The 116,588-nt window shown below is 50.6% G+C and overlaps 4 protein-coding genes and 1 long non-coding RNA gene across 13 annotated transcripts; 3 read left to right on the forward strand and 2 right to left on the reverse strand.

Annotated features, from left to right (window-relative positions):
* Positions 1-1,221: 1,221 nt before the first annotated feature.
* ITGA2B (integrin subunit alpha 2b) lies at positions 1,222-10,462 on the reverse strand. The gene is given in 33 exon segments (XM_056362730.1): positions 1,222-1,455; positions 1,675-1,797; positions 1,874-1,981; positions 2,209-2,322; positions 2,409-2,519; positions 2,603-2,755; positions 2,836-2,938; positions 3,012-3,092; positions 3,214-3,293; positions 3,397-3,489; positions 3,911-3,952; positions 3,954-4,016; positions 4,018-4,060; positions 4,143-4,213; positions 4,828-4,941; positions 5,492-5,643; positions 5,726-5,781; positions 5,902-6,006; positions 6,099-6,144; positions 6,225-6,407; positions 6,523-6,731; positions 6,866-6,918; positions 7,287-7,346; positions 7,465-7,508; positions 7,921-7,968; positions 8,070-8,198; positions 8,350-8,395; positions 8,564-8,613; positions 8,686-8,851; positions 9,384-9,481; positions 9,562-9,692; positions 9,777-10,053; positions 10,438-10,462. Coding segments are annotated over 33 exon segments (3,273 nt in total). The 3' UTR covers positions 1,222-1,359.
* Positions 10,463-11,831: 1,369 nt separating this feature from the next.
* On the reverse strand, positions 11,832-71,347 carry GPATCH8 (G-patch domain containing 8). Of its 9 annotated transcripts, none has more exons than XM_056362555.1 (12): positions 70,962-71,024; positions 53,211-53,285; positions 47,292-47,309; positions 45,153-45,225; positions 34,544-34,588; positions 32,346-32,413; positions 31,768-31,854; positions 27,780-27,923; positions 25,479-25,515; positions 20,025-20,074; positions 18,447-18,577; positions 11,832-18,044 (listed from the first exon to the last, which is right to left on the reverse strand). In XM_056362555.1, the coding sequence occupies exons 6-12, from the start codon at positions 32,370-32,372 to the stop codon at positions 14,195-14,197; spliced, it is 4,326 nt and encodes a 1,441-aa protein (XP_056218530.1). In that variant the 5' UTR covers positions 32,373-32,413; positions 34,544-34,588; positions 45,153-45,225; positions 47,292-47,309; positions 53,211-53,285; positions 70,962-71,024; the 3' UTR covers positions 11,832-14,194. The 9 variants fall into 9 exon arrangements, with proteins under 9 accessions (XP_056218530.1, XP_056218531.1, XP_056218529.1 ...); XM_056362556.1 differs by having other exon boundaries at positions 34,544-37,168; XM_056362554.1 differs by lacking the exon at positions 34,544-34,588 and having other exon boundaries at positions 70,962-71,023.
* Positions 71,348-71,440: 93 nt separating this feature from the next.
* On the forward strand, positions 71,441-72,732 carry LOC130160266 (uncharacterized). The gene is made up of 2 exons (XR_008825970.1): positions 71,441-71,552; positions 72,152-72,732. It is a non-coding gene; the product is annotated as an uncharacterized LOC130160266 (long non-coding RNA).
* A 7,482-nt stretch (positions 72,733-80,214) lies between these two features.
* FZD2 (frizzled class receptor 2) lies at positions 80,215-83,353 on the forward strand. Its single transcript, XM_056362582.1, has one exon. It carries the CDS (start codon positions 80,782-80,784, stop codon positions 82,576-82,578), a length of 1,797 nt encoding a protein of 598 aa, XP_056218557.1. The 5' UTR covers positions 80,215-80,781; the 3' UTR covers positions 82,579-83,353.
* Positions 83,354-91,310: 7,957 nt separating this feature from the next.
* PSMD11 (proteasome 26S subunit, non-ATPase 11) lies at positions 91,311-111,126 on the forward strand. Its single transcript, XM_056362605.1, has 14 exons — positions 91,311-91,456; positions 93,526-93,627; positions 98,752-98,876; positions 101,758-101,829; positions 102,184-102,241; positions 104,119-104,313; positions 104,830-104,974; positions 105,227-105,287; positions 106,935-106,997; positions 107,611-107,736; positions 108,295-108,330; positions 109,472-109,523; positions 110,561-110,703; positions 110,836-111,126. Exons 1-13 carry the CDS (start codon positions 91,366-91,368, stop codon positions 110,701-110,703), a joined length of 1,269 nt encoding a protein of 422 aa, XP_056218580.1. The 5' UTR covers positions 91,311-91,365; the 3' UTR covers positions 110,836-111,126.
* The last annotated feature ends 5,462 nt before the right edge of the window (positions 111,127-116,588 follow it).

The raw sequence follows: 116,588 nt of genomic DNA on the forward strand, positions 1-116,588 counted from the left end.
CCACCCCACAGGGACAGGGACAGGGACGGGTGACGGCAGCGGGGAGCTGAGCCAGGGCTGGGACCCCCGAGCCCCTGCCCCTGCCTCACCCCCGGTACACCTCGCCCCGGCACAGGGGCGCTGCCAGGAGGGGGGGGGGGCTCGGGGGGCGTCGCGGGAACCCCAAAGCGCCGCGCCGCACCCCAAGGCCCACCCTGCCCGCTGGGAGCAGGTGCCTGCAATGGGGTGACCCCTGCACCATGCCCAGGGTGCCCCCCCACCCATTATTCTGCACCCCAGGGTGCTGCTCAGGACCCCAGCGCATACTCCCACCCTCCCGTACTCCCTGGCCTGGGACCCCCACCCATCATGCTGCACCCCCTGGCACTGCCCGGCTCCCCCACCCACCCACCCACCCACCATCGCCACCTCATGGCCTGGGACCCCCACCCACCCTCCTGCCCCACCATGCTCTGCCCAGGACCCCCACCCACCATCACGCACCCCACGGCTGGGGACTCCCACCCTCCCACCCACCCCCCAAGCTTTGCCCAGGACCCCCACCCGCTGGCCCGGGCCCCTCCGCACCTCCTGCACCCCCAGGCGCACCCCAGGGCCCCCGCCCAGCACCCTGACGCCCACCGGTGGCCCGGACCGCCGGGGGGGGGGGGGGGGATGGATGGACAGCCAGCCGGGCGGGGGGGCAGCCAGCCGGGCGGGGGGGCGGCCCCGGGGGGCGCGGAGGGCCCGGCAGGCGGGGGTGGGGGGGCCGGCGGGGCCGGCGGGGGTCGGGGCGGGGCGGGGCGGGGGCGGGCGCCTCCCCCCGCACACAAAGGCCGCTCTCACCGTGCGCTCCCGGCTCCGCCGCGCCCCGCGCCCGCCGCCCGCCCGCGGCCACCAGCAGCAGCAGCACCGGCAGCGGCGGCAGGAGGCGGCGGGGCCGCATGGTCGCTCCGCGCCGTTACCCCGCCATGCCCGGCCCGCCCGGCCCGGCCCGCTCCTCCCGCCGCCGCCGCGGGGACCGGGCTCCACCTGCCGGAGCCGCCGGGCACGGCCGCCCGCCCCGCCCCGGCCCGGCCCCGCCCCCGACCACCGGCCCCGCCCCGGCCACACCCCGCCCCCGGTCCCGGTCCCGCCCCAGCCCCGCCCCCCCGGCCCGCAGCAGCACCCCCACACCGACCCCCCCGCCCGGCCCCCCCGGCCCTGGGGGCGGCCCCTGTCGCCCCCCGGCAGACAGCAGGGTGCCAGGCAGAGATTTATTGGGGGGTGGGGGCGGCTGTGGGTGCTGGGCCCCTGGGCGCCCCGGGGTGCTGGGACACGGCGGCGGGATGGGGGGCATGCCGGGGGGCGGGGGGCGCAGGCGGACCCCAGGGCACCCCACTAGCCCTGGGCATCCTCCGGCTCCTGCCCCTGGCCGGGCGCCAGCTCCTGCGTGTCCTCCTCGGCGGGTGGCCGCGTCCTCTTGAAGAAACCCATCTGGGAGGGGGACAGGTGACAACCCGGCCGCGGGGGACCCCACGGCGTCAGTCCCAGGGGACCCACAGCATCCCCCCGCCCCCCCCCCCCGCCCCGTGCTGCCTCCTACCCTGTGCCCGCAGCCCCTACCCCCAGGGCTGGGTCCCTCCACTGTCACTGGGGCCCCCGCCACCCTGGCGAGGTGTCACCGCTGTCCCATGTCCCCACCCACCCACTCACCTTCCACATGAGGAGGATGAGGAGGGTGAGGAGCAGGAGCCCAGCCAGGACCCCCAGCACCACCCACCACACCGGCACGGCCCCCTCGCCCCCGGGGCTGGCACGCACCACCTTGGTGACAGCCTGTGGATGGACGGGTGGGTGACACCGCTGCCACCACGGCCTGTCCCTGTGTCCCCTGTGGCCACCACGGCCCTACCGTGGTCTCCCCAGTGGGCAGGACGCGGGGCTGGACGCGGTAGGGCATGGCCGAGGTGTTGAACCAAGCCTGTGACTGGATGCGGAACTGCTTCAGGAGGTGCTCCCGCTGGGGACAGACACGGGGACACATGGGGACAGACATGGGGACACATGGGGACACACGGAGACACAGCACCAGGGATGCCGGCAGCCAACAGGGCACTCGTGACCCTGCACATTGTGTCCCCAAGGCTGCTCTCTGCAGGTCCCCGGGGACCACCGTGCAGGAGGGGACATGGCGAGGCCACCCTAGGGACATAGTGCCACCCCCTGTCCCCAAGCGGGGGACAGTACCTGCTGCAGGGTGTCCATCCAGAGCAGGGCATGGACGCTCACCAGCGCCCGCTGGTCCTTGGCCAGGCTGGGCACCCAGCAGGTGATGTCCACGCACGTGGCGTTGCTACAGTCCTGCGGGACATGGCGGGTGTCACCTGGACCCCCATGCTGCCACCCCGGGGGGCACCTCCCCCACGGTCCCCAAAGCCCCCACTCACCACAGGGACGAGGTCCTCCAGCCCAGCAACCAGCGGCTCCTCCAGCTCCCTGCGCTCCCGCCGGTGGGTGCCGTTTCGGGGTGCTGCGCCCGTGGGCCGGGGGATCTCCAGCTGGAAGGGGACACGGGACACACGCCACCATGTCACCCACCCAGCACGCAGCGGGGGGGGTGCCGGTCCCCAGCAGCACCTACCTGCTCAGCGTTGAGGCCCGGCGGGCTGGTGCAGTTCATGCCCCCCTCGGTGCCCAGCTCCAGCAGGTAGAGCAGGATGCGGCCATCCAGCTGGCTGGGGATGGCCAGGTGCAGGGTGACCCCGCTGACGGTGCTGGGACCCTTGTTGTGGAGCTGAGGGAGGATGGGGAGGTGACACCAGGGAAGGGACAGAGGGGCCGGTCCCCCAGGCACCCATGGGTGCATCACCCTACCTGGTAGACGTGCTCCACCTTGATGCCGTGGTCCTCGAGCCGCCGGCTGCCCTCCACCCTGTGCCAGCTGGTGGGCAGCACCGTGGTGGCAGGCAGGGAGTTGCTGGCAAGAGAGGGGGGTCAGTGCCCCCCCCGTGTGTCCCCCAGCCCCCCGTGTGTCCCCCCCAGGCCCTCACCCCCGTAGCGCCATCTCTGCCTGCACCTCCACGGGCACCGTCACCGTCACCGACGAGTTGGTGGAGCTGGGGCTGTTCTTGCTGCGGGGACACGGCAGGGTGAGGGGTGGCCACCGAGTCTGGGGACACGCTGAGGCCACCAAGTGCCGGGTGCCTGGGTCCCCACGGTGGGCAGGGGACAGGGGGGTTGGCGCGGTGTCACCTCCGCAGCTGGAGCTGGAAGGTGATGGTGTCACCCATGTCCTCCAGCCCCGCCACGCTCAGCTCCATGTCCACGGTGATCTAGAGGGCAGCAGGGGGGGTGGGGGGGGTGTCCCAGTGGGTGGGTGACACCCCCCCCATGCCACCACCGGGTGATCGGCCTGGCGGGGGGACGTCCCCTTACCCGGGCACCCGCTTTCATAGGGTTCCCCAGCTCGCACAGCACCACGTGGCTCCCGTTCTCCTTCCGGGGGTTGCAGCTCAGCTTCTCCTGCCCCTGCGGTGTGGGGACACGGGGAGGTGACACCTCACGGACCCCCCTGGGCACCAACCACCCTGGGGACATGCATAGTCCAAGGGCAGGGTGTGAGCCCCCCACCCAGGCACCCATCACCACCAGGCACCCCCATGGAGGGTGTAAGCCCCCCACCCAGGCACCCATCACCACCAGGCACCCCCATGGAGGGTGACGGCCACCAAGGGCAGGGTATGAACCCCCCCACCCAAGCACCCCCTGGCACCCGCCACCACTAAGCACCCACAGGGAAGGTGACAGCCACCAAGGGCAGGGTGTCAGCCCCCCACCCAGGCACCCATCACCACCAAGCATCCATAGGGAGAGTGATGGCCACCAAGGGCAGCATGTGAGTCCCCCCCACTCGGGCACCACCTGTCACCCATCACCAGTGGGCACCCACCGGGATGCTGCTGCGGGCCGCCTGGTAGTGGGTGCCGGGGGGGCAGCTGCACCCGCAGCTCGGTCTCGAAGGCGCCTTCGCCCAGATTGCTGGCGTTGGCACGCAGGGGACAGCACAGCCTCCGCCCCGATGAGCAGGCGCCTGCTGGGCCTGCGGGGGGGACAGGTGGGGACAGGGCTCAGCACCCCGGGGTGGCACGGGGGCACCCACCCTTGCCCAGCCGGGAGCTCACGTGTCGGCGGCCAGGCGGAGGTCCGGGACGCAGAGGTTGTCCTCGCCGCAGTCCTCCAGTATGATGTGGGTCTGGGAGGGAGCCGGGGGACACGAGGACAGTGGGGGGGTGCAGGATGGGGACGGTGGGGAGTACTGGGGGACATCCCCGGGAAGGGCTGGGGATGGCGGAGGGTACAGAGGGGACATCCTGGGGAGGTGATTGAGGACAGTGGGGGGCACAGAAGGGACATCCCAAGCAAGGGCAGGGACAGTGCAGGGGACATCCCAGGGAGGGAGGGGGACAGCACAGAGGACTGGGTGCCAGGGAGTGGCTGGGGACAGTGTGGGGGTTGGGGTCGCATCCCACGGGAGACTGGGGGCAGTGTAGGGGGACTGGTGGTACTACCCGAGGGGGGAGCAGAGACAGTGGGGGGACGCAGGGGGGACATCCCGCAGAAGCACTGGGGACAGCGGGGAGGAAGGGGCTGCGCCCCAGGGAGGGGTTGGGGACAACGGGGACAGGCTGGGGACCACGGGGCTGGAGCACCATGGTGGAAGTGGGTGCCCCGGGCTGGGGGTACCCCCACTTGCCCTGGCCCAACCGTGGGGACAAGCCCACCCCGTGGCACCGCGGCGATGTCCCCCAGGTTGGGGGACACCGAGGTGCCACTGCCCCCATCCCAGTTCAGCCGTGTCCCCCCTACCTGTGCCTGCACCAGCGTGTCCCCATAGAGCACCAGCCCCGGCCCCTCCGCGGGCAGCGCCAGGCTCAGGCTCAGCACCACCGGGCTCAGCTTGTCCTTGAAGTCGGCCTCATCCTGGGGACACCCATGGGCAGAGCCCCCCAGCAGGCACCCCGCACCCACCCACCCCTGGGCCCCCACCCACCTGGGCTGGGGACAGCGGTGTCCCCAACCCTGTCCCCATCCCGGCTGCAGGTGCCACTGTCCCCATCCCATCTGGGGACACCGCTGTCCCCAAACCTGTCCCCATCCCAGCTGGAGGTGCCACTGTCCCCGTCCCATCTGGGGACTCCACTGTTCCCATCCCTGTCCCCATCCCGGCTGGAGGTGCCACTTGTCCCCATCCCAGGTGGAGTCACTGCTGTTCTCATCCCTGTCCCCATCCCGGCTGCAGGTGCCACTGTCCCCATCCCATCTGGGGACACCGCTGTCCCCAACCCTGTCCCCATCCCAGCTGGAGGTGCCACTGTCCCCGTCCCATCTGGGGACTCCACTGTTCCCATCCCTGTCCCCATCCCGGCTGGAGGTGCCACTTGTCCCCACGCCTGTCCCCCACCCTCCTTGGGCTCCAGTTGCCGCTGTCCCCCCCCCCGTCCCCCCCCGTGCCAGCCCACTGTCCCCATACCCGCAGGCAGGCGGTGAGGTTGTGGCACAAGGGGGGTGTCCCCGGGGTCAGCACCAGCACCTTGTGCCAGGAGGACTGGTGGCCCTGCAGCAGCAGGACCCTCCGGGACAGCTTGGGCTTCAGTCGGTCCAGCTGCAGCTCAGCATCGAGGTCTGGCAGGGCAGAGGGGGACATGGCACTGGTGCCACCCCAGCAGTGCCCCTTGTCCCCTCCCCAGGTGACACCGGCACTCACGGATGCTCTTGGGAATGTGCTGGCCCGTCACGCTGACACACAGCACCACAGGGAAGCTGCGAGGGGGACAGCACCCAGGGGTGCTCAGGGACCTGCCACCATCCCTGGGGCAATGTCCCCAAACCGGTGGTGTCCCTCAGCGGTCCACATGACACTGTCCCCATGACATGGCTCACCAGCTGACATTGGCACTAGAGCCGGGCAGGGCATGATCCAGGACCTTGGGGTTCAGCCCATCAGGGACACTCAGCTGGGTATGGGCCACCACCACGGGCTGTCCCCTGGGACATGGGGACAGAGCTGAGGTGCCAGGAGACCCCAGGCAGGGACCCCCGGGCCATGCGCCACCAGAGCTGGGGGGATGGGCACTCACCTGTACACGGCCACCTTGGCCGCCCCGTAGGCACCCACCAGCAGATCTGCAGGGACAAGCAGGGGGTCAGTGACGGGGTAGGTGGCACCAGGATGGCGTGGCAGTGACCACGTGGCACGGCCGTACCGGGGTAGCCGTTGCCATCCAGGTCCGTGGCACCGCGCAGGGCGAAGCCGAAGGCGGCTGGGCCGGGGAAGGGGCTGTCGAGGCGCTGGGTGGGCACCGGCATCAAGCCCTCGCTCTGCCCACGGAAGATGAAGACCTGCCCGCTGCCGCTGTCACCCCCCAGCGGGGCACCCACGGCCACATCTGGGGACAGCGGGGATGTGAGCACCCACCAGGACACCCTGCCTCAGTTTCCCCAGTGGTTCAGCGCTGGCAGAGCCCCCCCCTGCCCACCACCCCTGTGCCAGCCCGGTGTTACCGCCGTAGCCGTCCAGGTCCAGGTCCCCGAGGCTGGCAATGGCGGCGGCGAAGCGGCCGTAGGGGTGGGTGCCCGTCAGGGTCTGGGGGGGCTGCGCGAAGGGCTGCCGCCTCCCCCCCAGGTAGAGGTAGAGACGCCCCACCTCGCTGCGCTGGCCATCGGGGCGCCGGGCCATGTACAGGGGGGCACCCACCAGCACGTCGTCCCTCCTGCGCCCAGCACGGGGGTCAGGGTCCCCAGGTTTGGGGACTGGTGGCACCCAGGGATGTGCCAGGCGGGGGGCAGCACCCTAGGGTGTCCTCATGGGGGATGGAGTGGGGGGGGGCACAGTCTTGGCTCTTACCCATCCCCATCAACGTCAGCCACGGCCACCGTGTGCCCGAAGTATGATGCCACCTGGAAAGGGCCCGTGTGGAGCAGGGGGGCACGGGGGGGGGGGGCAGGGAGGGTTGTGCAGGGGCGCCGTGGGGGGTGCTGGGTGATGAGGGGGGTGGTTAGGTGCTGGGATGCTATGGGGTGGGGGTGCAGGGGTGCTGTGTCAGCACGGGGAGGGGGTCAGAGGGGTGTTGGGGGGTGCCAGGGGGCAGTGGGCAGGGGGGCAGCAGGGAGCCGTGGGGCACTAAGGGGGGCACTGGGGGTGACAGGGCAGGGTGCTGGGGGTGCTGGCACACGGCACCTGGGGGCAGTGGGGGCAGGGGGGGTGGCGGGGCAGGGGGGGTAGGGGGTTGGGGGCATGGGGACGTGCTGGCGCAGCGGGGGGGTACCTGCTCGCTGGCGATGCCCCACCGCCGGCGCAGGGTCGCCCCCGCACTGAAGATCTCCACCTGCCCAGAGCAACGTCAGGCCCCAGCCCGGGGGGCCACACCGGGGGGCCTGGCCATGGCGCTGTGTCCCCCCAGGCGCCCCCCCAGAGCAGGGCACCAGGCTCCCGGCACCACTCACCTCGCCCCTCGTGTTGCTCTTGTTGGGGACCCCCACCACGAACTCTGCGGGGGACAAGAGCCCTGAGTGCCCCCACCATGGCACTGGGGTGGGCACGGGGACATCCCCAGCACTTCGGTGGGCTCAGAGACCCCCGGCACTGGGGTGAGCATGGGGGCATTCCCAGCAGCGGGGTGGGCACAGGGGCGTCTCCAGCACCGGGGTGGGCTCAGAGACCCTCGGCACCGGGGTGGGCACGGGGGCATCCCTGGCACCGGGGTGGGCACAGGGGCATCCTCGGCACTGGGGTGGGCTCAGAGGTCCCCGGCGCTGGGGTGGGCATGGGGACACAGAGATGGACACAACCTGTGTCCCTTGGGAGGGGAGGGCACTGCAGAGACCAGGGGTGCCCAGGGCCCATCCCCCACCCCACCCCCCACCCCGAGCAGCCCTGGCCCCCCACCCAACCAGCCTTACCTTTGGTTTTGGGGTTGTCATCGAACTCACCCACGGCCAGAGAGTACCCTGAAGGGAGATGGGCACCGATGACCCCCGCTGCCGATGACCCCCGCTGTGCCCCGGCACGAGCCAGCGATGGGACAGGGCCCCCCACGCCCGCTGCTCACCCCGGTACCCATCCTCGTACTCCCTGTCCACCGGCTCCTCCGTGGGACGCCCCGGGCGCTCCGGCCACAGCAGGGACTTGCCATGGAAGCGGGTGAGGATGGCATCCACCTCCACCGAGTACAGGAGCCCTGGGGACACCGGGACGGGCACCAGCATTGGCACGGCACCCGTTGGCACCCACCTGGGGCTGCTAGTGCTGCTGCGGGTGGCACCCATGGGGGTACCCCGTCCTGGGTGCCCACAGCCCACCGTGCCCACCCAAAGGCAGGCAGGACTCACCCGTGAAGTAGTACCCGCCAGGGGCACCCAGCACCAGCGTGCCATCCTGTGGGAGAGCTGGCATCAGCACCCACCCTGGCAACCCCCCTTTGCATCCCCCACCCTGACACCCACACCTGGGTACCATCCTGGCCACCCCAGGCACCCTCAACAGCATCCCCACGGGCATCCCCAGGGCACCCCGGTCCCACCGCTCCCCCAAACCCCCTCTCACCGCTGTGACGGCTGCGCTGAAGCCGATCTCGCAGTAGCGCCTGTCGTAGGCTGCGGGCACAGGGCAGGGTCAGAGGGGCCAGGGGTGGGGGGCACCCGCCGCCCCCACCCACCTGCCCTCACCGTAGTAGCTCTCGCGGTAGGTGCTGGCCATGAGCTGGTCGCGGCACGGCGAGTACCAGGCGACGCGCTGCAGCCCAGGGGCACCCACAAAGCAGGTGCCCGTCGGGGTGCAGAAAGCCTCGTGCTGCCCGTCCATGGCGTTCCAGTGCTGCAGTGGGGCACAGGCCTGGGGACAGGGTGGGTGCCCACCATCCACCATCACCCACCACCACCCACCATCACCACCCACCCCCCACCATCACCCCCCACCCACCACCACCCCCCCAAGGGTGCCCACACATCTGGGTGCCCACGACCCCCCACCACCCCCCCACTGCCCCCACCACCACCACCACTCATCACCACCCACCACCACCCCCCAAGGGTGCCCACGCACCTGGGTGCCCACCACCCACCACCACCATCCCCCAAGGGTGCCCACACACCTGGGTGCCCACGATCCCCCACCGCCCCCACCACCACTCCCCACCACCACCAACACTCACCACCACCCACCGCCACCCCCCAAGGGTGCCCACGCACCTGGGTGCCCACCACAACCCACCACCACAACCCACCACCACAACCCACCACCACCCACCATCACCCACCACCCACCATCATCCCACCACCCACCACCACTCACCACCCACCATCACTCACCACCACCCACCACCACCACCGCCCAAGGGTGCCCACCCACCCACTGGGTCACCCACCACCACTTTGCCATCCCAGCTGGTGACGGACGCCCCCAGCCACTGGTGTGACTTGTAGGTGTGGAGCTTCAAGGTGCTTTGGGTCTCGGTCTCGTTCCCTGGGGGAGCGGGAGAGGGGGAGCGTGCCGCGCTGGTGGCCCCCCCCACGCCCACCCATCACCCCATGGCGCCCACACACCTGTAGTGTCGATGGGGAGGGGGTGGCAGGGGGTCTTGCCGGGGGGCCAGGAGCAGAGGAAGACGGCACCGGGCTGAGCCACGCCGGGCTGGGAGGTGTTGGCGCGGGGTGCCCCCACCAGCACGCTGGGGCTGGGGTGGGCACAGTGGGTGTCGGGGGGGGGGGGGGCGGGAATGGGTGTCGTGCCCAACCCCAGCCCCCCGCTGTCCCCTTACCTGCCCTCGGTCATGTGGAAATCCAGGGCGAAGCCGAAATAGCTGTCGGGGGGTCCCTGGTAGGTGGTGGGGGGGGTCCCGGAGGAGCCCCAGGGCAGGGGCTGAGTGTGGCCCCCCCCAGGAGCAGCAGGGCCCGGAGCAGGGCAGCAGCCCCCATCGCCTCCCCGAAATGCGGCCGGCAGCCCTGGCACAGCCTGTCCTGGTCCCTGCTTATCTCTGGGGTCACAGCTGGGGACAGGGACAGGGGCACAGGAAGGGCCCCCCCGCCCGCCCCCCGCTGCCACCGGGGAGCCAAAGCAGTTTGGGGGGAGCAGGGGGGACGTGCTGCCTCTGCCCGGGGGGACGGCGGTGCCAGCCCTGGCAGAGCAGGGCAGGAGGTGGCAGTGCCACCGGGGGGCACATGGGGGGGTGGGCCAGGGCCAGGGCAGGAAGCCTGTGCCCACCGCCCCCCTTCCGCCAGAGCCTGGGCCAGGTCCAGCCCCCCCCCCCCCGTGGGGTGCCTATCGGGGCGCAGGCAGCTGCGGGCTGGCCAGCGGAAACCCAGCGGGGGGGGGGGCACGGCCACGGGTGCAGGGGCCACGTCCCTCATCCCCTGGGGTCCCCTCCGCAGCCAGATGGAGCAGACATGGAGGGGGGGGGGCACCTGGCTCCCCGCTCTCACCCGCCCCCCCCCAGCCGTGGGCCATCGCCACCAAACTGCAGCCCCTTCCCCAGGGAGGGGCACCCCGAAGCCCTGCTGGGGAGATGGGGGGGCCGGGGAGCGCTTTGCAGGGGTGCAGCCACCGCATGGGGGGGGGGAGCAATGGGGGGGGGGGTGAACACGGCCACAGCCAAGCGAACAAGGGGGCTCCTTGTCCTTGGCGCAGGAAAGGGCCGAGTCGGCTCTCCAGCAGCTGCTTAATTAATTCGGCTTAATTCTTCAGCTTAATTAGTTCAAACCCGCTCCATGAGGGTGTCCCAGGCTGCCGGGGGGTCCCCTTGCCGACCCCCCTTGCCCACCGGGAGCCAGGGGTGGGGAGAGGCACGGGAGCACCTCGATGCAAGCCAGCCCCCCCCCCCCCCCCCCCGCCCCCGTACAACGGGGCAGCCACCGGTGGGAAGCAAGGCAGAGACCGGGGGGGGGGGGGCTGGGCACCCCAGGGTGGTCCCCGCTGCGCCCAAGCAGCAGTGCAGCCCCCGAGGGGGGACGCAGCCCCCTGCCCAGGTCTGTGCCGGCCCGTTGGAGCAGCTGGAGCCTCTTGGCCCGGAGCTGGGGCTGAGCGCGGCTCAGCACCGCGGCACTGGGAAAGGGGCACGCCGGGGCCTGGGGTCTGCACCCAGGGGCAAGGGTCTTCCCAGGCTGGCAGCAGCGAGCACCCAAACCCGGCTGACCCCCCCGCCAGACTGCTTTACGGCAACTCTATTTCTTTCTCCCATCAAATTCCTTCTTTTTCCGTTCCTTGCGATACCTCCGCGCTCTCGCCCACCCACCCGAGCAGCCGCAGGGCCCCCCCAGAGCACAGCCCAGGCAGAGGCAGGTCCCATCCTGCACCCCCAACCCTGGCAACATTCAGGGCTTCCGAATTTTTGCCTTTAACCAAATCAGGACCTTCAGTTAGGGAGGCCGGCGCGCCTCACCCCAAGCCCTCGCCCCCCCAACACTCCTCCAGGCTGGCAAAGGTGGAGAGGGGCCTGGAGGGGGGCTAGCGGGCCACCAGGCCACCTCCATGGCAAGCCAGAAGCTGCTTGGCCAAATGGCTTCAGAAATGAGCGTGGTGCTGGTGCTACCTCCCAGCAGGACCAACGCTGCAGGGACACCCAAGGGCTGTCCTTTAAATGTCCTTTAAAAAAAACAAAACAAAACAAAACCAACCAAAAAAACCCAACCAAACACACAACAAAAAATGGGGAGTACATTCTCTCTGTATCTAGCTCAGCATCTTTCAAGCAAAGTATTCAAATTAAAAGTAGTTTTACTCAATGAACCAAGCATCTAATACTGTTATTTTAAGAAAAAGCCCAGGGCGACATCATGATCAGATGCAGCAGCTCCAAGTCATCTCACGCAACCATACATTTTTTTTCCACAAATCATTGGTTTATTAGAAAGGTTTTTCTCCCCTCATTTTACAGCATATATATATATTTATATATATATATATCTCTTATGTGACAAAGTTAAATACAGTCTGTTTATGCCTGTTAAGTAATGATAGGTTAATTATTTTTAGCACTATTCTGGAAGTCAAAAAAAAAAAAAACCAAAACCCCTGACTGCAGTGTGAAGGGTGCCAGAACACGCGTATTGAATCTAGAAGCTAATGAAGCTCAGCATTGAGACATTAATACTGTATTCTGTTAATTATTTACAGAGAAATTGAGTCCCCTTTTTTTTTTTTTTTTACCATTGTGTTTCAGTCCGACCTTAAAGAGTGACGAAGCTCAAGAATTTTCGATCCTTCGAACCTCTGCCCGGGTCTCGGTGCTGCGCTTCAGGGGAGGATGGGGAGGGGGATGCCACGCAGCCGGCACGTGCTCCGCATCCCCCCTTGCTGCCTGCTCTGAAATCAGGCCCTACAAAGCCCCCCAGGGTGCCCCTGAACGGCTCTAACACGAGAAGGACCTTGAACCCCGGAATACCCGGGTCAGCAGGGACAGCGGCAACTCATCCTGGTGCGACGGGAAGAGCCTGCGGATGGAGAAGCCTCCCACGCTTAGTGTTAGCTGCAGTGTCAGAACCAACGGAGAAATCCCTTACGGACCATCACGGGCAGGCACAGCCTCAACAGATCAGTCCTAAACCACCTCTGCCTGCATGTAAAGTGACAAATCGTTACGGGAAAAAGGCTCTTCCTTCACCAGAAGGCTGTACTCAACCGCACAGCCAAGCTGGCACCTCCAAATCACCCTGGGGTGGGGGGAGGAAAAAACAAGGCTGGGAGGGGGTATTTTATATTCTGGGAGACAACCCAAACTCCTGACGCTCCTGAGACTGCCTCCAGTAGCTGCTTCCCTCCGCCAAGCCGGCAGCCACCGCCTCCCAATGCCATTCATTAGCTGTTAGAGTCACCAGTGTCGTCCACGCACCTCACCTAGTCCAAGTCTCGCTTTTTTTTTCTTCTGCAAAATGCTAAATGAAGATTATTTTTTTTTTACATTTTATAGTACATAAAAACTTCAAAAATACATGAGCTTGATAAAATATACATGCTTAGTCATTTTGCATCTAGCTGAAACTATAAAGTTGAACCTTTACAAGTGTCTTATTTCACCTACAGCAAACATATTTACACAAAAGCCACCAGAACAAGTACCACTAAAAGAACTGGCTGTAAAAAATATTATTGCGGTATACTACAAATGTAACCTTTTTATATGAGCTACAAAAAGCAGCATCTTTGTTTACAGAGTTCAGTGCAATTCTTTACATAAAAAAAAAATCCTATAAATTAATAAAGAAACCATCAGTATTACAGAGGAAAGAACACGCTTTACATACCCCCGGCCACTCTCCCCAGTCCTCTGTATTGCTTCAATTCCTAAAGGGATTTTTCTTCTCTCTCTCATCCAAGTGTCTCTTTCCCAACACCACAAAAGATGGAAGTCAGAATGACATTTATTGTTTTCCCCCCCGCTCCTCTCCGGAGAAGAGTGGTCAAAGCCCAGATTGAAATCACCAACCCCCAAAGCGAGAACCTCTCTCCAAGTCCAGGATATCCAGAAGGCGTCAAGGTGCAGCCCTCGCGCAGGAGAATGCTAATGCAGGATGGAGAAGGGTCAGAGCTCCAGGCGCACGTGCAGCTCCTCTCTTCGGCTTTAAAATAAGATCTTACTTCCACCTTTGCTGCTCATGCCGAGGGAAACCCCCCCCCAAGGATGCAGCCAAGAAACCTCCTGTAATGCCTGACAACTGGTACCTGCCCAGCCAAAGCAAGAGCGGCGCTGCCCTCCACCGGTCTCCTCGCCAGGACCCACAGCTGTCAGTTACTGAATGTTTTATCGCTGATTACAAGCTGGATTCAATCATGCTATTTTGATTAGATGACCTGATTAAAAAAAAAAAAGATTTTGAGAGCCCTATGAGTCTGTATGAAATCTCATTTATCATCTACAAGGCGGCAGAAGGAAGATGACCAAGGGTAAGAATCCAGGGAAAAAAGCCTCGCCGAGTATCTTGCTGGTCTACACGTGAAATGGTTCTTCTAGGCTAGAGCGCGGCGGCGTGCACGGAGGTGTCGGGGACACGAGAGTCCCTGGTAGCAGATATACAACGCGTACAAACCGACCTGTCGCCTGCTGCTACCCAGCCCTCGAGCCTTTGGCTTCTTTGGCTGCTAAAGAAGTGAAAGGAAATTCTCACCTGCCAACCGGATCAACTTCAAGCCCCTTCCCAAAACGCAAAAAATCCTCCTTCCTCCAAGGTTACTTCATTTTGTCCTTCATGTGCCGTGACTGGGTGGATGCTGCAAGTCCTGTCCTGAGAAAATGGGGTGCAGCAAAGGGTGAAGATGTAACGCCGTAGCGGCCGCAGCAGCAGCAGGTCTCGGGGCGAGAAGGGTTGGGTAAAGAGCATGAGGAACTGGATGAAAAGTAAAGGGGCCCGGATGGATAGCTGATGCTGGAATGATGTGGATGGGGTGGCTGGCTAGAAACGTAGCAGGGTGCCCTGGAATAATCGAGTGGGTCAAATGGGATAAAGAAATGGGTGTCAGGTGGGGCTGGGGGATATGATGAACCTGAGCGAGAGGCTGGGGATGGGGGTGAGGGTGAATCCCGATGGCGGCGGCGGCAGCGGCTGCGTGGTGCTGCAGGATGGCGTGCTGCACGGTGGTGATGGAGGTTGCGGATGCCGCTGCTGGCTGCTGAATGTGGATGGGCTGCAGGGCAGGCGCTGCCGGCGCCAGGGCTGCCGAGGCAGGAAAGGCCTTGACCTGCTTTGCCAGAAGCTGCTGCTGAATGTGCTGCTGCGCAGCTTGCTGCAGCTTACTGTACTTCTCCATTTCTTCGGGTGTAAAAGTGATGGGCTGGCTCTCGAGCGGTGCTAGAGAGGAATCTTCTCCTCCTTCCCGATCCCCTTCGATGCTGGGCTCCCCGCTCTGAGGCACATAGCCAGAAAAGTGATCGACATCTGGAACTAAGGGCATCATACTGGTTTCCACTGGGACCGGCTGGTTGCCCCCTTCCATACGTTCTAGCCCATCGCCATCACTTGGATCCGAGAGGAAGTTGTGTGACATGACCAGATCTCCAGAGCCAAAGCACTCGGGGAGTGTCGGTGCTTCAAGAGGCATGGACGGCATTTCCACGGCAGGTTCCTCGCGTTTCTGCTCATCCAAAGGTTTATCCTGAATCACCATCACCACTTCTTCCAGGAGAGACTGGTTGCCCAACTGAGCCTCCTCCATGCCTTGGGAAGCATCCTCAGAATCCGACAGCTCTTGCTCCTCGCCCCTCTCCAAGCCAGACTCTTCATATCTTTTGGTGTTTGGTTTTCGAATCGTTGGCAGTTTCCCAATTAAGGGGAGAACCGGTTTGTTGCCCAAGGAAGGAGGAAGTTTCGGGCCAAAGTAGCCCTGGGGAGGATCTTTGAGCTTTATGCCCACCTTGTTTGCCCCCGACAGCATCTCATCAGCAACGCAGGGCTTCTTCTCAACCTTCCTGGATTGAATCTTTTCCAGGAGTAGTTTTGCAGTGACGGAGTTTCTCTCTTCCGGACTACAGTCACCTTCCGAGGCCCTCCCCGTGCCAGAGCCGCTGCTGTTTTGGGAGAGCGAGCCAGATCCTTTCAGGTCCTCTCCTTTGCCATCTTCTTTCTTCAGCAACGATCCTTCGCTTCGGCCTGTCCGGAAATAGTGAGGAGATTGTGAGCGATAGATTTTGGACCTGATGAAGTCTCTTCTCCCAGACCTCCTCTCTTCGGGGCTCTCGTGGCCTCGTGAGCCCTTTCTTGAGAGAGACCTCTGCGAGTGGCTCCTCGTGCTGCGGCTGCGATCCCTGCTATAGCTGCGGCTCCGTTTCCAGCTGCGACCTGTCACGCTTCGGCTTCTCCTCTTGCTTCGACTGCGGCTGCAGCTGCTGCTGCGTGTTCTGCCCCGGCTCCTTGTTCTTGACCTGCCTCGAGGGTGGGTTCGGCTCCTGCTTCGACTCCTTGACCTGCTCCTACTCGAGCTGTAGTCATCTTCAGAAGAAGAATACTTGCGCCGCTTCGATCTGTGATTTGAGCTGTTGTAGTCAGAGTCATCCTCAGAGTCCTGGGACCGCTTGGAATGGCACCTCGACTGGTCACTGTAATCGCTGTAGCTATCATCCGAGTAACTTCTCCGACGGCTGTACCGGCTGTGGTCCGTGGAAGCGTCAGAGCTGCTCGAATACGACCTGTGAGAGGAGTGCCTCCGCCCCGACCTGGAGCGGCTCCTGGAGTGCTCGCTGCCGGAGTCATAGTCATCGCTGTACTGCGACGGGGATTTCTGCTGGCAGTGCTTCCCGTGGGAGCCCTCGTCGCTGTCGTAGTCCCCGCTGCTCTGCCGGCTCCTGCGGCCGGCCCTGCCCAGGGAAGGAGCCAAACACCGTCTCCTCGAAGCAGGTAACTGCTGCAGGTCAGTCTTGTGTTTTTTGCTGCCATGCTCTTGGCAGGAGTTACCACCATCCTCTTTCTTACCACTGCTTCCCTCTTCAGCAGACAGAGACTTCCTCTGGGACTCCTGAGAGCACCGCTTTTTCTTCTGGAAATGGCTACAGTCTTCAGACAGTTCAGTTTTTAGCACCCGTTCCGACTCAGCAGAAAGAGATGATTTGCCTTTTCTGTGCCTGCGTCTTTTCCGTTTCTTGGGTTTCTCCTCCCCCAGGTCAGTTTTCCGGCCCTTCTCATCGGCTTCCTCCTTGTGTTTGCGTTTGTGTTTGCTGGACTTTTTGTGCTTCTTTTTCTTTTTGTGTTTGTGGGATCTTCCAGACTTATTCTTACCAATTATGCTTTTACTACTCTCCTCTCCCTCCCCCTTACTAGCGCTTGCCAAACTGCACTCTTGCTTGTTCTGGGAGCCACAGGTGGACAGAGATTTGTTTTCCATTTTTAGAGCAGAACTGTTACCTATACTTTCTGCCTCCTTGGGTTTGCTTATCTCACCGGATTCTGTGCTCTGACTGTTTTCTTTACAAAGACTCCCTGTGTCCTTCGATTTCTCTGCCCCTTTACCTTTACCATCTTTGTTGCGAGAGAGCTTGAAATCAAAATACAGGGGGTTACAACTGTATGAAACAGACGGTTCTGCTTTGGTAAATATGAGAAGCTCTGAAGGCCACTGGAGAGTTGTGCTCTCATCTTTACTCAGAACAGGGAAAAAAGGTCCTGTCGGATGCTTTGGTCCTTCAGAGGCATCTTTACAGCCTGAGACAGGCTGAGCAACTTCTTTAGTAGTGTCTGGCTCGGGGACGTTGCTCTCTGTAAGATGCGTGCTCTCCTGCACACTTGCATTTTCTAGGACTTCTTTTAGCTCTGTTTTGCCCTGCTGAGCTGCAGTTTCAGTAGTACTCTGCTCCTTCTGCTGCCCCGTGCTCTCAGCAGCCTTCTCTGTGTGCTTGCTGGGTTTGGGTTTTGGAGAACTACCCTTTTTAACTTCATGCGTGTTTTTTTTGTTCATGTTTTCAGCTTCCATTTGTTCCGTAGACTTCATGAAAAGCAGGAATTGAAAATTAGGCTTTACTTTACAGTGGGCTGGGGGAATATAGTGGTAGTATTCTGGTTCAGCTGCCATTGGTCCATCTTCTCGCCTCATCTTTTTTAGTTTAGATAATGTAGTGGCTAGAGACCCGCTGTCTTTGTCATGTTGGTCATCTTCCTCTGTCTTGCCATCCGAATTATTTGTGCTTTCGCCCTCGCCAGACTTCTGCAGGCTCCCCGCATCCGAGGACCCTCTCTCATCAGCTTTTGCTCCATCTGCAGAGCTTGATTCTTCCACGTGGTCCTTGAAAACAGAAGCTATGGTCTCCAGCTTTACCGGAGTCTTCTTAGCAAATGAAAACGACACGCCTATCTTCTGCAGCGGAGTTCCCAAAGTGTTCTTAATGCCGAAGCCGATCGCTTGCGCTGTCTGGACGGGCATTTGGCTTGGCATAACAGTGCCACCGACTTGTCCAGTGTTTAGGAAACCTCTGTCCATTGTCATCTCTGTAGCTTGGCCAGAAGTCGTCTGGATGAAAGAGCTGCTGTTGGCTGCAGAATCGTCATCGTCTCCGCCTTCCTCATCCACAGCCACAGTGGTGGTTCTGAACATGGGTCCACTTCCAGGAGCACTGTATGGACAAGTTAAAATAGAGGAAACAGCTGACTGCCATCTGTATACCTCTGCAGCTTCACGCCTCATCTAAACCAGTCTTTCACACATTTCAAGTGCTCTTGCATCCAGAAAGAAGCATTAAAACAGCATTATACAGCGGCTTGGGATTTTTAATATTAGATAACCGATCAAAATGCATTGCTGGATATAGCAATTTGGGGATGCTCTGGACCACTGGTTTAGTGAATTCACTCCTACCAAAACGACAGCACGAGGCCGAACTTAAGCACGGCACTTAACCCTTGAAACTTAACACAAGATTACAGGAGCAAGAAAGCCAGTGCAGCAAAGGGCTGCAGCCCCACGCAGGGCTCCATCACACACGCTCCAACGGTGCTCGGGGATCCCCTGTACTCACCATTCAGGCTGCCTCCTCTGTTCTGCCAGTTCATGCAGACGTCGGAGGGCTTTCTCCTGCTTCCTTTCATCTTTACGTGATCTTGAAGAGACATTGCGAGCAAATTCCCTTTGCTTGAGATCTTTCAACCTCTGAGGCAAAAGAAAGCAGGAAAATGGATTAGATAAAAGTGGTTTGCGGTTAAGTGTCTGAAAAAGTCTCTCTGCTGTAGCACTGGAAAGTACGCTGTAAAGCCCCTCCCCAGTAACGTTTCTTGAGCTAGGATAGAGCAACAGCATCTTAGCTCAACAAACCAAATGGAGCACATTGCCATCCTCCCAGTAGCTAAACGAAAAGACAACTGTTGATCACTTTTGGCTATGACTTCAAGTCTGTGTATATGCATTTCCAATCAACATTGCTGGTTTTCTTTAGCATGTACAATAAAGCTGATTTCAAAGCAACAAGCAAATTCTGGAAGGAAAGGGGGGGGGGGGGGGAAGACTGTTTATTTTGCTGCTCTTGCAGGGTGCAAATGTACTTGACAAACAGTGCATGACAGAAGTCTTAATAGCATGGGCCAAAGAACAGAAAGGGATTAGCTGGTGCAAGAGAGTTACCCAGGTATTATCTTACAAAAGCAATGTACAAATTACATTGGAGAAGGTGCCAAAAATCCCACACAAATGATTCCGGTAAGCAAATAAATAATACAACATACACCACAAACAGTTACTTGCTTTTCCTGACAGTAGTTCTGAGACGGTCTCTCAAGAAACAAAATGCTCTAAAATGCAGTGGGGTCTTTTGGGGCTGAATACTTCAAAGGGCAGAAACACTAAGTTCCCCAGAATTCTTATCATATGAGGAAGTAAACCCAAACCCAAGGAATTTCAAACATGGTAACATCGCTGAGGAAATCTAGATATCCAAATTCTAATAATAGAAATCAAACATCCAAAACAGAGAATTTTTGAAAGTCCTTGTCCCAAAGCGCTAGGAAAAGAGGCTGCCGTTTTTCCTTTGAATACATGTGAAAATTCACAAGGCATGTTTTTTAGTGTGCTGTCAAGTTTAAGTAACAGAAAGCAGCAAAGAAAGACCACTACCATCCCAAGGGATTAATTTTTCTTTTTTTGGTGCATAATTTGAAACCCTTTCAAAAGGCCCACTTCCAGAAAGCATTGTGGACCCAGCTTTTGAAAGTTTAATGTTTTTCAGGCATTTGATGAAGGGCCTGAAAGACTAAAGTGCTCAAAGCAGCAATCAGTTCAGAAAAATTCTCATAGAAGACATACAAATTATCGGTGAATTCTAAATATACCTTCTAGCTGGCTGACTCTGCCTCTTTAATGGAGCAGAGTCAGACTGGTACACACAGCAAAGCAGTGGATCTGAAAACTAACCCAAAGCTCAAATTAGAGGAAATAAGTTGGCCCAATGTAAAGAGAACATTGCTTTGTGAAAAGGGAAGATTTGACAAGACAGAGGATTCTCTTACCTAATCGTATTTACTAAATGTGGTTGAGCGTTACCAAATCGGAAGGGAGGACACACAAAAGAAAATACAGCTATAGACACTAGTAGAAAGAAACTCACTCTTGTGATCTGGGCTCCAAAATTAGAAGGGTTTGCTTTCAATACATCAGCTGAAAACGTCACATCACAAAGAAAAAAAGAAAGTAAAAATATAACAAGAGTGGAAGGGGGAGGGGGGAAGAAAGAAAAAGCAAACATTACTACACAGGCTCTTGGTGTGTCTGTGAGCTACTCTACGGGGAAGGACCTGAGCCAGCAAGGCTACGGGACCGAGCTTAGGAATTCTGGAGCAGAAGGGAGGGATGCACATACACATACACGCACAGACACAGCAATGATCCCACCTGGAAGAACAGAGCTACTTTCACCAGGACAAGTAAAGGGCTCAAGGGTTTTGTGGTGTATGTTAAACGTTGAATACTGAATTTTTTTCCAAGAGGGAGAGGGGGGGGGGGAAAAATGGACTAAGCAATGCTATCAGCTTTTTCATGCTGATTTAAAAAGCGTATCTAAAATGCTCCAGGAAGTCACCAACAGCTGACAAAACTATTTAACTGGGGTTTGATGCCAACTCTCTAGATCACTCAACCATTTGGAAAAAAATACGACCCAGCTATTTACACCAGAAGTGAACTGTGACCTTTTACTTTAAAGAGGAAGGTGCAATGGTGCACTCAGAACGCCACCTCCACCCCCCTGGCATGGCTTTAAACATCTCCCCGTGAAATACAACGGGCTCAAAGTCAGTTGATAGAGATGCAGCTGCCCACAATGCAATCCTGTCTTCATTACAACAGACAGCTTGAATGAAAACAGAATTTAAATGCCCATTTCCTTAAATGCTGACCTTTGCGTGCCTCTGCTCCTACTCAATGCTTACAAATCAGAAGTGACGAAGCAAATGAACTATCCGATGCACTGCCAACTCCAGAATACGCAACACAACCCCACCTAGCTACACTGATACCTGCACCCTGTAAAATGATAAACCACTAACCGGGGTTTTGAGACTGCTGAGAATTTCATACTCCCCACATCAGGGAGAAGTCGGTCTGATTTTACAAAGCTGACTTTACAAAGGACTAAGAGATCTCAAGGTTGAGTTTCTTTTTGATGCACAGGGGCCAGAAGGAAGAAGTAGAGGATAGAAAAGCTCCACAACCGCACCATGCCAACTCCTTGGGAATGTAAAATATAGAACATAACGTCGCTGAGCATCTGACTGATCTAAAATGACGCACCTATCATCAGAAATGATTTCTTGCGTTTGCAAAGAGCCAAGTTCCAAGAAACCTGGCTGGACTGCGTTATCTTGCGTAAATGCAATTTGGGGTAGGGGAAGGAGGGACAACAGAAGACCAGACAGCTCATCTGTAAAAACAAATCACTACAGGAATAGATACGGAAGGCTATGCTTGCAGGCAGCTGATCAGCACTGAACTTTTAAAACAGCCAGAACTTTTCAAAATATCCTGTCAGAGTTAACTGCTACCTCACTGTTTCGAGTACGTAATTTAATCCACTCATTTATCCACGCAAATAACAGTAGACAAGCAGTTAACTACAGCTATGCCTACCCCCCTCCCCCAAAACCTAACTGGGGTGAAGCAATTAAAAGCCTGAAGTACAATTTCACAGTAGTAAAAGGAGTGTATTGAAGCAATGAAATGCTTTCCAGCATACTCCAGGTCTCAGCCTTCCCAGAAAGCTATCTGAACTAAATCGATATTTAAACTAGGCTTACACTAAAGAAATTTCCACCTAATCCTGAGGCAAGCATTCATTATTCTAATCCTCCAAAATCTCTAAATTACTTTTAGGATCACACCATATGTGCGGGTGTTCGCAGAGGACGGACAGCTGCAGGAGGCACGCAGCGCTGCTGCATTCAGGGGGAAAAAGGGGCAGCTAAGAAATTTGAACGGGAATTTAATGGAGCCACTCCATCATCCTCCGGGAGCTCCTCCCCAACAACTACGGAAAAGGAGCCCTGGGAACCTATCTTCTTGATGTGAAACCAGCCTTTTTTTAGTCTTTCCACAGTGCACAGCAAGATTAGAACATCTCCAATAGGATCAGAACCCCCAACCTGTATTAAAGCAAACATGCAACTTCATGCTACTATAGGATTTAAAAATTAGGAGGCGGTTTTTCTTCTTCATAGGCAGTGTGTTTTCTGAGGAGCGGGTTTATCTAAGCAGCAACGCATTTACAAACTGGAGGATGATAGTGACCTCAATGCCAAGAAATATGATTCAGCTGGTTTAAGGCTTCAGCTATAAGAAGAGCTGCAGCAGTAAGCCCGGTGACCAGCAAATAAGAACACAAATCACCAGCACTTAAATAAAGCTGTCCATATTTCTGCAGACTAGAAGCAGTACTTCGCTACCTCAAGCCTTCCCGCAGCTTGGTATTGTGTTTTATTAATAGCTGCCGCCCACCTCAGCTTTGTGACAAAGAATAGTATTTTAAGTTTTTAGTGTTGTTTCTAAGAAAACCACTAAGAAGTCTCTAATAAATTTCAATGGGAGTGCAAATCGAGCTCTTAAAAGAAAAGGTTTTCTATAAAATCTGCAGCTATCTCAGCACTCCAGCACAAAGAGGTTACCGTAATGGATTATCTCCCGATCACTGCACATATCAGGAGGAGCCAAATTGGCATACAATGCCATTACCTTACAATTCTCTTCAAATCAGCTTAAATAAGCTGCACTCTGGCATCATTTAAAAGCTCCAGAGATAGCCCGTCACCGACATGTCAAAGTAAATAGAAGGGGGACGATCAGGATGCAGAAATTGTCATAGCAGGGGAAAACTCAGTGCACGCTGGGGCAATTGTGCCTGAGATTTTGCTGGTGAGGCTGTATCCCAGTAAGACCTCCCTCCTACCGAACTGGAGTGCATTGCTTTTCAGGTTCAGGACCAGTGGCAAATGGATTTTCTCAGTTTAAATAGACAAAGCCATGCAATTTCACTGAATTGAGGCTTGCTCGAGAGGCATTCCTTGCCTCAAATCGCAGAGCGGGAAGAGATCACGTTATTCTCAGAGTAAACCCCAGCGCTCTGCTACACCCCCTTGCTAGACCTGAGGATCTGAGACTTTCACGACAAACCTTAAATTCAGGAGAGAGGGATAGACTGGATCCGCATAGAGGGAGATTTCTGCATCGGCTTGAGACAGGAGGCAGCTCATGTGAGAGCACAATGGCATCAGAGCCTACTCCTCCCCTGCTATTGTTCTCAAGTCTCTCTGCCAACCCCGATGAAATAAAATAATAATGTACTTTTCATTACATGCCAGCAGATTTCTGGCTTCCTGAACTTTTGACGTCTGCTCGATTCTTTGCCACAAAAGCTTCTGGGAGTGAACTACACCATTGGCTAAACATGAGCTCAAAGGACGGCAACCTTTATAATTTTATATAAATGAGAATACAAGCCCTGCTTATTTTTGGTAATCCACATTCTTTGCACACTCGTAAATGAAGTGGAAAGAGCAGAGGGTAAAGTGGCACACAACTGCAGTTTTATTTCATCTTAATTTTTCCCCTGGCACCTCTTTTTCAATTTAGGCAAATAGACCACGTGTTAATGCAACACAGATATCCCAGTGACACAAGCCTGCCTGCCCCTCGGGAGGCTAGCGTGGCTTGTAATCATGATGCCCAGGCCTTGCACACTGAGGACTTATTTTATTGAACACTCTCCATGTATAAGGGCTCTTCTGTAAATGTGTTTGCCACCAGCAAACAAGCAGCTGAACTGCTAAAAATGGGTTAAGAAAAATACCGTGGTTTGGTTTTTTTTGGTTTTGTTTTTTTTTTGAGGGTAAAGCACTTCTGGAGGAGAAAAGCCTCCCAGGTAACACCAGCTGTCTCGGAGAGTCTCCCTTCAGCCTTCAACATTCAAGCTGTGCTTGAAGATACAAGTTTTTGGAAAGCACAAGTCCAGTTCTCCCCAAACCAGAAAGTTCAGGGTTTGGATTCAGAGTGCTCATCAACCACAGCAGTGACTGTGTTGGTAGTTTTATTGTGTTTTAACAGATCCCTCCCCCTTGGCATCAGAAGCAAAGATCCAGATAATTAGGGCATGAAGAGAACCATAGACCTATAGTTTCAGCTCTTAGTTCCACCCTCTTTCCCAAAGAACTTCTTTATGGAAATACAATCCCTTTGTCCTTTTATAAAGAGAATCTATGCAGAATTAATCATCTACACCTCCAAAATGCCACCCGTTTAGAAAAAATATCAAGTGAAAGCTACATAAAAGACTGCATTTCAAACCCGTTAGCATTCTCATAGTTAACCTGGCAAAAGTTCACACAGGAACATGTTTGTTTTTCACATTAAATTCAGAATGGTTTTATTCTGTTGGGTCAGTGACTCAGTAAACAGCTCAACCCTTCATCAGGCATGCTAGCAGGAAAGAGGTGACCGTATGTGAGATTCTTTAAGTTACTGGATGAAGTAAAGAAACCAAACAGGAAGAGCTGACTGTAAATGCTACACTACTTACACATAATTCCAACCATAACTATTTTTGCAAGCTGCTGTAAGTGATGAGCAATACAGATTAGGTTTATTTCATATACCCGGATAAGGTGACCTACACTCATCTTCATGCAAATCTAACATGAAGTGTTCTCTCAATGTCAAAACTCAAAACTGAATTAAGGGCTCACTCGGATGTAACGCCCCAAGGATACGTTCCCACTAAGTCCAGAGTATTCCAGGACTATGGGAGCTCTCAAGCATCTGGACATCATGTATCTGCCAGAAAACAGCACAAAAATACACGGGCACAACTTCATCACCCAGTTCCCCACTAGCTGCAGTAGTTTTATTTTACATTTTCCACCTTTTTGATTTATCTGTTCATTATTATTACTCTGTTGACAGTCAGGACCCTGCAACATCAGAGGCGAGGGTCCTTCTAGTCGCTGGGCTCAGGATCTCACCACTAAAAAACCCTGTCAAAGGTATCAGTAGCTTTCCAGGGTACAAAAGTTATGACATCTATGGTTACAGCCTTTTCCAGTTGCTTACTGAAGTATCTTTAAGGGAACAGAGTTTATTTTTCCTCTTCCTGTGCCATCTGTATGAACTCAAGTTCTTTTAGTCCTCTGGCTTCCCCCCAAGAGGGTTGAGCATTTGGTGAATAGATAGAGTTACTCTTCCTTAAAACATCTGTACTTCCCATTTCCAGTATCAACTTAATTAAAAATAAAAATCTAGAGAACAACATTGCACACCTCCAACAAGATGTTTAAAATACAACTTAAACAGGCCAATGGTTTGCGACAATAAATTAAAAGATTATCTTCCCAGTTAAGGAAAACTAGAAATAACTGCCTTTTGGATAGAAACTTGGTGTTGAATTTGATTCAAACATATCCAAATGCTATATGAAACGAGTATAGTCAGGAAATAATATTAATAAAGCCTCCCCTTTAATTGTTTGGTGTTGACAAGTTGGTGGGTCCAAAATTTATCCGGTAGGGATCAATACACTTACCTATCATCCCTGTTTCGCAATAATCCTGAGTTCCTTCCTGGAATACAAGACAGTGTCTTTATAACTCGGGAGTGGAAGGAGATCTGAGGATGGAACATCTATTTATGGGGACAGCCTAATGCTCACTGAGCCACAGAAGGAATAAGCAAGCACTTCAACGTTGTGTGTATGTGTAACTAAAAACACTCAGAAGCAAAAATGATCCTGTGGAAATCTGTTAAACAAGCTACGTAAAAGGCAAAAAAGCACTGTTGCCTCAAGAATTACCGCTGAGAAGCCAAAACATTGCAGAGAATATATACCAAGCCAGTTTCCTGTAATTACCTAGGATACTGTCATGTCTCATCTTTCCATGAAAGCCTACTTTTAAGAAAACTTCGTTTTTCCTCTAAAAATGTATGGTAGTCTTTATGTAACCTTGCCTTCCTGTCCAAAAAGGCAAAACATAATATCAAACGTAACCGTGCAACGTATTGTGAAAAGCACAGCATCTGGGGGTTTTTAAGCTACCTTAAAATTTAGAATAGTTCGTTAGAAATGTGCCTATCTTGAGCAGTAACGAACAACCGATAATGTTACCTAAGCAAATTTAACTTCTTTATTTCTAGGTAGTTTCAAGTTCACTTACTGAACACTGACCCAACAGGGTGACACACATTTCAGCACGACATAAAGCTGGGTAAGCAGTTTTTTTCCCCTAAGCAAAGCATGATTCTTCTTTGTTTACATCCCTGTCTAACTAGAAATTAATGCTGTGTGACGTAACGAGAGTGTGAAGGCTCATTTTCTCTAAAGCCTGCCTGAAGTTACTGCAATGGATGCATATTATCCGAGAACATCAACTCCTTTCAAAAATATTCAGAAGTACCAGGCAACCCCCAAATTTTTTCTAGCAGTAAGAAGGTTACACCACCCTCTGTGCTCCCAAGACATTTTTCTTTCAGGTCACTCTTGCACTCTTGCCGATGCCATCTTTTATACCAAAGGAGGGGTGGTTGCTTTCCACAGGTTTGTTTCTTCCTCCACAGGCTCTCTAGATCCTAGAAAAACTCTCACCCTTGCCAACCTCATGTCAGTCCCTCTACTAATCACCCAAGGGTATTAAAGAGAAGTTGACATCACCATGCTGCATCACCACACTGTAAGAATGTGACACAAACAGGTCCTTCCACCTCCTGAATAGATGCATGTAATTGCACTCAAGTTTCAACCAGGTCGATGGAAAACTTGGAGATGAAGTACACTGCTATCAGGTATCACGACTGTGCTACCAGCTCGGTCAAAGCAGCCTGTTTTCTCAATACAAAGTAAATGAATGAATTTCTGCTCTTCATTCTATTAAACCACAATTCATCACAGCACTCAAACAGAAATTGCCCTGCCATGAAAATTCCTGTTAAGACTCCCTTAGTGAATTTACTTTGAACTATATCCTATACTTAATACACAGGAAGAAAAAAAAAATAATCCTCTAACTCTGTAATGCCATCTTCTTGTTTTTAAGCTGCTGCTTCACTACTATTTTACGAGATCTAGTACTCTACAGCACATCCTCCAGAAGTTACCAGCATTTTAATGATTGTATTGCTAGAATTTATGACTAGGAATATCAAAAAACCTCCTTCGAGCGATTTCATCTCTAGAGGAGCACAACACTGCTATCTGCTGTACATTTACATCTCATTTAGCAGCTTCAAATGGCCAAATAGATCAAGCTAACACATGAAACTTTTTATTCTTTACCGTGCAGTATAAAGTATCATGTAGATACTATGGTACATGCCTACCTTGGGACCAAAGCCAGATCCACACAAGATTCCGAATCCATCATCTCCTGAGTGTTACAGAATTTGGGAAGTGCTCCTTTTTTACGATTCCTTTGACACAGCCCATTATTTCCTAGTCTGTTTTGAGTAACTTGACAGAACACAACCTGAAGTATTAAATGTGCACACGTGGCATATCAGTCTCCAAAGTTGTGCTATTTTAGAAGCTGCCAACTGGGAGCCATCCATACCCATGTGTACTGTTCCCAGTTTAACAGCAGTTAATTCCTGCTCATGGGTCATTCAAAACTGGGCTCCTTGACACCAACCATAGGATGGGCTTTCTTCTTTGTTGTTTTGGGGGGTTTTTTTTAAACTGTATGGTGGAGATGAGAATCTTTACCAGTGACACAAACACCTATTCCCGGGTCTATAAGGCAAAGAGATAATCTGGGGAAATTCAGAGTATTAACCACAAACAAGACCGCTGTGATGAATACAAAATTGATGAACTCTGCTATCAACATTGGTTTACCTGCTTGTGAGCATGATCATAAGAGTTTATGTGGTTGTCAAACTCTTGATGCTTTTGATACTGCTTGTCACAGAGTTCACAGTAGAAGTTTGCTCTGAGGTCTTCCAAAGCCTTGGCAATTGCCTTTTCTTTATCAACATAATCCTGCAAAATAACAAAATGTTTCTGTTAAACTTCCTGTAAAACGAACTGAAAGACAATGAACTAGTCCTTTAAGGAAAAATAGTCCTTCAGAAAACCTTAGCATACACTGATGATAATATTTATTAAGCTGACCAGTCTTTGCAAATTAAAAGGTATGAAGGATAACTTCCCCATGCTGCCAACCTAACCTTGACTCAGTTTATTAACATGGAACATAATCTTGTCATTAGCACAAGTATCAGTAAAAAGAGACTGTTTAGAAAAAGAAATCTACCACTGATGGCAGGAAGGCAGTTTTGCAGCTGCAAGAGAAGAAACTGTTGGATTGTCTGAGAGAGAGGTTCAAAGCCTCGAGCTAACACATAAACAAACTGGCAGCTGCCTGCTCACATAAGATACACAATACACGCATCAAACCAAGGAAGATCACTGCTTTCGGAACAGTCTTAGAACTTTAAATGCTGATACTTCCTCCATTTTGAGTGCTAACAGATGTCTGCTTGATCTCAGTCTGTCCGCAATTCAATAAGGAGGAACACTGATCTGCGGCTGGGAAAGCACAGTTCAGAAACCCTGAGCCTAATTCACTGCAGCATAATTTTTCAGTCAGTGAAATCTTCCCAGGAGCAATGCTGTCCATTAAGCTGAGCTCAAATACAGTGACTGCATGGGGAGTGGGTACAGGTAGTTGCCATTTAATACAAAAAAAAAAGAAGAAAAAAAAAAGGGGGGGCGCATCTTAGAGGCTGCAGACAGTATTTTTCTTCCTTTATATAATTCAACATTTGCACAGGTGCAAAGCCAAACCTCCAAGCAAAGGTGAGGTGACTAGATTTACAACAGTCAAATCTTCCCCTCATTTGCTATAAACAAAGTAGCAGCTTTTGGATTTGGCAGTGGCAAAAAGCTCTGGGACTTTGGAAATCCCAGTCCCTCAAGTAGCTGTAATGGCTTGAAGTCTGAGTGCCTGGAAGTGAGTGGGCCTGTGCTGTGCTGCTCCGCCAGCCCCATCCCCAGGGCACAGCCAATGCAGACCTGGGGGGGCTCTGAGACACACTGATCTCAAGGCTAAAGCAGTTTCTTCCTCTAGCCAGGTCGTTTCAACTACAATCCCACCAGCAAAATTAATAAAACATCACCGTTCTTTGCAAGAAAGCTGGGGAAGGTTTACCTTAACAAGATGGAAGCACACACTTGCACTGATGCATGCTAAAAGAAAAAAATACAAGCTACAAATGCTGTATTACAAAGTACACTGTACTAACATCAGTATATCTCATACAGCTATTTACTGTATGCATTTCAACTGGAATAAAATTACATAAGAAAAAATAGCCTAACATTTGAGAAAAAGCACTTAAGAGTTTAAGAGTTTCCATCTTCAATACAAACTTATGGGAAATCTCCTTGCGTTAGCAAGAGGAGCTAGCAAACACTTAAGGATATACTATGAAAGCTTTATTCTTTTTATTTAATATCTTGTTTAAGGCAATATGGTTTGTCTCCCAGTTACCACATCAAAATTACATTAAAATAATACTGCTGAGCATGTTTTCCATAATGCAAAAGTAGTGTAAAAAATTCTAGTACCTGAGGGAAGGAAAAATATCTGAAAAATTCTAGTGCTGAAAGATTTTGTTCAGTTTAAAGCACCGTTCACCTTCTAAATAATAATAATAATAAAAAAATCTATTTCAAAGTTCCTGATTCCATCTATTACCAGAGGCCCTTGTTAAAAAGAAGGAAAAAAAAAAAAAAAAATCAACAAGATTATCTGAAGCAGGTCCCCAGGAAGAGAAGAAAACAGAGCAGCACGAGATCCACAGAACAATGACATTTAAAGTTCCTCTGAAACCCTGAACAAGCTTCCTGCGCCATGTGCAGGGTTTTTTTCAGAAAGCATCCTGTGGCTAAACAATGAAAACACAGCCATTTGAGTGATCAGAATCTATACAAAAGAAGGGAATTAAAGAACATTTCTCGCTTGCTTTTTGGTTGCAGAGTTATCTGAAATTCCTTTGAGACTCACTGAATGGCTAATCAGGATGCGGCCACAGTTGGCAATTACATAATGGACTCCCGCAGAGCAATGAAAAAAAATTACCCTTGCAGAGATTTTGCAGAGATTAATACAGAAATGCAAGAGCCTAATGATAAAACATGGTCATAAAAACACACTTGAGTCGGGAGAGACAGCTACCGCTTCACAGAGTTCCTGCTGAATAACGGCAGGAAAACAAAACAGTCTCCGAGAGCAACACTCATTCAATTGCGTTTGGAAAGACAACTGCAAAAACCAAGACCTTTACCATAAATCACACTGCAGACCTGAGATAAAACATCATTACATGCAGCTCCAACGAGAGCTCCTACCAACCACCCTGAAAGGCAGAAATCCTTTGTACTTGACAGCTGCTGGCTGAAGATGCCAGCGTGGCAGCTGGGGGGATGCTGCAGGAAGGGATCCAGGCTTTTGGGCTCACGCTGCCCGAGAACCGCCAAGGCCAAACCTCCCCTGTGCAGCCTGTCAGCAGCATGCCACCCAGCAGGACATGGAAAACAACCAGGAGAAACATCTTCAAGGAGAACGTGCACCTGGATGTGGAGGGAACTGTTCAGCACCGGCTGCATAAACCCATTTAAGAGCACACTTGTACTGTGAAGTGTGCCAGAAGAGATCATTAACTTCCTTCAGATCCAAACTAATAATTAGCTTTAGAAGTAATTACAATGGCTTTTATTTTTAAATGAACAAATATACCAGCAATTCACTTACCACACAAGTCAAGGTCTCAACTTAATAATAAAAAAAAAAAAGGAAAGGAGGCTAAAACTTTTTGTAGCTGAATAAACTGCCTGCAGTATTAACTGTTGAACTGGTGGAATGGAATTTTAGATTTGCCATGGTTAGGTTTAATTCTAATAGAATTGAAACTACTTTTCTATTATTCCTCAAAGAATTAAAATGTATGCAAAACTGGCACTTTATTCTAAGGTCTAGGGCTTTTCGTCAACCCTGGTACTTCTCAAACCTCAGGACAATTAAACAAGCAGGCTTTCCCAAGACTTGACGTATTTTACAGGCTGATAAACAGAAGAGTGGATTAAAGGACTCGCAAAGACCATGCCTCCACAGAGAACCCAGCTAATCCAGGTATGCTCCAATAAGTCATGCTCAATGCCAACAGGATGGCCCATTTTTATCATTATTTAAAAAAGATAAGTCTTTGACTTTAAAAAAACCACACAGATTTCATAAACCCTATGGATATACAGAATATACATTTTTTATTATTATTATTATTTTTTAATGCTGTCTGAGAAATTCATCCAAAGAATCGATTTCTCAGAACTGGAGCAGTGTCCTACCTCTTTAAAGAAAGCAGGATTTATGCAACAGGATCACGTCACTGAGCGAGCAGTAAGCAGTACAACAGAAGATCTACTCCACTTCTAGCTGATAACTGCCCATCGAACATTTGCAATTGCAGATTTTACACGGACAATGTGGCAGGTTCCCTAAAAAAATGTGGCAGCCCTGGGTCTAGGGAAGGAAATGTTCTGCTTACCCTACGACTGTTCTTCCCAGAACAGGAGCAAAGCACAAAGAGAAAGCCCTGCTGCTATCCTGTAGCTGTTAAGCAGCTAAACAAACATCAAGGTTAATTCCAGGAAGTGAATAACCAGTTTGTTAAAATATAAATAATCTCAACAATGACAAAACCACCAAGAATACCTAATTCCTACTGCCATTACCGCAGCCTAATGAGCTCTGTCCTATCAGCACAAACCCTCTTCTGCTCAGCCCACGGGAACTTTGATGTTAATGCCCCTGTTTCAGTACCTTGTATTTCTGCCTCAGCTCCTCGGTGTCTTCTTTCTCCACCTCCAGTACACGCCTCCGCTCAGTGGCATCTTCGGCGTAGTCAAGCTTTTTTAAAAAGAAAAAAAAAAAAAAAGAAAAAGAAGAGATGCAATTTGTCCCATAAATACTTTGCACTACTGAGACTGACAGAATGTGTAATTTCAAAAATATGAGGTCTGAAACAGAATCTTTGCATCTTGTACTTCACTTTCCCTGTTTTGTAGTCCCACAGTCCAACCCACATGCAAAACGGCTCGTTAATCCTTCTGAGGTGGAGGCTCCTGGCAGGTCCATCCACTGCAGACAGCAGCCTCAGCTTTGGGGAACAGAAACCACAAAGCCCAGGAATTTCAGATAGCATCCAGACCTCAGAACTCAGGTACCCGTGGGTAAACAGAGTATGGATTTTGAGAAGTGTTTTTCTTACTGCACTGATTTAACAGCGAGGTTTTTACCTTTTGATACACAAATTCTCAGTTTTAAATTTCTTCCCTATCAGCTTCCCAAGAGCCATGCAAGGAGTGACGGGGTGCAGGACGGGAGCCAGATGAGCTTACCTCCATTTCCATCCTCCCCATGCCCATGACATCGTACTTGACGACGATAGGGATGGGATCTGTCCTCCCTGTAAGAGGAACACACAGAGAGGCGGTCAGCGCTTGGTCTGCCACCCCAGCTCGCTTTACACATTGGGTTTGGGTGGTTAGAGATCTTGCCTTGGAGTGCAGAGACCAGAAAGCTACAGTGAACCAAACACAAGCCATTCTCACAGCTTACAGCCAAACCCGCTTCTCAGCTCCAAACCGGTTCCAGGTAAATGCACCTTGAATACTGATAAATGGTATTTTCCGAATATTAACTGGTCACGTAAAATATTCTCGTGGTTAATGTTCAACCGTGACAAGTCCTAGGGCAAGGCTGTTGCCAGGACTTGAGAAATTAACCTTTCCCTCAATGCTTCCACACCAGGTAATGCCTACTCCTCATCTTCCGATACAAGTGAAAAAGCTGTTAGATACATTTTACTGCCCTACCACATTAATAATTGATCAGGACTTTCCTGTAAAAGCCGTGGAAGCCTCCCTCCCGCCAACTTTTGTCCCTTCCCAAGAGTAAGGAAAGCTGACTGAGAAGCGTGGCACAGAAGCCAAACTTCTTTCATCCAAAACGACCGCCTGGTCCAGGCCAGGTGGTCAAGCACCTGCTTCCCCAGCTCCTGCAGAGATGTTCTAGCACTCGCTGTGTCATCTGTAAGCTGTGAAAAGGACTAGTTGCGAAGAAAATTGACTTTGAAACTAATCAAACTATGCTGGAGATTTTTATTTATTTTTTTAAAAAAAACATATCTTTAATCCACTCATAACCAGCCAAACAAAGCAAAATGGGGCAGACAAGCACTTTACTACCACAGCTTTTTTTTTATTATTATTATTATTTTTATTTTTACATCACAACTCGCGCTGTTCGTTGTGATGTAAGCCCACTGAAAAAGTACTTACCTTATCCGGTGCATACCTTGAGTAAAAAAACAGAATGTTTACTTCCCTTATTATTGCTCTTGTTTTGGTGTAAACAACTGTTTTGTTATACACACATACACATATATTATACCTTTGGGCTAAAAGATCTACAGGTTTTAATCATGCCAAAAATGTTCCATTGCCATCCACATGCGTAAAACGTTAAAAGTCTTTAAAACTGCCTCAGAAAAACCTGTATAGGCATCAGCTTCTCTCTTCTCCAATATCAGCTTTCTCTGACCCTCAAAAGCAACAGCCCACAGATCTCAGACTGCACCCAGTCCTCAAAAGGAACCTATCTGGTCAGACTGGTGTCTTTTTAACTCAAAGTACAGAGGCATGTGTTTTTTTCAGAAACAAGTCCATTTAATGAATCGCTTCATGGTTTTGTTTATATGCCCATAAATTTGACAGGCATATATCCACCAAGTCCAAAAAGAGTTATCACACTGATCCAAAATGATATTTTGAATTGAGGGTTTTTTTGGGTATTTTAAGTGTTCTCCATTTGAAAATGTTTCTCTTACGCCCAATGGTATAATAAAGTAAGCAGTGACTGCAATTTTTAGCAAAAGGACCAAATTAAAGACAGGTTATAAAAATGACTTCCTAAGTGCAATATCACTTTCATAACGTCTCAGCCAGGGATTTACTGGTAAGTGGTGAACCCAAATGGAATGGCTGGCAGCGAGTGCCAACAATTTGGTTTGGTTTTTGGGTGGTTTTTTCCCAAGCTTTTTTCTTTTTGTTTTGGTTTAGGTTTTGGCTTTGGGTTTTTTGGGGGTTTTTTTTTTTGTTTGTTTCTCCAGCAATGGAGAACTTTGGATGCAGCCTCATTGCCCTGGTAAACCCCTGTGTACAAACAATGCATCAGTACTTTTGCCTTCTAAGGCAGTCAAAGTTTGTTTGTTTTTTTGTTTTATTTTTTTTTCAAAATCTATTTGGAAATTGCAGTAGCAAGTGCTAGTGCCCATCGTGTTGGGGAAAAATCAAGTTTGGACAGTATTAGAAATTTATGTTTAAACTGATTTTGGCAGTTCTAACACAAACAGAAACATCCCTTCTTAGCAATAACCTTTAATGAACAAGGATCAGACAAGTGTGCATAAAGAAAGGAAAGGAAAGGAAAATGAAAGACCAAGCAGAAGGATGATGGCTACAACAGAGAAAGTAAGCCTAACATATTGGTGCACTGATGACAAAAGGAGTAATTCAGTCTGAAAATAAAAAATTACCACTGCTAAGTTTACCATCACCACAACAAGTCCAGGATCATAACGCTGTAAAAAAGAAACACCATTTGTTAGGCAGAAACCATTAGGGGCAGAAAATAGGCCGTTTGTAGTAGGCAGGTAGGATGGGTTTTAAAAAAACTAAAACTAAAACTAATAATAATACGAGGCTTCTTCCTCACCCCTCCACCCCACGACCATGCTTCGCCCTGTGGAATCAGGGAGCGGGTAGGTTTTGAGCAGTTATTTGTTTTCAGAGCTGCAGGTTGAGCTCCTGGTGGACAGCCCAATTTAAAAGAGGCACCGAGGCACATTTCAGCAGGCAGTTTAAAAAGGAAGCAGATCAGGATATTAAGGCAGTTACGAATATTTTGGGTCAAGAGGAGCTCTGCTTTCAGGTAAGAGGAGAATACCGAACGTGAAAAGCAACGCCTTTGTTTTAATCCATCATTTCATTACGAATTAAATACCACGGCAGCCAGCCAGCATGACATCCAGCCCACAAGTGCTAAGCCTGAGCACCCTGAGCACGTAACGCAGCTACGGGCAGCGGTGCTCAGCCCCAGCACCGAAACCGCGGCTCCATCCCAGTCAGCAGGACATGCTGCCGGGCGGTGGGTCACCAGGGCCGGGGGACCCTCGCTCGGTGTCCTCCCAAAGCCACTAGGGCTCGGGGAAAGGAACGGGCTGCTGCCAAAGGGCCACCCCTCACCCTGCTGACTGCCAAGCGGGCTGGGTAGAAGATGGAGAACAGCCAAAGGGGAAAAAGGGACTTTGAAAGTTAAGCTCTTTAAGTTCTCCTTTTAAAGAATTTCCTCAAGAAAATTGATTCTAGAGCTGCTGTGCGTGACAACAGGATCTTTACCAGCATGTAAACGCGGTTCTGTGTAGGGCTCCCAGGTTTAGGGTTCCTGCTGACCCTTTTCGGGTACACCACCGTACTTTGAAGGGCAAAACTGAGCTTTAAAGAAAGGGCGAGAATTCCCACGCTTCATGCCACTACGCAGGGTTGCAAGCGGTGCCACATCAACAACTAACCCCCTAGACGGTAAATCATGCAGAACATACAAAGCTGCGTCCATGCCCTGTCCCCCTACACCCCAGAAAATTAATTTTTTTCCTGAATCAGATGACAAACTCTTTCCTTTACAGAGTGGTCACATTACACAGGCTACAAACCCCACACCAGAGAGGGTTGTTGTACAGAACATTTCCACAGAAGGGGAAAGCCTCTGCAGAAAGGACAAAACATAAATGTCCAGCAGGATGGGAAAACCAACCAGCTTACGCAAGAGTTGCGCCTTAGAAAATCCTATGTCTTAAAGTAAATTAAGTTTGCAATTATTTCCTTAATTCAGAAACGAAATGAGATTTCAACAAAACTGACCAGATATACTGGGTTCGCCTTCCTCTTCCCAAAGAAATGGGGAAAGCTTTCTCCCAGCTTGTGAAAACCTGCTCACCCCCAAATACGCCCCTACAGCCGCCCCTTTTCCTAGGGGTGTGCAGCTGCAGGCAGCACCTTGCCAGGCACGCCTCTCTAAATTCCCTCCTTTTTAATTGCACAAAGTTATGGGAAATGAGCAAATATTTTGCCAGCAGTGCTGTAAATTAACAAATCTTGAGAAAAGAGTTAATCCTAATGCTTCAGGGCTTTAATATCAGACACCAAGTCATGCTGGACACGGAGGATTATCATTTCACAGTTGGCAGCTGCAGGGTGCGTGCTCCATCTCTGGACACTGGGTAGATGCTCCTCTGCTCTTCGAAACAGGACGCTGCACCAGATGGACCTGCCATCTGAGCCCGTCTAGAAATGCTGGCGTTGTCAACACTACCGCACATTTTATCCTTTTTTTTTTTTTTTTTCAACAGTCAAAACAGAAAACAGTTTTCATCAACGATTTGCAGATTCAGAAGAACTCCTCCCTCCAGCAATATCATGCACTGCAACAAAGAGAAGACATTTCTGGAGGTCTGTTTAATGACAGAGAAAGAACAGGATGCTCCCATTGGGGGGGAAAAAAAAAAAAAAAAAAAAGATGTAGCCTCAAAATTATGTGTTAACTTAATTCAATCAAATTATTTCAGTGTATCGTTTATGCATAGCATATAAGCACCAGAGGGGTATCAGAACAGCCTTATCCTACTCACTATGCTGACAGCTTCACAAGCTTTGTGGGATATAATCCTAGAGGACTGACTGATATCACACTCTTCATTGGAGGAGAATTTCATGAACTAAGCGTCTCGGGAGGATACAAACAACCGAATGTGATCTTGTTGAGCGCGGAGGATTTTTATTTACTCACTATTTTTATACTACAACAGAAAACAAAACCACGGTAAGAGACAACCTTCTAGGAGGTTTTAATGGCTCTTGGAAATGGACTACCACAGAGATTAGAAACACAGCTGCGTGAAGGCAGCACTGGGGAGATTCACAATCACATCGCTGGATTTGCTCTGGTGGGTAAGTGTCAGTTTGTTCAGTCACCTGCGGCACAAACCCCACTGTAAAGGGCCGTAAAAGGTCAATAGGTGCCTGGAGTCGGCGAGCGACGCTCACAGCGATGCATCCCCAGGGACAGGGCACGATCACCATCCAACTGCGCTGCCTCCGTGAAGCTGCGAGACAGGGAGGTGCCGCTGTGGTCACGGATGAGTTTTATTTTCAAAGTTTAGGATTTTGCAAGCTCTCAAAATTTTCATAGGTCTATTGTGCATTTTGATAGCGCAACAGCTGTCCTGCTGAAAATTCAGACTCCTCATTCAGTACATCAAAAGGGGAGAGATGAGGAAATCCACTGATTTTTACTGGTGAACAGTCCCTGGCGGTGCTCCTTGCTGGCTAATAATGACATGACGTTATCAAGCTCATTCTGACTGCTGCAAGAAGCAAACAAAGGCATCCTTTTATCCTGGTTTCTTTTGGGAATTAGATTCCTGAGCTCATCCTCTTTATGTCCGATTTCTGGAAGGGGTCACAAACAATCAGATTCAAAGAAAGTCCAACACATCTATCATCCTCAGCAACAAGCACCAAGTCCCAGTGAGGAGAAACTGTTTTCCAAGTACACAAAAACTGCACCGTGAACTTAATCCTTACTAAGCAGGAGAGAAACGACAAGCAGAAGACAAGTTGCAAACACCCCAATCACAAGGAAAACTTCAAACAGAAGCTCAAAACTTCTTAGACACACAAGCCAAAGGCAACACTTGCAGAAAACCAAGCACAGCTCCCTCAGCTTCTGCAAGGGAAGGCACATAGAGTCTGGGTCAAAAACCATCCCTAACTCAAATGATTATCATTGTCATTAAAGAACAATATGGGATGTTAGAGCAAGAACATAAATCTTGGCTGATCTAGAAAAGAAATCAGAGATAAGAGTCCCTGCCTTCATCTCGGTAAGTGGAGAGGGCTGAAGAGTCCCACCTGATTGAAGGCTACGCTGCAAGAGTGGGGGCAGGTCATGCCTGGCCATGACTGCTCACCTCCCATGCACTCATCTTTCACAGTTTTATTAAACTGCTTTAACATTATACACACACAAAGGGCAATAAAGCCTGATACTAAGCCAAGATAAGGCCACCTCTGTCACTATAAGCATACGTCACCAAAAGAATAAAGATTTCACCGACTACGCACACTCAAGTAATCCATAAACTTATCACCCACAATCAATGGAAGGATCTTGCACATTCAAAAGCAACCAAGGGGGGAATCACTTCCCCCAGCACAGACCAAGGCATTAAGTAAACCTTCCTTTAGGTCTGCAGTTCTGTGGATTTTGACATGGTAATGAAGATTGGTGTGATGATAACAGGCTTTCAAAGCCACATTACCCAGGTTTTCCAAAGCTAACTTCACATGAAAATGTTAGTCTTAAAGCTACTGCAATGATTTATGCTGCAGGCACCAGCATGGAAACGTTAGTCTATGCCAGAATTCAGGTTCCCGTGAGGACATGTTAAGATACAAGAAGATAAGATTGTATTCACATCTCTTTCTTGGTAAGACTCCCAAATCATTCCATAAGTAACGAATAAAGACGCTGTTCAACATTTTTAACTTTCCCTTCCAAATTTTCTTGTATTTATTACAAATCTTCAAAACCCAGAAAGAAATATAACATTCCTCGTGGTGTTTTTCTCAGATGCTTATTGTTCCATGTTCTCAAGGCCTGACAAACATCTACTCTGTCTGACTTCATGAGATCAGAGGATTCAACAAATGGAAAAATATATTAATGTCAGCTGTAAGCCATTTGGCAAACTAGTGAGAGCACCAGAATTCAAGACCTCTGGAATTCAAACCCTGAGCCTATTTCTCCAAGCCGCAGCTGCCAAGCGATTCGTAAGCCACCACAGTTGCTCAAGCGGTCGCTCCCCACACATCTGATGAAACCAGCATCTAGAAAACATAGTGTGCATCACCCCCAGCCACCTGACGCTGTCTTGGAATAGTGACTCTTGCTGAGCTTGATCTCACAGATGAGAATTATCACAGAGGAAATATCCGTTCTCTGGCAGCCTGCCTTAGCTACAGGATCACCTCACCTGCAGGCTCCCCTACTCTCTGCACATCTTCTACAGCATTGCTTTCAGACGGTTTTGTTCTCTCACTCTACTCATCCTTTGCATAAGAGGGAAAACAAGAGCTTGTCTGAACAGATTTAGTGAAGAGCATGCCAAATAACTGCATTGTAGTATAACTGAAGGGAGGAGAGTGATGACTATATTTATCATCACAGAATTTGCAAGTCAGAACAGAAATCCACTTGTGCTTTTTTTTTTTTTACCTTTAAAACCATGCAACAAAAATACAGTTAGATGGGAACAGAATTCTAGCATTTCCTACCAAATTTGATATACCTGACTTTGCTACCTTGTTAGATAATTTATATGCTCATGAAAGGAGAAAGTAAACCCAAAGTTGTGTTACGCATATTTGTAACTGCCACTCTCTGTGTCATCAGGACACGCCGTGAGTTTGCAGCATACCTTGATCAACAGGAACAGCACCATCTTGACAATTTCTGAAAGGTTTATTGTTTTTAGCTTAAGTGGAAGAGAACAAGCATGCAGGAAAAGGTTCACAGCTTTATGTGGCACTGCCAGGAGCTCCTGTTACACTGAACGTGGCTCTGACTGCAGGCAGCCTGCCTCCTCCACAGCAGCATCACATTAGTATTGCTGCTCTCCAGGAAGATTCAACCAGCCCTTCAGAACAGTTATGCTGAAATTATGCCAAAACTTTGCTAAAAACGTAAGCAAACACAAAGGAAATTATTACTAAATAGGAAGAAGAATCAGGGGACAGAAGGCATTTCTCTTGGACCAAAGGCCACAGGTAAAGCTACTGCTACTTCAACTAACTGCCCCAGAAGGGACCTCCCTTTTTTAAACATAGCCACATGCAGCTTCTGTTCTCTGAAAAACAAGATAAACCAAGTACCATTACAAAACAGCATCACACAAAGCATTGCCATCCACTTTGGAACCTCACTTAGTTTCACACTGAGCTACATTTTCATCACAACAACCATCAAGCGATAAAAGAGCTGCCTTAGTCCCCTGCAAACAACCAAGAAGCAAACCTTACACGTGAAGTTTCAAGGCTCAATTCTAGCTCTACACTAAAGCCCCGTATTATCTAAACGATTTGATTCAACAACATAAAACATTTAAGAGTAGCTATGCCATGACAAAAACGTATGTTATCTGTTGTCATAGCAAAACACTACATTCTGATTCACCTTTCAGAGATACCACACAAAAAAAAGAATAATCCCAGTCTTGGGAATACTGTGGGACTGTCAATTAAATCAATGTTTTCACATGTATCAAATTAATCATACACTACACACAGTCTGTGGTACAGGGAAACCTAACACAACTGCTTTTTTTACAGGTGTTGGAGCAGTTTTTACAGCATCAAGGTTGCAGTCAAGCAAGCACGTTTCCTTAAGAGAGCACTTTAAAGAAGCAAATCTAGAACAGTGTGTTGAGTAAGTACAGTTATTACCCAGTGCTGACCCACAGGGCAACTAGCTAAGCGTGAACTAGACCTGTCCACCAAAGCTGGTCAATCCTTGCTCAGAGTCCCTTCTATATGGCCAGTAAACACCAGGCAAACCTTCCCTCCTGACTGGTCTACACTCTGCAAACTGCCTCTATCTGCAGCAAACCACCCCGCAGAGCTGCCCACCCCGCTCCCCTCCACAGCGCCTGCTATGACAGAGGGACCAGCAGTATAACCGTGAGAACATAGGGGGATGGCTATGAATTAACTCAGCAATACCAGAGGTGGGGGCATTCACCAGCCTTTAAAATCTGCCTGCTTGCTCCTAGCTATCAGGTCTACCCTGTCCACATACACGCTACAGGCCTGCCCTCATCCCAGCCAGCCACCTAATCCTTTGGGCACGACTCCCCAAATGAGCTATGTGACCGATTCAAGAGAGCCAAATTAAAACATTAGCCCATCTGAAATGCTAGATCATTTCACTATGCCCTACACAATATCCTCTCTCCAAGTGCATCAAGTGAAGTCACATATTACTGCATTTTCTGACAAAGCAAGTAAATAGCCTTTGTCTTTCCTAAGGATAGCGTTCACCACCTAAGGATAGTGCTCAGTTTTCCCTAGTCTAATGAAATGAGACTGTTTTAGTCTTGCACCTACACCTCTAGAGTACTACAACCTCATATTAAATACAGAAGTCCAAAAAAAACAACCAGAAGTTTTCAGCACTTTACTTTTTTAAACAAGACTTGTCAAAAATTTGAACACACAGGGAAAATGTGAAGAGCTTATAAAAATATTTTCAAAGGTATGATTAAAATCATACCACTTCTGCGTGTCAATCTCTCAATGCTTTTCATAATAATACTTTAACTTAATATGAAATACTTATTCCAAGAGAAATCATTAGAGTATTTGACTGCAAGATTTCACTCAGCCCTCTCATTCCCCTTCTGACTTACATAACTCCTATTTATTCACAATCCTCGCTCTCATTTAGCACAGGACTTCACATGAAGGTCAGCCAGGGTTTTTAACCACATCTTTTGCTAGTTTTATTTTTTCAGTAGAACACAGAATTCTACGTTATCAATTACAAGTGTTCCCCCTCAAAGAGAAAACAGTCCACAGTCACAATTTTGTTATTTGTTAGAGCACAACCACCACACAATCTCTATAGAAAAGTGGTTCCCCAAGCAATACTTCCCAAATTAAAAAAGATCCCTGTCAGCTGGCAACCCCCTCTTCTGCTTTTTCATATTCATTGGCTGTTAGCAAGTCAAAGCATCGTCTCCCAATATAACACAAGTTGTTTGTGGAAAAAAAAAATGTGAAAAAACATCAGGAGAAGAGATGAGCAGAGGAATGACTCTGCTGAATTCATTACGAGCTTCTCCGAACCTGTATTCTAGCACCTGCACGGCCAGAGACAACAGCACTATCCCCCTGTCTGATACCCTACTCAATCTGCATCTAAAAGGAAAAAGAAAAAAAAAAAAAAAATGCAGACGTGTTAGCAGTTAGGACACAGCTTCTCTTACGACAGTTACATCACCAAGGACATGGATCACTTGCTCCCTTATCCAGCGCGATTCTTCCACCAGCTACAACAGTTAACAAGACTTATACCACCATAAGGAGCTGCCCCAGTAGGCACAAAACTACTCTGCTTCTGAGATTCTGCAGAATGAACCAATCTGGCGGGTACCTTTGTACTACAACGGCAGATTTTTACCACCAGCAATTGGCAAATGTGAATTTTAGGCTACTCCAGCTACCATTCAGAGAATCACTTCAGCATTCTCACCGCGGGATTATATCCGCAGTGGGTAGTTAACGTGAAGGAAGCCATCACAACAGTACAGTCTTCCAGTGTGAGGTTCTTCTTGAACAACAACATAACGACCTTACTAGAAAAAATAAGCATTTATGACTGGCAAGTACAATGTAGCAAAACTTTTAGATTCACCAAAACTGAAGAGGGAGCCCCAGTGCAGATGAACATCTACAATTAAAAACTACATAATAAAAATAAGCACACATCAACTTCCCTTTAAACTCACCTGCATGGGAAAAAAGGTAAATATAGTAAGTCCATATACGTAAGTCAAAATGTAGGGGTTTGAGGGTTTGCTGTAAAGGTCTTCTGCAGTAGGTCAGATACCATATCCACAGCTAAAGGCTACTTGAAGCGGTTCTGCTTTTGCCATACCTCTTAATCATAAGCTGTTTAAGATTTTAGGCTCAAGCACAGCACAAAGCAAGCAGAGTTAACAATACATATGCTCTGCATTTGCTATTCTTGCATCTCTAGAAATCTCTCCTGGTCTTTTCTGAGCAAGAAGGGAGCGTGGAAGAGGGGAAGAACTTTTTTGTTTTGCTCTACCGTTCTCAGTGCACACCAAGCAACTTCACTCTTCAAACTCCTAGAATAAGTTTAAAATTGGATGCAAATATTTCCTTCCTGGCAGTTTATATTTGTATTTTGGGATGATCTAAGATTCATGTAAAAAGGTCACTGGATAATGAATTAAACACTCCCAACATGATCACCATCAATGCCACAGGCAACAGCACAGGCTGTAGCGGCTCGTAACTAAGAAGAAGCACCCTCAGTGTCTTTATGTCGAGCAGAAGGGGAGCAGCAGCCCTCCTCTGCACCCTCTGCCTCCGCAGCACCGCAGCTGGAGAGGCTAGCTGGCTGTCAAGATGGACAGGACACTGCTTTCCTTCCAAAAGGTGAAGGCACTACAATTCCTGCACGCTCTCCAAAGCATGCATTAGGAAGGTGTCAGACCAGAGTTAAACTAGACAGGCTATTTCTACTCCTACATTTCTATTAAATTGCAGGAGGCGCAGGAAAACCCTCATAGCCCATAGCCATGATTTGTCTGTAGCTTCCAGGCAGTTCAAATCACCAGAGCTTCAATAATATTGGAGTAAGAGATATGGTACAGATTCAATGCTTCGAAATGCACAGTGAGAAAAAAAAATCTACATCTGGACAAGTATCAAAATGCAAAAATGGGCAGCCCTGGCTCTCCCATCCTCAGGACACAGTGACACCAGCCTCCTGCCCCAAACAAGGCTGTACAGTCATATGCTGTTTACTCCATCACGTCAGTGCCTGCAACACTGTGCAGCACAGGGCCCCTCAGGGCTGTGCTTTTGAATCTGGCTGGAGCCAGGAGAAGGCTTTAGCTTCTTTCAAGTCTCCATGTTTCCACACTGGTGACGCACAGAACAATACAGGGCACCCAAAAGAGAAAACAGACCAAATTACACATCCAGTGAACGCCATGCCAAAGCAGAAGCCCAAGAGGTGACAATTTACAACCACGTCCTGAGCTTTGGCACCAGCGCGGGACACAAAAGGACTGCAAGAGTGCCATGCATTAACCAGAGGATTTCAAATGAAACCGTGTTAGAGGAAGCAAGAAGCATTAACCACCAACGCAGTCCTGCCTGAGAAGTTAGAGTGCCTTAGTCCAAGAGATTAATACGCATTCCCCGAGTTCGGAGAACTCATTACCTCTCAACAGTCATCCAGAGCACAGAAATACTTATCTCTCTAATGGGCTCACTGTAGGGGCATGGAAGTCCAATTACAAGCTCCCAGGTCTTCAGACTAAGGGTATGGGAACACGAGTAAGTTACTCTGAGGAATTCAGGGTACACCTGAGTTTCAAATACTTCAGGAGGTTTCTACAGAAGCCACCCAGGCACACAGTCTCGTGCCTGCGGTAAATACCGAGCACCTTACTCGCAGCATCCCAGGCAGACACTGTATACACAGGCAGTTTCTAGAGAGTAACTGATTGGAAGCACTACCTTCAGTTTTTCCCAACGTGGCTGTGTGCTTTCACCCTGGCTAGAGCCTCGGCAGAACAGGAACTTCTGGCCAGGGGAACGGCTAAAGCCACCCACCTGAACTGGGCAGCACTGGCTCAATTCACATCATGGGATTTAGTGTCACGGGAAGACTTCAGGCTCAAGACAGCATGAGGACTAGGTGCATTAGTTCAGCTAGCGCTACAGTGTCTCAAGATTTGCTAAATCCTTGACAAGGATTGCTGGTGAACAGAAGTCAAACCCGTGAAAGCCCTCTGGAGAAACTAGAAGTGAGCCTCTCCCATCCGTGAGAACCTTTGCCACCACTTTCAAGTCTTCAGTGGGCCCTTTTACTCGCCTTCTAATGGCTTCTGACACCACTGTGAAACATGCACACAGATAATCGTAACTAGCTTGTGTTTTTAATTCTTTTAATATCCAGCCAGCAGAATATCATTACAGAAGCTGCACAACTACCTGTTAGTAAGTAGGCAGTTAATTCACCTCCCTCCCAAAAGGCCAAACATGGTGATTCTTACATGTACATGACACACACACATCATGTCTAACCTGTACCAGTAAGCGAGGCAGCAGCTTCCACTTGCAAATTGCTAAATAGGAAACTCAACAGTGCATTTGTTTGGATATATTAATAATGGAAAGAAAATCTAATCTAGGAATAAAAAGCAGAAATAATTTTGTTAAAGACTGAAGCTGGTGTTGAATGTTTCAGACACAAGCTACTGGACTTACCCTGCAGTGACTTTCCCAATCCCTGGCCCAGCTTCCACCCATGTTTCTGGAGTAAGCGGTGTCCAATATTATCCTGACAGACAGAACAGAGAAAACAAACCAAAAATATTCCAATAATATATTCTTCCCTTCCCACTGACATTTAAACATGTGATGAGCAAGAGATTTTCTACATATATATGCATGCAAAAAAATGCTACTGAAAAGGCAATATATGCCCAATAAAAGGGAAAGACAAATGTCAAAAATTGCTGGCTAGAATTTTTCCAAGGGGATGGGGTATTAGGGACGGTCACTTTCTGATGGTGTGCTGGGCAACTTTTGTGCATCACATTTAAAATAAAAAAATAAAAAAGCAATGTGGGAGAAAATAAAGGTACCAATAAAAATTGACAGTAAAAAGCATAAAATCAAGCTATTTATACAATCATATCCATCACCTAGACAGCACCACTTAAGATTTTTTTGTAAAGAAAATCTACAATGTGTTTAGTCATTTTGTTTGTGTGTCAGGCTTTTATAATACTGAGTAAGTTGTAAGTGCAAGACTGCCCCACCACTAGAAACCAAAACACAATCATAGCAAAATCCAGGCTAGACTTGATTGGGTTTTTTTTTATATATGTAATATATATATATAAACTAGCATGCAGCCAATATTAAACTGAAAAAACAGTGAGGTTAGTAAAACAAAAAAAAAAATAAAATCAATTAAATAAAATGAGCTCAAGCACAGACTGGGTGATGCATTTCACATGTAAACTAACAAAAATACTAAGATGTTAGAATGAAACAGGCCTAGCAATAAGTTAACAGCAAGGAACCATTAGTGCATGTAGGGGAAACAATAAGCATAATGTCTCATCTTCCTAAAAAAGATGCTATTTTGGAATAAGTGGAAAAGTACTGACGCAGCAATTAAGTGTCAGCTTTTGAAAATAGGGCTGAGCAGGGCTTTGCATGGAAGTCATTACGTTTTTATGCAAGATTTCTTCCCCCAGACAAAGAACAAGAGTGCTAACGGCACCCTTGCCACCATCTGAAGCTGATCATTTATCCCTTACTGATCAGTTTACCCATTTACGAGCAGTGACCAACTGTCAAATCCTCAAAGAAGGCCTCTCTAGTTAGGACTGTGTTCACCTTCTAATCATAAAAAATAAAAATTAGGTATGTATTTGTTGATTATTAGTTGTCATAAGGCAAACCACAACTCAAGATACCACAGAAATATCCTGAATTATAACAGGCTGTGAATCTGTAACATTGGGTGGTACATGGAATCTTAAAAAAAAGTGAAATAAAAAGATATATATGCTGCAAATTTCTTTAATTAAATAACCAAGTTGTCAACAGAAATCAGGATAGCAGTGGTTTTTTCACTCACTCCACACTGAAGAAAATGACCACACAGTTTGCAGAACTTTGGTGAATCAGCTTGAAATACACAATCTTCCCAAAAGATATTGGCTGCATGGATACATTCTTCCTCAAAAAGATTCTAGCAAGTATAAATTTAATTTTGTTTTCTGATATACCACTAAAGCAAGACATTTTGCCTTGGTGTATTCTTCAAGGCAAGAGTGTACATCTTTCCCACACTACCCACTCTCCCCCAGGACATAATTAGGGCTACATGGAAAAAAAAAAAAGAAGTAAGGAAATGTCTGCTTATAAAAGCTTCCATCTGTGTATGCAAAAAAAGGAAAAATTAACAGATACGGATTCCAGTCACAAAGACCATGGAGAAGACTACCTGTTCGGAAGCATAGGAAAACTTACCTGCAAGCATATCTGCTGCAGACCGTTTCTCTAACGGCCTCAACAACTGCACAGTCCTTCATGCAAAAGGGGCCCGAATTTTGAAGGTTTTGTGGCTACCACGCTAATTGTTCTACCATTAGCATTGCCAACGGTGTCTGACAGAGGATTATTGAATCGGATTTTAAAAGCCGGTGCTGACAAAAATGGCTGCATTTTCAAAAAGAGGACAAGGAGTACTTTGCAATCTTTTGCTAAGTGGAGATGAGACATTGTGCTGACTGTGTTGTGTTATGAATGCACTAAAATAAAGACAGATGAAGCAGTATGCTATTTCCAAAAGCAGTGCAAGTGGAGTGAAAGCATTTCCATACGAACCTGGCTTTAAAAACTGGGCTGTCAAAAGAACAGTTAAATGTAACACAAAGTAAGAAACTGTCCAATCACTAATGGTAGTTTTTCTTTTGCTTTGTTTTCAATTCACTGCTTGCAAGTAATGTATTTATTAAAGAAGAGTGAAAGCATAAAATAAATTCAACAAGTCAAGACCAGCTGGGAGATTCAAGAGCGGTGTGTTGTGACTGACACAGTGAAGGGGTAAACAAATGTTAAAGGGAAAAAAGAAAAATTTAGAAGGGTTATACACATTAGCACCACTTTTACAAAACCACTCAAGAGGATGGTCGCAAGTTGTTTGACAAATTGGAATTATGCCTGAATATTATCCTGTCTCAGTTCCCAGGAAGGGGGTGGTTTCCCCCCCTCCCCGATCGGTTCCATGTTTGCTTAAGCAGTGAAACTACTTCCAGTTTTAAATATTACTGAATTGAAATGGAGCATCTTCTGATTCAGTCAATAGGGAGAACAACTCTAAGAGTTTAATATTAACATCTGAGCTGGGACCTAGTCATTGGTCTGCTCTTATCTAGCCACGTTTGACCTTCTTCCTCCATATATTTCACATCACTACCACAAACCTCTCGGAGGCAGACTGGCAGGACTGCTCTTCAGCATAAATACTGCCCTAAAAATTAAATCATGGAAGGCCAGGCTTGCTAGGCTCCCACATGACAACCAAACCAAAATCTGACACAGGGCAGCAAATGTTGCAACAGCTGGTAACTTTTTTTTAAATTGCATTTTTAAGTGAGAGTTCTGTAAAAGTGTGGACTCTTTCACATAGAAACGTCTTTCTTTTTTTTTAACACCAAACTTCCTGTCAATGTCAAGAACTGTCATTCCTTTTGACTAAACTATCCTCACATAGCAACTTTCCTACAGGAAGAGCTGCAGCAATCTATACCACCAGCAGCCCAGCAAGAAAATCCCCCCATTTCTCAGCGGAGAGCTGGCACAAGTCTCCTCACTTTCTTACACTATCGTTTTGGAGCTCCTTGTGTTACAACCGCACAAAAATTATTGAGGCAGCCAAAATTAACTCTCCCCACAGGTGTCTGAGTGAGCAAGTGAGCTCTCATTTACCGTCCAAACTACTCACAACAGCAGCACTATCTGTCTGGGCACTCAGTCATGGAGACAATACTGGACACCAGATTGCAGGGTGCTCAGCTAAGACAGAGCGGATCAGCAGGCTCTTGATGGAACAATTTACACCTCCTGGCATTACTCTCACCACTCTGGAGCTGTTTAGTAGTGATAATTTCTATTTACAGATGGAGAACTTTGCATTACAGATGAAGCATAACTTTTTCAAAAGCATGTACAAAATGTAAAGGTCTTGACTTCACCAAACCTTCACGGGAGTTGGCTAAGCTACTTTGGAAAAAAATCTCATCCAAAGTGACCTTCTCCAACAGCATTCCCCATCCTGTGCCCTTGATTGCTTTCCATGGGTATCAGTGATTCCTGATCAGGATATCCCCAGCACAAATTTCTGACAAAATTCCTGGCCAATAGAAAAAAAAAAATATGTATATAATGAAAAGATGCATACAAGAACTGAAAGGTTTGATGATGTTGTAGGTGGGATATAATCCACAGTCAGTGGATTGAGCTGCATTACAGAGAAACCAAAACACTTGTTTTGCCTAATACAGGTTTTCTGTTTTCCCCACGCCACCCCACGTATCGTGTTCACGTCCTTCATCTCTCTGCATCAGCAGGAACCATACATCTCTTGAGTGGATTGTAAACTGTGCTGACTGTGTATTGAGGGATCTATAAGCAAGGATCGGATGCTACTGGGTGAACCCATGCAAACAAGAGGTTGAAAAGATTCCCAAAACAAAACCTATAGCTCACTACAGATGACACAATGAAGACTAGAGAGAAAAGCCAAATAGTAATGCTACACCATTCAGCTTCAAGAAGCACATTATTTATAGCGCTGTCCACATATGGCTACTGCTAAATGTCAAATCAGCAGCCTCATCAAATTACACTTTGGAACTAGTGGAGTCCACAGATCTGTACAGATATACAGTGCGACAAAACCCAGCTTCAGCTCGTACAGTCGTCTACGATAGCCTGTGATCATCAAACAGCTACCAACTGAAGCCTGAAACCTTGTGTAGTTCAAGGACCTCCTTGTGTAACTCAGCAGAATTAGAGAGAGGAGGGGGAAAAGGACATTTGTTAGTTATGACAAGGACAAACTAACAAGCTCCAGAATAAGTGGGTGATACGCAGTCTGGCCTCCAACCTGCAACAGCGACAGCTTGGTTTGACTCCCTGACACTCTGTGTGCTGCCTGCACAGGGAGAGGGCTGCCTTCTCATGTAGGCTCTAAGGGTACATTGCTACCTCCTACTTGATCTGTACTGCTGGGACAAAGAAAACCATAAATTCACAGCAACAAGATTCAGTAAACAAGTAGAAATAAGGAATTAATCTGAAGAAAATCTGGATTCTATTAAAGCTGCAATACTTTTTGACTTCCGTCCGAGCACCTGAACTCAGTGCACTTAAAATATTTTAAAACAAATGCATGCAGCATCTTGATTTTAAAAAAGGGTTCAGTGCTCTGATTCTTCAAGGACACCAGACACCAGTTCCACTGTTATGAACAGGCAGTGTAAATGCCGCATCTTTCAAACCAGAACAAAAAAAATTGTTACTTGTGGGGGGAAAAGAGATAAATAAAAATCAGTATTTGCAGCTATGAAGAGTCCATTGATATGAAATATTTTCTTCAATTTAGTAATGGAAAATAGCTGGCTTCTCATCTAGGCTATGTACATCCACTAGGCTCACGTCAGCTCTATTTTCCATAAATGTACTTTGGTTATAGTCGCATGTTTCAGTCCAGACATCTTTGGCCTAAACAAGCTGTACAAAGCAGGATTTCCACAGGAATGAAAATACTAGTGTGCTAATTGAGGACACATTTCAACGTTGTAATGATCTGTAGACTCCCAAACCTATTTTTCCAGCCACCTTTGAGTTGCATGCTGTAGCAGTACAGTCAGCACCTCTCAACAGATAATGCTGCAGAGATGGATCTCACTTCAGCAGTGATTGTCAAACATACACTTCAAGTGAAACCTTTTGCCCCCTGGGATTTCCAAATGCAAGCTGCCTTTAGTCTTTAAAGCATTTTCATATTACTAAGATGATGTGAGAAGCTGCAAGAAGGAATATACTTAATCCAGTCTTTGGTCTGTAGAATAACCAAGTTTTAAACTTTTAACTGGGAAGTGCTTTGATCTGCCTTTGTTATAAACACCCTTCCTCGCACAAAGACATTTGTCATCCGAACTATTTCCATAATGTGAAGCAAAGGCTCTTACTCATTACTCCGAGCAGATTCCTTTTTAAAGGTCAGTTGAATGGCTAACAGAGAACTGGTTAAGGATTATAAAACAATTTGTTAAATTGCAAATATTTAGTTGTGTGGTGCTCGCAAATTACAGATTTGCCTTTACTCCCTCCCTTTCAATTTCAGTTCAAGGATGTTGTTCAAGTCCACTTCTGGGTGAGCAAACAGCATAAAATACAAAGCAGCAGAAAAAACACTATGAGCACCCCTTTCCAAGTGAAAAATCTTGCAGGTGAGGTACACCACTAAACTCTGACAAGAAAACTGTCCCTTCTTTTAGTGTGTGTAATTTGCCAGTTTAATAAGCACATAAGCCATTAACAGCATGGAAGCAAAATCACACACAGGTGTCAGGAAACTTTATGAAATTATTTGTTTCCTAGATACAGAATTTAAGAATCTACAATGTATTTCATCAAGACCACCTGAAGATTAGCCTTAAGAGTGACCAGGTTGTTTCTGACACCAAGTTTGCTCACAAGACCAAAACAATCCCCCACGCAGCAATCAGTGTGTTTACATTCTGGGACTAGCACATTAAGTCAGCTCAAGTGTGCTCTGATATACAAAGCACAGCTGATGTGACCATGCAGAACATTTATTTACTCAGTTCTGCAACTCCTTCCAAGCATTTAGTGTCCCAGGTTAGGGGTCTTACACCTCATACACTTGTTTCTCTTACCACAGACAAAAGAAGAGTGAAAAACTGGATTTTAAAGCAAGAACAATTTGAGGCCATTCTCTTCTCCTCTCCATCAAACTGTTTTCATATTTAACCATTAGGCTGAACTGTACATATTAAAACCTACCAAAAAGTTGTAAAGATGAATAATGTCCCAATATTTGGATGGTGAGATATATATATATGAATAAAACATTTAAACCATAATTGAATTTAATTTTACTGCTGCAGTCCAACATGACTAACAGCAACAGTATTGCATCTGCAGATGATCCAAGTTGCACCATAAGTCTGTGTGCCTGTGTTGTTGCGTCCAATATACTCGTTCACGTTGTACATACTTCTGTAGGCATCACTCCCTTCAGAACACCGGAGAGATTTAATCTGTGACCCCTTCTACTCCTCTGTTTGGGAAAATACTTTTAGAAATCAGGTAACCAGTCTAGTTTCTGAGTAGTATTTGAATTATTTTGAAATGCTGATTTCCAGCGTGGCACAGAATAGGCTACCAACAAGTATTTCCCATTACATTTACATAAGGAAACAAGCTTGGCATTTTAATTAAAATCCCCATATCACAACATAAGATTGAAGTATTCACGAGAACATTGAATACGAATTCCCATCTCTGCAGCATTATCTCATGCGTCATCAATTACTGCCATGCCTAAATCTAGCATCATGCCAGCACATTAAGACAGTAGGTACTATATGCAGTGTTCACTGGACCAGAAGAACAGAAATAAGAAGAGGGAAAGGAAACCCTAGAGAAGAAATTAAAAAAGGCAGACCGTGCAATACAAACCAGATCATGGCTGCTTAGCTAATATGGGCCAACTGCTGCGGAAGAAAAATGTCGAACACCCCAAGTTGTGTAAATTTTTTGTAAACATCTAACACGCACACAAACACACACAACACCAACCTACACATGAATGAGAAATACTGATCTTTTGCTAACACTGTTTCTTCTAAGCGCAGACTAACGTGAAGAAACTTTAACAGAGAACTTAAATTATTAATAGGGAAAAGAAACACTCAACAAGTACTTTCTTAACTAAAATCTAGTTTTAATCACAACTAAGCGACCCTCGACTATTCACTGCATGTTTTCTTGCTCTCATACTGAAATTGCAAGTGAAGCTTAGCTAACGCCAAGTGCCAAACTTAGGTCTGATTTAGGCCAAACAAGCTATTGTGCCTAAGACTAGCAGAAGATGCTTTGCAAAGAGAAAAATTAGAGCTCCAAAAAGCTTAAAAAGGTAAAACTAAACAAAACTTAATTTTTCCCCATCTTATGGTTGTACTCTCCACACCCAATTCAAAGTAAAGCAACACTTTACAGAAACTCACAGAGCAGTTTCAGATTCATGGGGAAGGACTGCTATACTAATACTGTAATGTATCCGTGTTTCCGTACTGCCAGATGTCATTCTAACACTTTAACACACCAGTAGCTTTCAAAAAATATAAACTAAGGATCAAAATACATTCTACTATTCCATCAGGTTTGCATAGGAATTAAACTGATTCTTCAAAGAAAAGTATAAAAACTTAACAAAATAAGTATCTTTGAATGAATGCATTATTTTTACATAATTTCTGAAATATCATGTTGAACTAAAACTGAAAGTCACCTATAGTTTTAGGAGAACTACTTAAAGATTAAATCCCAGGCCCACTTAATCTCAGCATGCAATTTACCATAAAAAAAATTAATCCTGTACTGACAAAAAGATGCCCACTCCTATCAAATTTGACTGCATTCACGTCCAGTACCATCCGATCACGGCCTAATTTTTGGTGGGTTGATGATGCTGATAGGTATGTATCTTACCGATTCTATAGGCTTGTCTAGAGACGCCTGCTCTATCTCCAGGTGCCCTTCTTCATATTGATCAAAGTGATTGCCCTGTAAAAGAAAATGAGGGTTAGCTCTACAGCACGGAATCTGTTTCCAGCAGTTTAGTTTTAAGATTCAGGTTTGTATACTGTGTTAGATTTTATGTAATTTTACCAACAAACAAATTTATTAATACAGGCTCAATTCAGTATACAGGCTAGAGAACGAAAAAACTACTCTAAAAAACTAAGCCAATTTGATGATAATCATAGACTATGGAAGCTGGCAAAACATCAAACATTTATAACGACAATACTTTGTGTTTTTCTTTCTTTAGAGTCTACAAAAACACTGATCATAAGCACCAGTGCTGGCCTTAAAACCACACAGGACAAGAAGCAGAAGGAATTGACCCCACCACCACTACAAAGAGGTTTTTTTAGCCTTTTCTCTTTTCAAGAAGGGTAAGGCTTTCCTCCCAGCAGCAAATACAAGCTGCTCGAGGCATACATGTAATTTCACACACCTTAAGTCAACAAAAACCCACAGTGGTACCAAATAAAACCTCCTCCAAGCTTGGTCTGGAGCAGCCCTTTCCTTGAATCTAGGTAACTGCACAGTGAACCGTTAGTAGAAGCGATCCTCCGACACACAAAAAAGCCGTTAAGTTTCAACCCCGAGCAGTACCCCCAGCCAGCTGACCACATGGCCACACAAGCACATATGTTGGCACAAAGAATGCTGGGATGCATGTGTGGAGCTGCTTATTCCAGACATACCAGCCTAAAGCAACTGAGAGCACAGCACCTAAAAGTGCTACACAAAAAATGACAGGACTGAGAAACACGTCTGAGAAAAAGAGAGATGGACCAAGAGATACGTAGGGAAGCATACTAATAAAGCATGCAGATACTCACACAGCAAAGAAAATACTAGAAAGAACAATAAATGCAAGCACCTTGCTTCCTCACACTCTTGGAGCAACTCCATGAAACATCTTTAGTCCTATAGACTGGCCATGTATAATAATCAGACAGAAAAATTAAATAGGATTGTTAGGGTGTACTGTGCCCAGCCTCCACCGATACACATCAACACGCTCTGAACTGAGCACATTCTCCCCGATCCAGTGGTGCCTTGTAAGCACAGTACAACACGAATGACAGCCGCTGGAATAGAGACTAGAGTTGAGCAATCCTCCTCAAGCATCTGCTATGTATGGCAAAATTCAATCTTCCCACGCTTTTGCCTGGATATTGAGGGTTCATGAGCTAGGAAGGCAAATGGTGGTCTCTGTCCTCCAGGGTAACCTTTGGTGCTGGAACACCATCAGTGTAAACGGCTATTTCGGGGGGGGGGGATGGGTGTGGATAAATAAATAAATCTCTGTTGTAATTTCAGAGGCTTCTGAAACCTCAAATTCCTGAAATTGCAAACATGGTGAAGCATTTTTGACCTTTCAATAGGTCTAGATGTAGTACTAACATCCACCGTTGCTAGCACTGACCCGGAAAGGAAAATAAACTTACTAACTGCTAACTCAAAAGCAAAGGGCAGAGATGCCTACAGCTGAGACTAGCACAACAGCCATAGAAGGGGGTTGTTTCAGCAGACTTTCCTATGTTCCCTGAGCACTGCTCAGCGTCACAGCCCTGTGAAACCCCAGCAGGTGTTAAAGCCTTGGCCACCCCCCACCCCCACCCCCCAACTGCTGCCCCAAGCCCTCAGTGCCACTGAAATCCTTCTGGCTGCCCAGCGTACACCGAACACCTGGCAGTTTTTATTTGCATCCCAGCTCTGCAATTACTTTGAGCAGGAACACCTAGCACCGCTGCCAAGAGAAACATGTTGTCACTCTTCTCCTTTCTACCAACACCAACTTTTCCCTCTGCACGAATTTTAATGAAAGCCAGCATACGAAAGAGCAAATCACAGTTGTAATGGACTGCCTGTTGGAATTTGCAAGCCAGGCACCAGTCTCAAAAAGTCCTCTGGAACGAGCATTTGTATCCAGTGAGGCAAATCTGCAAGAGACCATCTTGACAAAAACCTGCTGCCAAGAAAACGTGCTTTGATGCTGGTGCCCCAACTGCCAGCCTATACATCCTCTGAGTCCACAGCGATAATTCACCCAGGCCGTGCTCTGCTCCCAGTACTTCTTTCCCACGGCCTCCCCAGAGCAAATGTGGGGCTTAATCTGCAGGCAGCAATCCACTCCCATCCATTTTTTTTGGACAGCCTTCAAGGAGCAAGCTGAAGGCAAACTTACCATGCACATGCAGTCATGGAGCTGCTTTAAAAAAAAAAAAGCTAGTAATTCTTGGAGACAGGCACAGTGTAGATGTACAGACTGTACATGTGTGTGCTGTGAAGTCAGGGAGCCCAGCAAGGAGAAGACAACATAAAACCTGCCCCAATGGCAGAACAACACAGCCCAGGCTCCCAAAAAGTAGCGCCCAGAAGAACAAAAGCAGTCAAGAGCTCACATGCTGTTCAATGAATTTGCATTGTTGAGTGCTGAACATTACAGAAAACACATTACTAAAACTTCATATAAAAAAATTAAATCCACATAACTCTCAGTTAAACACTTGAAACACTCTCAGCAAAATCTAAGAGATACTTCCCCCTCACCTAATTTCACTATGTGATTTGCTGCCTGCAGATAGCTCAGAATATGCCAACTAAATTACCTGGAACTGGCAAAATATTTCTGCCTACTCACCGTCTCTCTCCTTCAGCGCACTGCTTGCCAAGACATTTAAAATTGTTTTTACAAAGGCAGGGGTCAATTCCAGTTTGAAAGCATGCCTGGCTGATTTGAGGCTTTACAACTCCATTCTTCTGCGCTTAAAAACAACGTCTCCTCCCAGAAACTATGCAGAAGACTGAACACACATATGTCACAGCCAAATGCAAAGATGCCAGAAAGCAAAGCTATTCTAAATTCCAGTGATCCCATTACTATCCACTTTGTATATTTTGGGGTTTTATATATTTAAATACAAAGTAGGTAATAAACCCCAAAGTATTTACTTCGGGGTTTTTGTTACTGGTAATGGGAGTAGGGAGAGGTTGCTTGTTTTCACAAATAACAGCAACACAGATCCTTGAGCTTTCAGAAGAGGCAGGGTGCTTCCCATCACTGTGAACTCCCGGGGAACCCAAATGCCACCCCAGCGATGAGAACGAGCCCTGGTGGGACGCAGACACACTGCTCACTATATTAGGAACTTGGCTGTTACAGGCTTGGTAATTTAAGGCATCAGAATAACAAAGCGTCCAACTGAACTGAAATCAATACTCATCACATACAGACTGTCCTTTATTTATCAAAACAGGAAAAATTTCCCTTCCACCATAAAGTAGCTTGCCCTGGAAAAAAAGAAGATAATCCAGCAGTCATACTGAGGTCATGCTTATGAGCGTGTTCAGCCTGATGGTGCCTAACGAGCAAGGAGAAAAATGGTTCTCGCTTCTAGGGCCACGACAAACAGCTTGTTAAGGTGGTGCTGTCTGCCATGGTGGTGATCACAGCCCTTTGGGGCTGGAGGCAGCACAGTCTGTCCCTTTGCTTCCTCATCCCTGGAGCTGGCTAAGGAACAAGTTGGGGGGAATTCCATCTGCTTTCCTTTTCCAATCCTTCAACCTGGCACATCGAATGGATCCATAGAACATTTCTGTTTTGCTGTATCTTAAGACAATGAATCAGAGGAAGAAAAAAATACTTTTAACATTTAAATCTAACAATTAATTAAACACTAAATGTTGAATCTGTTGAGAATAAACTACATTTTTGGCAAACGTGAACCGTAAGCACAGACCACATTTTAATATGTTTTTGATCCATGTCTTCTGCAGACTTGAATGAAGTTTCCCTCTTCAGAAGAAACCTTTAAGCCAAAAGAAGAATTCAAGCCCTACAAAATGGTTACCAGCCCATAAAATAACAGCTGCATTACAACCAGCACTATTCAAAACCCATTCCCAAATCTTCTCCCCTGTATAACTATTACAGAGATGCAGGAAAACCCCAGCCCTGCTAGCTAATGACAAAGTTTCCACCTACTCCCATGGACACGGATTTCAGGGCTGAACGCAGTGCCCTTCTTCTCATCCTCTGCTCTTCCATTTTAAATCTGTCTGTATTGGGCTTTCTCACTGCCTCTTTGTAAAACCAGATGTGTTTGCACTGCTTGTATCCCTTTCTTACAGATGCTACCTCCATCTGAAAAACAGCAGAGCAACTATGATGAGAGGCTTCCACTTAAGCATCATTTATTGCTATCACTTTGTGCTACAGCAAGTGCTCCGAGGCTAGGTGCTTCATTACACACATACTGAAATTCAATACATTTTACTACTCTGATGAAAAGCAAGGACAAGCCTTCAACATCTAAACATTCCTTATTATATACCACACACAGCATTTAGTTTCCTTGTTGCATTCATCTCCAGGAGCCAAGATGTTTGCATCCTGTAATTTTTTTGTGTAATATCATCTGAACTTTGGCTAACTACCCACTTTGGTTACTCACAGTCACATGTCCTCTTTTCTCTACTCCCCTTTCCCATTGTTTGATCTTTGCACGAAGCTCTTCGCCAAACCGTACGTCTTGGAGCCCTCACACACTTAACCACTGAGTTATGAATAGAGCATTTGAAAAATCAACCAACAAAAGCTGCCTCCGTGCAGGATTTTAGACCCTTACTTTCCCTTATTTGGATTGTAAATAGTTCAGAGCTCTGGCCCAACAAATGCCATTTTGTCCAAGATCAAACATAGTGGAGTCACTGCATTTTCTGAAATAATTCAAGTTAAATAGCTAAGGGGAAAGAACACTGCTGTTTCTTTCCTACTTACAAGGTCCCAAACATTGTAGCAGAAAGACCCAGTCAGTATGGTTTAAAATAAAAATAAAAATTTAAGATCTTAATCACACTTTCATCCTAAAATCTTTAGTGGCAAGGACTGTTGCCAATAAATGACTCAAGGCAAGTGAAATGAATTGTAGATTTAAGCCCATTTATCAAAGTTTAGTGTCCCAGAATTAATTCCCTCCCCTGCACGAAGCACTTTTTTAAGCAAGGTGGACAAAGCACGTAAGGATACACAGATATTACGGGGGGGGGGGGGGGGGGGGGGGGGGGGGGCGAGCTTTTAAAAGCATTTTCACAACTACAAGGCAGAAGAAAAATACACTGTCCTCCCTTCTCACTCTGCCCAAAAGGGTGTATCCAAATGAGACCCAACTTCCAAGCACTGCATTTTCTAATCATATTCTATATATGAGATTTATATATATATATAAAATAAACCTACAACATCATCAATACAATGAGGAAAGAACGGTGAGTCACTTCAACTGCTTCAAGGCTATCAGACCTCCCTGGATATTAATTACTGAACTGCTCTTTACAGTCTGTCCAAGCACAGAGGATATTAAGTTGTCAGCATGCAGAATACATTCCATATAGCACACATTCCTGATGGGAATTAGTGGCTTCTTTTATGAACAGCCCTAAGTTATCCATTTTAAAAGAAATGTGGCAGTCTACATTTCAGTAGCTAGACCAAACCTTGAAACACAGCTCTCATGCGGAGACAGGAGAAAACTACAACAAAAGAGTAGTATAATGGAGACATGAAAGCAATGGTTTTCTTTCAGAATGCCTTCATTCAGCTGTCCTTTCACTTACTGCTCAACAACAGAGCTCAGTTACAAGAACGTTATTAATATGAAAGAAGATGATGTAATTTACAAAAAGCAACAGAAGTCAAATACGAAAAGCCTAGAATGAGAATACCTGAGGAAAACACTGCCTGCTCCACAAGTCACAGGGATGAACGACGCCTTCAGTGGCGTTCAGAAAAACTCCGGCATAAAATCCCACACCCATGCCTAAAAGCACTAAAACCAGTGGTGACTGGGGAGGGATCGTGCAGAATGCAGTTGCCGAGATGTCAAAACAGAAACAACCTATTTGTGTCAATATTGACTTTCAGGACCACTTAGGAAGGTGCACAGACACACTCATTCCCGTGACCATGCAGATAATCTGAAAGTAATTTTGCAGAAAAGCGTCACTATACTCACCACCATTATTTCTTAAATGCACTGGAAAAGAGCACAGCATGATCATGATTGCTTAACTGCACTTGAAAAGAGCACTGCATGCTCCTTAGATATTCAAAAATTAGTTTTACACTGGTAGAATACCAGGAAAGGAATTAAAAAAAAAATCATCAACATTTACATTGCATTTACTGTAGAAAATGGAATTTTAAAACACTAAAGCAAATCAGCACTGCTCATGCATATTCTATTTATCTATCAATTCAATTAATAGACCTTAAAACTCCCAAAAATATTAAGTCAAGCCATAAAATTCAGGCTTGTTACCCACAACTGCCACTTCAAAACATTTAACCAAGCCCACTCCCTGTTCCTGAAAGCTCTGAACGCATGAGGCTGTAAATCAGCAGCTGAGACCCTAGGAATATCCAAAAAGAGAAACAAGTACTCACATAAAAGGCCATTTTCTAGCATCAAGTCACAGCAGACAGCATTAGCTACAAATCACAGAATATTTTGCAATGCCCTCTGGTCCCTGCTCCCACAGCTGGAAAGCACAGGGACATTTCCTGCAGCCGCCCCAGGACGGGTCAGCACAGATGCAAGGTCTCAACAGTGGAAGTGCAGGAAACTGAAGCAGCATCTGAACACAAGTGAACAAATGCCACCTCTCCAAAATCCTTACTGTCTGCACACATATGGCACCTTCACGGATCAAGGGGAGGAAGGAGGAAAGAAAAAAAAAAGGAAAAGTCACCGTGTTTCCAAAAGCAAATATCCTATTACATTTCAAATGTTCTTTTTTAAAGGAGGAGATTGAGCAGTTACAGGACCTTTAGGAGGACAAGGCAACTTAACATCCATCAGCTTTTCCCAAAGATGGCTCCAAGCACAACTCCTGCAAGCACTCCGCACCCAGGATACCTGTGGGAACATTGCTAGTCCAGCACCAGTGCAGTGGCTGAGAGATAGACATAGGAATCACCCTGCAAGGACCTGACAGAGCACCGGACTCTTGCCTAACCCAAAGAATTTCAGCAAATCACAGTCAATATTCGTTTCATTTTTGTGCTGCATTTTGCATCTAGTTCTCTTTTCAAAAATCCTGCCAGCTTCGCACAGCCCTGAGCTCAAGTGACCCACCTCTCCTCCCACACCTGGAGGTGATGCACACCACCAGGCATGGCAGAGTTACGTGCCAGACAGACAGGAGAAGAAAAACCAAATGCAGACAAGGATCAAATACAAAAAGTGTAAGTGACAAGGTCTGCTAGTACTACCTCTTATTTTAGTTGTGGGGCTCTATCAACCACATCACCTGCTAACATCATCAGCAAATTCTGGTCAAACCAGATGGGAGAGGGAAGGTGTTAAAACCAAATCCAGCTCACCATAACTAATCAACTGTTTATTACACACAATCAAAATGTAATGGGTTCCTAGTTTCTCCGCAAGATCTGTACTGCCTGTAGGATCTGTAAGCTGACTACAAATCTCAGACAGTCACACACACTGGCCTTTTAAGCTAAGCAGGACCTGATGACGCTACACAATGGAATAGCTCCAAAACATAATTGATGCAGACAACCATGTTGATGTTTAGAAATCCATCCAGAGAATTCAGAAACGACTCCAGGAAAGCTTAGCTTAGGAGTGTTTCTTGAATATTCATTATGCATCAAGAAGAAAATATATTTTTAAGACCAATATGCACCTAGAACATAACTCCATCCAACCCTGCTCGCACTGGAAGCTTTCTTGGAGAATTTTAAAAGCAGTATGGTTTCTCAAAACTATAAAAAGCAATATGAAAGCAACTTTGTACCGGTACCTGGAAAGCCTTTGTTAATGCTTCCCAGAACAAAATTATCCTTCTTCCTGTTGTTCCCTGTAGTGACTATAGAGACGCAAAAAAAAAAAATCTGGTTATCCATTCCTAGCAACACAGAGGTAAAACATTCACAAACAAGAGCTAGCATTCTCATAGCCTTCCGCATGTTACAGATCGCGTTCCCAGTCCCTTCCCTGTAAATAAGCAACACAAGTGGGTAAGTACGGACACCACGCATCTGCACACCCTCCGAAATAGCTTCATATTTACAGTCAACATCTTGTGAAAGCTGCAGCAAAACCTCATTTTAGGAAAACACACACATCAATTATTTTGAGTGTACTTAAAATGAAAATCCTCTCAAGTCAATACAACAAAAGCAATCGCTTAAAGATTTGGATATGAATTTAAATTGGCAACTTTTGAAAGAAGCACCTCGTAATTACACATTGGGAAGTTGATGGCACCTTTTGTTTACCAAACTAGAAGTTAATTTTGATAGCAAATTCTACCTGTTAAGTCCAAAACCACTGAAAAGCACCTGCCAGAAAACTGAAGACTACTCATAGGTCAAGAGCTTTACACTAGGAAAACATGCATATAAATACTAGTTAGAGCTGTCCAATTAAAAACACGTTCTACAGTTCAGAGATAAACAGCTTGCACAAAAAGGAGTGGAAGCCAGAGGCTGGTCCCTGCTTCGCTATGCTTTGCGTACTTTGGCACCAAACAAGAACAATTTAATGTCTTTCAGATTCCTTCTGCTGCTACCAACGCCAGCTATAAATCTGTTCCAGCACACGAGGGATGCTGTTCAGTTCTTCAGCGCTTCCAACAACTGTACTGAAGAGTACTGGCACTGGTCTCACCCACCCCATTTTCTCTTAGCCATTTCTTAACATACCTAGACACAGAAGATACTGCAGCTTCCAGCACCTGTGGCTGCATGACTAACAAGAACTTTCAAACACAGAATCATAGAAGGATTTGGGCTGGAAGGGACTTCAGTCTCGTTCCACCCCCTGCCATGGGCTGGGACACCTTCCACTAGCCCAGGTTGTTCCAAGCCCCATCCAATCTGGCCTGGGACACTTCCAGGGATGGGGCATCCACAGCTCCTCCGGGCAACCTGTGCCAGTGCCTCAGCACCCCCGCAATGAGAAATTTCTTCCTAATAGCTAATCTACATCTGCCCTCTTTCAGTGTAAAGCCATTCCCTCTTTTCCAATCACTGCAAAGCCCCTCTCCAGCTTTCTGTCATCCCCTTTAGGTACCGAAGGCTGCTAAAAGGTCTCCCGAGAGCCTTCTCTTCTATAGGCTGAACCACCCCAACTCTCTCAGACTGTCTTCATAGGAGAGGTGCTCCAGCCCTCTGATCATCTTCATGGCCTCCTCTGCACCTGCGCCAACAGGTCCATGTCCTTCTTATGCTGGGGGCCCCAGAGCTGAACAGTACTGCAGGTGAGGTCTCACCAGAGCGGAGCAGAAGGGGTGAACCACCTCCCCTGACCTGCTGGCCACGTTGCTGGTGATGCAGCCCAGGGTACAGTTGGCTTTCTGGGCTGCAAGTGCACACTGCCAGGTTGTGTTGAACTTCTCATCTACCAACACCCCCAAGCCCTTCTCCCCAGGGCTGCTCTCAATCCATTCCCCACCCAGCCTGTATTTGTGCTTCGGATTGACCTGACCCGTATGCAGGACCTCGCCCTTGGCCTTGTTGAACTTCACAAGGTTCGCACAGGTCCACCTTTCCAGTCTGTCAAGGTCCCTCTAGATGGCATTCCTTCCCTCCAGCATGTCAACTGCACCGGATCACGAGACAGAGAAAACAGCCTGGTGGGACAGGGTACTAATCATACTTAGGGTATAATTTATTTACCACTACAAGTTTCTAAGCTTTCACAGTATGGTCTTTTTTAATTATTTATTTAATACGGTGTTTGACCTGATAAAGGATTGTTTCTAAACCAGAATGTCACAGAAAACCTCACTTAGGAGCCTGTTAACTGAATTCCAACTCTTAACCCGTCCCACAAGACTTGGTACCATCCAGCATTTTTATCAATGACCAGAGGGGAAATAGCGCAACTGCCGACTCAAGTTTGCAGCTCATGAAGCCCAACAAACGGTGAGCAACAATGTGGACAGCATGTTCATACACAGCAACCTGACCCGTGCAAGAGTGACCTGAACTCACCAACACAAAGTCTGTTTTCACAGAGACCCGTACAAACACACCTGCAGCACAGGGCTGCACCCAAGCAGCCAGGAGAAATCCAAGTTAACACCTCTCCACACAATACAGTAGCAAAAAGGATAAAAACACAGTCCAGGTCTGTGCAACAAAGGAATAACAAGTAAGAATAAAGTAGTAAAGACATTTATCTCTGTACATTATACAGATAGAGTCTACTCTAGACTCCCTATGCAAGTATTCTAGTCACAAACGTGGAAAATTTTAAGATGCAGAAAGCTGTAACACCACAAAGGGAAAGGCAAAAAGCCCTAAAATAAAAGAATTCAGAGATCAGTCCATTAATGCTCTCAAAGAGGCCAGGACTAAGACAGAAATGCCATATATGCCCTCAAATAAGAGGAGACAGCATACTAATGCCTACTTTGGCATAATGCAGGACATAAGAAGCAACACCTAAAAGCTGAAAACAGTAAAAAGTAGAAGAAAAATAAAGGGAAATACGATTTTCAGTGGCCAAACTACAACAACAATCTACAAAGGAAAGTGTTCACCATCACCAGTTGTCTTCAAGAGAAGGAGATACCACAGCCAAACACTAATTCCAAGACTCAAAACTGGGTCAAATGATGGAAACTGAGGGCTGATACCAGGATATTTAAAGCAGGCATCCTAATATAAACTTCGGACTTTAAAACTGTGAATGGCTAAAATCTCAAATGAGTTAATGCTCGTAGAACTGCTTGAAGGTGGAAAGTAACAAGAATTACTACAGGTTTAAAATTGTATGGTAGGAGAGAAGCATATGGTCACTAAGAAAGCGTTGGCCAAGAACTGCAACAGCGCTTTTTGATCGGATGAACTCCTAAAGCTCTACATCCCCACACAGTGGGTGTTAGGTGGGCTTGGTTTTGTTTTGGAGCAGATTACTCAGAAAAAGTTGAGAGTGCTTACATGTGGTTTGTGGGACTACAGAATAACGTGTTCCCTTTGCCATGCAGTTAGCCATGGCAATTGAGAACATCACTGCACAAGAGAACAGAGGTGACAACACAGAGTAGGGAAAGGTACAAACAAGATGGGAAATAAGGTCTATATAAAATTAACTTACCGCTCCAGTTCCAAAAATTCACACCAAAGTTCAGATTGTCCTGTGATCTTCCAGAAACAGAACCAATACTAGTCATCCTACTTTATAACACACTTTCCCCTAGCTTCTTCCTCCCTGCCTTGCTCACATAGGCAGGCAAAAAGATTAAAAAAAAAAAAAAAATCCACAGCTCCTGCTTTGCTCAACTCAGAGGTCAGCGCCTCTTGCCAAGGAGGGTAGGAACAGTATTCTTCCTGCGGTATGCCCATACCAGAAATATAACCCTAATCAAATGATAAGCAAGGATCTCTAAAGAATACTAAAAGATTTTAGATTAAGATTAATTCTTAAATTAGAAAACATGCCATGGAAAAGGCTACCTCCTGGACTACTCCTGGCTACATTTGTCAAAGACAGATTTACACACCAGGATCTTGTATCAGTTGGAAGCTCAGGAGAACACATTTTGCAGTGATTTCAGTCTTCATTCCTCCACATTAAGTTTTTCTTCTCCCAATTAGCAAAAGTAGGCAAAAGAAAATGACTCTATTTACTTCCTTGCATCACAGAGAAAAGCCATCAACTTACTTTGCCACATAACCCACAAGCAGGCAAGGCCTGCTGAAGGATATAAAAATCAAATACATTTGCCTTCGGCAGCACCTAAGAAATGAATTGTAGTTGAAGCCACTGACAACACGCACTCATTAAAAGGACAGATTTTAAAACTCCACACTGTCAGCCCAGATGTCTGGTAAACCAGCCTGCCTAAGCTGCTTGTGAACAAAACTTATCCCTGACATTCTGCCAATTAAAAAGCATAAAATCCCCATGCCATCAGAGTTCAGCTCAACTGGCTGGAAGCAGCAGGACCAGAAGCACAGACCAGCCAGCAACAGCAATGTGATCGGTTAGCTCTTCAAATCCTTTGGGGGGATGGGGGGGGGGGGGGGGCGGGCAGGAAAAACCCACCTATCTTCCTCGCATAAGCAGGAACACCAGAATTGAGGTTCAGACTGGCCATGTTTTAACATAGTTTAGGAAAACAGTCATTTCTGCTTGGTGGAAGTGTTATTCTATTATACAGACTACACAACAAACTAAAAAAACAAGAGACAGAACAGTTTGTGTTCCGTCTGGCTAATGATGCAAGTAAGTGCACTGTACGTAGGAAGAGGAAATTATTGTACACATATACACATATGGCTTGAAATATTTCTGCTTCAACAATGAAAAGAAGAAAGATACAGCAAGAAAACATTTTCTCAACATCTGTGACTAAATGGGAGCTCCACTGGATTTCAGTGATATATATGGAGGCATTCACTATTCATTCTTTGAGATCGGTATAATTAATCTAAAGAATAAAATTACTGCAATTACAAAAACAACACTAAAAAATACATTTACTTATTGCAGCAGTCTCATGTATTCAGAGTTTTCAGTAATGCTTCTAAAATACTCTGTTAGCATAGCTGACAGCTATCATTCATAATTACTTGAAGTTACAATGGTTCACAAGTTTGTCTCTGCAGTAGGGAAGCCAGTCAATCAAGGAGACGGCAGAAGCAGACAAGTGACAGACATCCCTGCGACAGTAAGTAGTAAGATCTTTTAACCGAAGGACTAAGCTCATTGGTGGCCCACTCAAAAATAACCCCTCTTGTAATGGAAAAGGGAAAAAGGTGGGGATTTATTTGGGTAAGCCATTCAGCAGACTTAACTTGCCATTTCAGATCCCAGAGAGAGAAGACAGAAGGGAGGTCAGTAATAGTCTTCCTCCTTCAGTAATTCATTCCACTGCCTAAATCCTCCGGAACAAACTGCTCTGCTGCCCTGGTCTGGGAAAGATCAATTATTAATGGACAGAACAAAGCTAAATGCTTTTCACTGGAGCTGCCCTCAAATTCAGCACCTGCAAAACACAGTCAAAAACAAGGGCTTTGCATGGAGTTTTTCTAAGGTTTGAGAACATACAGCAAAACCAGAAGAGGATCTACATCCTTTGTGAGGCTTTGAAAGCTACGCAGCACAGCAAAAGCAAGACATCCTATTAAAAAAAAAAAAAAAAACCCAAACAAAAAAAAGCTGCTTAATCACCTCATCGCAGTGATATCCTCCAATGCCATTTCCTGCTTCTTTTGCAATTTCAACTTTCAAACTATCCTTAGCTTTGAGGTTCCTTCCATCCTACCACAGAGACAACCTGGAATAATTTCAGAGTACATAATCATTCCCCTTTCCCTCCATACCACAATATTTATCCTTAAGGATATAACATGACCTTCTTATCCTTATTCTAGCTCCTCTTTTCCACAGGGTTACTTAAAACCCCATGGACAGCATCTTCATTCCCCCTGCAGCTTTCCTTATACCCATCACATCGCTTTGGCTGCGATCATGGGAAGGTCCCCCACTCTTTATTTCTCCAATTCTCAGCTGATCCCTCTGCTCAACACCCCTTCTCCCCTCACCACCTTCTTAGGCACCTCAGACCATTCATACCTTCTTTTTCTCAGCTGGTTGAGGTCCTTCCCTTCCTGAATTGACTTCCCTCCGGTGCTGAACCTTTCCATTACTGCCTTCCCCAATCGCACTGAGCTTCCTTTAGTCAGGCACAGGGGAAAGAAGAACAGCTCTCATCTGTTCTCTCACCTTTAATCCACTTCTCTCCAGCATATCAGCAGCTCAGAAACCTGAATATCACCTCTGCCAACCCTGCATTGCTAACCTCATCTCTCCCCTACCCACATCGATGCTCAACTTGCACTCCTGCCAAACTAATCCTCCCAAACCCAGAATCTTTCCAGAAAGAAGGCTGATAACAATAAAGAGAACTCTAAAATGTTTTTTTTTCCATCCAGTGACTCTCTTCCATTAGACACATCACTAATCCCAAGGCATCTGCCTTTCTTCCAAACAGCTAAAGATTCCTTTGACCCATACACTTTACTCCTGACCTTTTGTTTCTCTTCCTCTCTCAAGACAGCTACATGTCCTTTCACTTCATCAAGATCACAAGCAGATCACCAGGAACAAAATCCGAGGGATCTCTACAGCTTCCCTCCCCCTCACCATGCCACATGTATCCCTGCTTCAAGCCGTGTAATTTTAGAGCACCATCTCCCTTTTGTCATGCCTACTTGGGTCTCAACAGACTAGCAGTAACACGGGGTCATGTTTATTGTCATACTTGGTCAAAGGACAGAAATTTCAACTGCTGAAGCTCAGAATTAAAAGCACTAGAAACTGCGTGAAAAAGGCATTCTTAACACCGACAGAAACACTCCTACAAAGGGAGCCTACATACAAATTTGTGACTTCACACTAACAGAGTGTCTTATTTTTGCTGTAGTTTTGAGACCAGTATCTGACAGAGACAATCAAAAGCTGTATGCTAAAGGCAGGCATATTTTACAGCGGTGTTATATGTCAAGTGACCTCCGACTAAATATAGAGGAAAAGAAAAAATGAAAAATCTTCTCTGAAAGCAATTTTGATGAAAAGGGAAAAATAAGGTTGAAAAAGCCTTTCTCCACCAGTATCCTTCAAAAAATCTGTTACACTGACGGCCTGTCAGGGGTACCTGCACAGGCTCTTGAGGTCCCACCAATTCATCCCAACCTCGGCCAAGACACTTGGGCCCAGTCTCCCTCTAATCAGCTCATCATTTTCACATTCAATTCTCTGCAAGCTTTAACCAACTCCAAACTGTTTCTTCCCAGGGGACCAATTCCACTTTTCCCTTGAAGGAAGCTTTAATGCACAAAATAAAATCTCTTCTCACTGGCAAATTTTCAGGGAGAAAAGAACAGAGGTTACCCTACTATAAAAACAAACCCCACCTCTTTATTTTTTACTCTGGTCTATGGGAAAGAAAATGAAAGCCTGATAATTTGGCACACGTCAAGTCCCAATTAAAAATAGTGCCCTTTCTTAAAGTCAAGGAAAAACAGGGTTGTGACTGGATTATTGTTTCCGAGCATGCTTGGAAGCTTTTAAGATTTCAGCTTCGGGTAATGGAGCCCTGTTTCCTCCCTGACATCACTACACATTCTCCCTGCATGACCAGAGCAATGACACAGTAACAGGTTTTGCTGCTACAATTTTTTTTTTTTTTTTTGCAAAGGGGTTGCCCCACAAAGGGACAAGAACAAGGACACCAGGCAAGAGGCACATGTGAACAAGTTGTGCAATACGTGAGTGCAGAGCTTACCCATTTCTTGAGTATATCCTGCAGTACCCGATTGATTTTAGGTTCCTCATCTCTCCCCTCCCAAAGCAAACTATTACAAGAAACTTATTTTTTCAAACCCGGGATCTGGCTCACTCCACTTCCTAAAACAGGAACTTCAAAACTAAATCAGACTATTTTAATATTAATTACATCTAATTTAAGGAAACGAGCAATGCAAACCAGCCCCTGCGTTTAGGGCTGCATTAGGAAGCCATACCTACAGTCTGCAGAAAAGGTAACACAAACGGTGCTCACACGCATTTCTAACACAGTTTAATAACGACTTAAAGTGCACAACCCCCTAAAACATCCAGAAGGAACAACATAACTTAATTACTACTGGATGTTTTCAAGCTTATACCTTAACACTACATTAAACAGAACTACACAAGCTCTGCAAGCGTAAGAAAACCTCCCAGATCTTTAGGTGAAAAGCAGAATTCTAACTGCTTTAGGTGAAAAGCAGAATTCTAACTGCTTTAGGTGAAAAGCAGAATTCTAACTGCTTTAGGTGAAAAGCAGAATTCTAACTGCTTTAGGTGAAAAGCAGAATTCTAACTGCTTTAGGTGAAAAGCAGAATTCTAACTGCTTTAGGTGAAAAGCAGAATTCTAACTGCTTTAGGTGAAAAGCAGAATTCTAACTGCTTTAGGTGAAAAGCAGAATTCTAACTGCTTTAGGTGAAAAGCAGAATTCTAACTGCTTTAGGTGAAAAGCAGAATTCTAACTGCTTTAGGTGAAAAGCAGAATTCTAACTGCTTTAGGTGAAAAGCAGAATTCTAACTGCTTTAGGTGAAAAGCAGAATTCTAACTGCTTTAGGTGAAAAGCAGAATTCTAACTGCTTTAGGTGAAAAGCAGAATTCTAACTGCTTTAGGTGAAAAGCAGAATTCTAACTGCTTTAGGTGAAAAGCAGAATTCTAACTGCTTTAGGTGAAAAGCAGAATTCTAACTGCTTTAGGTGAAAAGCAGAATTCTAACTGCTTTAGGTGAAAAGCAGAATTCTAACTGCTTTAGGTGAAAAGCAGAATTCTAACTGCTTTAGGTGAAAAGCAGAATTCTAACTGCTTTAGGTGAAAAGCAGAATTCTAACTGCTTTAGGTGAAAAGCAGAATTCTAACTGCTTTAGGTGAAAAGCAGAATTCTAACTGCTTTAGGTGAAAAGCAGAATTCTAACTGCTTTAGGTGAAAAGCAGAATTCTAACTGCTTTAGGTGAAAAGCAGAATTCTAACTGCTTTAGGTGAAAAGCAGAATTCTAACTGCTTTAGGTGAAAAGCAGAATTCTAACTGCTTTAGGTGAAAAGCAGAATTCTAACTGCTTTAGGTGAAAAGCAGAATTCTAACTGCTTTAGGTGAAAAGCAGAATTCTAACTGCTTTAGGTGAAAAGCAGAATTCTAACTGCTTTAGGTGAAAAGCAGAATTCTAACTGCTTTAGGTGAAAAGCAGAATTCTAACTGCTTTAGGTGAAAAGCAGAATTCTAACTGCTTTAGGTGAAAAGCAGAATTCTAACTGCTTTAGGTGAAAAGCAGAATTCTAACTGCTTTAGGTGAAAAGCAGAATTCTAACTGCTTTAGGTGAAAAGCAGAATTCCAACTTCAGGCTCCAGAAACAAGGACGACACATAAAAGCCCATCAATAGCTCTTCTCCAGCTGCGTTTATCCTCGCCCCTTTCCCTCCCCCCCTACCCAACCTCGAGACTCTCTCGGGCTGAAGTCAGAAAACAAAATGTCATTGTTTAAGCTTAATGAGCCAACGTTAATTTTCGTATTGTTTATTTAACACCGCCACCCCTCCCCCCCTAATTTGAAAGCAGCAACAGTAGCGCTAACGACGCCGAAACACTAATGTGGTTCTCGGGGGGGGAGGGGGGGGAGGGGGGGTGTAGGGGGAGGAAGCGGCGTTTTCACGAAGCAGGGACCGGGGGGGGGCCAGCCCCACGGGGCAGGTGAGCACCGCGCCAGGCCGCATCCCCCCGGGCTGCCGCCCCCCCCAGCCCCCGGCCTGACCCACCGGAAAAAAAAAAAAACGGAAAAAAACCCCGTTGGCGCGGGTGAGGGTCACCTCAGCGGGGGAGCCCCCGCCAGCACCCACCCCCCCCGCTACGACACGGCCGGCCACTGCCCCCCTCCCCGCAGGTCACCTTGACAGCCCGCCCCGGGCCCCCGCGCTGCCGCCTTTGTGTCGCTACCCGCCGCCGCGGAGCGCCGGGCCCGCGCACAAAGCCCCGGCGGGGGGCGGCCCGCCCCGGCCTGAGGGAGCGGCGGGCGGCCGGGGCTGAGCGGGGACCCGCCCGCCCCCACGGCGCGGCCGTTACCTGGAAGTCCCTATCCTCGTTGAAGCGAGAGAACCTGTCCGCCATTTTGCGCCGCTGCCGCCGCTACCGCCGCCGCCTGGCTCAGCCCGGCCCGGCCCCGCGCCTCCGGCCGCCTCCCCTCAGCGCCGCGGCAGCGCGCCCGCCCCGCCCCCGCCCCCGCCGCGCCGGGCGGCTCCGCGCATGCGCGGCAGCGCAGCTAGCGTGCACCGGGTGGGCGCGCTGCTGGGGGGCGCCAGAGCCAGGGCTGGCCCCGCTGAGCAGGCGGCTGCCGGGGCACCGGGAAGGGGGTGCGGCGTGTGCCGGCGGTAGCGCCTCCGCCGCGGCGGGCGGTGACGGAGCCCCGCTGCGGTTCAGCACGCAGCGCACAGCACGCATGCGCCCTGCCCCGGCGGCAGACGGGAGCGCGGGGCCCGCCCCACTGCGCGCATGCGCAGAGCCGTCCAGTAGGCGACCCCCACCCACCCCACCCCCCAGGAGGGCGCCAGTCCCCCTTCAGCCTTCCCGCCCTCGCGACCCGAACCAATGGGGCCGTCTCCGGCTCTTGAGTGATGGCGGTATGAACCAATAGGAGCACGGGTTCGCCACCGCCCCGTAGGTCAGGGGGGTTGCTGAGGGGGCGCGTGCGCAGGCTCTCCTCAGCGGGGCCCGGGCGGGAGCGCGGCTGAGGGGCGGCGGGGAAGGTGCCCTGGGGGCCTAGGGCCAGCCCTGAGGCGGATGATGGTGCCTGCAGCCACCTCTGAGGGAGGCCGCGGTGTCTGGTGTAAAGGCTGAGCTGAAATCCAGGTGTTCGGAGCCAACCCTGAGATGAAGCGCCGGGGCCGGGCGGAGCCGTGCCTGTTGCCCTGCTCCCACCCCGGGCCTTCAGCCAGGCCGCAGGGGCCTTTCTTCACCGCTGGGCAGGGAGGCGTGTGCCTGGCTTGCGCAAGCATAGCCAGGTCCCCGTATGTGGTGGCACAGGAGCAGCACCCCGGGCCTGCACACGCCAGGCAACGCCTGGGGTCTCTATCTTGCAGCACCCCGCGGGCCTTTGTGCACAGGGGCTGCAGCAGGCGAGGCCCTGCTTTTCCATGCACAGCTGTTACCAGCTGTCTCTGAGCATGGCAGCATGTGCCGCCGTATCTCTGCTGTCCCTGACAGCAGGAAAACCTGATTCCATCTGTCTCGCCATTCATTCCTTTTTCTTTCACCAGAAGCCTCACTGTCTGGGTCCTGTTTGCGTGCTGCCCTCTGCCGCCTTGTCGAGGCAGGATGAGGAGAGGAGTGGGGAAACAGGCCTGGCTGAAGCGTGTTCACCAGACCGTGCCTCTGCGTGCGCCACCAAACCTGTCGATGAGGTGAATGCCTGTGACGGCGAGCCCTGCGCACTGAGACTGTGGGTCGGATGCAGGGGAGGCTGAAGTGTGGTGGTTGTGCTTCACGCAACTCGGTGTGGCTCATAGCAGAACGGACTTGATCTACTACTGCAGTGTGACAGGGTGGGCTGCACTACCAGAACTGCGTGGAACTCCAGGCATCTGCCTCTAACTTGCTAGGAAGGATGCAGCTCTCATCCTGAAGTCCCACCTCAGCAGCACTGTGGAAATCTCCCCTGGAAAATACCGCAAATTTCGACGCTCTCCAGGGACCAGTCAGCCCTCTGTGCTAAGGAGGACCTCGTGGTTGAGAGCTGAGGGACCTCTGCATCGCAGGATGGCTGTGAGAGCTTTTGCTGGGCAGAAACACCCTCGAATTTGTTCCTCATTGCTGTAAGAAAGTGCTGTTGGTGCCGCAACTGTCTGTGCTTTTGCTCTCTGCAAAAACCTCAGCACCAGGGTCACCAGTCTCATCCTGTATCAGGTCTGTGGTCCCACCGGCCTGGGCAAGGAGTGGCTGCCAGGTCCCAGCCTATTCGGTCACGGTGTCTCTCCCTGCTGGCAGCTCCTTGTGCCCCAAGGACTGCCCCGCAGCTTAGCCCCATGGTGGGTATAGAAGCTGAGGCACAGAGAGGAGCAGCCTTTCTCCTTCCAGGAGTTGCCGCTGCATTTTCGGAGGGGACTATTCCTGCCTTGTTCTCCCAAAGCACCCAGGCGGGCAGGGTGGAGCTGGGATCGCTGCCCAGGGATCCTGGCTGCACTGTGTGGAGCAGTCCTGTGGGCAGCTCTGTTGAGGGACACACGTGTCCTGCAGCCACCCCACCTGTGGGTCTCAGGTGGGCACCCTAGGCCCCGCCTAGCACCCGGGCTGTGCCCACGAGAGGGAGCTCCTGCTACACCCAGGTGGGCAGTGGGACCCTTACCCACAACATGGGCCCCCACCCACCATGGGAGGGCTAAGCCAGCTGTGGCCCCGCAAGAAGATGGGGCCATTTCGAGCCAGGTGGGACCTGCCCCAGGGCAGAGAGCATGGGTGTCCCAGCACCCCTGGGGAGGGTGGGAGCTCCCCCAGACAGACCCAGGCATGCTGGTGGGGTGCCCCTTCTTGAATGTGTCCCGCCCCACCCCACTGGGTGCATGAAACTAATGGTCATCATCAACCAGCTCTGCTTGCTTGGGCTCTGGGGTTAGGGGGATCTAGCACCCCCGGGGGTGCTGAGCTGGGGAGAAGGGGCGAACACCCCCATCCTGGGGCCATGTGCCCTCCTCGGAGCTGCCCCAGGCCCTTCACTCCCTGCCTCTGTTTCCCTTGGCACTGGAGAGGTGAGCGGAGCCCAGCAGTGGCGGCGAGGAGCTGGGGCAGGCACTGAGCCTGCTTTGGGGGGTCAGCCCTGGGAGGGCTCAGGCTTCTCTGCCTGAGGCGCTCAGGGGGAGCGATCTCCCCAGGCCAGGGGACCCCAGACCCTGAGTGTGTACATGTGCAGTGTGCACCTATGGGTGTGAGTGAGCAGGGAGAGGCCGGTAACGGGGAGTGAAGGACGCCCCTTTCTGCAGGCCAGGGGCCGGGAGGTGAGGTCAGCACTGCAGCCGCCTGGGCCCCTCTTCTCATGTAATGCAGCTTTGTGCGGGGGCTGCACTCCCCCGGCCCCTGCCGCTTGCTGTGGAGGAGGGAGCTGGTGGGGGCCCAGAACTAATGCCCCCCCTCGGCTTCTCACCACACCAAGGGCCTGTGCCTGCTGGGGTCATGTGCCCAACAGGAACCTGTGGCATCCAGGGCACAAACCTGCCTTGCTCTGCCCCCCCCCCCCTCCCCCCCCCCAACCCTGGTACCCCCTAGCCTGGAGGAGCTGGGCATGGGGACAGTTCAGTGTCCCCACTGGGCAAAGCTCTGTGTCCCTGTGGGGAATGGGAACAGCTCTGTCCTTGTTGAGCACAGCTTCATGCCACTGTCAAGTATGGGGACAGTTCAGTGCCACCCCTGAGCACAGGGACCAGTCTGTGCCTCCACTGAATGTGGGGACAGCTCCATGTCCCCATGGGGCACAGCTCTGTGCCTCCTCTGGGCACAAGGACAGCTCAGTCCCCCTGCCCTGCAGGGGGGATTTGGGTGGTGCTGGGGGACAGTTGGGCACCCTGAGGACCACGCTGGGCCTGTGGCATGGGCTCGCCTGCATCCCCACACCCAGCCCTGACAAGAGCTGGGTATAAATAGCAGCCAGCTCTGTCACCTCCTGTCACATGCCTGGTGCTGGCAGGGTCCCCCCGCCATCAGCTGGGGGCACAGCTGTTCCCAGGACGGGGAGGGACAGCCACAGGGGCACCCCATTCCTCCTGCCAGCCATGCAGCAAAGCACCCCCACCATGGGGGCCACCGCCCCCCAGCCTGTACGCCGGGAATGGTCTGGGGGGACCCAGGGGTCCAGGCCACCCACACAGGGCATTGCTGTCACTGCCTCAGGGACAGAGACCCCAGCCCAGCACAGGGCCCCAGGACAGAGCCGAGATGGCCGGACCCCGTGCCCCACACCTCGTGGAGACCCCTTGGCAGCACCAGGGGCTTCCCCTGGGGACAAACGGGATATTTCTGATCCTCAATCGGAGGAAAAAGGGAAACTCCCAGGGGCTGTTGGGGTCGTAAAGCCTTCGGCCACCCCTGCCTCTTGCCACCCGCTTCTACTGGCAAAAATTGTCACTGCCCGACCTGCGAGTCCCCAAGAGGGCTCTAAAAATACCACGTCCTCCTGACAGCGACAGCTGCGGGACCAGGCGGCGGTGCCTTGGGGACCCGCAGGGGGGGCCAGGGCTGCGAGGAGGAGTGTGGCTGCCAGCCCTGGGTGCCCCAGCCCCCTGCCCACCGGTCCCACTCCCACCAGGACAGCCCCTCGCTGTTCGTGCCCCTTTTCAGGGAGCCCCCAGCATCCCACGCCGCCAGGCCTGGCCCACTGCCCCCTTCTCCCACCGGGAAACAGTGAGACGGTGACCGGCGGCACCGTGCCCACTCTTTGCCCAGCGGCACGGAGCCTGGCCCCGGCGAGGCGCGGCGGTTGTGCCTCTCGCTGTGCCCCCGGCCCTCCCCGAAGCCCCTAATCCATCTCTCGCAGCAGGAGATGCCTAAGCTGCCTTTTCATGCCGGCTCCTCCGCGCGCGAGCTCGCCGCGCTTTCAATACCGGGCGCTGGCAGGAGATGTGTCGGACAAGCTGAAGGGATCCCTCCCCTGCCAGGAAGGTCAAGGTGTGCTTAAGCCAGCTTCCCCCTGCGCCAGCCCCGCTCGGGTGGGTCCTGTCCGCACTGGCACCGCCTGGGGGGTTGGGGGACACTGCAGCATGGGTGTCCATCCAGTTGGACCCTCATCTTGGTGGGGGCTTGTACCCCCCAGCTCCTCGTAGCTGCTCTCAGGGGTCGCCTGGCAGCCCACTGCTCCTGTCCCGGGGTCCCCCAGGTGCTGGGGTTTGGTTAACATGCTGTGCCCAGCAAGGGGGGTCCAGGGTGCTGGGGCACACCATGGCTCACCCCCTGGGTAACCTGGGGTGCTGGGGCACCCCACAGGTACTCTGGGGCTCAGCTCGCCCTACAGCTCGCCCCACGGGTACCCTGGGGTGCTGGGGCACCCCACAGCTCACCCCACGGATATTCTAGAGTGCTGGGCACCCCACAGGTACCCCGGGGTTCAGCACGCCCCCCAGCCTACCTGGCCAGTGCTGCTCAGGGCCCCCTCCCACCCCATGGAGCCATTGCAGACCATTAGACCAGTTTAGACCAGTACAAACCAGGCCTGAGAACAGCAGATACTGGTTCCTGCCCTTCCTAACCCACAGGGCAGTGTTCATGCAGCAAAGCTGGGCACAGGCGTGTGCACACACACGTGTGCGCACACACACATGTGCCAGCAGACCTTCCACACAAGCCCCACTCCCACTTCCCCATGCTCACCCCTCCTGCAGGCACGGTGTGTGCATGAGCACACGTGTACATGTGTCCACATGTGTGTGCACACATGTGCCTGCTCACACATGGGGGTGTGGGGGGGGCCCGCGGTGCCCGTACCAGGGCCCGCATCCCTCTCTGTTCCCTTGGTGACAGACCCCCGTCCTCCACTGGCACCTTGAGCCTGCCGCCAGCCAAGGCTTTTGTGACTGGTTTTAATTAGAGGCTCTTAAGTGTGAAACAAAACCGGGGGCAGGGTCTGGGGGGGGCCTTCTTTGGAGCTCCTGGGGGACCCCCGGGGGTCCCTGTCCTGCCTGGCATCGCCTGGCACAGCCGTTCCATCCCCTGATTCCTGCTTCACCCTTGTCTGTGCCCATCCCCAAGGGATGCGGGTGATGGAAGCTGGTGCTGCCAGAGCCCTCCCCCCCCCCCAAATATTGCCCTCCTGAGTGGTGCTAGCCGCTGGCCCGAGAGCGGGGCAGTGTGTGGGGCTGGTGCCCGCTGCCATGCCAGCCCTGGTGTCACCCATGGGTGTGCACCAGGGCTCCTGGCCCCAGGGAGGAGGCTTGGAGAGGGGCCAGAGCTGCCCATTCTGCCTAGGGCTGGACGGGGGATGCTGGGCGCCGCTCGGGGTGCTGCCGGGGCTCCAAGGCCAGGACCTGGGGGTGTTTCCAGCTGTGTCCCCCATCCCTGGCCCTCCTGGGTGCAGGGAGGACCCCACAGGCACCCTGGCACTCAGCAGCACTGGACCATCTGCTGGCAGCGACCTGGGGATGCTGGGGTGCTGGGGGCAGGGAACTGGCAGCGCCCACCAGCATCCCCCAGTGCTGTACTGGGATGAAGTGAGAGTGAAGCAGTGAGGGGATCAGGACTCCTGGGTCCCTCCCACCCTGAGCAGCTCCTGGGGGAGCCCTGGGAGGGGGAGCTGGGCCTGGCCCCATACTCCCAGTAACGCCCAGCCTGGCCTGCTGGCAGCACCTACCTTTGCTCACTGGGTGCCAGGATGGGTCCCTGTCCTCCCAGGGTCCCCTCTATCTGGGACAACAACTCTGGCTCCCTGCAGGGAAGCCTTTGGGGAGGGGGCAGGACCCTCTCCCACCCAGCACACCCCTGGCAACACCTGAGGACCCCACTGGGAGCCTGGTGACAGGGACCAATGGGACCAAAGGAATTCCTCAGACACCCTGAGAGGGGACACCCCTGAGCTGGCAGGACCCCACCAGCTGCCTCCCTGGGGTGTCCCCTGACACCCGCAGCCCACCCAGGGGTCCCTCCTGGGGCTGCCTGGCAGGTTCTGCTCCAGGTTTCCCCCTCCCCAGAAAGGCTCAGCCCCCACTCTGGATGGGACCATATCCCCATGTGTCCCTGGTGCCCAGAAGTCGTGGGGTCCCCCTGTCCTGAGCCACCAGCACCCTGCAGCACCCAGAAGGATGGGGAACACAGGGACAGCCCCTGCCACCCTCTCCGGGAGTGACACCCCCCCCCCCCCCCCAAAAAAAAAAAAGAATCCAAAATCCAAAGTTTTTAGGAAGCCAAGATCCATGTGGCTGTGCAGACACCCCTGCACCCCCTCTGTCCCTGTCCCCAGCTGGGACAAAGGCCACCAAGGCTGGGAACACCAGTTGGGTGGGGGGTCAGACAAGCCAGACCCTGCACCCAGGGGGCCGAGGGGAGCCGCGGCTGGAGGAGCCACCCCACGTCCCACGTCCCACGTCACGCCTGCAAAGGGGGAGCCGGGAGCAGGCTGGGAGGCAGCCGCTCGCCAGGATCCGGCCTCGGCTCCGGCCCCCGCAGCCCGGCGCCATGCCAGGCCCTTCGCCAGCAGCCTCCCGGCTGGGACGCGCTGGGCAGCTGCCAAACGCCGGCCGTGCCGAGCCGCCCTCCGCGGCACATGGCGGCCGTGGGCTTGGCGCAGTCCCCAAAGGCAGCACCCCTGGGTGCCCCAGCCAGTGGACGGGTGGGCGCCCGCCCACTGGCACCCATCCCGCCCTACTCCACAGGACCACGGTCCCAGCCTCGTCCAGAGCCACGGAGGGACACCCCCACCCCCCCACCCCCCATTCCATCCCCAACCCTTTTGCAAGAGCGGGGAGCCCCCAGCATCCCACCAGCCGCCACGGTGACAACCAGCACGTCCGGGCGAGAGCTGGCGAGGGGGGGGGGGGGCCGGGAGCGGGTGCGCCTCGTGTGTCCCGTTCCCCCCCCCCCGGGCTTTGATTTCTGGAGCCCCCCCTGCCCTTCCCCCTCGGCCAGGAGCCGCGCAATGGTTTCAATTACGCTCTGAAAGGCGGTGGGGCCCTCTTTTCACGGCAGCCCGGGTTTCTCCTGCTCACAACAAAAGCTTAAGTTACAGGAAAGGGAGAGAAAGGGAGGGAGGACGGCGAGGGGAAGGCGGCAGCCAGCAGAAAGCCCCTCGCCCCCCCAGAAAGGAGCGGGACGGGGGCGGTGGGCTGCCCGCCGGGTCTCCCCTTGGGGTTCTGCTTTGGGGAGGGCAGCCCCCCACACCACTACCGACATTTGGGGCGATCGCCCGCAGTTTCTTTCTTTCCCTGATGAGGGTCTCTGGTGTGTCCCAGTACACCACCCACCACCACCCCCAGGTCTGTCCCAGTCCCCTGCAATGTGTCCTGGTTCCCCCAGTGTGTCCCGGTTTCCCCTCCCAGATCCTCCAGCATGTCCTGGATCCCCCTGCTGTGTCCTGGTCCCCCTCTTGAGTGTCCCAGTCTCCTCCAGTGCCCCCCTAGTGTGTCCCAGTCTCTCCCCAGTCTGTCCCAGTCCCCCACAATGTGTCCTGGTCCCCACAATGTGTCCTGTTCCCCCCCACATCCCTCAGCATGTCCTGGATCCCCCTGCCATGTCCTGGTTCCCCCCCGGAGCGTCCCAGTCCCCCACAGTGTGTCTCAGTCCCCCCAGTGTGTCCCGGCTCCCCAGCCCCCTCCCACTGCCCTGGCTGTGGGGACAGAGGTGGCCTTTGCCACGGCCGGGAGCGGGGGGGCTGTGGGGCCGGTGGCAGGATGTACCCTGCCACCCCCGGGCTGATTTGGGGACATTGTGGACACCCCAGCTCCAGCATCACCCCAGGGTGGCCCCACCGAAGCATCCCTGTCCCAGGGCGGGGGGCAGCTGGGACCCGTGTGGGTGCCAGGGGGTTGCGGGGGCTGATCCTGCCCTGGTGCACCCTAAAGCAGGACTTGGGGACAGTGGGGGGGATGTGGGTCCTAGGCTAAGAGGGGAGCAGCCCCGTGGGTGGGGGGACATGGGGGTGCAGGGGACCTGGGGGCGCAGGGGACAGGGGTGGCAGCAGAGGACACGGGGGAGCAGGGGACACGGGGGGGGTGCTGGGGACACAGGGGAGCAATGGACACGGGAAGGGGGGCGCAGGGGACCCGAGGAGGCAGAGAACGGGGAGGGGGGGGAAGGGGACACAGAGGGGCGCACGGTACACGGGGGGGCATAGGGGACACGGGGGGGGGAAAGGACACGGAGGGGGCAGGGGACACGGGGAGCAGAGGACACGGGGGGGCAGGGGACATGGGGGGCAGGGGACACCGGGGGGGGGGGCAGGGGACATGGGGGGCAGAGGACACGGGGGGGCAGGGGACACGGGGGGGCAGGGGACACAGGGAGGGACTATTCCCCGTGGCCCCGTCCCGACCCCACGCCGTGGGGGGAGTTTTCACGGCGGGGGGGCCGCGGGCTGCCCCGGGCCCGGTGACCCCCGGGGGCTGGGGGGGGGGCGTGTCCCGGGGCGGCGGGGGGCGGGACGGCCGCACCGTTTGAATGTGATTGGCGGGGCGGGGGGGGCGGGGGCCCGGCGGGGGCGGGTCGCGGGGGGGCTGCTCCGCCCGGCGGGGACGCGGCGCTGCCCCGCACAAAGGCGGCGGGAGCGTCCGGTGCGGCCGCTCCGCTCCCCCGGCACCCCCCGGTACCCCCCCCGGCTACCCCCCCCCCCCCCCCCCCCCGCCGCCCCGCCATCGCTATCGCCCCCGCCCGGCCGGGGCTCCGGGACCGGGCACCGGGAGCTGCGCTGCGGAGCACCGGGTCGGGACAGCGGGAAAACGGGAGCGCCAAGTCCGGGCAGCGGGAGCAGCGCTGCGGAGCACCGGGAGCGTCTAGGCCGGGCACCGGGAGCGCCACGTCTGAGCCCCGGGGGCCGTCCCACCGCGCGTAGCGGGCTGGGGCACCGGGAGCCGTCCCGCCGGGCACCGGGCACGGCAGATCCCGTCACCGGGAGCCGTCTGGGCAGCACCGGGCACGGCAGATCCCGTCACCGGGAGCCGTCGGGGCGGGACCTGAGCAGACCCAGTCACCGGGAATCATCCAGCCAACACCGGGCACGGCAAATCTGGTTACCGGGATCCATCCAGGCAGCACCGGGCACCGCAAATCCAGTCACTGGGAGCCATCCAGGCGGGACCTGAGTGGATCCAGTCACCAGGAGTCATCTAACCAACACCAGGCGCGACAGATCCGGTCACCGGGAGCCGTCCAGGCGGGACCTGAGTGGATCCAGTCACCGGGAGTCATCTAACCAACACCGGGCATGACAGATCCGGTCACTGGGAGCCGTCCAAGCAGGACGGGGCACGGCAGATCCGGCCAGGAGGACCGGCTGACCGGCTGGGCACCGGGCACGGTAAATCCAGGCGCGGCAACTGGGATCACCATGGGCCCCCGCCGTGTGCTGCTCACCCTGGCCTGGCTGCTGGTGGGGCTGAGCGTGCCGGCGCCGTGCCGGAGCCAGCTGCACGGTGAGAAGGGCATCTCCATCCCCGACCACGGCTTCTGCCAGCCCATCTCCATCCCGCTCTGCACTGACATCGCCTACAACCAAACCATCATGCCCAACCTGCTGGGTCACACCAACCAGGAGGATGCGGGGTTGGAGGTCCACCAGTTCTACCCCTTGGTGAAGGTCCAGTGCTCGTTGGAGCTCAAGTTCTTCCTGTGCTCCATGTACGCGCCGGTCTGCACGGTGCTGGAGCAGGCCATCCCGCCCTGCCGCTCCATCTGCGAGCGTGCCCGCCAGGGCTGCGAAGCCCTCATGAATAAATTTGGGTTCCAGTGGCCGGAGCGATTACGTTGTGAGAATTTCCCCCGGCATGGCGCCGAGCAGATCTGCGTGGGGCAGAACCATTCGGAGGACGGCGGTTCACCGGCGTTGCTCACCAGTGCCACGCCGCTGGCTGGCCAGGGCACCCCGGGAGCCCCTCGTTACGCCACCCTCGACCACCCCTTCCACTGCCCGCGGGCGCTGAAGGTGCCCAGCTACCTCAACTACAAGTTCTTGGGTGAGAAGGACTGCGCGGCGCCCTGCGAGCCCACCCGGCCCGACGGCCACATGTTCTTCAACGAGGATGAGATTCGTTTTGCCCGTATCTGGATCCTCATCTGGTCCGTCTTGTGTTGCGCCTCCACCTTCTTCACCGTCACCACCTACCTGGTGGACATGCAGCGTTTCCGCTACCCCGAGCGACCCATCATCTTCCTCTCGGGGTGCTACACCATGGTGTCGGTGGCCTACATCGCCGGCTTCGTGCTGGAGGAGAGGGTGGTTTGCAACGAGCGTTTCCAGGAGGATGGCTACCGCACGGTGGTACAGGGCACCAAGAAGGAAGGTTGCACCATCCTCTTCATGATGCTCTACTTCTTCAGCATGGCCAGCTCGATCTGGTGGGTCATCCTCTCCCTAACCTGGTTCCTGGCCGCTGGCATGAAGTGGGGCCACGAGGCCATCGAGGCCAACTCCCAGTACTTCCACTTGGCTGCCTGGGCTGTGCCAGCCGTCAAGACCATCACCATCCTGGCCATGGGGCAGATCGACGGGGACCTGCTGAGTGGCGTCTGCTTCGTGGGCCTCAACAACATCGACCCTCTCCGGGGCTTCGTGTTGGCCCCACTCTTCGTCTACCTCTTCATCGGTACCTCCTTCCTTCTGGCTGGCTTCGTCTCCCTCTTCCGCATCCGCACCATCATGAAACACGGGGGGACCAAGACGGAGAAGCTGGAGCGGTTGATGGTTCGCATTGGGGTCTTCAGCGTCCTCTACACCGTCCCGGCCACCATCGTCATCGCTTGCTATTTCTACGAGCAGGCTTTCCGCGAGCACTGGGAGCGCAGCTGGATCAGCCAGAACTGCAAGAGCTTGGCCATCCCCTGCCCGCTCCACTTCACCCCCCGCATGACCCCCGATTTCACCGTCTACATGATCAAGTATCTCATGACTCTCATCGTGGGCATCACCTCCGGCTTTTGGATATGGTCGGGTAAAACCCTGCACTCGTGGAGGAAGTTCTACACGCGACTCACCAACAGCAAGCAGGGCGAGACGACGGTGTGACTCCCCCCGAGCCCGGCCACCGCTGCTGCCTTTCGGCTTGAATTATTTTTTTTTTTTTTTTTGGCGGGGGGGTATTATATATTTTTTATTTTTAGATTTATTAACGTCTAAGGGGTGTCTCTCTTTCTCTTTGATTTTTTTTTTATTTGTAATTAAACCTGTAAATAGCATTTGTAAATTTAATCATATATTTCTATTTAAGACATGAAAAAGAGGAGGGGGAAAAAAGGAGGAAGGGGAGAAAGAGAGGAGGAAAGGGAGGAAAAAAGAGGAAAGGGAGGGAAAAAAAAGGAGAGAAAAAAGAGGGAAAAGGAGAAAGGAGAGGAGAAAAAGGAGGGGAGAAAAAGGCAAAAGAAGGAAGAACAAGGAGTGGGGGAAAAAAGGGAAGCGGCAAGAAGAAAGAGGAAAAAAAAGGAGAAAAAGGGGGGAAAAAACCATTTGCCCGGACTGGGAGAGGATTCTCGCCCTCCCTCACCCCTCCCCACTCTCTGGGTTGGGGTTCCCCCTGCCCGCGGTGCCGCCAGGGCTGGGGGGCTGTAGCTGGGCTCGGGGAGCAGCCGGCTCCGTGCCCACTCTGTGCCCGCTCTGTGCCGCCCTTCCCTGGCGCTGCTCTGGCGGCCCCTGGAAAAAAGGGGGAAAAAAGAAAAAGCCCAATAAAAATCCCATTTTTTTTTGCTTTTCTTTTGGAAGCCCCCAAAAAGTTGATATTTTTTGTATTACCACCCCCCCACACACTTTGCTTGCACCCAGAAGATGCTGTGACGGGGCTGTACCCCCCCTCCAGCCCCCCAGGGTGGGGGTCTCTGCCTGCCCCTGCCTGTACCTCCCCCTGCTTGGCCACAGCCTTTTCCTCCCAAATTACTTTTTAAACACTCCGTAGCAAATACAAACAAGTGAAACAAAATGCTAACTTATCCCTGAGGGTTTTTTTTTTTCCCAGGGGGGGTCCTATGGGTGCTGCTGCCCGCCCCTCCGCCCCCCCCCCCCGCTTCCATCGCACCGTGGGGGTGAGCCAGAATCTCCCTCCAGCTGGAACAAAGCACTTTGCAAGGGGAAAAATACGGATTTAACCCCCAAAACGAGGATTTTCCACGTTTTGCAGAGGGTGGGGGGGCTCCTGTGCTTAGGAGAGCCCCCCCTGAAGGAAATAGCTCACATTTTCTGTAGGATTAGGGGGTTTGGCTGTGTGTGGGCCGTCCCCCCCCCCCCCCCTGATCCCCAGTCTCCGGAGAGAAGTGGGTCCCGGCTCCAGTTCAGCTTGTCGGGATTTGGGCGATGCTGGAGATGGGATGTGGGGAGTTTCAGCTGGAGGGGGGCTGGCACAGAGCTCAGGGAGGGGAAGGATGGATTTAATCAGCTGGATTTAATTGAAATTTAAAAAAATACTCTTCCCAAAATGGAGAGGGAGACATGGCCGGGGAAGCGCTGACCCCACGGGTGCCCCAAAACCGGCCCCGGGAAGCCTCAGCACTTCTTGTCTCCATCATTTTGGGGGATTTGGGGATCCTCCAAGCACAAAGGGGGTTTGCGGGGGGATTGAGCCCTTCCCCTTTCTCCAGCAAAGCCTCGGAATGATTCCAAAACCCCCTTAAAAATCCCAATTTTCCAGTGAAAGGAGAAGCGAAAGGGTTAAGGCAGTGCCTCTCCAGCACATTTTGGAAAGGAAAAACTCTTTGGATCCGGTTTAATTTTCCAGCGATGACTTGGAAGGGGAGAGAGAAGAGGGGGGAAAAACGTATCCAGGGTTTCCCCCCTGCTCCAGGGGTTGGAGACGCAGTTTGAGGGATGGGATGAGCTGGCTGGGACCCCCCCGGCACCCCCCCAGCCTTTGGTGACTCTCGAAATGGGAATTAAAATGGGGTTGATTTTATCACTGCCGATGTCTTTGCCTCCCTCCTGCAGTGAAAACCACACTGGGGGTGACATTGGCAGGATGAGCCTCGGCCAAGGGGCCAGGGGGACCCCCCCAGCACCCCTCCACTCCGTGCACCCATGCATCGCACGGGTGGGTTCACCTTTGCCATAAGGGGTCCCAGGGCCGTATCCAGCCCTGGCATTGGGTGCTTTGGCCTGGGGGTGCTGGCCATCGGCTGGTTCTCGTTAGCCAGCCGGGGGGTCCCGCTCCCCAAAAGGCAGATCCCACCCAAGGCCGCTTTGTTTTCCGGAGGCGAAGCGCGGATCGCCAGGGACGGGGGGAATGTAAACTCTCCACCCAGGAATGCAGGAGCTGGGAGATGATTGTTTTTTTAAAGGCTTCGGTGTCTCGGCTTTGGAAAACAGAGCTGGGATTATGGTGGCTGCGCCCAGCGGCTCTGTGGGTGCTGAGCACCCCACAGATGCTGCTGGCACCCACCTGGGGGTCTGCGTCCGTGGCCCCCCTCCCCAGCCCTGCAGGCTCCTGCGATGTCCAGGAGGGTTGGGGTTGGGATTGGAGGCATCGGGCCAGATCCTGCCCCGGCAACGGCTGCGTGGCTCAGCCCAGGGCCCTCCAGGAGCCTTTTTTTTTTTTTGGGGGGGTGGGGGGTTGGAGGTTTTTGGCTCTCGGGACTGTTTGCAGGCAGAGCAGGGCAGGAGCTGTCGGCATGTGTCCCCTCTGTCCCCTGGTGTGTCACCCCAAGGGTGGGTCACCCCAAGGATGGATCTCCCTGGGGATGGGTCACCCCGGATCCAGCTGACCTTGGTGATGGGACCAGGTCACCCTGGGGATGGGTCACCCCAGGGGTGGGTCACCCCAAGTCCAACTAACCTCCAGGATGGGTCCTCCCAGGTCCAAGGCACCCTGGGGACAGGTCACCCCCTGGTCTGGCTAACACAGACAATAGGTCCCCCCTGGGGACAGGGGACAGTGACAGGCCCCTCCTCGCTGCACACAGCCGAGTCCCAGCCCTCCCAGGCTGGTGACTCCCATCCTCCTCTTCCTTTTTAAGCCAAGCAAAAAGGGAGCAAACGCCAGTGGCCTGTCCCACCGTGTCCCCGCCTGGCCATGCTGGGGGTCCTTTGATGTCCCCTAATGAGCCCCGCTCTGTTTTCACAGCTGCCCAATGCGGCAGAAGTCAATTAAAGTGCGCCCCAGCCCCTCCTGCCCCAGCAAATGCCCACCCTGCCGGCCCCAGAGCACCCACAACTCATCACACCAGTGCCTGGGGAGCCTCATGGGGCTCATTCTGGTGGGGATGGGGACCGGGGGTCCCCACGAGGAGCAGCCATGGACAAGTCAGCTGTGGGGTGATGACGAGACAGCCCCAGGGGGTGAAACCAGTGCAGGGAAAGGGATGCTGGAGGAAGGAACTGGTCTTGCTGGGAGGAGGACAGGTCACAGGAGTTCCCAGTACTGGCTGTCCCAGTGCTTCTGTTCCCCAGGCCACAGTCACTCCTGTCCCCTGGCTGCTGGCTGGCTGTCCCCGGACCACGGGCTCCCCTGGTCACAAGCTCTCCTGTCCCCATATCCATGGGCTGTCCTGTCCCCTGTCCCCCAGGGACCCTGCCCCATGGGTAGTCCTGTCCTCATGCCCCCCGGCTCCCCTGGCCCCCGGGCTGTCCCACCCTCTGTCTCCTGGGGGCTCCCCCACTTTTTCCCTTGGGACCTGTCCCACCAGGGTGACAGTGCCCTCAGGGCAGTGGGGTCCATCTCCCCCTGCCCCCCCCCCCCCTTGCCACTGTCCACTCTCATCCTGTGTCCCCAGCAGTGACCTGGGGGGTGGCAGAGGGAGATGATGGGGAGCAGGGAGGTGACGGGGGACAGCTTGTGGTGACACAACACTCGTCCCCACCGATCATTTCTATCAGCCCTTATGGTGTGACAGGTCCCAGGGCCTTGGTGGGGACACGGCTGGCTGTCCCCCACTTGCAGGCAGCTGCCGGCTCACAGCTTGATGTGCCTTAACCTCCAGGAGGACAAAGCCAGCAGGGACCCAAGGCCACGGGGAGCAGCACCCATGGGTGCTGTGGGCAGAGTGGGGCGATGGCTAAATTCGGCTCCTCGCTGCACCGCTCTTAAAGGAGACAAAGCTGCCATAAAGCAAGATGTGCCCCCACCCCCACCCTGGCAATTAGGGTTGTCCCTAATGAGGGTTGGGTTGCCCAAGGCAGATGGAGGATCCTGTGTCCATCCCACCATCCTGGCCTGACGATGTGGGACATGGCCCCATCCCACTGCCCTGCCTGAGTGATGTGGGACCCCATCTGCACAGGGATCACGCCTGAAGGGTGTGGGACCGCAGGACGTGAGGCCACCTCTCCATCCCAGCATTCTCCTGGAGAACTTGGGGTAGTAGATGTGATGCCCTGTGTCATTCCCAACATTCATCCTTGAAAACAGGGTATGCGCAGATGTTGTACTCCATCTCCATCCCAGCTTCCCTCCTGGAGGATGGAAGTAGGGTGGGTGAGCATGGTACCCCGTCTCCATCCCAGCACCCCCCACAGACAACGTGGGATGGATGGACAAGGGATGAATGAGCATGGGACCCCTCTCCATCCTGGTGTACCTCCTGGAGAACATGGGATGGATGGACTCAGTACCCTGCCTCCACCCAACACCCCCTCTGGAGAACGTGAGATGGATGGAGACAGGATGGGTGAACATGGGACCCGTCTGTCTCCATCCTAGCATACCTCCTGGAGAACATCCCAGCACCTCAGCATCCCTCCTGGATGATGAGGGGTGGGTGGAAGTGGGGTGGGTGGGCATGGAACCCTGTCTCCATCCTGGTGCAGCTCCTGGAGAAGGTGGGACGGATGGATATGGTTCCCCACCTCCACCCCACACACCACCCAGAGGACACGGGATGGGTGGGCGTGATGCTCCATTCCCATCCTGGCACACCCCACCTCCAGCCCAGCACCCCATCGTGTGGGATGGGTGGGCACGGGGGGTCCCAGCCCAGCCCCCGCGCTGGGTCCAGCCGTGGGGCTGCCCCACGGCCACGCGGTTCCGGCGCAGCCGCCCGGGGGGCCGGGGGGGCTGGGGGGGGCTGGGGGGAGGGATCCGGCCGGGCCGGGCGGGGGGCGGCTCCGGAGGCGGCGGCGCCTCTGAATGCGGGGAATGTTTTTGCAGCTGGAGTCGATTAGGGGCGGGCGGCGCGGGCGGGGGCGGGGGGGGGGGCGAGGGGCGGCTGGGGGGGGGCGAGGGGGGGGGCGAGGGGGTGAGCGTGCACAAAGAAGAGGGGGGTGAGGGTGGTTGCATGCGTGTGCAAGGGGGGAGTGCGCGTGTGCAAGGGGGGGTGCAAGAGGAGGTGTTCGTGTGCCTGCGTGTGCAAGGGGGTGTGCAAGGGGGTGGGGAAGGGGTGAGTAAGGGGTGGGCAAGGGGGTGAGCGTGCACAAAGAGGGGTATGAGGGTGGTTGCATGCGTGTGCAAGGGGGGAGTGCGTGTGTGCAAGGGGGGTGCAAGGGAAGGTGTTTGTGTGCCTGTGTGTGCAAGGGGGTGTGCAGGGGGTGTGCAAGGGAGTGAGTGTGCACAAAGAGGAGGGGTGCGAGGGTGGTTGCATGTGTGTGCAAGGGGGGAGTGTGTGTGCAAGGGGAGGTGTCCGTGTGCCTGTGTGTGTGCCTGTGTGTGCAAGGGGGTGTGTGAGGGGGTGGGCAAGGGGTGTGCAAGGGAGTGAGTGTGCACAAAGAGGAGGGGTGCGAGGGTGGTTGCATGTGTGTGCAAGGGGGGAGTGTGTGTGCAAGGGGAGGTGTCCGTGTGCCTGTGTGTGTGCCTGTGTGTGCAAGGGGGTGTGTGAGGGGGTGGGCAAGGGGTGTGCAAGGGGTGTGCAAGGGCGTGAGCGTGCACAAAGAAGGGGGGTGCGAGTGTGGTTGCCTGTGTGTGCAAGGGGGTGCAAGGGGGAGTGTGTGAGTAAGGGGAGGTGCAAGGGTGGGGGATGTACAGTGGGGGCTGTGAGGGGGTGTGTGTGCAAAGGTGAGTGTGAGCATGCAAAGGGCACTGGGAGAGCAAGGAGAGTGTGCGTGCAAGAGGGAGGCACTTGAGTGTGCAAGGAGGGGTGCCTGAAAGGGTGAGTGTGTTTGCAAGGGGGACTGTGGGTATATAAGGGGAGGTGTGTGCAACAAGGAGCGAGTGTGAAAGGGGAACACGTCCGTGCACATGTGTGCACACAAGGGAGCACGTGTGAGTGCGCAGCAGGCGGGTGTGCAAGGGGTGTGTGGGTGTGCGTGTGAGGGGAGCGTGTGCCCTTGAGGAGAAACATACAGGTGTGTGCAAGGAGGGGACGCACACGCCAGGGACGTGCTTGTGAGCAGGCGTGCAAATGGCTGTGTGCACCAGGGAGCACCTTGGGGGCACGAGGAGGGGATCCAGCACGTATAACACGGGCTGCACATGTAATGGCCATACGTGTGCCAGGCCACCCATGTCCCTGGGGCTCACCATGCCCCCTGCACTCCCCTGCAGGACCCCCACCCTGTGCACACGCGTGTGTGGGTCACTGTCGGCACCCACCAGCGCGTGCAAGGAGCCGGCCGTGCTCGGCCACCCCCGCGCTGATGCAGCCCAGCTGCTGCCCGGCCATTTATAGCGACCCCGTGGCCACCAGCCGAGGGGCCGGGGCCCCCCAGTCGTGTGCGGGGGCACCGGGGGCCCGGCCGTGGGGACACGGGACACCCCGCAAGCCAAGCTGGGGGGACACATACATGAACGGAGCAGATGGGCACACGCGTGTGTGTATAGAGGGGTGTGGGCGCCGTGCCGCACGCGTGTGCCTGCGTGTTGGCGTGTGCTGACCTGCCTGGATGTGTCTGTGCACACAGGAGCGGACACACGTGTGGGCAAGCGTGGGGGCACACACATGGGCATGTATGTGCACACGGAAGCACAGACACGCAGGGACGCTGGAGGGTCTCCCTGCCTTGGAGGTTCCTCCAAAACGGAGGTTGCCCCATGATGGTGGGCTCCCCCGTGATGGAGACTCCCCCATGGGAGGGTTTCCCCCATGACAGGGGGTTTCCCCGTGCGGGAGGCACCCCAAAACGCAGGTATCCTCATGACAGAGGTGCCCCCCCCCGATGGAAGTATCCTCCATGCAGAGAGTTCCCCCACCATAAAGAGTTCCCCCCACGATGGAGGGTCCCTCAAAATGAAGGTGTCCCCCAAAGTGAAGGTTTCCCCATGATGGATGTTCCCCCATGACAAGGGTTCCCCCCATGATGGAGGTGTCCCCCCCCCCCGTGGTGGAGGTTGCCCCACAACGGAGGTTCTCCTGATGACAGAGGTTCCCCCATGATGGAGGTTGCCCCATGATGGTCGTTCTCCTGATGGTGAAGGTTCCCCCACGATGGAAGTTCTCCTGATGACAGAAGTTCTCTCATGATGGAGGTTGCCCCCATGATGGAGATGCCCCCCATGATGGAGGTTGCCCCACAACGGAGGTTCTCCTGATGACAGAGGTTCCCCACCATGATGGACATTCCCCCAAACAATGTTCCTTATGATGAAGGTTGCCCTGATGATGGAGCCCACCCAAGATGCAGAGGTTGCCCCACACTGCCCACTCCCCAGGACCCTCATGGTGGGCTCCAGGCTCCCCCCACCCCCTGTGCCAGCCAGCTGCAGCAGGAGGACACGAGGCCACAAACACCTGGCCAATGGCCACACCGGGGCCAGGCCAAGCCCCACCGGGACCTGCCCATGGCAGCAGTGTGTCCCTGCTCCACACCTGGTAGCACTGCAGTGTCCCCTGGCCAGGCAGTGGCATGTCCCCTGCCAGAGCACCCTTGGGGCTGGGGGCCCTGGGGGTGGTGGGGACGTGTCCATGGGGGCCCACCAAGAAGCTCAAGGTGCTTCACTGGCTGGGGAGGGAACTGCAGGTCACACTGGGGCGGGTGTCACCGTCACCGCACCGTCCCTGGGGTGTCACCATGTCACCGCTCAGGTGTCCCCCCACCCGTCTGAGGGTCCCTGGGCACCCATGGGTGCACACGAGTGTCATGTACACGCAGGCACCGCACACGGCTGTGCACACATGGCACACGCATGCACACATATGTGCGCTGGGCACACATGCATATACCCCCCCTACACACACGTGTGCGGTGTAGGTCTGGGGGCAACTCGTCACACCGATGTCCTGGGGGTCCCCCCCAGATATGACCCCCCCCCGCCCCCCTGTCCCCCCCCTCAAAGCCCAGCCCCACCACCCAACTGCTCTCACCGCCCCCCCAGCCCCTCCCGGGGCATGTTTCTGCAGCCCCCCCCATCCCCCCTCCGCTGCCTGGGGGGCTCGGTGGGGGTCCCGTCCCCCCCCCGCTGGGCGTGAAGCTGGTGCCAAACTGTCGGTGCTGGTGCCACCTGTCCCCAGGGCTATCACCTGCCGGGGGGGGGGCACACCGTGCCGGGACCCCCGGGGGGGGCACGCCGCGGGGGGGGCGCTTTTATCTCCCGTTCGATAGAAAATTGAACTTTCAAGGCATTAAATTTGCCTTTCGTGGAGGTGTGGGGGGGTCAGCGGCCACCCCGGAGGGGGGGGGGGGGGGGGGCGGGGGAAGGCTGCTTTCGGCGTCGATGGGGGGGTTGTCACCCCGCGGAGGAGGGGACCCACTCCAGCCCCCGGCCCCGGCGCTGGCTGCAGGAATTTGTATCCACGGGTGGGGGACACGCCACCCGCCAGCCCCCGCCCGTCACCGCGGGGCGCCCCGGCCCCGCCCCCTTCTCCAGGCCCCGCCCCTTCCTCGACCCGCCCCTTCCCTCCCCGCCCCGCGCCGGGACTGCGGCTCCCGTCATGCCCCGGGCAGGAAGGGGCGGGGCCTCCGGCGGCCGCTTCCGGGCTGGCGGTGAGGAGGGACTGAGGGAGCGGTAAGATGGCGGCGGCGGCGGTGCTGGAGTTCCAGCGCGCACAGTCCCTGCTCTCCACCGACCGCGAGGCTTCCATCGGCATCCTCCACTCCATAGGTGAGGCGCCGCCGGCCGCTCCCGCCTCGCCGCCCGCCCCCGGCCGCCCACCGCCGCCTCCCGCCCGCCGCCGGCGCCGGCTGCTGACTCACCGTGCGAGCCGGACGGGAGCGAGGCCTGGGCCCGCCGCACCGGCCCCGGCCTGGCCCGCCCCACCGACGCGTGCCCCCCAGCCGCCCCGTGGGCCGTGGTCGGGCCGCTGCCCTCCGCCGGGGAGGGCCCCGCGGGCGCGGAGCCGGCGGGGCCAGGCGGGCGGCTGCGGCGGGGAGCCGGGCGGTGGGGCCCGCGGCTCGGCCCGGCTTCTCCTCCCCGTTGGACGCGGTGTTGCCTCGGGTGCCGGCCGGCCGGCGGCGCGGGAACTCGGCCGCCTGGCAGCCGTGGAGCGGCGTGCGCGGGGGCTGTGGCGGGCAGCACCGCCTGCCCCGGCCCTTGGCTTCTCGGTTTTCCCGTTTTTCGGTGGCGATGTTACCGCCTTCGGGCGCTGCGCGGGTAGCGGCGGCCTGCAGCGGGTGCTCGGTGTGCTGAAGGGGGACAGAGCTCTGCTGGCGGGGGTATTCCCTCCTACAACGCTCAAATACAGCCGCGGTTTAAATTCCTTTCTCAGCGCCACACGGAAAGTTTTGAGGAGTTTTTGTGGGCGCTGTGCCTGGTTTAACTTCGTGTCTCAAGGCTGTGCACAGCAGTTTCCCTGTTGGGCTGTCACAGACGTTCAGCAGCGCCCGGGAGGGCTTGGTGCTACGAAGTGGTTTGTAGACTTAACGTGGGCATCCCTCTTTATGTGGGTGTGGGGGTGTACAGCATCGATGCCTTCGAAATTGGTGTATAAAAGAGTAATTCTGGATTCTCGTAACGTGTGTGGTGATTTCTAAAACGATGCTGTGACCTGCTGTCACCCCCCCTGTGTCGGGCAGTTGTTTCCTAGTGTCTGCGTTAGACCTTGAAATTGGTAATTGCTCTATGGTCTTTAAAACCTGCTCGCCCTTCTCAGTGTTTCACTGGTTAATTAGTAGTTGGTGTTCTCAAGCCTGTCAACACACCTACAGCTTTCCATCTGGTCAGGCTCAGTCAGGAGTAACAACTTGTGGTGCTGGTTGGTGCGAGCTGGAGCAGTCCAGAGTGTTGTTGTGACACTTTGCTTTCTGAAAGCAAAGTTACTTTGGTTTTGACACCAGATGTGTTAAATTACGGGCACTGAAAGCCGCAGCCTGTGCTCAGGGGCAGCGTGGAGGATTTCTGTTCCCTCTGGGGGGGCTGGGCAGTGGGTTTTGGCTTTGTTTGTGTAGAAGCTGGACATCAGCACAGGGGATGGCAGAGCTGAATATTTCCACCGTAGGAAGTGGCAGGGAAGAAAGTGTGTTGTTTTGTGGATAACTTACGTGAAACTGATGTTGTGTAAACACAAGTCTGGTGCTGCTGTGTGTCATTTGGCCCTTCTGTGTACTTCAGAGCCAGAGTTCCTCACGCTGCTGCACAGAGCGATGATTAGGTTGTCAGAGTTCGGTGCGGGAAGGTGCACTGACTCCTGCAGCAGTTGTAACGCCTGATCCGCTCCTGAGCGAAGAGGACAGGCGTACCCAGCTCGCGGAGCCGGTGTTGCTCTTGTGCTACGTTTTGACCAGGGGATTGCAACTTAATACACAAAGTGGCGACATCAGAAATCCTCATACCAGAATACCCAACCCTGGAAATCCCATTAAACTTATTTTATTTGGTTTTGCGGTTTCAGCGGGAGAGGATCTGTTGTATGGTGGTGTTTTTAAAGTGAAACTTGAACAGCTGGACAAGTTTAATGAGACTACTTCAAAACTTGAATATAATTTAAGTTGCAGCATGCAGCTGTATCTAGCAGCTGGATTAAAGCCTTCGTGAATTCTAGATGAAACACTCTCTGTAAGCTCTGCATTTAAACTTTCCACATAGTCTGCTTTCCAGATCTAGCAGGCCAGCCTGAACTCACTATTGCCTGTTAGAACAGTTACTTTTTTTGTTGCTTTTCCAGGAGCTGACTAGTAATGATTATCTTCTAACTGAAATAGCATTAAAGGTAACTTTTCGACTCTTTTTTCCAGTGAAACGCGATGTCCAGGAAAATGATGAAGAAGCGGTGCAAGTCAAAGAGCAGAGCATCCTGGAACTGGGGTCGCTTTTGGCCAAGACTGGGCAGGCAGAAGGTGAGCCTGAAACAAGTAACCGAGGTAATGGGTAAAAGATACATGTGTTCAGATGAATTTAGGCTCCTTATTGAATGAGATAGAAGTAAAAGCATGTTTTGGCAGGAAACGCCCTCTCATAGAAAACTAAATTAAAGTAGAAACTAAAAACGGAGGTAAACAACATGAAATATTGATCTCTTATTACTTGGCCCAGTATTCCAAAAGATTGCTCATGCGCTGGGACCATTTAGTTTACAACCCTTTGACATGTGGCTGTTTTAGTACAAGTGACTAAAGTTTTGTTAAGTGTTATGTTTGAGACAAGAAGTTTCTTTTGATTTGCTTTTAACAATCTCAGAGCCTTGTTTCAAATTGGAAGGTTTGTCCCAAAAAGTCCTTTCTCACCAGCAGCTTCTTTCTCAATTGATCTATCTGCTGGAACATTACATCAGGAAATCCTTGCCCAGCTCCATGCAGGAGCAAGACTTGACAGTCCTCCTATTCTGAACGTGTGAAAGGACAGAAATGGAGTAAAGTTCTCTGTTCAACTTTTTTTGATTTTATTTGAATCTGTTCATGTCTTCTGTTTCCTGGAAAGCTCAAGGCTTGTACTCAGCAGTTTAGTTTTGTTTCTTTTGCGAAAGAATGCTCTTGCTTTTTCTGGAGTACCTTTCACCTCAAGCCTTTTAGGAGCTGGTAACGCCACATCCATACAAAGAGCTTTCTGTCCCTTCCAGCCAGTTGGCCATGCTAGAGCCCTGATGTTTTCTAACTCTGCAAAAGAATAATTCAGAATGTGAAGTGTGTGTGCTTTTAACAGTCTTGAAACTGGCTTGGGAAAACAGACCAGCAGAAGGTTTAATCTAACTGGAATTCAACTGGGGCACCAGACCTAACAGAGTAGCTCATGGAAAGTGGTATGAGGTCTCAGATAGCAGCTGGTCAAGATCAGAGTTTTATACTTGTTCTGAAATATCCTACCAGCTGGTCTTTGTAAACATCTGTTTTGACTTGGCCATTTAACTGCTCTGCCCACGTCTACATGTGTTTGAGCATTCTGGACACTGATCCCACTGTGATTTGCCGTTGAACAGAGCTTGTGACACAGTAGATTACTTGCACTGAGAGCGGTGCTGGAAACAAAGGTGCTATTCATCTCACCTAACTGTAGATGTCCACGTCTGATCTCCTAGTGTGGGCTGCTTTTATGGTTGGTGGAGAAAAATAAGCACTTCCAGCACATGATTCGACTCTTCCTACACTAAAAATTTGGAGCAGGATTAATGAAGCCTGCTGCAGGAGTGCCCTTTTCTCTAATGGAATACAAAAGGACCTCAAGTCAATTAACTCAGGTAGAGGTGTCTGAGCTGTACAGGTGCCCTCTGCACTTCGATGTTTGCTTCTGTAACGGTAACAAAACATGGGTTTGCTCCTGCATCAAGGAAGATGCGTGTGTTTGGGCTAAAAAGGGGGAAATCATCAGAAGAGTCTCTTTGAGTAAATGTGTGGATGTGCTGCTGGTGTGCAGTAGCCTGACAGAAGAGTTGTTAGGTGCGTGGTGGCCTCCTTACCGCTGCAGAACTTGGAGCAGTTTTGAGTTTAAACTTAAGTCTTAACATGAGTATAAAGAACGGCATTGTGTTGTCAGGGGGTGGCTGGCTAATAGTTTGGGTTTTTAAGGGGAAGGCCAAGTAACTGAAAACGACAATGTTAACTCATCAGAACCGGGTTTATGAAGAGGCAAGTGTGAAATGTATTTGAAACGTAGTAAAGGGATCACTGAAATGCAGAGTGAGTATATTCTGAACAGAAAAAAAATTTAATTTGGCAGTGTTGAGAAGCCAGTTGTGTGTGTGTAGACTTGGAGTGCAATCACCAGGTGGTTCTTTCTGGAGACATCGTGAAGCGGGGGGATGGAAAAAGGGGATACCGCCGCTTGGAGATGCATTCGTCCTGTGGGAAAGACACTTGTCACCGTCCCATTCTGTCTGCTTTCCGGGGTGAAGTAGGCCATTCAGAGTGACAAGCAGGGCCAGCAGCATCTTCACCAGGTACAACCGTTTGCAATGGTGCTAGCACCAGGCGGACACAGTTGTCATATTCAAGGGAAGTGAATCTGGTGCTGCTTGACCTCACAAGGAAATTACTAGGCCTGAATGAAGTAGATCTCATCGTTGTAGCTTTTATTGCACACAGTTGTAGTGAGTGGGATTTCTTTGACAGATTTGAAGTGTCGTGGTGGCTTGTTGGCTACTTTTAAGCAGTAGCTTCCCCAGAGATGTAAGGGTCTGTGAGCCGCAGCCTAGGGAAAAAATCAGCTGCAGTTTGGTGGGGTCTGAAAATCACAACTGCTGTGCTGCTGACTGGCCGAGAGTGTGAAATGAACCTGTGGTTTTTAGAGGACCAAGCAGCCTTTGTTTAAAAGAATAACAATAATACAAATGACCCTCTTTATCTGCTTGATAGGGATTAAGGATAATGGTAGATTAATTACAGGTTTTTTGTAGGACAGTTCTAGATCTTTATAGCATTGCTTAAAACTATAGGATTGGAATAACTCGGATCAGGAATTCAGGTACATGGCATGTTAGGTTGTGGAAGCACTTTCTTTCAGGATGAGCAGCAGACTTCATTTTCCAGAGCTGCTGCTTGTCACTTCTCCAGAGCTGTCAATCACACCCCTTCACCAAGCATTTACTTTAAAAAAAAAAAATAAAAAATCCTAAAAATAGTTGACAGTTACATTGGTAGGAAAGAGAAATTTCTATGGGAACTTTGAGCATCCATGTCTAAATGTGTAGTTTGCAAAACGCACAGATATATGCTAGCTGTTGACTTCAGATCTGCTTTCTAGTGAATTCTCTGGCAGCTGTTGAGCAAGTCAATGGAAAGCTAAGTACTGCAGCATGTTTCACGTGAGTTTTCCTTGTTTCTTCTGAAATTCCTGTGTGGAAGAGTATGATGTGCACTAAATATGTGATTCAGTTGGTCCTGAGAAGCTGGTGTAATGCAGTGATGTGCAGGAGGAAGAGCGGTACCTTGTAGTAGTTGAGAGTTGACGGGTCTCGGAGACAGTCTCATTGCCTTGGTAAGACTGAAAAACTGGCAAGTTCTTAGTTACAGAGCTCAAAGCTAAGGATACAGTGCCATGAGCTGAGAAGCAGGCTTGTTCCCTGTGTTAAATGTCGAGTTTTCAAGTGTTTTGCGTTAGTTGCATCAGAGAAGAGCACAAGAGCTTCTGGGCAGCTCCAGCTTTTGTGCTGCTTCTCTTCCCAGCCCCACAAGGTAATCTGGAGCCCACCTTTCTCAGCTCACACAGAGAGGAGGGATGCAAAAAACTGATGTGCTGGAAGTAGCTGTCCACTGCTCTAGCAGTGGTTTGTTTATACTGTATGTGAAACCAAAGTGTTTGATTAAAATGATTGGGATTTGCATCCGTGAGTGGTACCGCAGATTGAACGGTCCTCGGAGTGAAGGTGAAGTCGTCGTCTGCCACGGGGCGGTGGGTGGCAGTTCCTTGTTGAGTGAAAGCTGATTGAAGCTGTCAGTCAGCGGGGCTCAATCTTAGATACGAAAGTGGCTGTACCTCAGTTCCAGAAAAACCTGCCCATGTGTTCTCAGGCAGAGAGAAACTTTTTTGAAATTTTAGGCACGGCGTTTTGTTTTGTTCCCTGTGCAAAGTCCAAGGGGTTCATTGTGGAAAGAGTCAGATTTGTTGCGCTGCTGTTTGGAAAATAAGGCTCCCCTAAGGGTTCAGGGCACACTCAAGGTGAGTTCCACTTGTTCTAAACCTGCACTTTCAGATGTGTAAAAGTGTCAGTACGTCACTGTGAGCAATTGGATTGGAACACACTGTGAGTTCCACTTAACAGTGTGAGAAATGAGTTGTATGAGGCTTGATTAAACTTCTAAAATAAATACAAGGAGTAATTTTTAGATATGATTAAGATGTTCTTATAGCAGTTCTTTTGCATTACTGCTAAATGAAATATGAGGGAAGGCTTGTTTTCAGCTGTTTTTATTGGAATCCTCCCAAACTGAAGTTCTGCTGATGCTCCTCCTTACACTAATTGAAATAAAATTAGATTAGTCTCTTATTTTAGTTTTGATTGCAACACCAGTTTGGTATAGAGCATATCGAGGATTTCTGAAATACTCATTTGATGGGTTTCTTTACTCTCTAATCTCATAAATATGGTAGTGCAAGATGCAGCTGATGTTTGGGTGAGGCTTCCAGTTCTGGGGCAGATAAGCTGTGATTTCAGGGTACGACCCCACTATTTTATGAGTCAGCATTGAACCCCGCACTGGCGCGGTGCTTGGCTGCTGGAAGGATCATCTTCCCCCAACTGTAAACAGACGTGGCTGCAACCTGGCGCGGCGGCCACGTGCTGTTTATCGCAGGAGAGGACAAAACTTGTGTGCCTGGCTCCCTTCTGCTTACGTGAACGCCAAGTGCTGGAACTGCTGACGTTGACCACTGCGCCCTTCTGCTCCGGGGGAATGATGTTTTTAGCGCATCTCTTCATAAAGAAAGACTTTTCCTTTGTGAGCTTGAGACTAGCTTTATAACTGTAAAGTAGTAAGGAGAGCAGTAGAAACAGAAACAGTGAAAGTAAGATCTAATTTTGGGTAATGTGGGTAGCTGAAGTGTTAAGAAATGTCATTTTTTCAGCAGTGGAGCACAGGGTGTATCTGACTCCAGGGTTGGCTAGGTATGGCAGATTAAAATGTCAAACTGAGTTAATAAAAACATACTTAAACTATAAACTCCATTGCCCATTTTATAGAAAAATCTCAAAGCATGTAGCAGATTTTTACGCTTTTAAAACATGCCTGGGGCCAGCGTAGCTACAAATGGTGTTGTAATTGGGCCAGCTGAAGTAACGGGAAACGTAAGCTGTGTGGGCAAGGCTGGAGCCCGACAGGCACCTTTGCCAGTCCCTGTGTTTACTGCGAGGCATTCCTTCAGGTGACGTTTATCGCTCTTTTCCTGTAAATGATAAAATAAAAAGAGAGAATGCTAATAAAATGTTTGGTGTAATAAATACTGCTGTGCGTAGATGCGTCAGGTACTCCAAGTGCGTTGTAAATTTCAGCTGTGCGGTTGTATTTCATGACTTGGTTTTTTTCTGTGTACAGAGCTGGGAGGACTTCTGAAGTATGTTCGACCCTTCTTGAATTCTATCAGCAAAGCAAAGGCAGCCCGCTTAGTCCGATCTCTGCTCGATCTCTTCCTTGATATGGAGGCAGCAACGGGACAGGAGGTGAGACTTGCATTTCAGCAGCAGTCTGTTCCTCAAAAGCTTGTCACACCATTGTCTTAGTCGGCTTCATGCTGAAGACACATACATTTGGATTTATTCTATTAATAAAATGTTAGATAATTTAATTCCCTCGTAACCGTGTTTTTCTGCAAGCCTTGTCCTGCTGCAGGGTTGGAAAAACACTCGCCCTGGGCATTTTTCTTAGATCTGTGTTACTTGCTGTTAGATGTATGGCATTAGGAGTGTTTTGTAGTGGGAGAAGGGTTTGGGAGGGGAGAGGTGCGGACCTGTTCCGGGGAGCTCGGGCTTGTCGAACGGTGAGGCCGTGTGTGATGGGCAGAGCCAGAGGAGTGAGTGTTTGAGGGATGTTCAGGAGGTGGTGGGATCAGATGGTGAGTATTACTTAGCATCTTTCACCTGGAGACACAGTGTGGTGCCTGTCTTACTCTGCAGAGGCACAAAAGTTGTTCCTGAAGTGGAAAAAAGTTTGCAGCTACCAAGTGTAAACTACTTTCAGGGGATGAACTTCTCCACTAGAAAGCCCGTTCGGTGTAGGATAGCCCCCAGTTAGGATTTACTCTGTTCTTATTAGCTTCCTAGAATCCAGTGGTTGGTTGCTTGGGGTTTTTTTTGGTGTCTGTGTGACTTGTTGGTTATTTGGGAACGGGAGAAGGACAGAAGCAACTTGTAAATGATGAGGAGCCACTTATGAGCGGCGCTGACCTGCAGCAGCGTGGGTTGTACTGGCACACCACAGCAGTCAGATGGAAAGGGGCAGCAGGGAGGGTCTGAGCAACAGGTTAAGGGCAAACCTGCGTAACGCTGTACTCACAGTGCCTGACAGATTAGTCTAGAAGAAGTTCTGACATGTTGTGAGGCAGCTGGCATTCTCATTAGGCAAATTAGCACAGAAATATCATCCTTTAGTTCAGGTAACCTAGCAAGTGCTCGTTCGCTGTTCGGTTCTTGTGGCTTGTACGTTACGTTACAGTAAGTGGCGACGGAATCTTTTGCCCTCTTCTTTAATGGAAGGTATTAAGGGAAGAGGGGTGGGTTGTGCACGTGAGAAGGAAGCTCGTAAAGGCATCGGGAGAAGATGAGTGCCTTCAGACTTTTACTAAAGGTAACCTGACATAAAGGATGATACTTGGATGCAGTCCCAAAAGGCGGTGTTTTATGACAGGGGAAAAACATGGAGTAACAGCGATGGAAATATGGCCCAGTTAGTCAAAATACACTCTTTCAAGCGTACTCAGAAGCCAAACCAAAATCTTAAGGAATTATGACACCTAACCTGTGAGGTTCCTGATGCTAATCCTGGATGCTTTCAGCGCCTCAGAAGTGTTCAGAGGCACACACTTTCTCGGTGTAACATATATTAAGAAGACTCCCAGGAGTCCAGTAAAGCAATGAAATTAGAGATTTCTCCAGCTCCTAATGCTCCAGCTATCGCTGTGCAATAAATTGAAACTTCATAATGGCTTTTCATAAAATGTCCTCATTTAATAAGCAGTGATGAGGAGCTGACAAGTCCTGCAGTGTAGTACAGCTACTAAGCTGCTCCAGAAAGAGCTGTGATTCAGAGATTTTGGAAAAAAAGACATTCCTGAGCCTTGCACCTCAGGATGACTGGCTGTATGTTATTGGCCAGTGCTAAATCAACACCCTCTTTAATTGAGGTGGAACGTGACTGCTTTATTCATCAAGGGAATCTCAGCAGTCTTAAAAATATGAGAAGTTCTGCGTCCTTTGGTCTGTTTTGAAGCAATAGATGAAACATCCAGTGTCACTGACTGGCTCCTGGCACCTGACTGGGCTGTAAGCAGTGGAGTCCAGCACCTCTGTTGCTTTATACTGCTAAAGGACATGTGTGGCCTGACATATTTAGGCCCTGAAACATGTGTGCTTTATTTTCCTTTCTTTTTAGAGCAATTGAAAATACAATTCGCTCTGTGGCTAAATGAAATGGCGCAAAACACACTGGAAAGGACCTCGAAGTCTTGTAGTCTATTCCTTGCCCTGAGACAGAATCAGCTCACATGTACCCAGATGTTTTTATTTCAAACAAAAACACAGCTCTTTAAGAAATGCTATTAGAATTTCAGCAGTAATTTTTACTGGTGAAACTTTGGGAGCCAAATACTTATTTTCATATTCCAGCGTGGGAGGATTGTCCCTGGTGGTCAGAAGAAGTTATTGGAAGTGAAATGCATTTAAAGAAGGAATTGAAGAAGGTGGTCTGTTGGGTTTTTGATTGTTTGTTTGTTTTGGGGTTTTTTTGCAACGCTAAAGCTTAAACTAAACCTTAGTTTGCCTTCTGAACTTGACTTTCTCTTGCAGTATGTATTTTAAGTAGTCTAATACTGTGAATAGTGTTACAAAGTGCAGGAAGTTAATCAGCAAATAGGATATGAAAACATGTAGCACAGTTTAGCTCTTCTGTATCATTTTGTGCAACATTTCTGGGAGTTTAGACTCTGGTGTCAACTTGCTGCAGCCCGAGGCTGAAGTGTGTATCCTGTGTGGTCACCAGTGAGTCCTTGTTGAAGAGAAGTCTTGTAATCTTGCACGGTGGAGCTGCAGTTCTCATCGGTGATGAACTACGCTTTACCCTGGTGGTATTCGAGGTGTTGTTGAGGAGTTTGGGTTAGGTGCTAATGATGAAGGCTGCTGGCTGATCTCCGGGCTCGTTTAAAGTAAAGCAAATGCGATGTTTAGCGATGCTGCTGTTGAGACAGGAGCGACTTCTTTTCTTAAATGATGTTGTGGAGATTCAGGCTTTGTTGTATTTTTGTTGCTTTGTAGGAAATGATTGAACCATACTGCTGTTTTAAAGAGGGGCAGCAGAAGGCTTTACAAATTTCTTTCTGCTCCCTTTAAGGTTGACCTCTGTTTAGAGTGTATTGAATGGGCCAAATCAGAGAAGAGGACTTTCCTACGCCAGGCTCTGGAGGTATGTTACATCGCTGATCCCAAACTGTACTAGCATCTTTGCTTTATCAGATTTAATACCTATAAAAGCAGCGAACTTGTGTGTTGTCCAGACCTTTGTACCTTTAATGGATGGGTGATAACGGTTACACTAAAGTGAGTGACTCGTCTTGAACAGGCAGGATTTTACCCGTTGTGTTTAGAGTAGCCAACCTTCCAACCGGTAGACCTTGCAGCGCTGGATCATATAATGTAATGAACACAAATTCATGTAGTGAAACCTGTGCAGAGAAGAATATAAAATTTCATTTTACAAAATAAATCTGTACCACCTTACTCTGACTCTCCTCACAGCAGTTCCTTTTCTGTTCTCCAGGCAAGGCTCGTCTCTTTGTACTTCGATACCAAGAGGTACCAAGAAGCGCTGCAACTAGGTGAGTGTCCCGCTAGGTGGTGGTAATTTGTTTTGAAATCAAGTCAGGAGGCTGACGAGGGAAATGATCAGCTATGTCATAAGTTTTGTAGGACTTGGGCATTCATTTCTCGGTACTGTACCAGTTCTTCCAACTTTTGCTGTAGCTTGGTGAGAAAAGCTTTTAGTGTCTCTTCCCACTGTTTGTTCATTTTGAAAAATTCCTGAAGCGAAGAGGAACTGCATCCAGTTGAAGGCCAGTAGGTTTGGCTCCTGCTGGAACGTACAGCGTGTACTGCTGTGGTCAGAGAGGTTGGAGGGAAAAACCAGCTTTTTTCAGTTTGCTCAAACATGGCTTCAGTATAAGCAGTAGTAACGCCAGGAAACGACAAGCCTCCAAGGGTGTAATTCGACAAGCTCTTGTGCAGTAGTGCAGAGGCTTTAAGAATCTGCTTCTGCACCACCTGAGATATGGTAATTAACCATGTGAACTCTCCTGCTCCGCTACAAAGCGGAGTAAAACAGGTCACCTTACACGGCCCAACTCCCCTTGGTGCTTTTCAAATGCTCGTTTTGCAAATGACTGCAGTAACGTGGGATGAAGTTTAAGCTGGCGAAAGGGGAATTGTACAGCCTGCCAGCTCAGCGCGTGGGTGTGAGCAGGGCTGAGGGATGACTGCACTGGCACGGACAGAAGTGCTTACCTGGGCAGTGGTGGTACCTCACCAGGGACACGTAACTTTTTTAAACGGTGTGGTGACAGGAGCATAAGTCATGTCCAGAGTCACCTGGGCGATTTGTGTCTGATCAGAATATCAAGTTAAGTGCTCTGACACATGCCAGTCACTGTCAAGTTAGAATTAGTTTGCATACAGGTGTGTAGTGAACTCAGGTTTAAACTGATCAGACTCCACACTCCAAAGCTATGCTTAATTAACTTCTTCCCTTGGGTGATGGTGGTGCAGCTGAGGGAGTTGTGAAGGCCTGTACCTAGAGGACAGCCTCTCTGAAAGCTCTCGAGATGCCAGCATCGTGTTGCTAGCATGTCTGTGTGGCTGGCCAAGACACGGTTATGTCTGTGGCCTTGGGGAGCAGGGGCAAGCAGAGTGTCTCTGCGGGATGTTTCTAGGGACAGTCCATTCTCTTCCACCTAGTTACACGGTTTTAACTGTGGTTTTCAGCTTCTGAGCACAGCAGGTGAGGTTGTGGTTCTCATCTCTGCTTGCCCTGAGTTAGCTCTTCAGTTCACAGAGCTGGGGAAAGAAGGGGAAGAGTTTCCTCTGAGGCTGGCTCTGTCCTCACAAGGCTTTAACGTGACGGTTTATTGAGCGGTTTCTTAGGCCGTCCATTCCTACCTCCTAAATTTGATCTGTAGATGTTTTGTGCTTAAAAAATTCCTTCCTCATCCGCTATTCTTAGGAGTTGCTTGCAAATCCTCAGGTCTCACCCTAGGGGAATGATGCAGGAACGGGCAGTACTTCAGGTTTGCTTGGAGCTCTGAATGTGAGAGGTAAATCATGCTGTCATCTGGGGGAGGGGTACCAGAGCGGCAATCTGAACTGCACGACCCATCCTTGACTTTCTACTGAGTGTCTCCTGCCCCCAGTGAGGTGGCAGAGACGTGCTGTCCCCACACCCAAGTATTCTCACTACCCTCTCCCACCTCTAAAGCAAAACTGGTTCGTTCTTCTCCAACTTGTGGACTGACACTGACCCGCTATTATTTCCTCTCCTTTGTTTCTTCTCGGAAGAGCAGGTTGTGTAAGCCTAGCCTCCCTTCCTGAAAGCTCATAGTGCTGTGGGGGAAGAAGGGTGTCACCTGGAAAGACTAGGTTTGTGTAGCTGTTGATAGCAGATGCAGAGTAGGTGACAAAGGTTCTTGTTCTTCCCTGCTGCTAGGCTCCCAGCTTCTTCGGGAATTGAAAAAGATGGACGACAAGGCATTGCTGGTGGAGGTGCAGCTGTTAGAAAGTAAGACTTACCATGCCCTGAGCAACCTGCCAAAAGCAAGAGCAGCCTTAACCTCTGCACGGACTACAGCCAACGCAATCTACTGTCCGCCGAAGCTGCAAGCAGCGTTAGACATGCAGTCAGGTAAAGCCCTTCGGGAGAAAGGGAAAAGTCTAGGACTCGTCCTGGTGTGTCGGTTGACTGATATTTGTTCTTTCCTGAGTGAATCATAGAAAATGGTGCTAGGTGGGACCTCGAGATAGCCACAAGTCTGCCCAGCTGCCTCAAGGCAGGATCAGCTATAATCATGTTGTTCCTGACACTTTTTCAGCCTGTTTTTGAAAACCTGCAGTGGTGGAGGGTCCGTAACCCCCCGGGGCACTAGAGCATTGTACCATGTTGGTATAACTGTAACGTTGTTTCTGATCTAATTGGCAGGCACTTACCTGAAGTGCCAAGAACTTGTCTGTCTTAACACGTCCTCTTAAGAGAGGGCACGGATGCTCTTCTGACAGAGAGATAAGACAAAAGGAAGCACAGAAGGAAAGGATTCCCTTTACTGAAGTACCAGATAAAGCACTGGGCAACCAAATTGTTCTGTCCTCTTCCAGTTACATGAAGAATTAACTCTGCTGCCTGTCTGCTTGTTCCTCCCAACAGGTATTATCCATGCAGCGGAAGAGAAGGACTGGAAAACAGCCTATTCATATTTTTACGAGGCGTTTGAGGGATATGATTCAATTGACAACCCAAAAGCCATCACTGCGCTGAAATACATGTTGCTGTGTAAAATCATGCTGAACATGTACGTGGCACATGGTTCTGCGAAGAACGCTTCCTACATTTAAACGGGAAAGGCTTTCCATTTATAAGACTCTAAGCTAATGAAAGTATTCAAGCAGACAAGCCTACTGTTTGTCTTTATGACCTAATCAATGCTTCTGATACAGCGTTACTTGAATTGTAGTAATTTGCCATTAAGTGGGAATTTTTGAGACACGCTTAAATCGACCGTGTTGTTGAATAAATGCTCTCTTCCCTTCCCTCCCCTTTCTAGCCCAGAAGATGTGCAAGCATTAGTGAGTGGAAAGCTTGCTCTGCGGTATGCGGGAAGACAGGTATAGAAATTTAATCCTTTTGATCTTCCTATTATGTCTGAGAATATTGTGTTATTCTTTTTGTCAAATACTTCGGTCTTTTCATACCAAAATAACCCTTCGCTTCTCAATGTCCTGAATAAGATCCAGAACTGATTAAATTACCATAGGTAATTACCGTAAGTCAATTGCCTTCAAAGGGAATACAGTGATTTTTCACAAGCTGAGAATCTGGCCCTCTCGCTTCATTTTCCCTGTATTTCTCCTCCCTGCTTTCTTCACCAACTGCTGGGCGCCTGATGCCGTAAGGGTCTCGTGGCTCAGCCCTCGCCAGCTGCTCTGCAGCCGTGGAGCTGATGTATTTAAGTCGGTTATTTGTTGATTTCACTTGTGCTGTAGCAAGTCCTGAAAATCTGTTCGCAGCAGCGTAGCTGAGCAGCTTGAGACCTGGATGACTGTAAGGTGGAAGCCCAGCAGCTGGGGAGTTGTTAAATCCACCGTTTATTCTAACGTGTTAATGTGAATGCCACCCCCGTTTTAAATCCAGGGATGCTTATGTGAAGTACGAAGCCAAAAGTCAAGCGTGCCAGGGTGTGAGCCAGGCTTAAACACCGATGCCCTCCATCGCTTTGGTCAGCCAGCTGTTTACTTTGGTGCAGGAACTAATGCTCACCTCCCTCGCGGGGGACTGGGGAAGCTGTTTAGCAGAGGAGATCAGCAAGCACGTGTGCACAGAGAAGAGTCTGAAGTGGGGACATGTCTGTGTTACCCCTGGTTGATCACGAAGGGCAGCCCTGGTCCTGCTTCATCCCCTTCCCCCGAGCGGCAGCTGGGTCGGAGGCTCTTTTTCAGACTGCGAGGGCTGTGTCCCGTGGAGGAGAGCCCCGCTGTTGTCTGCGCTGTCCTCCTGAGACAGCAGAGATCACAAATTCCTGCAGCAGCTGGGGAAACTGAGCTTCAGGAGCGGAGAGTGGGCAGCCCTGGGGACAGCTCGGTGGGACAGGCGGTCGCAGAAGCCTGGACCTCGTGCACCGTAGCCACCAGGCTGTTCTGCTTGTCTCGTGCACTTGTGCCTCTCACCACTTGGAAACTCTTCTTCTAGTCGTGTTGCTCTTCTGTTTAGTGTATATATGGTAGTTCGGTCGTGGCCGAGTCTTTTGCTTTGTTGCAGCAGCTGTGGGGTGGACAAGAAACATTTGCTGATGCTCTCCGTGGTAGGGTGTCTGTAGGACTTCTGCCATGCTTCTCTTGGTCAGCAGAGGAAGTGCGGCATGCTGAGGGAGAGGAACACGGTGTAAGGGCTGAAAACAGCCACGTTCGTTCAGCAAGGGCTAAAACGCACGCTTTCCTTAAAAATTCTGTCAAACTTGCTCCCAACCTGCAACCTGATAGGAACTGCAGCTGGTACTCTCAGACCTTGCAAAACTTGAGTTCTTTGTTTCTGTGAAGCTAATTTCATGCTGTGTCCTGCAGCTGTTCTGCATGTTCTCCTTATTAGCAGCTGTTCCCACTCTGCCTCCGTGGAAGTAACGCAGACGTGGCTTTGCAGCAAAAGGAACATTCCTGTTTTGCTGCTAAAGCATGTCTTCAGTATACTGCACGGTTGGCATGATAGCTCTGAGAGGAGAATCCAGGAAAATAACCTACTCTTATTTTCTTTCTCCGCAGACAGAAGCACTAAAATGTGTGGCACAGGCCAGTAAGAACCGATCGCTGGCGGATTTTGAAAAGGTGAGTCAGGAATTGGAAAACGGGGCCTGATGGCACAAAACATTTGGAAAGTTGTAGGAGCTGTTACAGCCCACAGCAGGAAACCACAAAAACATTCATAAAAAGCAACAGTGCATCAAGCAAATACCCCACAGTGATCAACGAGTTCAGTTTTTTTCAGCATGGGGAGTAATAGCTTGCATGAAACTAGGTTTTTTCCTTTTTTTGGGGTGGGGTGGGTTGTATTTTCTTTTTCTGAGAGCCAACTCAGAAGCAGTTTGCTGTACCTTTGGTGCTGCTCACTGGGATGTATATCTTCCTGAAATTTTTCCTGGCTTCAGCAAGTATACCGCAGAGATAATGAGAGAATGGAGAGGGTTCCCATGTCAGGCAACAGTCCCGTCATGCTGTCTCCTGAGTGTAAACCAGAGATCCTGGCTTGCTAAGCCCCAGCGGTGTAAAGATGAAAGGTGCTTGCTGCACAGTGCTAGGCTGTCGTGACCTCCTGGCTTTTTAGCTAAGTTATGGGATTGGATTAACTACTGATACTTTGCTGGGCAGGGAGGGAAGGGGACCTTGAGGACAGGAGACTTGTTGCTACGTGAATTATTTGTTCCCACTGTGTCTTCCACAGGCTCTGACAGACTATAAGGTGGAGCTCAGGGACGACCCCATCATAAACACTCACTTGGCTAAGCTCTATGATAACTTATTGGAACAGAATCTGATCAGAGTCATCGAACCCTTCTCCAGAGTACAGGTAAATGTTTCCAGCAAGCACAGTGACATGCTGGTACCTTTGTCCCCTGTTGTTGGTGGGTGAGGGTCTTGTTCCCGTACAGAATACTTCTTAGAGCTGCTCAATGCTTCCAGAGCTCAGGGTTCATCATGTTCAGCTGGAAAACGATAAGGAGGGGGCTGAGGGCAGCTTTGGAAAACCACCTTCCAGAGTCACGGCCCTTTCCACCCGTTTCACTTAGCGCTGGAAGGGGGACGTGCTTTTAACACTGAAGGTAACAGCGCGTCTGGCTTCGAGGGGCTCTGACAGGGTGTGGGTAAAGCTGCAATACTCTTGGAGAAGAAATGTTATTTCGTGTTTCAGAATGAAATGGCTTTAGGTGTCTAGTCCATCTTCAGTTAAAATTGGATGTGAAATCTGAAGGATATGAAGCTGCAAAGTGGAGAAAAGCCACTGGAGATTTGTAGGCCAGAGTGTTTACAGGCCCTTGAGCTGTTCCGTGGAAGAGCCTCGTACCTCCGTGTTGTGTTTCCGAAGTGCAGCTAAAGATGTACTTAACTCTCTTGGTCTCTCTTGTAGATTGAACACATATCCAGCCTCATCAAGCTCTCAAAGGTAAGAATATCACTAGAAAGCAGTGGCACGTGTAAGAGGGCAAAGGAGTTGAGGTCAAATGGCATTTACCACTGGGAAATAAACGTAGGCTATTGAGTCTGACAGATCAGCTCCACAGCATTTACAGGCAAATACTGCTCCTGGGAATTTGACTTTAACACGGACAGTTCCCAGGAGGTGTCGGACTGGCTTCCTCTGCGCCAGACTTTGCTGTAACATCACCTTCCGTCACGTGGGTTTTACTCCCTGTATTAGCACTTGCTTTTTGTTGGAGACTGAGTTTCCTCTGCTGCAATAACACCTCGTGTCATGACCAGCTCAGTCTTCCCTGCTGACCTGCGTTTAATCCTTGTGAGCATGCCCAGAAGAATCTTAGACCTTTAAGATACAGGACCCAGCTAATGCGTATGCCACATTGCCTATTGCAATAACTGCTTTACAGATGATCCCAACCAGACTGTTTGAGGAAAATCCACTGTAGTCCCAGCCAGTTGCATCCCCAAGTGCTTTTGTCCTGTATTGGCATTAAGGCCAGAGGTTGGGAAGCGTACTGAGCTCGGCCTTTATGGTGATTACGTCATCTGTCCTCCTCTTCTGTCTGCGCAGTCTTTTCCTAGGCTTGCTGGTGGTGTTTTAAACTATTAGGTATGCGTTAAAGCTGGACTGCAGTGGTGTAACTGCATCTGTGTGTCCTCTGTCCAGAGAGCAGAGGAGGAGCTGACTCCTGTGGGGCTTTGCCTGGCACTGGGCAGGAGATCAGCTCGCTGCTGGGTGGCTTAAATGAAACTTGGCCAACACTTGACTAAATACTTGCTGAACCAAGCTAGAATGCTGCAGATCCCCTCATGGGTCATGCCTGTATGAAATGACAGCTGCATCGTCCTCTGTGGAACAAGAGGGCGAGACGTCCTGGTGCTCTCGTTATTAAAAGCTCCTGAATAATTTCTTAAATCATCTAAAGCATATGGTAGTATCAAAGCAGTGTGCAAGGAGAGATCTGTCCTGACTTCGTGTTCGGTGATAAAATAGCTGCTTTTAAGCAATGCTTATATCCTGCCAGGGCTGTTGAGTGTGCCGTAGTAAAATTTGTATTTCTTTACGTAGTTCTGGGAGACTTTTAATTTTTCTGCTTCAATTTCAGGCTGAGGTAGAAAGGAAACTGTCACAGATGATCTTGGACAAGAAATTTCATGGTGAGTCTCTGCATCCTTCTTGACTGCCTTGCTGCCCGAGGCCAGGTCGTGCGAAAGCAAGCTGTGGATAGATTCCTCTTCACTGCTGCACCTTCTGCGCCTTTGAACTCTCCTTAGACTGCTCTGCTCCACTTCAGGCAGCAGATGTGCAGGTTAACGAGCAGTAGACACGACAGAAGAGCAGTGAGCAGTGGCTTTGTTACCTCTCTGTTGTCGTGAAGGCTGTTCCTATTGCTTCATCTGCCTTCATTAAGCTTGAAGCTTAATTTCTCACAAATTGGAAACCGCTGTTAAGTCCTTACTTGCTGCGACTGCATCCGAGGACAGATGTGAGTCCCAGTGGTGGGCTGTCTAGCAAAAATGTGCTCTTCCGCTCTGGAGTATGCGGTCACCTTTCCCGGCTGATTTGTGTCAGGAGTTTTGTGTGTTGGTGGGGGGCACCCACACAGCGCAACCGAGTGGGTGGGTTTGTCTGGGACTGCGGGGGGCTGCTTCTCTAGTAAGCCCCCAAGGAAACAGCTCTGCTCTTTTATTACATTGTCCTCGGCATCAGTTTAGAAAGTCCTCTTGATCTCCCTGAGCAAGACGAATGGCTAAAAGAAGTGTGTTCGTTAGAGGATGGCTGAAAAATTACGGAACTCAGCTGCCGTGCCTGTCTGGCACCTGGAAGTAGTTTAATTATAAAATGGCTTTTTTTCTTGCCTTGCTCCAGTGTTGTGCTGAGCCATGCTGCTGGGCACAGGGGCCTTGAGGAGAAAAGTAGCTGTTAGGGAATGCACAGGCATAAGCATCTCCTGGATGTCTTCTCGGGCCCCTCTCCGGGACGATTTTTTTTTTTTTTTTTTTTTTTTGTCCTAGGTAAGCTACTGCTAATGCAGTCCAGACAAAAGTCAGTTGGCCAGTCCAGTACAAGATACGAGCCCCTGCCCAACCCAACACAGCTGACGGGCCATTTTCTGGGTAGATCCCTAAAGTCCTGCTGGTTGGAAGAAGCGATCTGTCGAGCATTACTGGTAACCGCAGCTTTGTGTCCACAGGCATCCTTGACCAAGGCGAGGGAGTCCTGATCATCTTCGACGAACCCCCCGTAGACAAAACTTACGAAGCTGCCCTCGAGACTATTCAGAATATGAGCAAAGTAGTGGATTCGCTCTACAACAAAGCCAAGAAGCTAACATAGGTGAGTGGAGGCAGGAGCTGGAGGTCGCAGCTGCTCCGGACCTGTCGCTTCTCCCAGGCCAAGGTGCTGTTTGTGTCCTTGAGGCTTGTTTTCTCTCCTCTCGATTGACGTGGCTCTGTTTTCTTTTTGCAGAGTTGAATTTGCTAGCTGTCATTTGGAGAGTGTGTGTGACAGGAGAGTGAAACCTTTGGGAAAATGTTAGGAGACTTTTTTTTTTTTTTTTTTTTTCCTCTTTGTTCTACTTTTCGCTCGGAAAGTTTTTAAACTTCCTCATCCAGTGCATCTTGTATTCCATACGATGCGTGTTCCAGTTTCCATGTAATCTTTACTGGCCGAACTTTGTATCAGGGGTGGGGTGGGGGGAATATTGTTTAAACAAAGAGGGTATTCTAAATAAAAGGAAAAAGGCTTACACTACCTAAACATGTGCTTTCCACTTCCTGAGGGATGGCAGAGAGTTAAGCAGGGACAAAGTTTTGTTACTGGTAGGTGCCCGAAACGAGTTCGTTTCATCTCTCCCTCTGCTCTGAAATCTGAGACTTACTGACGGTGTATAAGCAGCCAAGTTTATTCCATTTGTACTGAAGCAAAAAAAAAACCCAAAATGTGCAGACTGCTGGTTTATTTTTAAATCTTAAAGGCCTCAGATCCCCTCGAAAGCAGCTCTACAATGATTTTCCTGAAGGCTTTCACACCTGAGGAACCTGTTTCGGAACGGTCATTGTGCTGCGCTAGCCCAGGCCCACCCTGCGCAGCCAAAAGCCTCGAGGTGGCTGCAGCCACTGTCTAGACCGTTAGGCCAGTTTCTAATAAAGGGAACAGCGCAGGTTTCCCCTGGAGGCCTGTATTGCATGCTATTGTTTTAAAATAGACTAGATTTTAAATGTTTTATCCCTGCCCCCCACCTGCATTGGTAGGAAGAACAGGTGAGCAGGCGTTCCCCGAGTCCTTGCCTCCCTGCAGGAGCCCAGCCTTGTCCGGCGGGGAGGCGAGCCGCTGCCCCGGGCGCTGGTCAGACTGTCGTTATTTACCTCTGCTGAGTTAGTGTTTCTGATTTTTTTTTTATTTTATTTTTCAATGTCTGATGTGAGACAGCTTGGCCCTTCTGGAATAACCTAGTGCAGCACTCGCTGGGGAGCTTCCTCGTTACTGTTCCAAAGTCATTTATGTGGGGGGTGGAGCACGGTGTATTCCAGCATGTTTCATTTTATGGTGAGGTTACTAGCTAGGTTTTAATGCCATTTGGGCAGTGTAAGCTTCTGCATCTCTGTCCTGCTAATCTTTTATTTTTCCTTTCCCCTCTGTCTCTCTCTCTCCCTCTCCACGTTTTTCTTACAAAATTTATATTTTGTAAAAGGATTCTGTTTTATCAGGAAATATTTTGCCTTCACACTGAATCTTAGACTGGCTGATTTTTTTCTGCTTTCCATTCACATTTTAACCTCTCCATTTTATTTTTATTTTAAATTTCCATCTCATCCAGTCAGTCACTGTTTGGGTTTTTGGCACCATCAATATCAAATGTACAAACGGTTCTTGCTAACCAACACCAGGTATATCTGATGTTCAGATGAGTTCCAATAAAAGAATTTTTTTTTTCAAAAATCTGTCTCCTGTCTTCAGCTGCCGAGGCAGGTAACGGCACGTTTGGTGCAGTTTCTCCCTCTGTTGCGGGAAAGGCGGCTCACGAAAGCGCCGTGCCGGGATTTCTGTGCCACGGAACGCGAGCGGCCGTGCTTTAGGCAGCATCACCGAAGAGCTAACGGCTCGTGACCTGTTTCTGGCACAGCAAGCTGGAGTTCTACCAAATGACATTATCTTATGATGATGATTACATGATTACTGTTATTAAGATGGTGAAAAATGAATCGCTTCCGACCTTTTGCACTGCCAGCCTTTCTTGAAAATACTGATTCAGTCTTATATCGCGTACGACACGCTGCGCAGATTCCTCCTCTTGGGGCTGGAGAGGGTTTTAAGTGTGTGATTGAACTGATTCAGCATCTTTTAATTTTCATGGAAACTGGGGTGTCTGGGACACAACCTGGTTGAGGAGGGGTAGGGCTTCTGGAAAGAAACCTGGCCCCTCAGGCAGGAAAAACTCTGGGAAGGGTTTAACTCCTGCTCTTAATGGCTGGGGTTGCGGGAGAAGTGTCTTTCCAGATTTCTTAGTAGGGTTTTTTTGGACTATAAATAGCTCGGAAGATATTTCCCAAAAGCACCGTAGTGTCAGTGAAGTGGCACTTTCCCCTTGGCTCTGGACGCGATTTGCTGCTTTAGGTTGGCAATTGTAGGTGAATGTGGGGAAATTCACTCACAGAAGCGGAGCTGACGGCCAGGTGCGCGGTGGTGACGGCCGCACACAAGGTCCCGAGGTGGAGAAAGGTGGAGACGGCCGCGAAGTCCTGCGTGTCCTCGCAGAGAACGGTGTCCAGCTCTGGCTGTCATCCCTCAGAGGGGACAGAATTGGTCCTGACCCAGGTGACGATGTGGGGAGCGGACAGACCCGGATGCTGGAGGCTGAGGAGACCTGCCCAGGAGCCAAGATGATGCCTTGCGTGAGGGCCAGGAGGTTGAACTCTGCGTTAAGTCATTCCAGCCACCCACGGAAAGAGAGGATTGCCCAAGCACCTGAGCACCTGCCTTCCACCTCCTGAGCACCTGCCTTCCACCTCCTGAGCACCTGCCTTCCACCTCCAAGTGTGTGCAAATTAGGGCCCCCAAACCGCTCAAATGGTCGGGCTTGTTCTTAAACCCTCTCGGCTCCATCTTTAAAAGGCTTAACTTAAAAAGCAGGCTTTGCACGACGGCGGGTTTCACCCTGCTTGGGGCCCTGTGCTATGTTTAATGGACGAAGGGATTTCTCCGTGCCGGCGGTGCCACCCAGGCTGGACTCGGACGGCCGCCGTCGGATGCTTACGCAGAAAAGCCTCCGAGGGTGACGTGACGTACGAAGAGGTGGCCTGGTGACCATCCGCACACCACCTCCCCAGTCCTTCAGCCACACTTCAAAGGGCGCGTGGGTGCTTGGGGACAGGCCTGTCCCCACAGCATCGGCACTGTGGGCCGTGCCCAAGCTGCCTCCGAGAGCCGTTGGGGCAGGTGGGGAGGCGCAGGATTTCAACCCTTCCTCCGTGTTCCCAACCGCTGCGGAGCTGGAAGCTCCGGGTCTTCATGGTCCATGTGCTTGGAGCCTGATGGGGGCAAAGCACCTGCATGGCCCTGGCTGCCACAGGGTCATCGTCGTGCCCCCCCCGCTCCCTGCACAGCTCTCGGTGCCCCGGCGCAGGGGGGCTGTGCTCCTGTTTGGGTGGTTTTGGAGGTTTGAGGGTCCCTGCGTGGGGAGGGCTGTGGGGAGGCAGAGCGTGGCTGGGCACGGGGGGAGGGGGGGGGGGGGGCTGTGGCTGCTGTGGGGCTGTTCCTCGGCATCTTCAGCCATTCTGGGGGTCCTTATACAACTGCAGCGCTGTTCAGATTTCCCTGGGGACTTTCTGCTGCTGTAGCTGGACAGTTCTGTGCCATCCCCCCCGGGTACTGCCACCCCTCCCAGCCGCTGCCACCGAGATCCCCCCAACCCTCCCTGGCACCCTGGGGACAGCCCTCTTCATTCCCTTCCAGAACTGGAAAACGCTCCCTGCCCCACACTGGGGGAGAAATGGGGGAAACCCGTGTCCCACGATGCCTTCCAGGGGCTGGCACGTGGGTGACACAAGAGCAGGGTGGCACAGACACGCAGTGACGGGCAGGGGAGCTGCAGCTCACAGCCTCCTGCAGACTTCCCTGCTGGCAAACAGCTCGGTGTGCCCTGGAGCACATCAAACCCAGCCAGCACTGTCGCACAGTATCTGGAGCTTTGACTGAATCTTTATATTATATTTGGTGTTTGCTCACGAAACAATTCGCTGTGGGAATATCTTGGTTTTTAAGAACTTCGTCTCTCTGTTAGTATTGCGTTAGTACCTGTTAACCAATGATTGGTTGCTGTGTTGCTTGTCACATAAGCTGAGATATTTAAAGTCCCTGTGATACCGAAAATGACGCATAAAAGAAACTTTCTAAGACTCGGAGATTGGGTTGTTTAATATAAAGGCGTTTTTTATTGCAGTGGCGTGTGCGCGGGGGCTCACTCCGCCCATCCCGCACACCTAGTTCTATCACAATACATATTTATACAATCCAGTTGGTTAGTTCCGCCCAAAGTCTCCACCTCCCAACTAATTATCAGTGAGTTGCTTTCTCGCCTCAGTTTAAAGGTACAGTTCAATTTAAATCCACTACGCACGCTCCCCGAGCGGGGGGGGCTCCATCCTCTTTGGGGGGGAGGGGGGGGGGCCATTTGAGTAGGGGGTCACGAATCTCCCACTACCACAATTACTTTGCCCTGGTATCCTTGAGGCTTGTTAGCCGGTGTGTCCATCTGTTACTTTTTTTTTCCTTTGTGTTGCTTGTTCTGGTTCCTCCTTGTCAAGCAGCCTTGAAAAATCGTCATTATCTTTCTTGCGTCTTATCCCTTCCGTCCTCTAACAAGGTTATGAGAGAAGGGGTTATGGGAATTTTAGTAGATATGATATTGCTTAGCCCAAAGAATCAGAATGCTAGAGAGTGTTTAGTGTTTTTCGAATTGTTGTGTGAATTAGCTGAAGCAATTAACTAATAGCTGAAGCAAAAAACTCAAAAAGAGTCTTGCAGTCCCTCCCGAAGGACAGCTCCTAAGAACCAGGGATGTGCCTACAGCACCCGCTAAAACCAACCCTACTGGTTGGATAAGGACGGAGGAACAACTGAGTCTGCGCAAAGACAAAGGGTTACTAGCGGGGACGAAGAAGAGTCATCGGCCTTCATCCCCCAAGACCCCTGCGACCACCTCCAGGAGGCACCCGGCAAGTGCAGTTGGGAGGAATTTGCACCACGCGAGCCAGTTGGGAGGAATTTATGGAAATAACTTCTTGGAACTAATTTTAATACTAAGTGGGGATAGATCATGCATATGTATAGGCGTATTGGGAAACCTGATGTAGATGTAACGTTTAGTTGTATAACTCGGGGCTGCGTGACTTTGGTGGCACTACCCCCATGCTGCCCAGCGCTGGATAACCGTGCCTCCTTTACAATCTTGTAGATCGTGGGGGCTGATTCTGCAAGTCAGTTATACATCGACTATGTAACTGCTTGTAGAGGAATTGTAGAGGAATGAGGGCAGGTTAATTAACACTGATAATGTGCAGCTGTGGGCTGGCTTGGGGGTGGGGGGTGGCTGATGTGGCTGATGTGCAGCTGTGGCTGGTTCCTGCTAAGTAGATAAATAGCTCTAAGGGGGATGGAAGGGGAGCACTGGGTGAGGAGGGGCACTGGGTGAGGAGACCTGGAAGAAGCAGTGGCAGGAGGGAGAGAGCTTCCCTGGATGGAGGAGAGACAAGGAGAGGGCTGCAGCAGGGTTAAGAAGCAGGTGGGCTGGCCTGGAGAGGAGGGAGGAACAGCCCGGACAGTAGATCTTGTGAAACCTCGTGGGGGGCTGGTGGCTGTGCCGGGGCAAGGTGTGGGAACTGCTTATGGAAGTTCCCTGGGATGGGATGGGGAGAGCCTTGCTGCAGCCGGCTGGTTTGGATGGTGCTATAACAACTACTGACTTTGGCAAATCCTCAGCCAACCAGGCTGCAAGGCCTAAGTCTTGTGTGTGTCGGCTGCTTGCAACATGGTTAGTTTTAACACTTGAGGCATCACCTGTTCTCTGGACCATGTTAACTTTGGTCTTTTATCTCTGGATGTAACCAGAGCACCTGGTTCTACTGTGCATAGGATGAACTATGGGACAACTTGGCAAGGCAGATACCCAGCTGTCCAACTTGGCAATTAAACTTATTTTTAAGGATGCTCAATGCCCCACC

This window comes from Falco biarmicus, chromosome 17, assembly GCF_023638135.1.
Source record: "Falco biarmicus isolate bFalBia1 chromosome 17, bFalBia1.pri, whole genome shotgun sequence".
Lineage (NCBI taxonomy): Eukaryota > Metazoa > Chordata > Aves > Falconiformes > Falconidae > Falco > Falco biarmicus.

Bases quoted from the DNA above. Each gene is read 5' to 3' on its own strand.
- GPATCH8 (XM_056362549.1), bottom strand. From the start codon at position 71,006: ATGGCGGACAGGTTCTCTCGCTTCAACGAGGATAGGGACTTCCAG. The intron at 20,075-25,478 runs GTAAGTGTATTG...TGACGTTTTCAG, and splicing joins TTGCGAAACAGGGATGATAG to CTGATGTATTGAAAGCAAAC. The intron at 18,578-20,024 runs GTGAGTTTCTTT...CTTTTGCCTCAG, and splicing joins TTGGAGCCCAGATCACAAGA to AGGTTGAAAGATCTCAAGCA.
- FZD2 (XM_056362582.1), top strand. From the start codon at position 80,782: ATGACAGATCCGGTCACTGGGAGCCGTCCAAGCAGGACGGGGCACGGC.
- PSMD11 (XM_056362605.1), top strand. From the start codon at position 91,366: ATGGCGGCGGCGGCGGTGCTGGAGTTCCAGCGCGCACAGTCCCTGCTC. The intron at 91,457-93,525 runs GTGAGGCGCCGC...TCTTTTTTCCAG, and splicing joins CGGCATCCTCCACTCCATAG to TGAAACGCGATGTCCAGGAA. The intron at 108,331-109,471 runs GTAAGAATATCA...CTTCAATTTCAG, and splicing joins GCCTCATCAAGCTCTCAAAG to GCTGAGGTAGAAAGGAAACT.